This window comes from Balaenoptera physalus, assembly GCF_965194825.1.
Source record: "Balaenoptera physalus genome assembly, chromosome: 6".
NCBI classification, from domain to species: domain Eukaryota; kingdom Metazoa; phylum Chordata; class Mammalia; order Artiodactyla; family Balaenopteridae; genus Balaenoptera; species Balaenoptera physalus.
This window is the reverse complement of record NC_138885.1, coordinates 113,059,684-113,203,862: the sequence shown is the minus strand read 5'-3', so window position 1 is coordinate 113,203,862 and position 144,179 is coordinate 113,059,684. Positions and strand designations below refer to the sequence as shown.

Below are 144,179 nucleotides of genomic sequence, written 5' to 3'. Positions count from 1 at the left end.
GGCAGGGCAGCTCGGCGCCCACACGTAACTGGCCTTTTCTAACTGTTTCCAACAGGGCCTGCTGAGTGGTCCGCTAAGCAAGCTAAGAGTCACATTCACTTTTTAAAAGTCCTACTTCCTTGCTTCATTAAAAGATAGCTAGTTAACAATATTTTTGGATGTAAAACTACAGCCTCCGTAGAAAACAGAAACTGTCTCACCAATAATTTCAATTGAGAAATCACAACAGCATAATATTCGCCACACTTTTGCAACAGCCTTGAAGATGAGACGCAAGAGAGGAAGGAGGTGAGGCTGCGGGGAGGCCGGAGGGCGGGCGTCCAGGGCGCCGAGCCTCCGCCGCTCAGCGCAGAATGAGTGGGGACCTCGGTGGCCTGGGGGAAACTGACATCCAGTGTTCCCTGAAAACAAGCCCAAAGCTCTCCAAAGGTACAATCTGAATGACAACATGCAGTAACCAGCTGATACTAAGGAAAAGCACACGCCAGTCGAAACACAAATACTTTTTTCCACGAAATTCGCATGCACTTTTCCCCCAAAAGCATTTCTTGAACCTGCCTTGCTACATTGCAAAAAATACAGGTAGATTCTAATTAGCGAGTTTCTGAGGATGTCGGAATCAGGTCTGAAGTGACTCAGAACCCAGACCACAGGTTCTTCGGGCGAGGGGGAGGCAGGGGACACACGGTTCCCCGTCCCCGTCCCGCCTGGAGCGGCCACCCATCACCCGTGTCCACGTGCCTCAGAGCGAGTGTCTGCTCTGAGAAGGACAGCGCGGGGGCCTGGGGTACAGAGACGGACCTCACGTGCCCGACGCCACCTGCTTCCTGTGGTGGCAGGCGAGCTGCTCTCATAATTCTGCAGCTGGGGTACCCGTGTGACAGAGAGGGAACCGGGCTATAAACTCACTGACACGAGCTCCCTCCCTCCACCCAGCGATAAAGCAGCTCGACGTCTCCGTCTGCCACTCACTCCCTTGACCGAACTCACATCAGTGCTGCCCTCTTGTCACCCTTCGTAAGTGTGTCTCCTGGGACATCTAGGGACATGGAACTAAATTAACGTTGAAATTTAAAAAGCCACATTTATGTTTATGTAGCTATACAGGCATGTAGATATAAAAGGTCGCTGTTCTACACATGTTTGGTGAAATACGGCAATTTTTACATCTGGTATTTTCAATAAATAAGCACACTTTTTAAACTTGGATCTTGGAAACCTATCCAAGATAGGAAACCTATCTCCTGGTAAAGTCAGGTAATTCCCCATCTTAAAATATGTGAATCTTGCTTATGACATCATAGAGATCATCAGAAATTCTACACTTGAAATCAAAGATGAGTCAGCAAGGATGAGAAACACGTGACAAAAGCCTAGAACAAACGGACATCCTTCCCCAGAGGTTACCTGTTTCCTTTAGCTCCCGCGACAACTCACATCTCTAACTAGATGACGAAGTGGTGACATTACTAGATGCCTACTTTAAATGACCTGACATGCTCTCACCTTCCAGTCGCCAAGCTCACCGTGAGAACTCACATATGACTGGCTCTCCCAGGCTTCCAGCCCCTCGACTGAAGCAGTGATGTTAATTAAAAACAGAAAATTGTGTTCAGCACAAACCAACAGCAGTGTTTGAACAGGAAAGCAGGACACCTTTACACACTGCACTGGCGGTTCTCCACCCAGGGGTTTAACCACAGGGACACAGGAGACTCAGGGACACAGGTATATGAACTGGCTCAACTTAGGGAATACATGTAACAGGGTACGGCTACCTAAAACGAAAGAGAAAAAGAAGTTCCAATCCTGAGCAAGAGACATTCAAATGTGGCCAAATTCTCATGATTCAAACCAGCAGTCGTAAAGAACATGTTGTTTTTCTGACTTCAAAAAAATGTTTACAACTAGAAATATAATGGGTTTGAAACGATTTTCTTGTATGTCATCATTTTTCTAATTAGAAGCACTAAGTTCTCCTTCTTAACTGAAATGATTAAATAACTATGTAAACTCAATGATGTTATGGACAGTTACTGATAAGAAAAGCAGCAAATCTGCATGCTTGTCTAGACTCCAAGGATTCAAGTGAAAAATTTATGGCCATCAGAGGTCCACAGTGCAAAGATGTTTAGGGCCATTTTCCAGCCAAGGTTCCAGCCATGATTGTGAGCTATGAATGTTCCCGTTTTAAAAGACACATGTGTAGACAGAACAGTTAACAGATTTGTTATAAATGAGCAAGAATCTGAGCTCTGCTGTAGGCCGGAGCACGCAGCATCTGAGCACACCTGATTACTTAGGACACCGGAGGGACCACTCCTGCTATTACGGGATCCATGTTACTATTCCAACACTTGTCCTTTGGTGCTGACAGAACTTCCTGGCTGGAACACAATCATGGCTGGAACCTTGGCTGGAAAATGGCCCTAAACATCTTTGCACTGTGGACCTCTGATGGCCATAAATTTTTCACTTGAATCCTTGGAATCTAGACAAGCATGCAGGTTTGCTGCTTTTCTTATCAGTAACTGTCCATAACATCATTGAGTTTACAGAGTTATTTCATCATTTCAGTTACGAAGGAGAACTTAGTGCTTCTAATTAGAAAAATGATGACATACAAGAAAGTCGTTTCAAACCCAGTATGAGGCACATAGGATGCATCTTATAATCAAGGTTCTTATTACAAATAAGCACTAGTTACAGCCTCAGCAAATGGGGTATGGAGCCCCTTTCTGAGCCCCCAATTTAGTATCTTAATGGAGTCAACATTTAGCACCCTGGAGAGTACTTATTTGAGAACCTGCAGTTGACATATTTTTTAAAAACTTCAGTTATTGCCAATAACTCGTCCACGGAGTCAATTATGCAGTATGATCAATCCACTTGGTTCTTCCACTATAATTACGGTGGTTACACACAGGACGGCTGCAAGAACACCTCAAGCAGATGCGCAGCTCCTAACCAGCGAGCGCATGGCCGCAAGACTCCAGGCAGTGACAGAACTCCCAGCCTCTTTCTTAAGCACTTGACTTCCGACTACCCCAAGCACGTCTTCCCGGTTTAAGGAAAACTGCTCCGTGACAAAGTACTTTACACAATCAGCACGGAACTTCACATGAAATTTAATTTCAAGATTTTGTGGAAACACCCCAGAATTGTATAACTTGATGGAAGAAGCAACTGTCTCTACATAAGCTTTTTTTTTTTTTTTAAGAAAATCATACAGTCATTAGTACTGCCCTGGTTTAGAAGCATCCTGACACACAGGAATTTATAAAAGCCTTCAACCCATAGTCTCCGAAACATTTCTCTGTTATCCTGAAAAGGACTGCTAGACACACGCCGGTTTTTACTGTCGCTCCCGGGCTTAGGGAGTCTGTGAGGACAAACCCGAAGGGAGGCGGTTCCAGCCGGATTAGTCAATCAGTCGGGGAGCCTCGGCTGCGGTTCCTAAACTGTTTCCAGAACACTCGGTTATGCTGGGGGTGGCGACGCGAAGGCTTCCAAGAACTTTTCGTTTTTGACTGAGCCACATTTCTGTTTTCCCCCAACAGTTAAGTTATTTAGAAGTAAGAGGGTGGAGGGGAGTCGTCTGGGGCAGGGATAAGAAGAGATGTCACACAGACACGCACGCACGAATCGGTATCACGAACTGGGCGTCCAGAGCTGAGCTGTCCCCTAAGTAGCGGGGCGCTCGGCCGGGGGGGGACCCCAGCCCGGGCAGAGGCCCCCCCAAGACGGAGAGGAGCTCAGGAGGACGCCCGCCGCGGCCCCCGAGGCCAGGAGCCGCTCGCAGGGAGACAGGAGGGGCGAACCCCCAACCCCCAACCCTGGAGAACCTGATTCCCACGGGCCACGGAGCCGCTGCACCTTCACGACGGGGAAAGGCAGACCCTACAAGTTTCCGTCTGGGATGCTGGGCCGGGAGGACGGAGGGTCAGGGGGTCTGCGCCCGCCCGCCCGCCCGCACGAGCCGCCCCGGGAGATGGAGATGGGGACGCAAGAGGGAAGGGGGCGCCGGGTGAGGAGGGGGCGGAGGATGAGGAGGGGGCACGGGGAGGGAAGACGGGTCGCGGAGGAGAGACAGGGGCGCTGAGAAGGGGAGGGCCTGGAGGGAGAAAGGGGTGCAGAGGGGAAGGGGGCGCAGGGAGAGGAGGGGCGCGCGCAGAAAAAACGGCCGGGAGGTCCGGCACTCACCCTCGCGGGCACTAGCAGGCGGCCGGGGCGCCCGCGGGGGGCAGCCGGGGGGAAGGGTCCCTCGGCGCTCATCGCCGCCCACTCGGCGGGACCAGCGCTCCGGGCCGCGCGAGCTCAGCGCCGAGGACCCGCGCGAGCCTCCTAGGGCCCCGCGGTCGCCACGTCCGCGCCCCTCTGCGCTTCGGCGCCGCTCGGGCTCGGCTCGGGCTCCGCGGGCTGCGGCGGGAGCAGCCGAGCACCGCCCACCGCCCGTGAGCACCGCCCACCGACCTGAGCACCGCCCACCGCCCGTAACCGCCGCCCGCCGCCCGTGAGCACCGCCCACCGTCCTGAGCACCGCCCACCGCCCGTGACCACCGCCCCCCGCCCTGAGCACCGCCCACCGCCCGTGACCACCGCCCACCGACCTGAGCACCGCCCACCGCCCGTGACCGCCGCCCACCGTCCTGAGCGCCGCCCACCGCCCGTAACCGCCGCCCGCCGCCCGTGAGCACCGCCCACCGTCCTGAGCACCGCCTACCGCCCGTGACCACCGCCCCCCACCCTGAGCACCGCCCACCGCCCGTGACCACCGCTCGCCGCCCGTGAGCACCGCCCGCCGCCCTGAGCACCGCCCACCGCCCGTGACCGCCGCCCACCGCCCGTGACCGCCGCCCGCCGCCCGTGAGCACCGCTCACCGCCCGTGACCGCCGCCCACCGCCCTGAGCACCGCCCACCGCCCGTGACCACCGCCCACCGCCCTGAGCACCGCCCACCGCCCGTGACCGCCGCCCACGCGACGCGCCGGGAGAGGAGGGGCGCGCGGCTGCCGAGGGGCGGGACGCGTCCCGGGCTGCGGCGCTCCGGGGGAGAGCGGGAGAGGTGATAGCCTCTGGGGGCTGCCGCTCCCCCGGGCCGGGGCCGAGCGCTCCTGCCGCTCGGCGGCCCCTCCCCGCCCCTGCTCCCCGGTGGATCTGACCTGGGGCGTCCCCCCGTCCGCAGTCGGGTGCTTCCGGGCCTTCCCCTCCCTCGGAGGGTCGCAGGGCAGCTGCCTGCCGGGTCCCTGGGGACCCCTCCGCCGGGGTCTCCCCGTCACGTGGAGCTGGTGCTGGACCCTGGGGACTGTCCAGAAGAGGAAAGGACGCCTCTCGCGCCCGCGCGCCCCACCCGCGCCCCGGGCTGGCGGCTCGGCGGCGCCCGTGTCCTCGCTGCGGACCCGGCGACGCCCCGGGGCGCGGGGCTGGGCGCACCTCCGGGCAGTGGGGCAGCAGCCGGTCGGCGAGTCCCTTGCTTTCTCAGGACAGTATCAGGCTGCGTAGACTCAAGTCATCCTCGTTCAAGCGTAAATGAAAGTTTGGCATAAATCTCAGGAAAACACACAAACCCCCCCTCAAGCTACCAATGACTGGTAGTTTTCTCTTTTAAGGATTGTGTACAGAGTAGTAATGTCAGGGTTATAAACACAATGAAAAAAAAAGAAAAAAAGTATGATAAGAAACAGGATATGTGCATATTGTCAAATTATCTCCTCACAAGATATTTTTTAATTTCAAAGGAGAAACAGTAACTTTACAGTGGAGAATCCTGGCAGACACAACTGTAACCAAATGATCAAGGTTAATCTCACCAGTAACGAAACATGCTGACATCAAGTGTTCCCTGATATGATGCACTGAGAAGAAGACAGTTTCGATTCTGTAGTATTCTTGCCAAAAATGCATAACCTAAATTTAATCTTGAGGAAATACCAGGAAAACCCATTCACTTAACAGGTGGCCAATACTCTTCACAAATGTAAAAATCATGAAAGGGAAAGAAAGATTCTGAAACTGCCCAGATTGAAGAAAACTAAGAATATACCACAACAAAATACAATGTGGGATCCCAGACTAGGAAAAAGACATTAATGGGGAAACTGTTGAAACCTGAATAAAATCTGCAGGCCAGTTAACAGTATCATATCAATGTTATTGTTTCTTCATTCTGATCATTGTGCTATGGCTATGTAAGATGTTAACATTTTTAAAAGCTGGGGGAAAGGGATATGGGAAGATTGTGTACTAGTTTTGCAACATTGTTTGTAAGTCTCAAGTTTCTGCAGAATGAAAAACTAATAATAATTTTTCTTTTCTGCACCCGGTCAACAGCTTTTGGAGAAGCAGGTGGACTGTCAGAAAGACACTCCCAAGTCAAATTCTGGATCTGATATTTATCTAGCCACGTGACTTCAAGGTAGTTATTTACACCCACTAACCCTGAGCTAGTCCTCCAGCTGTACGGTACTCACCATGATCCCCACTTTACAGATGAGTCAGCTGAGGCAGTGCACATAAAGTGCTTATGACCTGGTATATATTATTATTGTTATTATTATTATTATTATTATTATTATTAGACATAAGGGAATGTCATTATGCAAGCAAAATCACCTATTTCAATTATTTTTATTAAGAACTTCCTCATCTAACGAAGAATCAAAGGAAGAAGGCAGGGATGCAGTGAGTGGGAAAGAAAAGAAAAAAGGAGCTAGAAGGAGGAGGCAAGGGCTAGAGAGAGGGAAGTGGGAGGCAAAAGAACTGCTCCTTAAATGATAATAAAAGCTACTTTTCAGTAACATGAATAAGCCACTGCACAAAAAAATAATGTAGGAACTACATCCTTTTTTCACCCTTTTTTAAAAATATTTATTTATTTATTTATTTTTGCGGCAAGCAGGGACTACTCTTCATTGTGGTGCGTGGGCTTCTAACTGCGGTGGCTTCCCTTGTTGTGGAGCATGGGCTCTAAGTGCACAGGCTTCAGCAGTTGTGGTGCACAGGCTCAGTAGTTGTGGCTCGCGGGCTCTAGAGCTCAGGCTCAGTAGTTGTGGTGCGGTGCACGGGCTTAGTTGCTCCGCGGCATGTGGGATCTTCCCGGACCAGGGCTCGAACCCGTGTCCCCTGCATTGGCAGGCGGATTCTTAACCACTGCGCCACCAGGGAAGCCCTTTCACCCTTTTTATACTGGGAGTTTCAAAAAATTCATATTCACACTAATATAGTTAACAAAGTAACTGCTAATGTAAAAATTGAATTCTACATGATATTTAATCACTGTCTCCTCATTACTAATCAATCATGGTAATTGATAATGATGATGACAAATCCATTTCCCTCCAGAAGCCACCTCAAGTCTAACCTCTTACCTAATACTCTCCATGGAAGCCAGGGTCACCCTACCCAGGTTAGTGCTTCCTATCTGGAACCTAATTACAGATAGGCAGACAGATAGATAGATAGACAGACAGATAGATAGATAGATATGGACAAGAGAATAGACGTATATATGTCAATCCCAACTAATAAGAACCTGCTGTTGAAAAGTAAATAAAATAAAATTCAAAAATTAAAAAAAAAAAGAGAAGAGATGGATGGATGGATAGATAGATGATAGATCAGTGAATAGGTAGAGGGCAGAGATGGATAAACAGATGATAGATTTGATAGATAGATAATCTTTGGATTTATGCATTCATATCATCACTGGAAGAGTCAGATAAAATTCTTGAGTAAAGTGATATCCAACTAACATAAGTACGATACATCACCCGAATCAAAATTACTATTTAGGAACACATTTGTATATTAATTTATTTACATAACATATCATTTATTCACTCAGTGAGTACCAGCTTCTAGACACTGAGGTGGAAAGCAAGGAACAAAACAAATTTCTTGCGCCATCAAGATTACTTTCCAATGGAGAAGACAGAAATAAAGTTAAAAATGTATTATGGCAAGTCGAGACAAATGCTATGAAGAAACATAAGGCATAGTAAGGGGCAAGAGATTTCAGAGGGGCTATCTGAGCATGAATGGTCAGAAAAGGCCTCTTGGGTGAATAAAGAGCCATGTGCGTATCTGGGGGAAAGGGCTCCAAATCAAGAACGCTGCACGTGCAAATGCCCAAGGACTCGACTGAGGAACACAGAGAAGAACATGCTGCTTGCACATCGAGATAGGAGAGAACAGTAGATGAGAGGGAGTCAGCGGCCCCATCGCTCAGGGTCGAGTAGGCCAAGGGACGCCATATATGTCACCACTGGGGGTACGCGTGCATATCATCACGGGAAGACTCAGGTAAAATTCTTCAAGATTACACAGGAACTTGCAAAAACCCATGGGAAGCCAGCTCCTGTTTTTTCTCTGGAGTCCACCGGTTCCTGAAACCCAAGGCAGCCTGAAACAGGTGTGCACAGGGCTAGTAAACCTTGGTGAGGTGAGCAAGACTCTCTAGGTGAGACAGACATCTCTTCCTCGCTCTGTTTTTCTTGCCTTTCACATGTGACTTTCGTATGTTACTTTCAGACAACGCATGTCTGATTATGCAAAAGGTTCAGAGCCAGGTAGCATGGAAAAACGTAGCTTTCTGTTTATTTCTAGGCCCAAGTCTCTTCAGGCAGCGATGCCCACAGATCTCCACCCTTACTGGAGGCGGCAGAAGGAAAGGAGGCTAGAGCCAAGCCCAGCCTCCTAGAGCGTCCAAACCTGATTTAAAGCTATTTTGGAGCCAAGGACATTTTCCTGAATCCATTCCAAACAAGAATGAAGATGTTGGTGCATGATATTTTTGCAAAATATGCAGGCTCAGGAATTGACAGACTTTACATTTACATCAAACATGAAGAACCATTTGTGAATCCTTGCTGCAGAAAGCTGCTGTCTGCAAGCCAAAAATAATAGCATAAAGAATAATAATAAAACAAAGCTGGCACAAAACCTTGTCTTCCTGGAAGAGGGCCAATTTTTAGTTTGATAATAGCGCTGACTCTTGGAACCCGAAAGGAAAATAAATTCCTACCCACACAATCTGCATTGTTCCTCTCCTCCTCGTGTTAATTTTATCTCACACCTCAAACACATACAATCATTTATTTTTTTCTTATTGAAAGTGCAAGGTGTTTGTTCTAAAAGTAAGTTGTCTGCATCTGATTCCATAAACAGTTTCTTCCTGATGATTGCTATTTTTAAGGCTGTTGCTTTAACTAAAGTTATAGTAAAAAATTAGAAATATTTTCTTCCAGTATTCTTTTGAGATATGTGTGTGTGTGTACATACAGTCTTTATAACATGAGAACTAACTGCCCATTAGGCCTATTCAAATACACAATCAAATATTTCCATAAAGAAAAAAATAATAATCAAACTTGTTTGCTGCATGTTGAGCAAGAACTAGAAACTCCATTTTTTACCCCCAGTCAAGGGCCACACACAATGAAAAACTCATCCCGTCCAAGAGCCACTCAAGTCAGCTAGTATTTTTAAAAACTGGATTATAAATATAAACTCACCTGATTCTTAAACAACACAATATGAAATGGTCAAGCACACAAATATTTCTGGAATGCTTTGATTCCACTAGGTGACCAGTTACCTGGAAGAACACCCAGAGCAAGAGATAGAAAACAGGAGCTGACAAATTCATGCTCGCATCAGAAGCCCCTGCGGGGCATGTCATGATACGGACTGCTGGGCCCCACTGTCAAAGTGTCTGATTCTGGAGGTCTGGGGTGAAAACTGAAACCCTACAGCTCTAACACGCTCGCAGGGGATGCTGATGATGGACCACAGACCATACTGAGCCATAATGAGAGACTGGAGGGAGGAAAACAGGAGAGGAAGGAAACATGGAGGGGAAATGAAGGAGAGCAACGTAGAGTGAGGCAGGGGGGGTGGTGTGTGAACCTGTCACCGCCTTGGCCCACTGAGAGGACCATCAACACATACTCCCCCAACCCCCTCTGCAAGCCAGCAGTGCAGAAGTAAAACAATGAACTCTAACAGACCTTCTGAGTTGGCTGATCCCGCCCCTTCCACAGCCCTGGTTAAGTAACTGACTTAGTCCTGGCCAATGAGAAGTAAGTGAAAGCCACAGGGTAAGTGCGGCTTCAAGGAAAGTTACACTCTTGGTCCCACTGTTCCTTTTCCTTCTTCCTGCCCATACAGAGACCTGAGCCAGGAGATGCAGTAGCCACTCAACAGCCATGTAGGCATGAGGACACAGGCATCCTCCTATGCCAGGTGGAGAAAAGAAAAAAAATGGGAAGTGCCTGCCTGTATCACGGAGCCACGGTCCCACCACGCCCACCATGACGTCCTACGCCCAGTCTTCACGATGGGCAAGGCAAGAACATCCCTCTCTGTTTAAACCTCTGTTTGTTGGGTTTTCCAGTACCTTCAGCTGAATGATCCCAACTAATATAAAAACTAGCCAAGTACTTACTAGGTGCCTGACACTATGTGACTGCTATACATGAATTATCTCATTTAAAATAATAATGATTTAATCGAGCACAAAACTCTCAAGTGCTCTGCTGATGCATTCAGAAATACATTAAGTTCCTACTTTATTCCAGCCATGGAAAGCACAGAACCTGAACGCAAAGGACTCACAGGTAATATTCGTACCATAGTGATCCCATAGGAGAAGCAAGCAGAGCTTGTGGTGGGGGACCCACAAGAGCCTCCGAACAAAACCAGGTGGATGGAACGATCAGGAAGGCTTTCTGGAGGCAGAGACCCCTGAGCTTGATACTTAAGGATGAGTAGGAACTGAGCTTATTCTTACACATGCAGCAATGCCTCTTTAAATGTGATGGCAACCGCAACCCAAGGGGAAAGAGGGGAAGAAAATCTTTTCTGGACTTCTACAGCAGTGACCAAACAAGGTGCAGCCAACTCTAAATGCACATACAAGTGGAGGGGACACTGGGTGGATGGTGGTTAAAAAAAAAAAAGTTTGATGCCATCATCAAAGATACACGCTCTTCTTTGTTAGCTACATCTTGAGATTAACTGCCTTTCTTAAATACAAGTGAAACAGATGCATGGCAATCAAAGAACAACAGTCTGGGGAAAAGGTTGACGCTTCTGAATATGTCTTTTCTGCAAAAATTAGGACTCAAATAGGACCTGGGAGAAAATAATTGTATTTGTAAATAACACCAAAATACATTTTTCCGGTAGACATGAGAAAACTGTGCAAAGCTCTGTTCTTTGAAAGCAAAGATCTTATGCCCACAACACAGACTCAGCTATGGTCTCTAATAATTGTCAAAGGCATCATGTTTTATTTGTTTTTGAACCTTAAAAACAAAAGAAACACTTTAGAGACTCACGTTGCATTTCATCCCTCAGCTATGTTACTAGATGGCATCAAATCACCAGGGAGAGTAGGTCCACCTGTACCTTCGGCTACACAGGCACACAGTAAAACAGAAGAATGGGCAAAGGACTTTGAGAACTTTTTCAGACTTTTTTCCTGATAAACAAGGACTTCTTAAGTGGTGCTGAATTCAAGTTATATGACAACTCTGTTTCTGCCACAAGCAAACTGACTTCCCATAGTCATCACTTGTCCTCATGTGCTGGGGCAGCCTGGGTATATGTGCTATTTATTTGCCTGTATATCTGAGGATCCAGAGACAAAGTCTAAGAACAATAAGATACTGGAACATAAGTAGACCTTAATGTTTCATATTTAAAATTTAAAGCTCTAAATAATTTAACACAATTATTTTCTACCGATGACATCATTTATAATATGCCAGGAACCAGGATAAATGCTTTACACATATTATTATTAATCCTTATAAAACCTGGCAAAATCAGCATTATTGTCCCTGTCTTCTTTAAAAAGATGAGCAAACCCAAACTGAAACAAAGAAAGGTTAATTCCCTGCCCAAGATCACACAGCAAGTAATGGAAAAAAAAAAAAAAAAAATGGAAATACAAACCCAGGTGTATTTGATTCTTAAGTTCTGGCTTTTAACTGACATTTTATATTGTTTCTCATCATCTTCACCAAGGGTTGGCAAACTTCTACCCATGGGCCAGTGCACACAATATAATGAGAGGGGGTGGAATTGCATCTGATCTCCCTAGCACCTAGCCTATCGGCAACGGCTAATTACCTAAAGGCTCAATTACACACCACTCAAACTCTGCAAAGGAGCAAAGAAATCTATTATACGCAGAAAACCTTCATCCTAATAAAATCATTAGCTTCAAGAGGAAAAGGAGTAATTCAAACTTGGAAAGCAGAAGTATCTGATGGCTTATGGCATTACAAGATTCTATTCTGCTTGTAAGAGAAAAAAAAAAATCTGTTGGCATGTTTTATGTGTCAGATGAAAACTGTATCACCCAACAGAGCCTGCCTACATTCTAGAAATTAATGTGTTTGTGGGGAGGAGTTCTTTTTCAAACCAGGTCATAATGTACGCCTGCCAAGTGAACCCTCTCTCTTCAGGAATATTCAAAGCACAAGTAGCAACAGGACAGAGGCAGAGCTGCCCCTGAAGGAACAGCCAGGCGTGTTTTATTACCAAGAAAGAGGGAAAGCAAAAGAACATTCTGCGTGACCAAATTAAGTTGTGAAATACCCAAAAGTAACATGTCAAGAAACTCTTATTTGTAGGTGGAATTAAAAACAACACAACAAAAAGATCAATTTATGCTTGAGCTGCATCAGGGTCCGTTTCAGGTCTTCTGTTATAGAAGGTCTCGATCTGCACTTACAGACACAGCAATCAGACTTCATTACAGACAGTATTTACGTCTGAAAATTCTGTTTCAACTTCCCCACACCCAGCCCCTGAGAAACTTCGGTGTGAAATTATCCTGAAATCAGGAGAGCACAAATAGCTTTTCCAATGGGAGGCAGGAGGTTCCTTTTTCCATTGTGGATGGCATGTCCACCTCCAACACCCTGTGCAGACAGGCTCCCAAGCTCCCTACCTCTTCACGCCCCTGACCCTTTCTCGCTATCACAGCTTCACAGCTCTCTGTCCTGTCCCATGAGGACCAAATCCCAGTTGTGGCGTAAATGGCCCTGGCCATGGAAGAGCACAAGGGTCACAACGCTACCCAAGCCACACAGAAGCATTTTTTTTAAATTAATTAATAAATTTATTTATTTATTTTTGGCTGTGTTGGGTCTTCATTTCTGTGCAAGGGCTTTCTCTAGTTGTGGCAAGCGGGGGCCACTCTTCATCACGGTGAGCGGGCCTCTCACTATCGCGGCCTCTCTTGTGGCGGAGCACAGGCTCCAGACGCGCAGGCTCAGTAATTGTGGCTCACGGGCCCAGTTGCTCCGCGGCATGTGGGATCTTCCCGGACCAGGGCTCGAACCCGTGTCCCCTGCATTAGCAGGCAGATTCTCAACCACTGCGCCACCAGGGAAGCCCCACACAGAAGCATTTTAAAGAGCTCTTCCACAGAGCACTTACAATCTTCTAACATAGCATATAATTCTGTTATTTGTTATTGTCACGCGTTGCCTCTCTCCCTCCGCTAGCATGCAGAGCCATGTTCCTTGGGCACCTCTGCATGTTTTATACATGGATATATTTATCCCAAATATTAAGTGCAGTGCATGGGAATTCCTGGCAATAGGTGCTCCAACAATATGTGTTGAATCAAGATGTGTTGAATGTGCTGAGACTTCCCATTTTTAGTGCACATACTTTTTAGCAGTATTGCTTTTAAGCAGAATATATTTATGCCTCCATGGGGAATTACAACAGCTATGATTGCAAAAAGGAAACAGGAGAAATAAAGAGCATACAAAAAAGACTGAGATAATATGTCATCCTGCATTCATGTAACAGAACGATAGGCGACCAAGTGAAGATGATTAAGGTCAGATGTCAAGGACAAATGGTGGCGTCTTCAGGTCTTGTGCTGCGTTCATGCAGAAGATAATCTGGGTCCATGGAGCTTTATCAACCCCATAGAGGTAACTATGCCTGGCATGATGATCATTTTCGTAGAAGTCTACAGAGTTGACCCCTCCATACTTTTTAGGTTTTGAAATGATAACTGTCTTGACTTAACAGGATGCTGCTCGTATTGACACACTCAAGAGCATACAGGGAAAACAGGTTAAATGGTAGAGGACTGTCCCACTTGCATTTCTGAAACTCAGATCTAACGATGACATTCTCATCTTCACATCCTCAATGATTGCTGGTTGCCCATGTGCTAAGGGCTGATTTCTTTGTGTGGCAAACTTGCTCAGCTCTTTGGAACATTCTCCAGCTATCCATCTCCATATCCAAGTTTTCATCACCCCCTTTCCACCTCCCTTCCTCCAAAGATCTTTAGACCTGGGGCTCCAGGTCCACCCTCATGAAAAACTGAGAAAAAAGCATCATTCAGTTTGTCAAATTTTCATAACTCCTAAGTCACTCTTTGTCCAATAACCATCCATTTATTTTAAAACAAACAAACAAACAAACAGGTTCTAGTTAAGGAAAAGCTATGTACCAGGCATGGGGTTTTAAAAAAAAAAAAAAAAAAAGGAAAAAAATTCATTTGCATTATTTCACTTTAATACTAAAAAACAAAATCCTATCAACACAAATGTCATTCTGCATGTATATATATAGACGCTCAATAAGTATAAGTGCACTTCACCCAAGAACAGATAAAGATGGCCTATAAACACAGGAGAAAATGTTTAGCATCTTTAGCCATTAGGGAACTGCAAATTAAAATCACAATAAAATACCACTATTAAATGGATAACTTTTTTAAACCGACCGTACCCAGACTGGCAAGGGGGTAGAGCAACTGTGACTCTCACGCACTGCTGGTAGGAAAGTAAAACAGCACAGCAACTTTGGAAAACAGTTTGGTGGGTTTCTTACACAGCTGAACACTCATTTAATGCACGAGGCAGCAATCACACTCCTGGGGATGTATACAAGTGAAATGAAATCACGTGTTCACGCCAAGACACAGGTGTACAAGTATGCAGTGACTTTATTCATAGTCACTCAAACCTGGAAACAACCCAATGGCCTTCAACTGATGGGCGGATAAACAAACTACAGTAAGTACATCCATACAAGGGAAGACTATGCAACAGTAAAAAGAAAAGACCACTGATGCTCTCAACAAATTGGACGACCCTCAGAGGTGTTATGCCAAGGGAAAGAAGCCAGACACCAAAGCCTCATGCTGTATGATTTACTTTCCATGAGATTTCGGAAGCGGCAAAACTGTGGACAGAGATGAGATGGGTGGCTGCCAGAAGCTAGGAGGGGGAGGGCCTGACCACAAAGGGACAAGAGAGAACTCTGGGAGGGTGACGGAACAATTCTATATCATGATTGTGATGGTGATTACATGGTTATAAGCGTTTGTCAAATCTCAAACCATATACTTAAAGTGGATGTGTCTGACTGGATGCAAATTACACATCAACAAAGCTTAGCGTAAAAAACAATCAGTCACCAGAAAGAAACACAAGTGCCTTGTCGTAGACCACAAGGCTCCTGAATGGTCAAGCCGGAGTGTGCATCTGCAGTATGCTTATTTATGTATTTCCAAATGACTTACCAGTACTGCTGCCGCTCAGGAATATAGTACAGCACAAAAATACGTACATAGGAAAACATCTATCATTATCAAACTTGGACATAAAACCATATAGTCTTCTTGATCGTTTTTATTTATTTTTTCGGGGGCGGTCAACTTTTTGCCAGATGTGACAGGGACAACGTTCTGACCTCACAATATAGCAAACAACAAATACAAATCAGACATTTTCTTGCGGTTCGTTGTGCTTGGAGGAGTACGCTTGGTTTTAACAGGTTGTGTGTTTTCAGACTTCTTTTTAAGCTACTCAAATGTCCTGTGGAGGTTGGCTCTCCATAAACTTCACGACATAATCTCTAGATCAGCCTGCCCACACGTGAGCGAGGCCAGGCACGTGCCAGTGTCTTGGGCGCTCTGTCCTCGGATTACCTCTCCTCCTGCTTCTGACGCGGGACACCTACCACACAGCTTGGGTGTGAGCACCAGGAAGGGTCTGTATGCGTGTTGACAATGCTAAAGACCTTCTGACACTGACACGTATTGTTTATTCTTTCAAAATGGTCTCGTATTTTCTTCCCCCATGCAACAGACTGTCACAAACACCTCCTTTTATGTTTGCCCAATGTGGAGATGTCTCTTCCGGTTGGCCTCCTTTCCCTAAGATACTTAAAGATATTTTACAGTTTCCATTTCTTTGCCAAGTCTTATACATCTTGGACCCATCATCAGATCTGACACACATTGGTCATGCATCTGACTCCCCTTTTCCTATTTATGGAAAGCAATCTTTTTTCCTGCTAGTATCATTCTGGGACATTTCTTCAAGAATGACATTTCTAGGACACTGCCTTAAGAATGACATTTAGAGAAAATTCTTCAGTGTATGTTTTTTGTAGATTTCCAGAAACAAGTGTAAATAGTCTAAAGGTCTCTTGCAAGTAACTAACTTCCTTAATCCTACCTTTCAAGGCTGGGGGCTTTTTTGCTTTCCTTTGCCAATACTGAATGGAGTGCTGGGGGGGGGTCACCTTCCTTTAGTTTTATGACTTTTATTGTGCTGTGCTCATTAAAACTTAGGGACTCCCACACAGCCCACTTCTGACGAGGCCTTATTTGCCGCTTCCCATTGCTTTGTTTAGACCTCCAAGTTTTCTGTTTAATTTCTCTTTCACTGTAAGCTTGAACCTATAACCATCAACTTTTTTCAAGTTTTTCTCAACTCATCACTGGGGACATTTGGGCCAAATCACCCTTTATTGTGGTGCCGGGGCCACGGGGTTGGGGGGCCGTCCCGGGCACTGTAGGACGCTGAGCAGCGTCCCTGGCCTCCGCCCACTAGATGCCAGGAGCACCCCCTCCCCCAGGTTGTGACAACAGAAAATGTCTCCAGACATTACCCAGTGTCTCCTTGGGGGCATGATCGCCCCCAGCTGAAAACCACTGCTACCAAACGACCCGTTCCATTTAAAAGAAGACCCTCAGCACTAACAGCTCAGGAAACTATATATTAAATTTGCCAGCAAGTTGCAAGTAACACCCAGCAGCCGATTACTTAACAAAATGGAAGTACTCATTTTCTTAGGGGAGACTGAGAAATTCTTCCTTTTCAATAAGAAAAGAAAAGATCATTCCAGGTATCTATTCTGCTTCTCTAGAGAAGTGCCTCCTAAAGATATCTGTTCCTTCCCCCACAATGTCCTCACAGGGATGAGCGCTCCCCTTCACCTTCCCCTGCAGAAAACAGGCTGGCCATACCAAACATCCTTCACGTTCAGCCCATCTGAACAATGGGGATAATAACACTAGTGCCCACCACATAGGGGCAGCAGGAGGATTACATGAGTTAACATAGACGGTGTGTCTAAAACAGCCCTCCTGTGCAGTAAGTGTCTTACAAGGAGTAGCTCTTAACATCGTGACAGCCAGAAAGTGCCATTACTCAATCACTTACTCACATTCTCATTTCACAACAAATAGTCTTTACTGAACATCTGTGCTATGTAGACACTCTGCTGGACCAATGTCATTGTGCTCAAGAAGGGTACACTCTGTAAGGAGATGATGATGATAAAAGTGTAAACAAGACGCAAAGGTGCCAGACAGGGTGCCAACTGTGTCTAGAGGAGTCAGGGAAGGCTTCCTGAAGGAGAAGGTAGTCGAGCTGAGATCTGAATGACAAGAAGAAATTCTCCAGGGGGCAAGGAGGATGGAGGGCACTGCATTCAGAGGTCAAAGCAAAGGCTAAAAGTCCAAGAGCATGAAGTAGACTTCAAAATCACTACCAGTAAAAATGTGATCGGGGAGCTACGGGAAATGAGGCTAAAGAGCAAGCTGGGGTCAGCTCATGACCAGCCTCATGGAAAGTACAGCCTCTCCCAGAAGGCACTGAGGACACAAATGCCACGGGGTGTTACAAGGTTGACATGTGGGAGGTGCAGGGTCAACCAAGACCATGAGAAATGCCCGGTCAAACCTAAATGAGTTTCTTGACGACAGGACTTTCCAAAACATTTAAAATGCCAAAGGTGATTATGAGTTTCCAAAGGGAAAAACTTTAAGCAGCAGTTCCCAAACTTAGGTGACAATCTCGTAAGAGCAGAGCTCCGGAAGGGATCTGGACTGGGAAATATCGCTGAGCGAATGAGAAGACATTAAAGACTGTTTAATAAAGGAATCTCATCACCAGTTTTGCACATGAGAAATGTCACTCTAATCTGACCAACATGGAGAGATTAAATGGGATTGGAGTAAGCCCGGAGGCAGGAAAAAACAGAGGGAGAGCCACACAATATTCCAAAGGATAATAAGAGACCCAGTTAGGGTCACAGGGAGTGGACACGGAGAGGGCAGAATGCCTTGGAGAGACATTAAGAGGTAGGAGCGATGTGATGGTGGGTAACGAATGTTAGTCCTGAGAGAGAGGGAGACGTACAAAAATACCCAAGTTTTCACCTTAAGCAATAAGTGAGATGCTGGAACTACTCACTAAGAAAGAAATCAGGAAGAAAAAAGTTGGTCTGAGGAGGAAGACAAGGAGGACCGTTTTAATGGGTTGCGTGTGAGGTACCTGTGAACGTTCATGGGTATGCGGGTAGGGGCGGCAAAGACCCAGACTAGAGAGAGAAATGCCAGAGCCATTGCCAGAGAAGTGGGTTGAAACCGCTGGCATCAAGAGGACTGGCCAGTGAAAGAGTGCAGAGTGAAAAAAGAAAGGTGACACAGACCAGACCTGCGGAAGAACACCATTTAAGGGCCGGACGGAAGGGGGAGCCTGCAAAACAAGTCACGGAAGAGGTGGGATGAGAAAAGAGAGCGTAGTACCACGTGACGCAGGAAGGACAGATAATTACAAAGGAGGGAACGGCTCCATCCGGACTGAAGGTGAAGTGAGGGGAGGAGGAACACTAAAGATCCCACACCGGATGCTTCTGACAACACCCCTCCAGGAAAACAACTGTGGGAGCCCCGGTTCAGTGGTTCTCAAATTGACTGTGCGTCAGGATCCCCTGGAGGGCTTGTTCAAAGCCAGCCTGTGGGGCTGCCCCCAGAGTTTCTGGTTCACGAGGTCCCAGGTGATGGTGGTGCTGCTCCGGAACCCCCCTTTAGAACCACAGCTCTAGATAAGGAACGCTGACCTTTCCTCTCTGCCTTGAGCAGAACTGTCAGCTGGGGAAAACACAAATGTTTCATCTTCTTTCTCTCTGGCCCTCTGATTCCAGAAGACGGAAGTAATTCATTTTATTGCCTTCTCGTTCCAACTTAAGGAGCCCAAATCTACCACATTTCACCAAACATAAGAGGGTTTCGACTACAAGACACACCTTTATTTTACATAAGAAGAAAAAGATGCCAATAATTATGAGACGTGGCTGATTGTGAGAAGCAGTCTGATTTCAGAACGTGCTATCCTACAAAAATGTACATTTCAGAATTGATAAAACGTGGCCAGTCCTGTCCTCTAGGGCCACCTGGGCAAAGTCTGAACAGAAGCCTGCTCGCCAGTGGGACCTATGATTCTGTGTCTCCTCTGCTCTTCCTCTTGTGGGATATACACACGTGCTGGCATCCACCTACCAGACCCAAGAACTCTGCTGCTCCTGGGATCTCCTAGAAGCTGGGTCCTTCACCTGAGCCTCCAAAAGCATCTAACCCCACATTCCTCCAGTTCTTCAGAAGTCCTCAAAACTCATTATTAAATGTATGGGCACATTTGCACGTAACTCCTGCATTTCCCACATTTACCCAGGACAATGAGTAGCCCAACCCAGAGTGTTCTAGCCCAGACAGCCTACCACAGAGACGATCAATTCAAGAAATGCCATCACTATAAACAGCAAAAGTTAAAAGGAAACAGACACCCTCATGCTCATGCTATTTTTTCTCCTCTTAACCAGGAGAAATCTTCTGAATTGCACATATGATTAATTCAAAATGACTTATAGCCAATGGTTACTGTTTATTTGAACCTAGCTGCATGACAGATGCTTCTATCTGTATATTCTTTCTCAAAAGAAGCATTCAAGGTAGATTATCTTTTAATGTGAAACTAAGACTCAGATGTTGGTGGTGGAGCCAAGATTAAACAAATAATAAGGGATTCATTTCAAGAGTATAAAATTTTCATACACACGCTATTTTATAAAGACTTCCCCTAGCCTGACACTGGCCAGTGTCCACAGCCAAAATACTCAGGCAGCGCCAAAAGCACAAGCGACCCTTTCACCTTTTGTGGTACCTAGAAGAAAATGTCTTTGACTCTAGTCTATGGAGTGAACTTTCCACAGAAAGTCAAAGCAAAATAGCTATCGATCTCTGCTCTTTCGCGGGGAGTCTCACAGCACTCCCTTCTCTTCTGAGAGAATTCTGCTTCCCCACTTTGTGCCCCTTTGCTCTCAGAAGTACAAGTTGAAGGCAATCTGTCAACTTCTGTGGGGCCTCCCAAAGCCAGGCATTGCTGGGGTTGTCATGCTACAATAAACAACCACGCTTTTATCACCAACACTCCCTTGTAAGATACAACACTTTACATATGTTCTACAAAACGTGAAAATGGCTACACGAAGGGCAGGCACATCGGAAACAGAGGGAGGCCATAAGACTATCTGTTGAGACATTTTCCGGGTCTAACCCTGAGGCCACGCTTCCTCTGAGGGGACCCAAACCTAGAAGGAGCCACAGCTAGAACGTTCTTACCCAGGCAGCCCCTTCCACACCATTAACACAGCAGGCGAAAGGTCAACCAAAACAAATGCCTTATACAAACAGTCGCCAACATAAAGTCTTTTTCCTTGGGAGAGGGCTTGGACATGACAGGAGGAGACCTGATCCCTACCTGAATGTCCCAGGAGAGTGCCCAGTAGTAGCAAATCCTCCAAGAGGGTCAAATTTGCCTGTTATTTTTAAAACCTGAAACTTAAAATAATCCCAGACCCCTTGGCCACGTGTCGTAAAAACTGCCAGATAAGTTATACACATGGAATTGATTCCAACAATCCACCAGAGAAAGGGGTCTCTCAAATTTGGCAGCGTCTCATTTCCACATGGAAAGAATTACTGGAACTGGGCAGAGGTGGAAGGGCAGGGGAGGAAGGTGGGGAAGGCCGGTGATGATTCCAATGAGCGGAACCATATTGCACTATCAAGTATGCAGTGTGGTCCGAGCACAAGTCACTGTAAACGCTTGGAGGAAGACTTTTAGGAAAGCTTATCCTTTTAAACATAGTTTCATACTTTAGAAAGACAACAACTAAAGATAGTGAGTTAAAGACAGTTTCATAGTTTGTTACAGTTTCTACAGTTGTTCTTGCTCTGGCAAGGTTTTTTGTTGGGTTTTTTTTTTTTTTTTAACCTTTCCCAAATCTGAAAGCAATTAGTCCTCTGTATTCAAGCTCTCGTATTTGGAAAAGTCATCATTATGAATAGGTCGACTATGAGCTACCTGCAGGATTTCAGCTCTCCCACATGTGGGAAATGCTGACCCAACATCTGTTTTCCAGTAAGATCCTGTCTTGACACAATTTGATAAGTACATCTGCATTGCCCCCAGGTGTTGGAAGGTCAAGTGATAGATCCAAGGTCACACAGAAAACTAGGCTCCCTTTTAATTACCTGAATTCTTCTGGAAAGGTTTCTAAAGTAAATGGGTTCCAGGAAACCTGACAAGCAATACCCAATGTTCACAGGTTTGGTTTGGTTAGAAGACACTAGTAAATAAAGCATCATTCCCACAGTCTTCTTCCGAGTTTAGATACAGCTTTTGAGGCTCTCTCTCTCTGAAATTCTGTAAAATTGTGCAGCTCACTGGAATCATCACCAGCCTCTCCTGGTTGCTTGCAACTGCCCAATCTATCTACAAAAAGCAAATGTTACCTAAAGCCTCCACACTCAGAGTGTGGTTTAAGAGGCAGCAGCAACAGCATCTCCTGGGAGCTTGTTAGAAACACAGACTCTCTCTCCGCCACCTCTCATCTACTGAACCATAAACTTCATTTTAACAAGTTCCCTAGGTGACCTGTATGCACTGACTAAACCAGGGGAAGGCAGACTACGGATGCGCAGGCCAAATCCGGTGCTGTCTGTTTTTGTAAATAAAGTTTTACTGAAACACAGCCAGAGCCATTAACTTGTCTTTGCTTGCTTTCACACTAGCATGGCAGAATTGAGAAGCTGCAAATATGTACATGGCCCTTTACAGAAAAATGTTTACTAACCCCTGATCTCAACCTTTACTGTGGTGGCAAAGGGGGCGCTAGACACCTATGCTAAAACCACAGCAGGAAATTATCGTAACGACAAAGTAGACAGTCTTTTTTTGATAAGAGATCTGCTTGGCCCATTAGGTAATGGAAATCATCAGGCAAATTTCTAGACCTCATTCAAGTTAAACCCCCCAAGGTCCAGCACCATTTTCTACCCTATGGACCCTGCCAAAGAAACACAGTGTCTGTCTTTATGAAATTTACAGGCAGAGAAGATGTAATTAGCATGAACTTAACATGGCACCCGGTATATAATTCATTAATGCATTAGAAGGACACAATTTTTTAAAATTAATTTATTTATTTATTATTTATTTTTGGCGGCATTGGGTCTTTGTTGCTGTGCGCGGCTTTCTCTAGTTGTGGCGAGTGGGGGCTACTCTTCGTTGCGGTGCGCAGACTTCTCATTGTGGTGGCTTCTCTTGTTGCAGAGCTTGGGCTCTAGGCGCGCGGGCTTCAGTAGTTGTGGCTCGTGGGCTCTAGAGCACAGACTCAGTAGTCGTGGCGCACGGGCTTATTTGCCCCGCGGCATGTGGGATCTTCGAGGACCAGGGCTCGAACCCATGTCCTCTGCACTGGCAGGCAGATTCTTAACCGCTGCGTCACCAGGGAAGCCCGGACACAATTTTTTTCATACCAAGTTCTGGTTATTTAAGCCACACGTGAAATAGTTAAATAGAAACCGCCAGTGAAAGAGCAGGTGGGAAGCTTTTAACTGAAACCACCACTGCTCCTATGGGGGTGGGTGATGGGGAGACTCAGGGTAGAGCCACATGCGTGAGGCTTGATGTACCAAGTGAAGAATATTCTCCCTGACCCAAATCTCTCCCCTCCTGTCCCTCCCTCTCTCTCGCCATCCCTCCATGTCCCTCTTCTTCTCCCCTCCCTGCACCTTTGCCCAACATGTGATTTTAAAGTCTACCACCTGCATTTCCTCGATTGCAAGACCTCTGCTGAGATGCCACCAGTGGTTTTGTAACAGGGAAGAACAAATGTGACTCTATATTAGATTTCTTTCTTTTACTTTAACCTTTGTATTCTATCGTCTTTGCTTCCAGTTAAGAATGTTGCCCATACCGTGAAATATATAGGACAGCCCATTCTCAAGTCTATGACCTTTAACGGTATAACACTTTTCCATTCATATAGCGATTAAAAGTTTCAGAACAGAGGATAACATTTGTCTTGTTGGAGGATTATAGGAACATTGTGACCTAACCTACGTGGACAGCTGCAAGAACGAAGGATTCCGACACCAAGAAGTTTGCAAGAACCAACCACAGCCCCTCCCCTTGTAGTATACTAAAAGAAGCCTGAATTCTGACTTGGGTAAGATGGTTTTCTAGGACATTAGTCTGCCATCTTCTCGGAGTCCTGGCTTTCCAAATGAAGTCATTATTCCTTGCCTCAACACCTCGTCTCCCGATTTACTGGCCTGTCGTGCAGTGAGCGGAACGAGTCTGGACTCGGTAACAGTTCTGGCAAAAATGAGAAGACTTTCGATCTGAGCCCCACCTCCAGGGCCTGCACCATGTCACTCTCTGAGAAGAAACCTGGCCAACACAAAACATACAGGGTCTACCTTAGAAGGAGAAGAGCAGCCGGGAAGAGAAAAGAGGGGAGGGTCCCAAGGAGAAGGTCCTGGAGACACTGGGGCTGAGACAGTCCCATAGACACATGTGTGGTACCTTCCAGGTGCCTCAACACCCAAGGTCGCATCCCACACAGGCCGGGCGGCCTGCTGCTACCCTGCTGGCTGTTTGTGTTTGTTCACGTGCTTACTGGTCTGTGGTTAGGTTAGCTTTAAGCAAACTGTGGATGATCATCCTACTGTATGGTTTTGGTTATTCTCAAGTAATCATTGCTTTAGAAAAATCACAAGTACTGAAAAAAAATTTTTAATTAAAAACTTTTAGAGTAGCAGAGTCACAAAACTCACACCCCTACTTGGACGAGCAGAAAAGGTGCTCTGTAGTTCTCCATAAAGTATTATACCTTACTCCTAAAACAAACTCTCCCCTCTGACCCAATCATGAGCAAGAAAAAAAAATTTACTTTATGTCCACTCCAGTGCAAAGCATAGTCTTACAGAACAACATAGGTGAGTGGCCCCCAAGGTGTGGTTCCTGGTACCACCTGGGAGCATGTGGGAAATGCAGAGTCTCAGGCCCCACCCCAGACGGGCCAAATCAGAAACCTCAGGGGTGGGGCCCTGCAATCTGTGTTTAGCAAGCCCTCCAGATGGCTCTGATGCACATTCAAGTTGGAGAACCATCGATTAGATAGACAATCCCTTTAGATAAACAAAGGTGTGTTAGCGTGTTCTTCCCTTGGGTTTTCTCACCCCTAAGACTGTGTGTGTGTGTGTGTGTGTGTGTGTGTCTGTGTGTCTGTCTGTGTGTAGGGGGTGGGGGAAGTTCGGAGGCTTTGGGGACCTCATGTCAGTAAATGAAGGGCCAGGTCCATGGGGGGTTGTCCTCTGCCCTCAACAGTACCAGGAGGTACTTCTCATGCACCTGGTGTTGCATTCTCAGCAGACATCTGAGGCTCAAATATTAGAGCACTGGTTGCAAACTTTTTCTGCAAAGGGTCAGGCAGTAAACAGCTTTAACAGCCATAGGGTCTCAGTTACAACTACTCCTGTCCGCCGTTGTAGTGGGAAAGCAGCCACGGGAATATGTGACTGAATGAGTGTGGCTGAGCGCCAACAAAACTTTATTTACAGGAACAGGCAACGGGCTAATCTGGCTCACAGGCTGTAGGCTGCTGAACCCTGAGTTAGAGTAACATGAGCTGCCACAACAAATAAGCCCACATGTCTCAATGGCTTTTAGGATACAAGTTTACTCTTACTCTTGTACCAGTCCAACGCAGTCCAGCGTTCCTAGCTGTCAGAAAGGTTTCCTCCAAGGACGCTCCGGACACCCAGGCTCCGCCTGCTTTGTGGCTCCACTCTCCCCCCACCTATTCCCAAAGGGACACGCATATCTCACCAGCAAATGAGTCACCACACCCCTCCTCAAGGCAAGAGGGCTACAAAACAGACTTGACCTGGACACCCACTCCCAGCAACATCTCCACACTACGGAAGGGGAAGTGAATTCTGGAGACCATTTAGCCATCCTTTTCACACAGGAGAAGAGAAACAGGTGGTGGCTGGAGGAAGATAAGATGTCAAGGAAGAGCTTTCATAAGATGAAATTCATGTGCACGTTTGTACATGTATATAAAGGTCTTTTCCATCATTTATCAATGTACACAACTTTTTTTTAATCTGGCAGGTGGAGGGGTGGATGGGAGACATCTGTGGCCTGAGGAAAGTAAGGTGAAGCCCCTCATGGAAGGGGAAGTGAAGATGAGGGAAGGAAAGCTGGGGCACACTAGGATGGACACCCCCCGGCCCTCCACCTCTGCCGGGATTAAAACCTACATCAGATATTGGCGCCAATGTACTAATAAAGCCAGATTCTGGAAAGATGTGAGATAAAATCTTTACGGCCTGTAGACAGACACTCCTTTACAGACCTTAGTATTTGGAATCTTAGTACAGTTCTCTACACCGAAGGCCCTTATCAAAATGAGACTCCAGATGCGTGACAAATTGTGTTTTGAAAAAAAATCATATTTGAATTGCACAAGTTTAAATAAGCCAGTGATAAGCCAAATAGCCTGCCTCTTGGAGAGCTGGAAAGAGAAAAGGGTCAGGACGGGAAATCATAAAATAAACAAATCACTGCTATGAAAATTTATATGGCTCACCCCACCTCTGAAATGAGAGTTCAAAATAGAAATGCTTACTCCTTACCACTGGCTATTAGATCAAGATGTGTTTAATTCGTGAGTGTGCTGGATGCCATTATTCAGCCATGCTGTATATTTTTCCATAGATCTGAAATATCCGCTGTTTCCTTTGCTGCCTCCTCCCACATACCAGATACTTGAGAGCAAATCTCATTTAGATGATGTTTTGTCTAGAGGCAGCCGAGCGGCTTCGTAATAAGGCAGATGCAGAACACGCAATTTCAAGCACTAGCATTCAAAAGCACAGAGCTAATTACCTGTAACTGGGGAAACAAGGCAGAGACGGATCCCCTGTTTGTGTTCCAGCAGGAGGCGATCAGAAAGGTCTGTGTGCCAGGGCAGAAGAGAGCAAAGTGCGTCCTCGCCAGCACCGCCCCAGGTCCCACCAGGAGCTGGGTGGATTGCAGGGCTGGGGGCCATGGAAGCAGCCCAACCACGTCGCAGGGTGCCATCCTCAGACGTGTGAACTTGGAGACGCTGAAGACTACAAGCAAAATGGCCATGCAGCTACACTGCCGGAGGACGGCCATACCGTACTTTGTAGGAAGTCCTGGCTGCAGCAGAAAACCAACATATGTGGTCCTTCTCAAGACGCAGTACCTGCCATCCCAAGGGGGCCAAAAAAACCAACAAGAAACAAAATAAACACACATTTCGGTTCCTTAGATCATTTTCCCTTCACCTTTTTTTTTCTCTGTTTTTCATTTAACAGTTGGCCATCTCTTTCTTTTTAAACACAGTTGTAAAGTATACCAAGTTTTCGTCACTAATTATTTCTCTTTTTCAGAGAAATAATTAGTGACGAAAACTTGGTATACCTTACAACTGTGTTTAAAAGGAAAGAGATGGCCCAAATGGAGTCTGGCCTTTAGAAAGTCTGACTTTTCTCAAAATTAGCTCATTGCAATTTAGGGGGAAAGTACAGATGGAGGAAGAAGGTCAAAAGTGACAGGATAGGGGTTTCCCTGGTGGCGCAGTGGTTGAGAATCTGCCTGCTAATGCAGGCGACACGGGTTCGAGCCCTGGTCTGGGAAGATCCCACATGCCGCGGAGCAACTAGGCCCGTGAGCCACAACTACTGAGCCTGCGCGTCTGGAGCCTGTGCTCCGCAACGAGAGGCCGCGATAGTGAAGAGGCCCTCGCACCGCGATGAAGAGTGACCCCCGCTTGCCGCAACTAGAGAAAGCCCTCGCACAGAAACAAAGACCCAACACAGCCAAAAATAAATATAAAAATAAATAAATAAATAATTACTATTAAAAAAAAAAAGTGACAGGATACACCTAGAATTCTTTTACACTAATAGCAAGTTCTTGGAATTTATAAATATCACCAATCTTTGAAATGCTGGATGGGGAAGACACTGATCCCACACCTTTCCTGTTTCCCTCTGCCTATAATGTCCTACCTACTCTTCCCCATCTTGCAAAATCTGCAGTGTTTCAAACTGCAGCTCCTGGGAGTTTGGTGTTGGTAGATGCAAACAATTACACACAGCACGGATGGACAACAAGGTCCCACTGTAGAGCACAGGGAACCTATATTCAATTGTCCTGGGTTAAACCATAATGGGAAAGAATATTAAAAAGTATATGTGTGTGTGTGTGTATATAACTGACTCACTTTGCTGTACAGCAGAAATTACCACAACATTGTCAATCAACTATACTTCAATTAATAAATAAATTACTCAAATTGCAGCTCCTTTCCTAAGCCTTCCAGCCAGAGTTCACCCGCCCTGCCCCAAACTATTGTCTAATGCTTAGGGGCTACTCCCCTAATTTTCTGCTTTTAATTCTTAGTTATCTTTTTCATGTATTTCTGTTTTAAATGCCTCGACTTGATTGCAAGTTCCTTAAAGACAGAGACTGTTATCACGTGTCTTCTTTGTCATACATCTTTGTATCTTTTCTCCCTCTGAAGTGTTTCCAACTTCAGCTGAAAGTAAAAAGTAGAAGCCCAAAGTTTTCAACACAGGTTAAAGAATATTTGCCCCTCATATGCTTAAAGAACTGCTGGGTAAATTAAACCATAAATCTGAGACAGCAGAGCCATTTCTCCACTGCCTAGCAGACCTAGCTAGTCCAGGTCAATAGGACTGAAGACAAACAAAACAAAACAAAACAAAAAACCCACCATCATAAACACCATGAAATGTGCAGGCTGAAATTTGCCACTAAAGCAAAGCAAAGCTTTCCAAGGACAAAGTTACTTTGAAATCCCATTTTAATTTCTGACATGTAATTATTACTACATAAGCTGGGCTGAGAAAATTTACACTCTTTTTGAAACATAGTCAAGAAAAGTTAATTGCAAGTGTAATATTTTCAGTAAATTATTTGGAAGAATGGGGGATGACAAACATTCTACTCTAGTATAATGTACTGAAAAATTGGTTGTAATCATCTACTACAATCAAACGTGAAGATTACATACATATACATAAATACGTATATATATATGTATTATGCACAAAGTATATTACAAACACATATACTTTTGTTGTTCTGCTTGTTTATTTTGAATTAATTTTATTGTTTGGATTATTAGAGTTTGGACACTGGCCTCATTCCCCACCTAAACTATAAATTGAGAACCAGGGGTCCTGTTAGAAATTCCAATCGGGCTTTCTATAGTTGAACCTCTCACCCCTGCAGTTTATAAAGTGTTTTCACTTTGTTTTGTTTTGTTAATATTTGGAGTTGTCTCTGTCCTCACTTGCTCTCCTCAGCTAGGCATTTCTATGTCCAAATGGTACAGGTTGCATTTTTCATTAGATTAGAAGAAAAGTTCCTGCTTAAAGTTCTTGATTCACTATGAGGCAAATCCTAAACTTGTCTGACTTATTTTAGCAAATTCTTGACATAAAAACTTGAGAACCTGTGCTGCATTTTGCATCATCATGAAAGAGTAGATTTACCTGAAAGAGTTCCCTTTGTGGCTTTAAACTACTTCTACTACATAACAGAATTTAGATTATTTTCCTCCAATGCAAGTTCCCATTTCTGTTTGGTTGGCTTTCTCACGAGTCTGACATCAGTGCCCAGAATGAACAGAAGCGATGGATGTGCACAGGCTCTAATTGGGACTCTAATTATTAAGCTGGATCTTGCTTGGGGGCTGTAATTATGATGTGAAACCGTATTCCCTGTTGCCCACACTGCTACTGCAAGCTAATCCTCCAAGGCCCCAAGTCCGTCTCCAAGGGGTGAACACGCTGACGGGACACCCAGGTGACCTCCTGTTTACCATGTGAAGCCACTGCCGCCAAGAGAGACAAATCCAAGGTCAAGGTTTCACCTACCGTGCTCTGAGACCTCCAAATCCGGAACATTTCTGAGCATACGTGTGGTTTGTTTAACATGTTTCCCTGAAAAGAGCCTGAGAGTCTCAAAAGATGTCTAACTGTACCAATGACTCGTCCACAACACAATTTCTTTCAGAGGAAACTGGGCAAGACTCCACGGAAGGGCCCTGGGACTGCAGGCAGCAAAAACACCCAAGGGCACAGGTGCTGCTTCTCGCAAGCGCCTCTGGTGAGAACATGAAGGGGGCTGTACTCGGGAAGGCCGGCTCTGGGGCCTCCCGCCCGCCGTGGCTGGGAGCTTAGCCACGTCAACAGCAGGTGCCTGAGTCACGGCATAGTCCAGGGAGCAGGCAAGCGGGCCCACAGTCCACACCGTCCCCTGAACCCCGGCCTCGTGGGCAGCACCCCTCCCGTCCAGTCCCGAGAGAAAGCCCACCGCCGCCGGCCCGCTCGCGCGTGACCGAGCACAGGCCACACGCGCTCCACGTGCCAGCAAAGCGGCCCCACGCCCCTGTGAACTGTAGCACACGAAAAATACCTCCTGAGGGAGAGGCCATGAGAGCTGCAGACCTCTGGCAGGAAAGTCATGACATAAAGAATCCACCCAGGCGATCCCAGCGTCGGCCGAGGCTGCTGCCCGCCCTGCTTGCACACGCGCCTGGGTACCAGAACTCGCTGGTGACAGATCACTGCACCTGCAGCTCTGCCGTACTGACTCGTTCATTTTATCAAAGACCAAGAATTTACAACGGTTTGGATTTCTTTGGCTGCCCTGTAAACGGCCATGGGCATGAGTCGTGCGTGGCCACGTAGCCACGTCAGGACACCAGGGGGTTCTGGGAGAAGACGGGTGGGGTGCGATGGTGTGGGGAATCGCCACCACTACAGGTTGAACTGGGTCCCCTCAGAAAGATATGTTGTGGTCCCAACCCCCCGGACCTCACAATGTGGCCTTATTTGGAACTAGGTTTGTTGCAGACAGAATTCATCAAGATGAAATGCAAATCAAAACCACAATACACAACCTCACACCTGTCAGAATGGTCATCACCAAAAAGACAACAAATAACAAGGGTTAGCGAGGATGTGGAGAAAAGGGAACCCTGACACAGTGATGGTGGGAAGGGAAACCGGGGCAGTCACTGCGGAAGACAGTATGGAGGTTCCTCAAAAAACTAAAAACAGAACTACCACACGACCTAGCAGTTCCACTTCTAGGTATTTTCCTGAAGAAAACACAAACACTGATTTGAAGAGATATACACAGCCCTATGTTCATTGCAGCACTGTTTACAATTGCCAAGATATGGAAGCAACCTAAGTGTTCATCAACAGATGAATGGGTAAAGAAAATGTGTATACACACACACACACACACACACACACAAAGAGGAATACTGCTCAGCCATAAAAAAGAATGAAATCTTGCCATCTGTGACAACATGGATGGACCTGGAGGGTATTATGCTAAGTGAAATAAGTCAAAGAGAAATACTGCCTGATTTCACTTACATGTGGAATCTAAAAAACAAAACAAATGAACAAACACAACAAAACAGAAACAGACTCATAGAAACAGGTAGTTGTAGAGGCGAGGGGGTGGGGGGTGAGTGAAATAGGTGAGGAGCTTAAGGGGTACAGACTTCCAGCTACAAAATAAATGAGTCACGGGGATGAAATGTAGAGCATGGGGAATACAGTCAATAATAATGTCGTATCTCTGTATGGTGACAGATGGTTAACGACTTACCGTGGTGATCATTCTGTCATGTACAGAAATACTGAGCCACTATGTTGTACACCTGGAAATAACATAGTGCTGTAGGTCAATTGTATGTCAATAAAAATACAACAGAGAGAGAAAGAAAATGCACACACACAGAGAGAATTCATCAAATGAGGTCACAGAGGAGTAGGGTGGGCCCTTAATCCAATAATGACTGGGTGTGCTTGTAAGAAGATGGTCACATGAAGACAAAGACACACAGAAGGCAGAGATTGGAGTGACACGTCTACAAGTCTAGGAATGTCAGGGCTTGTCAGAAACCACGGAAGATAGGACACAAGCAAGGAAGGCCCTTCAGAGGAGGGCCGCCCCGGTGGCACCTTGATCTGGGACTTCTGGCCCCCAGGACTGTGAGAGAACCAATTTCTGTTGTTGTAAGTCAGTTTGTGGTACTTTTGTTACGGCGGCCCTAGGAAACCGATACAATCACTAAGAATCATGGTTTCTGCTCTACTTTATAATCAAGACAAGTGCTTATTAAAATACTGTTTTGGATGCTGGCTGTAATGTAGCAGCAATTTTCATAATAAAAGACATGCATCGCTTTAAAAAAAAAAAAAGGCTTCCCTCGCAGCCTTTCAGAGCATCCCTGCCTAAGGAAACGGTCCCTCTGATGGGCTCTGGTCCTGCGTTGGGACTTCAGCCCATCCTCACCCGGGTGGTTTCTCTGCTCAACCACAGTCACCTGCATGTCCTGGGAGGAACCTGGGGTTCGGGGGGGAGTGGAGAGGGACAACGTACAAGATCCCAAGTTACCGAGTTGACAAAATGCTGCCTACAAATGTATACATAAAAAAGCATGTTTTAAAAAAAAAAGCATGTTTGTTTATATGACTGCTACCTACACGCGTCCCCGTATGCATTTTTAGATCCTTTAAAACAGCACAATTTTTACTGTTTAACATCACTAGATAATTATTCTAAAAACCAAGGTGGTGTGTGGGTTTCAGATCAGTAAAAGAGGCCCTGGAACTAGAGCCTAGCCGGGCCCCCAGGGTCTATGACATCAACCAAACCACAGAACAGATGAGAAACCATTACCATAATGAGCTCTTTCTCCATTCCTCCCAGTAATGAGTCTTCTTGAAGAATTCATTCAAAATTCTGAAACGGTTTCTCTTCAAAAGGAGAAAGATACGCTTATTGAGAAGGGCAGAAACCAGCTCGTATCTGTGTGTGCATATGTTCACCCTCTTGTCTCCTCACCTTTTAGGATGTCTGAAAAGTGAAGGGATCTTCACTTACTCCAGGAGTTCTCCGGCATATCAGCCAACGATTCATGCTTCTCGTTTACCAGGACTGAAAAGAATGCCGACTCCACACGGATTAATGGCAAACAGTTCTGTATGTGATCAAGAACTAAGCCTGCTCACTCAGCCATAAACGAGAACAAACTAATGCCATCTGCAGCAACACGGATGGACCCAGAGATTGTCATGCTGAGTGATGTAAGTCAGACACAGAAAGACAAACATCATATGATATCACTTATATGTGGAATCTTAAAAAAAGGACACAAATGAACTTATTTACAAAACAGAAACAGAGTCACAGATGTAGAAAACAAACTCATGGTTACCAGGGGATGGGGGGAGGGAGGGATAAACTGGGAGGTTGGGACTGACATATTCACACTACTAACATATAAAACAGATAACTAAGTAAGGACCTACTGTACAGCACAGGGAACTCTACTCCGTACTCTGTCATGGCCTATATGGGAAAAGAATCTGAAAAAGAATGGATATAGGTATATGTATAACTGATTCACTCAGCTGTACACCTGAAACTAACATAACATTGTCAATCAACTATACTCCAATAAAAATTAAAAAAAAAAAAAAAAAAAGAAAAAAAGGACTAAGTCTGCTCTTCGAACTTCTGGATTCTGTTATTCCACACCCAGCCAACCAGGATCAATTATTAGAAAATACAAGGGACAACACCATTGAGGATTTCGTGACATTTATAAAAGCAAAAAAACACGGTCTATTGCCATTTATTAAATAGTATACACCTTATAAGAATGGAAATTCAATGAGTACATATATATGAGAAAAAAGGTGAAGAAATCTTTAGTCAACTCTACCTAATACTCGTCATCCATTTGGTGTGAAAGAAACCATCTCTTGACTTTATCTAATTAATTAATCAGCTACCATTTAAAAAATATATGGGGCTTCCCTGGTGGCGCACTGGTTGAGAGTCTGCCTGCCAATGCAGGGGACACGGGTTCGAGCCATGGTCTGGGAGGATCCCACATGCCGTGGAGCAACTAAGCCCATGAGCCACAGCTACTGAGCCTGCGTGTCTGGAGCCCGTGCTCCGCAACAGGAGAGGCCGCCACAGGGAGAGGCCTGCGCACCGCGATGAAGAGCGGCCCCCGCTCGCCGCAACTGGAGAAAGCCCTCGCACAGAAACGAGGACCCAACACAGCCAAAAATAAATTAATTAATTAATTTAAAAAAAAAAAACAAAATCTACATTAAAAAAATATATATATATGTTAACATTCAACTTCAAAGCTATATATTTTATTTTTTTAAATAAATTTATTTATTTTATTTATTTATTTTTGGCTGCATTGGGTCTTCGTTGTGGCGTGCCGGCTTCTCACTGCAGTGGCTTCTCTTGTTGTGGAGCACAGGCTCAGTAGTTGTGGCACATGGGCTTAGTTGCTCCGCGGCATGTGGGATCTTTCTGGAACAAGGCTTGAACCCGTGTCCCCTGCATGGGCAGGTGGATTCTTAACCACTGCGCCACCAGGACAGCCCAAAAGCTACATATTTTAAAGCAGATGAGCTCTAAATCCAGGACCAGTCACTGCTGTTGACTCGATTTCACAACAAAGCTCTCTGAGCCAGGAATTCTCAGAACCAACAGGAAGGGCTTACCAAGGATACAATTCACCTTGGTCAGGAAACCAGAAAACTGGTGGCAAGACAAGCTGAAATGCTAAGGCTCCCAGTCTACAGCAGAAGAAAAGGAACCTGAAGACAAATGTATCGGTAATGATCATCAATTGTATCCTTCACAGCCTTGAAGTCACCTCATTGAGCTTCAACAGTATTACGAGGCATTCCAGATCGTTCTACAGATGAGAACTACACACAGCACAGAATACTGCCGTGCTCGTAACCATCTCTCTCAGAAAGACAGCATTTGCGTGTGACGACGAAAAGAAGGAAAACGCAGTCACGGGGTGATCACACACCTGACTTCCCGTGGACACAGCCAGCATTTCTGCCTCACTTGAGCACACACCAGTGGGCCAGGGCTGCAATTCCTGCACATGGTTCCCTGGGCTCTCTTCCTGCCCACCCGAGACCCCACAGCCCCTCACCACCCCAGTCACAGAGGTGGGAGAGGGGCCCGAAGCAGAGTGAACGGGGAGCCGGGATCCCAGAAACGTGAAATGGGGGGTCCCGGATGGAGGACATCACGCTGCCTTATTTCCTTACGCGACCTTCATGCCCACGTCACACTTCTAGGGGGAGTGAACGGGTCTGTGTCTGCTACTAGCTTCCAGAAACAAGTTCTGTCCTTACAGAGGCTGCCCAAAGCTGGACAGCTGTCACCAACCTTTGCAATTCACGTGATAAAATACCCTATACATACCCAGCCAAGGAGCACATTCCTGTAGGAGAGGCCAGCCCTCACCCACAACCCCCTTCCTGCAAACTCCATGGAGCCCACACGTGGCCACGAGAATCCCAGCGCTACCTGACCCAGATGTTCGTGGTGGTCTAACTGTGAGGACAGAGATTAGCTGGCAGAGGCCGATGGTAGGGGCAGGGGTGCCATCCTCCAGGCCCTGAACGCCCCCCGGATTTCTTTTTTTTTTTTTTTTTTTTTTTTTTTTTTTTTTTATAGCTACTTTTATTATTTATTTATTTATTTATTTTATTTTTGGCTGTGTTGGGTCTTCGGTTCGTGCGAGGGCTTTCTCTAGTTGCGGCAAGCGGGGGCCACTCTTCATCGCGGTGCGGGGACCGCTCTTCATCGCGGTGCGCGGGCCTTTCACTATCGCGGCCCCTCCCGTTGCGGGGGCACAGGCTCCAGACGCGCAGGCTCAGCAGTTGTGGCTCACGGGCCCAGTTGCTCCGTGGCATGTGGGATCTTCCCAGACCAGGGCTCGAACCCGTGTCCCCTGCATTAGCAGGCAGATTCTCAACCACTGCGCCACCAGGGAAGCCCACCCCCCGGATTTCTGCCACAGTTTGTCACTGATGCGCTCACCCCAGAGACTCAGACCCACCGCTGCCAAAGGTAACCCCCTAGAACACGTTACATCATTCTCCAATCAACAAACTCTCCAGTGGTCCCCTGAGCACCTGTAACGCAGCCCACATGCCCTGACCGGTTTGTTCCCTCTAGCAAGAAAGAAAACCCGTCTCTCTGCTCCAATATTACTGAGGGGTCTGGCCATGTTCAGGCCTGTCCTATCCAATCAGATGATAAACTGAAGTTTTATTTCTCGGTATACCTCCCGTGCCCAGCACAGCGCCTGATCCGCACGACAGACTCAGCAAGTACCGGCTGCGCTGAATTAAATTCAGATACAATATTATGAAAACACTGCAGGAAAAAGCATGGCTTTCCATGCATCTAGGAACAACACAGGCAGGCTTCTGGGCCTCTTCAATTTTATGACTCAAATACCCGTCAAGAAGTATTTCCAACTGGGGTCAGAAATGCTCATCGACGTTACCTAAGTGGAGAGGTGAGTATTCTTCTCTGTTACAAAGGAACGATGCTCTTTGGTACTTTTTCCAAGCTGTGACATCCTGCAGGGTTTCCATCATAAGCAGTTAAAAGCAAATGAAGACCTGGGGAGCTTTACTGATCCAATAGAGAGAGACACAGCAGCGCCAAAGATTGATTTCCCACCACGGATGCAGGTTTAGTACAGCCATACAGCAGAGAATCACAGACTGAACAGGCGTTCTCACTGGTTCCTCCACTCTCTCTCCAGTGCTTCTGTGGGGTTCACATATGAGCACCTCTTCCTTTTATAAAGATCCCCCCCAAACTGGAAGTTTCAGTAATACCCCGGAAGCCCAATGTTCATGATCTTTAATAAAAGGAACCACGGCCCTGTAGCTGCTTCCGAAGTGGCACTAACCACCCTGCTCTGTGCTCCAAGGTGGTGCAGGAAAACTGGGCCCCATCTTCTAACTCCTCATCCTCACCAAGACCAAATCAGCTCCTAGAAACCAGAGGCTGGTAGGAGGAAGCACATTTAAATTCTTCATAACACCTACTGTTTTCCTGTGAACGCAAGAGAGTTTTTTACTCTTCCCTTTCCCACCAGGGAGCCCCAATTGGGGGTGGGAGCTTCAATTCCAAATCTAAGTAAGAGTTCCCTATCAGTAGCCTGCCTGACAGTACAAACCGCAGTACTCTTGGAAACTCACATCCAGCTCTGGCCCAATAAAACCCTGGGTACTTGTCAGTGTCTCTGCTTCCCTTCCACCTCTAACGTCCAGGAGTGCTTGGGCATCATCCATCACGTGATGGAGACACTTATTTTTCCTCCCAGTGTGTATCCTTCTACACCCTCCCCCCCCAATTTATTCATGGAAGAGTCTAAGCTTGGTCATCCACTATGAATTGGTGTTATGGCTACATCTAAAATGAAAAAGATTAAGAGAACAAAAAAACCCTCTTTTCCTTGTATTCCAACGTATGATGTATTTTATTTTCCAATCAAGATATTGCTTGTGGGTTATATACTCTTTTCTATGAGCAAAATTTGTAACACATTCATGGGTGTCCATTTTTTTCTAGCTCTGGGGAGACCTATACTCCAAAATGAATTTTGAATTATAAACAAGTCATTGAATCAGTTGCACTGGAAGTAGCAATGTGGCCAGAGCCATCGCAGGAAACGGGGGAGGATGAAGATGAGAAGTTTCGAGGCTTCCAAGAGAACACTTCTGAAGACAATCAAGTTAACTCTCCACACAAACTCACGGGTTCACGGCACACCGCCTCGAACGAGACCCCATCTGCTCTGTGTCCCTCTCCCTCTCGCTGCAATGACCCTACCCTGCTGAGAAAGACCCTCCCACCAACTCCAGCTGGGGAGTTCCACCGAACCATGTGGCAGTGTGTAGGAGGAGACAACAGAAGCTTCTCATTCAGGATGCTTTGGGTTGACTTACATTTCCCCCAAAAGATATACTGAAGTCTTTACCCCCAGTACCTCAAAATGTACCTTGTTTGGAAATATGGCCTTTGCAGAAGGAATCAAGATAACTTCATTACAATGTTCCTTTTCCTCAAAAAAGTCCCAGGTTCATTTCATGGACGGAAATATATGGAAAGACCAGTGCCAATGTACTAGTTTCATAGGGCAAACAGTTTTTTTTGTTGTTTCATAGGGCTACCAAAACAAAGGACCACAAGCTGTCGGCTAAACAGAAACGCATTCCCTCACAGTTCTGGAGCCTGGAAGTCCTAGATCAAGCAGCCGGCAGGGTTGGTTCCATCTGAGGGCTGGGAGGGAAAATCTGTTCCAGGCCTTTCTCCTTGGCTTACAGATGGGCATCTTCATGTTCACATGCATCTGTGTCCAAATCTCCTCTTTTTATGGGACACCAGTCATACGGGATCAGGGGCCACCCCAATGACCTCCCTGGCTTGGTTACCTCTATAAGACTCTACCGCCAAATGAGGTCACATTCCAAGGTGCCAGGGGTTGGGACTCCAACATATCTTTCTTTGCGGGATGGGGGAGACAGTTCAATCCATAACAATGATGTTGACTATATAATATGTAAAGCCCTAATAGTGGCAAGAGTTAACAACAGATGCAGGAAAGGAGAACACTGCTTAAAGACAGGACTAGGGTGGCCTTAGAACTCCTTACTTGGGCTTGTGCTTGGGTAAAACATCTGAGCCTGTATCAGTGGGGGGCAGGCCAGGCCAAGGGCCATCCCACTGTACAACTCCTAAAGGACACACACTTGACTCAAGGGATGCTTGATCGAAACACTTTCCATAAATTTGGGGCATATCATGAATTTCTTTCTTTAAAGAGAAAAAAAGGATTCTGTCAGTGTCTATGACTTTGGGCATTTAGATATACTCTGGCCAGTGGGTGGTTGAATATGTGTGTGGGCTAGAGAACCGTGAGAGAGTGGGCATTCACTGTTGTTCCCGATTAACATCTTTGGGAGGAAAAATGCTCCCATAATTTCATAAAGAAAATGAAAAGCAAAGAATTCTATAGGGTCCAGGGGCAGAGGCACTTCAGTCCTCTGAAATCGACAGCTAAGCTCACATTCTAAAATAAAGCAGTGGATATGCCTCAAGCCTAAAGCTTTGTAAACACCCTTCCCCATTTTTATTGGCATTGAATCTGTATTTCTAACTTACTTTCCCGATTCTTCTATCCACTGAGGTCTTATAGCCTCTTCCTCACCATTAGTTTCCCTTATGACTTTCTCCTTATGACTGTTTTCGAATCAATGTCAAAAATGTATATAGCCTCCACCCCATCACCTATAATGAGGTGCTCCAGGCATGATTGGTGTTAAGGGGAACCATGGCATGGGGGCTTCAGGATCCTCCAGCTTATTCCCAGGTCTTCCCTAAAAAGGTTGGGGGAAACTGCAAGGAGACACTTAACGATTACACAGCCCTCTCTACTTGGGTTGGACACCTGCACCTCGTGCGGCTTTACTTTAAAAGTGAGAAAAAAGCACGGCCCAAGGACTGCACGGGGCACGTTATGGACTGTTACATATACCTTGGCGACGACCTAGTCCACACTCGGATTCACAGAGGGAAAGCTCTGTGATGACTTTCCAGCCTCCTGCACACGTCTCATGCACACGCACTTCACACATCCACCAGCCTCCATGAAGAACTTTAAAGTGACATCCAAAACAATATAAAATTTATGCAACCCAGAGAGGGTACCGCGAGATGCTAACGTGTGCATTTCCAGAGACTATGGCACAAGTCATGGGCCGTGCCAGAGGATGGCACTCTAGACGATGAGGAATGAGGACCTGGGGTTCTCTTTCTGCCCCTACAAGATATTAAGCCAGTTTCCCAGGGACCGCTTAACTCCCCTGAACTCAAGAGGCCACAAAGAGAGGGAAGGGCATTCAATGGGCGGCTGCAGAGCCTCAGAGTTGATAGGGCGGTGGTTCCCAAAGAGGGGCGGTAACGCCCTCAGAGGATGCTGGACAATGTCTGCAGACGTTCTGGGCTGCCCCGAAGGGAAGGGACGGGTTCTCCTGGCATCTACCAGGGGGTTGGCTCCTCATGGTGGAGGCTGGCCTGTGCACTGTAGGACGCTGAGCAGCATTCCTGGCCTCCATCCACTAGATGCCAGAAGCACCCTTACCCCCAGCTGTGACAATCAACAGTATCTCCATACCCTGCCAAGAGGCCCCTAGGAGGCAAAACCGCCCTGGCTTGGGACTGCCATTCTAGGGTGAACGGCCCACTTTGCTGACCCATGCCTCCTATGGATACTCGTATTTAGAGGGCTGGCTTGCATGACAAATAATTGTAAACATTTCTTATCTTCCCTACGAGCCATCAGCAACTTGAGAGGAGCCACATCGGAACCATCTTTAGCTCAACATTTTCAAGCACTTTTTAAACACTGCACATCTATTTTTCACCAATGAAGCCACACATTTGCCTGCAACATTCTCCCAGTCACTACTGCAACCGTCTGGTCCCTTACTAGACTAAACAGTCTCCTTGTGATTTTATTTACAAAATAATTTATTTCGTTGAGGCCAGGTGAATGGTAAAATGTCACCAAGTGCAGACTGGAAAAAAACCCCACATGCACAGTGTTTCTGTGTACTTGATTTTTAGCTCTCCTGAAGTTTAGGAGAATGACTTTATGTCAACAATTAAATTAAAACGGAATTACCTAAAACTTCAGGAAGGACACCCCCAACACTTTTTGCATGATTTCATGGTAAACGGTTTCAAATGTAGCACAGTACAAGTCAGACTTGAGGGATACTGTTGCCAGATGTCAGCTGTGAAAATCTTGGCGCTGGTTTAAACTCCGGCTGGTGACCAAACCCATTTGGGGCGCTGGCACACTTAAAAGAAAAAGCACCTCAATTTATAAGTTGTGCTTGTTTCCACTGAGGGTTTTCAATTCCTAAAATGTCCTAGGAATTTGAGCCATGGTTAAGGATTCCCTTTCATGTTTGTCTACCTTTTCCTAAAAGCCAGCAAGACGTTGAAGAGAACGGCACCTAACACGTGGCTCCCAGGAGCCATGAAGTCAGTGACTCTGTCAAGGGAATTATTTATTATATGAACCCTTTAAATCGAAAAACTGAAACAAGATTAACATTTGGGCAAAAAGGTATTTACATTTCAAACACGAAATAATGAGTTCCCTCTTATCAGCAAGGTTGTTAAGCCACTTCGCTGCCAGCAACGGAAATAAAACGTGATGCACCCATCTAACGTTATTACTGACGAGAAAACCTTCACGACTAGAGTCGCTGGACCATTTCCCAGCCACCTGTGGCCGTGGGTGAGCCCCATTTTTGACAGTGTCAGACACGGATAAGAACCGCCAACTATCTCACAGGGCGGGGGGGACAGCCCACCACACAAGAGTCAGGACATGGCTTTGCCACCTCCCTGCAAGGCTCCGAAGCCCCCCTCCCCATTCACTAGGCTGCCAAAGCAACTCTCCCTCCGAAGCGTAACTTCTGGAACCTCATGAAAAGAAAAGCTCAGCTCTGCAAATACAAAGGTGAGAAGGGAAAACATCTCAGAGGTGAGAGACTTCGCAAAGGGAGGGCATGCACCTGCCCAGTCTGTTCTGTTCTATTTCGACGTGTCTACATCTTAACATCACGAAACTTATCTGATTTGACTGTAACTCTGCTTTGCAGACCTTTGAAAGTGTGACACCTCCACTCCCGTAGCTGACAACGAGGTGAGAATGAAATCCAAGTTCTGAAACCTCCGAGTGCCGCTTAAAGGGTTCCGCCTCAGACAGAGGAAATGCAAACTGCGGCATTTGGAGAGTTTGGGGGATGGGGGAGAAGCCTCCAAGCATTCAGGTATGTGCTAATAATTCGAGATAGGAAAGTAAAATAAACCCACCAAGGTACTACATAGTGATTCGAGTATGTGGCTCTAAAAAAAACCCGTTCTGTTTGAAGCTCTAATCTCACAAGACACTACAAGGATCCCTTCAGGCTAAAATCTATTTCCGGTGGATTCTTAAGAAGTTAGTCTCCCAAATAATTCTCCCCCCATCTAGGGAAGGCACCACAAAGAGGGCTAAGGTTAAATTCTTATAATAAACCCCAGAAAGAGAGCAAACCAGGACGGGGCAGAAGCAGCATCAATAGGGAACATTTTCATGGAGAAATTTTCCCAAGAAATTTTTCCAAGTACTATTAATACCAACGCTATCAAATTACCACCTAGGAATCCCTGAGAACTGGAACACATTACTCTCTGCTTACAATGTGCCCCCTTACCACTCTGTTCCTTTTAGAGTAAAGACACCTAGAACCGGGGAGGTTATTACAATAACATATGCACGGATATGAAAAATGGTTTAAGGTGTTTTGTCAGGAATCTCGGACAAGTTCACTCTGGGAGAGTGCCTTGCTTTATAAACTTAATTTTAATACACCCTGGTGCTTCCAGGACTCTGACTTGTGATGCTCTATCCTAAGAAATGCATTTCCTTGAATAACCGCACCAGTGGAGTCTCTCTGCATCCCATTTTAAAGGTATGGGCTCCGGGGGGCTGTCTCAGGTGGGGAGGCAGTAGGCTCTGGGGGTGAGGCCAGGGCAGGTGCAGGCATGGGAGAGGGGAAGCAATGGTAGAGGCAGGGCAGTTAGGAGGTGAGGGAGGGGAAGGGATGGAGATGGCGTACGGCAGAAGACGGGCCCTGGGTAGAGGGTGGGCTTGGGGAAGGGTGGGGTGAAGTAGGGAGATGGAGGGCTTTGGGTTTGGGAGGGCAGGGAGCTGGGTGCAGGACGGGGAGTAGGTGCAGGATAGGTGAAAGGGCACCAGGGGGAGGGGAGCGGGTAGGAGAGAACCCGTCCCCAGACCACAGCCATTCCTGTGGCGCCCACCTGGCCTTACACCTCCCCACACTAGATCTGGGCAGCAGGTAGAGGTGGGTGACACCTGGGGCACCAGGAGGCCTCCATCTGCTAAATGAACTTCAGCTGCTGTTCTTCAACCTGGGGGCATTCCAAACAGGTGAGCACTGTCACCCACCACCCCTTCCATCCATCGTTCCCTCACCCCAGACACCGTATGGTACAAGCAGAGCGTATCTGAATGTACTCCGTGGTGTTCGAGGGGTTTCCTCGCATTCAGGGGCAGGAAGCTAGGCTAACCCGTGCGTGTACACCCCCTTCACCATGGAGACACCTGCGGACTTCACAGAGGTGTGGTCTGCTTCAAGTTCCTAAGCAGGACTTAGGGATGCCTGAAGACAAGAAGAAGAATTTGCTCTCATTAGGGCAGTAGCCAAGACTTCATTTGACACCATGCGTCCTATTTATTCACCCCTGAAAGCGTGAAAAGCAGCCGATTTCTCTACAATACAGAACACAGAAAATATCCCAGCTGAATTCTTCACCACCTTCGTGTCGGATGTGCCCTAATCTTCTAGTGACGTGTCAACACCAGGATGAGACAGCACCAGACCCCCGGAAGCCAAAAAGATGCCCACCCACCTCCCACCCCAGACACATATTTATTTTTCCCCTCAAGTAGAGAGGAATTATGTAGATTGCATCGCAGTGATCCAAGACCCAGAAAAAAGTCCTCCTTAGAAATCAGTTACAAATGGTGGTGATGAATCACGCTTAAATTGATTTTTTTTCACGGCTGTGGCTATTCTCATGTAAAAGAAAAAACAGGAAACATGAGTTTTAAAAGGCACTGGATGAGATATACAGAAACAAATATTAAACCCCTTTATTTGAAATTAAAAAGTCTAACAATTCCTTGAGAAGGCAAGATAAACACCTAGGGAAGAGGATGTAGCTGAGCCAAGTACATCCTGAAGCTACAAACTCTCCCGTGGGGGGGGACGGGGCCTGTGCCCGTCCACTAGTTTGTAGTCAGTGCTCAAAGCAATGCCCCACCTGGTACAAGCTCGGGAAATGCTGGCTGAATGATGAAGAGAGGGAAGAGGGGAGGAGGGAAGGGGGGGGGGAGGGAGGGAGGAAGGGAGGGAGGGAAGGAGGGAAGGAGGGAAGGAGGGAGGGAGGGAGGGAGGGAGGAAGGAAGGAAAGGAGGGAGGGAGGGAAGGAGGAAGGAAGGAAGAAAGGAAGGAAGGAAGGAAAGAAGGAAGGGAGGGAGGGAGGAAGGAAGGAAGGGAGGAAGGGAGGGAGGGAAGGAGGGAGGAAGGAAGGAAGGGAGGAAGGGAGGGAGGAAGGAAGGGAGGGAGGAGGGGAGGGAGGGAGGAGGGGAAGGAAGGAAGGAAGGAAGGGCTCTGTCTGGTCTGACTAGGTCAGACGGGGGCAATCCCATTACGAAGGTATCAAAGAGACAAAGTACCACATCCCACGCCCACCCCTCCAGAAGCGAGGTGTGAAAACAGGCAACATACGTGAAAACTCAGAGGAAACGTCTCTCCCATGCAGCACATGGTACAACATGTAACATGGGAAGACCCACGAGCACTCTGGCCTCTGGCACCCCGACGTGGGCAGTACACTGACCGCTGTTCTGAAAGGAGAGGCGACCACATGCTGGCCTAGTAGTCAGCCATAAGAAGTGATGGAACCGTGACACAGGCTACAACATGGAAGGACCCTGGAAACACTGTGCCTGGGGAAATAAGCCAGACACGAAAGGACACGTATTATATGATTCTACATATATGCGGCACCTAGAATAGTCAAATTCTTAGAGACCGGAAGTAGAACGTAGGTTACAAGGCGCTGGGGGCAGGGAGAGATAGGGAAGGGTGAGGTATTGTTTCACTGGTTCAGAGTTATTTGGGGGCGATGATGAAAAAGTTGCAGGTAGAGATGGTTGGCTACACAACATTATGAATGTATTTAATGCCACTGAACTGTACATTTATGAATGGTTAAAATGATATTGTTATGTATATTTTCCACAATAAAAACAAAAAAAGAGGGCCTTCCCTGGCGGTCCAGTGGTTAAGACTCTGCACTTCCAATGCAAGGGGCGCGGGTTCGATGCCTGGTTGGGGAACTAAGATCTCACATGCCACGGGGCGTGGCCATAAAATTTTAAAAAAAGAAAAAATACGTGACTGGATATGAAAGTTTTCATAACTACTAGGTAGTCTCTTTGACCTGCTATACAAATAACGACCCAAGGGTTAAGATTTCGTAACTATCCACAACCAAGGTGGGTGAGAAGTCCCAGGTTCGAGAAGCCACAGCTACACCCCAGGAGCTGTGACACGATCTCACTCCTTTGAAATGCTGCATACTTAGCACTTGGCAGCAAGGTCGGCGCCTCGGGCAGTAAACAGAGTGGACACGTGGGAAGAAGCAAAGGAAGAAGGATGCGGAGCAGTGGGTAACGATAAACGTCAAGAAGGCAAAGATTATGAAGGAAAAAGCAGACGCAGGAGACAGGAACAGGAGTCAGCAAGAAGAGAAAATATGGCATCAATAGATAAGGAAATTTATAGAAGCTTAAGGGAATGAACGATTAAGCAACGCATTTGCCTGTGGAAAACTGAGTTTTACAATCCTATTCAAAACAACGTAGATTACCACAATAAAATCAAAGCTGTTCTTCGGGTGACCAAGTGGCTTTGTTTCACTCATTAATAAACGAGCTGGCTGGTTCCCAGGCAACGCTCTGGACCAGCACCTGCCCCCTGGGCATTCTCCCTGGTCCCAGCTGCACGGAAGGCCCCATTTCCCAGACATGCCCGAGGAGTACATGCGGCCCTCTTAGGCAAGGATGCCTGCCTCTGGACTCCAGAAACCTCTTCGTCACCGGTGCGCTGGCTCAGACGTCACCTCCCCGACCTCCAGAAGGCAGGTGCAGCCCCACACAGCTGTCATCACCCCGCAGGAGGACGAGGACACTCAGGGGACCCCCTTCCCAGCAGAAGGGGCAGGGCTTTGCACCCCGTCAGGCATTCCCTAAGACGGCTGACGACTGGCTGGTCCTCTGCACTCCCCGACCCACCCCACTGCCACCACTTGATTATAATAACCGGCACAGAGCATGAGTCACTACGTCATCCTTGAATGAATACATACATGTCAGAATAACAACGATTTAGTCCGTAAGTATAGCAACTGGTAAGAGACAGCTTAAATCAGCTGGGACAAGGGAGAGCGGTGAACTGGGAGATAGAGCCTGGCATCTGAGCAGAGAGAGGCAGACAGGAGGCTGTGCGACTCCGTGACCTCTTCTGCTACAAAATGAGGACAGAAGAGAACATCAAATGGGCCTAGTGGCTGCTGAAGGGCCAGGCATTGTGCTAAGTGCTTTCCGTGGACAACTGCATTTAATCCTCATATGAGGGGAAAGATGTTCTTTGACAGAGCACAAAACTTAGGCTTAAAACTTGGAGCTTTTGCTCAAGAGCACATGGAGTGAACAAGAGTCCCAGCTGGGATGGCAGAGCCCGAGAAATGTTGGACCAGCTCCATCTCTGGGATCTGTACCGGGTCTTCCCTGCTGGGTTCCTCCTGGCCCCGACCCACTTTTTCCGCCACTCCTCCCTCCACAAGCCCCCCACACCCCATAATGACTTGGATTGGGGGTAGCCCCTGAGTCTCTGAGGGATGCCCCCAGGGGCATCCTTTGCCCTATGGGATGCACCAATCAGGACTCAAACAGCCCCACCTTCTCACTGGTGTCTCTTAACATTGCTAAGAACGGGAAGGAGGGGCCCCTTCCAGTGAGGTTGAGGATAAGACTACAGATCAACCAGAATGACATGCAGTGCTGATTTAGAAGCTAAATTCAGAATATCCCTGAACAGCCCTACTCATAATAAGCAAAGCAAAAGTAAGGGGAAAAAAATCTTTAAAAATTCAAATGCCTTTAAAAGATGCTGTGTTTTGAACATGGGTGGGTTTTCTTCCAAGGAGAGGAACACTGCAAAATGAACTTCCTTAAAAAAAACGTGCAAATGTTCAGAATTCCAATGTAAAACCAGCCCTACCTCTGTGACATTTTGTTCAAACTAAATAAGGTCTCAGTTGATAGTTTTGCATGAAAATACATTTTGGTACATTCTTTACAAAGAAACATAACTGCTAAAAGTTATGGCAACACCAACCAAAACATTAGTTAATCATATTAAATCGTATGTAAAATAATTCCTTGGGAAAAAAAAAAAAACCCTCTTTGTTTTAAAATAAGTTTAGACTTATAAAAAGTTGCAGAAATACTAGAGAGTTCCCACGTAGCCTTCACCTAGCTTCCTGTTGTGTTAACATCCTAAATAAACATAGCAATGGTCAAAACAAAGAAATCAACACGGGCACAATACACCTAACTAAACTACAGACTTTAAGCAAACTCACAGGTCCTTTTTCTGTCTCCGATTTCCATCCAGGACCCCACAACCCATTGATCTGTGATAGTCACCCTTTCTTTCCTTGCCATTCAAAGCCAGACTCTTTGGACGAGCACAAGAAGTTATTTCGTGCACGAGAAGTTATTTCGTAGAATGCCGCCCCCCACCCCACCCCCCCGTTTGGGTTTGTCCAATTCGTCTCTCGATTAGATGCAGGTTATGCATTCCGGGCAGGAACACCACAGAAGTGATGCTGTGTCCTTCTCAGGGCATCACATGATGTCACTATGCCTTATTCCTGGTGAGGTTATCCATAGCAGCTGGGCTCAGGTGGTGGTATCTGCTGAGACTCTTCCCCATAAATCACTGCTCTCCTCTCCTTGGTAATCGGCAAATATCTTAGGGGAGATACTCTGAGCCCATACTAGTATTACGGCATGATTCTTACACGTTAGGGATATAAAAATTACCACATGGCTAACAATGTATACTTTAAATGGTTAACATCATTTGTATCCTTTTCAAAAGGAGCACTCCCAAGAGGAAATCTTTAACAACCCAATTTTTAAAAAGAACTTTTGAGTTCAATCATTGATGAAGAGTTAAGCAAGAGTAAGTACAGGGCTTCCCTGGTGGGCCAGTGGTTGAGAGTCTGCCTGCCAATGCAGGGGACACGGGTTCGAGCCCTGGTCTGGGAAGATCCCACATGCCGTGAAGCAACTGGGCCCGTGAGCCACAACTACTGAGCGTGGGCATCTGGAGCCTGTGCTCCGCAACGGGAGAGGCCGCGACAGTGAGAGGCCTGCGCACCACAATGAATAGTGGCCCCTGCTTGCCACAACTAGAGAAAGCCCTCGCACAGAAACGAAGATCCGACACAACCATAAACAAACAAACAAACAAAAAAGAGTAAGTACAATGCTTAAAATGTCAAGGGATTAGCTGTGTCTGAGGAGGAATCCAGGCAGCTGAGAGCAGCAAGAAAGTCAATCCCAAAAACACATCCTAAGAGGAAGCCTTGGTCCATGAGGCATCTTGCCAGGAATCTATCCGAAGGACGTTCCGAATCATCACTTAATTTTGTGTAATTTTTATCCTGAGTATAAACAAAAGTTCTCTTAGAGTATCCATTTCAAAATGATACTGTAAATACAAGTAAGTTGAGGGCTAAGTTTATTGCCAATAAACACTTTCACTAAAAAGAAGAATGATTTCTGTACCCCATACATTGTTTTTAAAAAAAAGTCTATTCGTCTTAAAAAATGAGTTACGATGCCCTGTGGTAGAAAACGCCCGCCCACATGACCTGAAGTCACAAGCAAACTAGCATCCTAGACCCATCACTGAGACCTAAGAGCATGATTAGTTCATCTGCAAGCATCGGTCTGCAACCCCGATGGGGCTCAACCCAACGGAAAGACCCCTTCAGATGGGCATGGTGGGTGGGGTACAAATGAGAAGCAGGGCCAACTTTAGCATACTTAAAGAAATACACTAGAGACACAGTTATGTAAAGTTTTAAAATACATGTAAAACTCTAGTGAAAAAATAGTGTGTTCTTAGAGCACCAACAATTTGCTTAAATAATTAAAAAGGAGTGGATGTACAGTCTTACAGACACACGGAGATCATCCAATACACAGTTTACTTTCTAAGACTTCAAGCAAACGCATCTCATGAACCTGCACTATAAACCGTAGCCGGTTTCCTTGGATTTGGAGCCAGACAGGGTTCTTCCCCAGCCCCACTGCTCGCAAGAAGTGTGACCCTGAGCAAGTGCGCTCACTTCCCTCCTGGGGATGGGACGACAGGTAAAACCACCTCTCAATTAAAGGCAACCATCTGTATAATGAACACGTTCCAGCAAAGATTTTCTGGTAGCTGGTGAGTTAATCAACTCAGCACATTTGGCTCAGAGTTAAGCTCACAGTCACTGGGTGGGGTGAATGGTGTCCCCTGAAAAACGTACGTTGAAGTTGTAACTCCCGGTACTCGTGAATGTGACCTTATATAGGAATCAGGTCTTTTGCAGATGGAATCAAATTAAGATGAGGTCATACTGGACTAGGGCGGGCCTTAAGTGCAATGACTGGCGTCTTTAGAAGAGAAAGGAGAGATTTGGAGACATAGACACCTGGAAGAAGGCCGTGTGAAGATGAAGGCAGAGACTGGAGTGATGCGACCACAAGCCAAGGAACGCCCGGGGCCACCGGAAGCTAGGAGAGAGGCATGGAGTAGATTCTCCCTCAAAGCTTCCAAAAGGAACCAACCTTTCCAATACTTTCATTTTGAACTTCTGATCTCCTGATCTGTGAGAAAATCCATTTCTGCTGTTTTAAGACCCCCTAGTTTGTAGTAATTTGTTTACAGCAGCCAGAGAAAACTCATACAGGATAATGATGGTATTTGGTAAATACATTTTAAAAAATACTTCTATATTAGAGATACATCCGAAAATACTCAGGGGTGAAATAACACGATGCCTGAGATTTGCTTTAAATTACTCTAATAAAAAGAAAAAAAAACAGTGAGGGGACAGGTGACACCAGCTCATGAAATCTTGACAGTGGTTGAAGCAGGGTGAGGGGAAATATACCAAAATATTCTATACACTTTTGTATGTTTGACAATTTCCATGTTAACAAGCTAACAGTGTATATGTCACACGTTAGCCGACTAGCATCTAAACTATATATGCAGCGCTGTCCCAATCTTTAACCAATGCAATCAACTTTAATATCCAATTTTACTTACTAGCCTCTTTGAAACAGGAACAGCAGCAAAACCACGGGAACCCCATTGATTAAAGCAGCCATCACATAGCGACGAATGGCCGGTAATCATCCAACTCAGTTTCTTGAAATAAACCTGAAATTCATAAACCTCAACTCCCTATATGCTTGATCAGATAAACAGTATCACAAGCATCACGGACTTAGGTGCACTGGATAAAAATAAGGAAGTCTTTTTTCTAGGCACTAGGGCCGTAGCACGCAAACAGAACTAAGAAATGGAATCAACACGTTGAACGCTTGACCCTTTCCTAAGGCTACCCCTGTGGGGATTAGGTTCCCCTGGGGAGCATCAGCAAAGAAGCGTTCAGCTTATAGACCTAATGAATGCAACGCGGGCGGGTCCAACAATATGACCATCATATGAGAGATCGCACTTCAAGTGAGTACGAAAACACTGCTTAAACATTCACTTGCTGTTCTGAAGCCATAATTAAGGCGGTGAGTGTACTGGCTGGGGGCCTTCACAACACATCTCATTTGTGCAGTGGAAGCCACAGGCATCTGCTACCCGGTCTCCAACCCTCGGGAAATGGTCAGCAACATTCTGGTAACGATGCTGAAGTTTCCCGATACGTTCATTTAGCAAACGCGGGCCTGATTCTCATAACCCCTCCTCGGGGAACACTGGGCTCACGCTTCACCTAAACTGCCCTGGAAAGAAATGAAACCGGAGGGGCAGCCCTGAGTCAGCGTCCTTCAGGAGAAACCTTGGCGAAACCTACGTGAAAAATGAGATGAGAAACACAGTCAGGGGGACCTCCCTGGTGGCGCAGTGGTTAAGAGTCTGCCTGCCAATGCAGGGGACACGGGTTCGAGCCCTGGTCCGGGAAGATCCCGCAGGCCGTGGAGCAACTAAGCCCATGCGCCACTACTGAGCTCGCGTGCCACAACTACTGAAGGCCACGAGCCACAACTACTGAGCCCACGTGCCGCAACTACTGAAGCCTGTGAGCCACAAGTACCGAGCCCACGTGTCACTACTACTGAAGCCCACACACCTAGAGCCCATGCTCCACAACAAGAGAAGCCACCGGAATGAGAAGCCCGCACATCGCAACCAAGAGTGGCCCCCTGCTCGCCGCAGCTAGAGAAAACCCACGCACAGCGACAAAGACCCAACGCAGCCAAAAATAAATAAAATTAAAGAGAAAAAAAAAAAGAAACGCAGCCAGGCCTTGGCCGGGCTGGGCCAGGCAGCAGACCTCCAGCAGCTCACAGGGGTCCCTGCTTCGCTCAACAGGCAGCAGGCTTCCTTTGACTTGACCCTCACATTTCCAACTTCCTTTCAGAGTTCGGGGACCTGCACAGCTGGCCCGTGTACAGGGACCTGGCCCTCTCCAAGGAGACAATCTTTGGAGAGAGCCGTTCCTGCAGCACCGAGCAAGTGGAAAGCACCCTAGGCCAGGGTTTCTCAGCCTTGGCGCCGGTGACATTTGGGGCTGGGTGGCACCGTTGTTGGGACCGTCCTGTGCACTGCAGGGTGTTGGGCAGCATTCCTGTTCTCCAATCCCAGAGATGAGGGGAGCGCCTCCCTCCCTGGGACAACCCAAACCATCTTCAGACATTGCCAAGAGTCGCCGGGGGGCAAGATCCCCCTTCAGTGAGAACCAGAGCCCTTGAAGGCTCCTCACTGGAGCCTAGTCCAGTTCTGGAATGTTCCGGAGCCAAGTGTGAACTCTGACTCCTTTTGATGCGTCCTGGTGGACAAGAAATGGAAGAACCAATCATAACAGAGAGCACGAGAAAAGAACTTGCAGATGTGCAACCTCACGAGTTTAACCGACTCACTCAGACGGCCTTTGGGAAGATGAAAAAAAACTGTTCCTGTGCAACGTCAGGCCTCACGTGAAAGGGGTCTTTACCATTTTCACTCAGCAGGGCTGTCATTTCTAGGGACTCAAGATGGATGTGCGATAATTTTTCCAAGAGCAACAAGAACCACAGCAGTACTAATAATGACAGGGGTTAAATCAATATGATTTTAACGAATATCAAGGCTGGTACCAGGGAATTCCCTGGCGGTCCAGGGGTTAGGACTCCGTGCTTCGACTGCAGGGGGATGGCTTCAATCCCTGGTCAGGGAATTAAGATCCCGCATGCCAGGCGGCACAGCCAGGAAAAAAAAAAAAAAAAAGCTGGTACCAGTGTGGTTCCCTTTACTTTCATGAACCCACTTAAAAGATCCCCTCTGTCATCTCCATCTTCCCGTTCCCTTCCTCGACCTTCTGTCACTCCCAGGTGCAGAAGTGCTCACATCCAGCGTGGGAAATGGCTGTGGGCTCCCTCCTTGCTGTCTTCTAGGGGGGTGGGGGGGGGGGCGGGCAGGGACTAAAAGGCTGACTTGTTGAGAGGAGGTCAGGGTGTAAACCAGCTAGCAGTCCCATGCTGCTCACTTCTCTTCACGGCCGCACGGGGATCCTAGCCCGCCAGATCCGGAACCCCCAAATGCAGAGGGCATCCCGTGCTGCGTAAAGGAAAATGACAACCAGCTCTTAGCGACTCACGGCCCCGTCGTTTCCTCCCTCAGCCTCGCAAGAATAAACAGGGCATGCTTTCGAGTCCCTTCTCAGCTCACATACGGGATCTGAAAAGTCAATCTAATTATTCTGGTTCCGATTTCCAGTTCTATCGGTAAGCGTCGACACAAGATATGTCAAGGCCAGTCCCTAGAAGACGTAAAATCGGAATCCTAGAAGCTGCGCCTTCCCTACCCCACAGGCAGGTGTCCTAAAGCCCCTTTCACACCAAATTTAAGACTGGAGTTTGCGACGAGGCCTGGGTGGGCTTCCCAGTGCATCGACGGTGGAGATACAGTCCGCAAAGTTCAGCTCTGTTACAGCTTCTTGCATCACGTTGTTGTGGAGATGAATTCTGTTATAACAAGACGCCTCAATTCTCTGCTGAAAAGGAATTTATCTGACACCTCCCTCCCCCTCTCTGTGGTTTTATTTTCCATGGCTGGCACACAGAGTAATTCACACATTCACAAATATTTAGGGGAAAAAAACACAAAACAATAAACTGCCTGGAACTGGAACAAAATGCCTGCTACTCTTCGCTTTAAGGCATTTTACATTAAATAGGATCCAAAATCCCCCCGGGGTTTCAAGTTTGCCAGAGAGCTTATTTTTGTGAATGATTTCAACTTAACTCCTAGGATAACTGTCTTATTAAATTGCTGACACATCTGTCCCACTTAAATCTATGGTTTCTGCAAACAGGATAAAAATGACTTCCACAGAATAGAAGCATCATGGTTTCATTTCTTTTTCCTCTTATTATCAATGTTATCTGTTTCGCAAGCTGTCCGACCTTCCTCAGGATGACAGAGGTCGCAAGACTTTGCAGTATCCTTAGAAGAAACGGCCCGTTCAGTTCCACGATGCCAGGAGCGGCCTCGCTGCCGAAGCGGCCCCTGCACCTGCCGCGGCAACCCGTCTGTGCTCGAGCACAGGACGCCGCTTGTCTGACTGCAGCATCCCGTTCCGGTCTGCACCACCGACAGAGCCCTTTTCGGCCCCGCATCTCCCAGGGCTCCTTCCCGCTTCCTCCAGCTTGGCGCGATGCAGCGCTCAGCCTCGACCCTCAAACGTGCACGCGGTCCTCACGACGCCCCGTCGTTCTCGGGACCAGGGCCAGCTCCCACGGCAGCAGCTTGCTTTGGGGGGGAGGGCTGGGGGTGCTGGGAGGTGGGGGACCGCCTCCAGCTGGGGTGCGTGCCGGGCCGTTTACTACACCCAGGAAACGTTCTTAAGAATTCCCTCACGGCCCTAACGAGACGTGGGTGCCCCTCTGCGGCTACCCAGCGGACACGGGCTCGATACTGCCAAGACGGGTTCGCAAAAAAGGACCTTTCCAAATGCTTTCTGAGTATCTTGGAGGGGTAAGTCACCAAACCCGAAGTGACGAGGACACATCCAGGCCCCATGGCCGTCTCCCGCCACGCTGGTGACCAGGGAGGGGCAGGGTTCCCGTAATTCAACTTGAGAGAAAGCAGCGCAGAGCAGGGAGGACTTTGTGGCTTCTGTCACTTAAAAGGACACTCTCAGACTGACCCCCGACAAACGCCGCCTTCCTACCGTACACTCAGTGGACCAGCACACGGGGGGCGGGCGCCCCACTCACCGCCTCCGCCTTGGTCCCACTGGGCGGCACACTTGCCCCGGCTCGAGCCCGTGAGCAAGCTCCCTCTCGCCATTTACAAGATGGGGCCGCGGCCGTCTGCGCCCCATGGAAGGACCAGGCCAGCCTCGTGAATCTGCAGCAGGGTTTCTCCCCCACGGCACTGGTAACATTTGGGACCAAATCACTCTGTGGGGGGCCGTCCTGTGCACCACAGGATGCTGAGCAGCATGCCACCCACTAGATGCCAGGAGCTCCCCTGCCCCCCGGCGGTGACAACCCCAGAACGCCTGCAGACACTGCCAGATATCTGGGGAGGCGGAGGGGCGGCAAACGCAAACCACCTCCTCAGAGAACCACTGCTCTCAGGGGTCAGGGACCACACAGGTTTCCAGGTATCCCCCCAGATAAAGGCCCAGGTCAGTCTGGCTCTTCTACAGACGCATCTTGTCTCCTGCCACCACCGCGGGCCTCACTGAACTCACCCATCAAATCAGGCTCCTGATCTACCCGCTCTGTCCACGAAGGGCAACCCCTGGCCACATGTGGCTCTTTAATGTTAAATGAATTAAAATGAAACGAATCTAAAATCCAAGTTCTCAGGCACACTGGCCACATTTCAAGAGCTCAAGATCCACACGGGGCCAGGGGCTGCTCCACCGGATGGCACGGGTGTGGAACGACCCCACCTTCCTAGGAAGTTCCATCGGGGGCGGCTGCCCGAGGCCATCCGACGGTGTTCATTACAGTTCTAACGCCACGCGTGCTTCTCGAGGGCCTCAGGAGAAGAATGACCGGGAGGCAAATTAACACCAGGCACGATGGAGGATGTAGGCTCGGAAAAATAAGAATAACTCATTGCAAAGAATGTGGCGGTTCTTACAGATTTAAAGAATGGGAATTTCCACAAACTGACCACTGGACCCTTGGACAAGCTGGTAATTTTAAGAACTGTATTTTTTAAAAACAGGAAGTCGAGAGAGAAGGCATTTATTCCAAATTTACAGGCCATACATGAAAAATATATGAACCTGGAAAATACTTAGATGGGCCTAAAAATATAGTCTGGGTTAAAGGAAAAGGGTTGCACCTACCTCATCCGAACAAGCTACGTGGGCCCATTTAAATGACCTGCTGCACCTCATCACGTTACCCGACCTTCCCTGATTAGCCTGCTCTCAGTTCTGTGCTGCTGGAATTCTCCGGGTCCATCTACAAACCTGTTTGCATACTGCACCGCCTTCAGCAGGCCTGGCATCTGCCCAAGTGTGCGGCACACAGCGTCCGAGGCATTCCTGGGTACAGCACACTCATGTGCCCTGGCTTGTCCCAACCCAGGGAAGGACGCAACACCTTCCAAACTTCAAATAGCCCTGTTGTGCTATACTCTGGGGGACGGGGCGGGTGCTAAAAGACAAAAACACATTTACAAGGATACTTATCTTAAAAATCCTTAACTTGAAAAAATGTACATTTTCATCTTAAAAACCTCCCTTTATTATTGGGTTGGCCAAAAAGTTTGTTCGGGGTTTTCCGTAACCTCTTACGGAACATCTAACATCTTTTTGGCCAATCCAATATTTTGAGAGCAAACGGTTCACTGGGTCATTTTGATCTTACTTTTGCACACATCCACACAAAACCTGTACTGGAATGTTCACGGTAGCATGATTCCCATGGTCAAACCGTGGAAACAACCCATGTCCATCAACTGATGAATGGATGGACAAAATAGGGTCTATCCCTACAATGAAATAGTATCATTTGTCTATAAAAAGGAATGAAGCACTGACACATGCTAGGGCACGCACGAAATCTTGAACACGTTATGCAAAGTGGAAGAGATAAGTCACAAAAGGCCATGTATCATATGATTCCATTTATGCGAAAAGTCCAGAATAGGCAAATCCACAGGGACAGAAAGCAGATCTGCAGTTGCCAGGGGCTGGGGAGAGTGAGGAAGAAATGCGGAGTGACTGCTAAGGGGTATGGGCTTTCTTTTGGGGGTACTGAAAATACTCTAAAATTAGATTGTGGTGACGGCTGTACAGCTCTGTGAACACCCTAAACACGATCAAATCATACACTTTAAGGGGGTGAATTTGATGGTACGTGAATCATACCTCAATAAAGCTGCTGAAAAAAGTGGCTCTGGCTGAAGTGGCTACAAGCCATCCAGCCTGGGCCATGAATCACAAATGCACTAACACAGCTCATTCCTTCTCTGAGACAGTGGATGCAGTCAGCAAGCAGAGGATGTTTCCACTCTAGGGAAGTGTGTGTGTGTGTGTGTGTGTGTGTGTGGCGCAGGGGACACTCACTTTTGATAATCACTTCTGCAGTATCAACAGAAGGGAACATTTTCACAGTCGTTTCTGCACTTTCTCCAAGGAACATTCTTTCTTGCTGGGGGACAGTGGACACACGGGGCAGGAAGTCTGTCCCAGCCGTGACTCTGGGATTCCAAAAGCGATTCCAAAATGCAGTAATTCGGCTGCCATTTCCAAAATCCCTGCACGGCCCGGTACACCCCACTCTGTTCGTCCTGCAGGTGCTGCAGTCCTGTCGATGAAGTCCTGTGACGCCGGGAGGGGCGCCCGCTCGCCGAGCCTCGCGTGCACCCTACCTGGCTGACACAGAGCCTGTGGTGCGGACACTCCTCAACCTCCAGAGACTAAATGGACCCGAGAACCTGCTTTAGCCACTGGGACCCCAAAGCCTCCCGGGGATGCGGAGCAGCTCTGCCCATGCCCGGGCTGCTACACGAAGGAGGCATCTCACTCTCCTCTCAAAGGGAGTGCACGGCTGCAGCATCACAGCATCAGGACCAAACCAGAGAAGACACGTCGCAAGAAGCAGATCCCTGACAGCGTGACGTATTTTGTGGCACATCAGGTCACGCCAGCCCTTGCTAGCCACAGTCCAGAATTTCTTTATTCACAGCTCAAGAACTCACCGCAGCTGCAGAGTTTACAGGTTTCGAGCGCCATAAATCCATCTGCCCCCTGCTTATCTGAATTTCATACAAGATTAATATTCTACCTACATCCACTGACAAAGACAAATAGCTACAGCACGCAAAGTGACAACATTCTATGTCAGTAAACACTGTGACAAGACTCAGCTGAAAACACATTTGCAGCTTAGATTTGGTGTTTTAGAGGAACATACGTTTTGTAAACCAAACACTATGTGGTCACATAGAAAAATGCCTTCAAAGTGGATGGAGGTCTTCCCTGGTGGCGCAGCAGTTAAGAATCCGCCTGCCAAGGCAGGGGACACGGGTTCAAGCCCTGGTCCGGGAAGGTCCCACATGCATCCCACGGGAGGAGCAACTAAGCCCGTGCGCCACAACTACTGAGCCTGCGCTCTAGAGCCCGTGAGCCACAACTACTGAGCCTGCACTCTAGAGCCCACGAGCCACAACTACTGAGCCCGAGAGCCACAACTACTGAAGCCCGCGTGCCTGGAGCCCGTGCTCTGCAACAAGAGAAGCCACCACAATGTGAAACCCGCGCACAGCAACAAAGAGTTGCCCCCCCTCTCCGCAACTAGAGAAAGCCTGTGTGCAGCAATGAAGACCCAACGCAGCCAAAAATAAATAAATTAAATAAATACATTTTTTAATGTATTTACTGTAAAAAATGTAAAAAGCTTTACATTTAATGTAAAAAAACTTTAAAACAAAGTGGATGGAAAAATATTAAAGGTCAGGAAATACCCAGCCCTTTATCACTGTCAAATGGAGTGCCTCCGATTAGGTTTGTAAATGAAAGAATGAAAGTAACCAATAATGTAATTAATTTAACAAAGAAAAAAATGTGAATCACACTTAAAATTAATCAGCAACATAAAAATAAAGACTAAATGCGTACCCAATAATGTAATTAATTTAATAAAGAAACTATAAGTTAAAACTTGAATCATACTTCAAATTAATCAGCAACATAAAATAAACCAGAAAATCCTTCTGCTGTGAGGATCTGCCTTTCAAATGAAGCTTTTCTTTAGGTTTACAAAAAAAAAAAAAAAAAGCATACAACGGCGCCTTATTTAGTTCGAAAAAACAAAAGGTAGCTGGTGTCTGTGTATTTTAAAAGACTTAAAAATGCCACGAGAGCACTTTGTTGAGTAAGGTAACTTGCCAGAGATAATATAAATTTTGTAACAGATTTTCAACTATTTCTATTGCGCTTACATCAACCTCCAAGTCTGCACCCTACGATTTCCATCTCAGACCAAAAACCAGATCAAATCTTTGTGTGGCAGGCACCCCTAGCAAAATAATATCCTGCTCCATTCTCAGCACCCAGCACTCAGAAGGCACTCCTTACCTGCGAAACAAAAGAACAGATACAACATGAATTCTGTTTTCCTACTTTGCACCAAAATGTCAAAGAAATTCATTTCAATTGTTCTGTGTAAATAAAGTTATAAGCTCATGAGAGTTGAAAAGACACCCCTGCAAGTAAACAACAGTTGCTTTAGGATTAAGTACCGCAATAACGTGTCAGGACAAAATCAGATCCCAATACAGGAGCGCTAAGTAGATGATGCTTAAGTTACAGACACATTTCCGAATAATCAAGAACTCTTTCACATAAAGACTTCATCATGTTGATTGCAAAGTGTCTCAGAAGTTTATACACCCAGAGCCAGAGTTTACACTTTCGCAGAGAAGGAAAGGCACAAGAGGTGGAAAGAGGAAAACATATTCAGGGGCAGCGGGGGACATTCACACATCTCCATTAGGGGGTTCTGGTGAAAAGCTAAGGAGGAAGAGCCCTCAATGCAAGAGAGCACGGTGGGACGTGGGCTGGCACAGGGTGCCATTCTGAACACTTCTGCTACCCATCAAAATACTCCTTCTATTGCTCTCTCCTTCGGAAGCTGACGGGAACGAGGCAGGTGGGATGAACATATAAGCTCATCTCAGAAGACAGTTCCTACATCAGCAGAGAATTGTGTTAAGGGCACTTGAGGAAAAGTATGAGGAAGATTCTGGAGTGTTCTATGTGAGTACCTCGTCATTTCCCCACACACCACCTGGAACACTTTCTATGTCTAAACAGTGGTCACAAGTCAGACATAAAGGGACCCAACTTTAAAATAGTTCTTTGTAAACCATTCAACTATCCATCGATGGGGGAAAGGATAAACAAACTATGGTGCACACACACAATGGAACATTATTCAGCCACAAAAAGGAAAACGGTTCTGACACATGCTACACCATCGCTGAACTGTGAAGACATTTCACTGGGTGAAATTAACCAGGTACGAAAGGACAACTCTTGTATGATTCCACTTATGTGAGGTCCTTAGAATAGTCAAATTCAGAGACATAAAGAAGAATAGTGGGTGCCAGGGGCCGGGAGAGGGGACTAGAAAGTTGTTTAATGAGTGTAGAGTGTTAGTTTGGGAAGATGAAAAAAGTTCTGCACGTGGATGGTTGCACAACAATGTGAACATACTTAACGACACTGAACTGTACATTTAAAAATGGTTAAGATGGGAAATAAAACTGTCACCTATTGGGAAAAAAATGGTTAGGATGGTAAATTATATGTTACGCATATTATCACTATAAAAAATAATCCCTTGTAAATCTGACTTAAATAGGTATTAAGTAAAGGCATGATCTTTCAGTTACAGTCTTCCGGAGGACTATTTTCATGTCGGGGGTTCCTTTAAAAATTTGCTAATTGTGCACAGAGGTATCTTATAAAAGTAGGAACTTGGGGACTTCCCTGGTGGTCCAGAGGTTAAGACTCCAAGCTTCCACTGAAGAGAACGCAGGTTGGATCCCTGGTCGGGGAACTAAGATCCTGCCTGCCTCGTCGTACAGCCAATCAATCAATCAATCAATAAGTAGGAACTTGGAGGATCCCACAATTTTTTTTTCTGATGGCCGTGCAGCATGCCTTGTGGGATCTTCGTTCCCCAACCAGAGATCGAACCTGGGCCCTGGGCAGTGAAAGCGCAGTGTCCTAACCACTGGACTGCCAGGAAATTCCCCGCAATTATTCTAAGTAATAAGATTTAGAATTATCACTGACCATAAAAAAAAAAACCAAATTATGCAAACTCTTTAACAGACTATAAATTAAATGAAGTTGAACTGAATTGATGCCTATGAATTTATACATACGATCACACTGTCAAAAATGCATTTCTTCCTGCAAAGGAGAACATAATTTAGGAACAGAAATGCAAGCATATACTTTTCTAAAAGTATAGTCATACTGCGTATTCGTGACATCGTAGGAGGATCAAAAACTCCTGACCATGGTGCTTCAGAGTCAATGCCAACAGGCGCTGAACTACTGTGAAAGAAGACAGAGGGCGATGTTCAACACGTGCCAAGTTTTGGGCCAAACCCCAGAGCAGCCAAGCTCGTACTACTGACATCTGGGGCCAGATAATCCTCTGGTGTGTGGCGGGGTGCGGCAGACTGTCCCGTCCATTGTGGGATGTTTGGCAGCACCCACTGACACCAGTATCACACACACCCCCAATCAAATCAATCAAACGTGACCATCAAATATGTCTCTAGACTTTGCCAAGTGTCCCCTGGGGGTAAAAAACTGCCCCCACTTGAGAGCCACTGTCCATAACCAAGAAAGAGATCTCTGGGAACCACCCATGTTTACAAGGAAAGCCAAAAGGAAACACTAAGAAAAACAACATACTTTGATTTGGTACAAGAGCCAGAAGTAGCAACAGATGTCAGAAACGAAAGAAACGTCTCACCATTTTCGGGCCAGTTTACAACCAGAATTGACAGCCAATTTCAAGAGCTTATTCTTGAATTTAATTAATCAGAACGTAATGTCTATCTGCATCAGATTCCATCGTGAAGAAGTTCACCAGACTTTCAATCCCTCAGTTGGGACATGGCTGCTCCCGACGGCCCTTGCCCAGCCTGCGTGGGTTCGAGAGGAAAGGAGCAGCTTCTCGGGGGAAAGCAGTTTTCCTGATGACATGGAGGGAGGGAGTGTCTGTGGGGCTCGACCTGTGTGTTCTGGGCATTCAAGAAGACAAACGTCGTTTGAAAGAACAGTACACTGAATAAATCTGAACCGAAGGTCGGAAGGGAGGAAGGAAGGGCTGAATCACACTATCAACAGCACCTCATCAAGCACGTTTCATCAGCTGGAGACCACAGAAAATGCAATTGTTCCACCACATGGAATTCATGTCTTTAAATCAACAGGCGATGGTTCCGAGGGCACCCGGGACGCTTTATGGCTTTCGATAAGACAAATGAGCAACACCCCACTCTAGGCCATGGCAGCCCAGGCCTGCTGAACAAACCCCACCCCTCCCCGGGCTGCCACCTGCACCAACTTAGTATGAAAACCCCGGCAACCGGTTTGGTCTTTAACACAACGGTCCACCCAGATGAGATCCACAAAAGACACTGTTTTGTCCTTGTTTCTGTGCCCACTTCTAATTAATTCTAACGGGAAACTCTCTCTGAGCTCCAGGGAACCACTTCTCTCAGTCAGGGCTCCTTTTAATGACAGCTACCTGGCTCATTTGAGCCCTTCTTGGATTTTATGAATAGAAAGGAATTGGTGAGAACTGGCCAACCATCCCAGTTACTAGGAATCCCCTACCAAAAAAAAAAAAAAGAACAGCAGAGAACAATGAGAAAGCAGAAGGCTTAGAATAAGCAACACGCATGTGCGCGCGCGCACGCACACACACACACACACACACACACACACACACACACACACACACACACACACACACACACACACACAGAACGCAGCCCCAAAACAAACACTGTGTAGTCCGGGGTTCTCCATCACTTCCAGACTGTGACTAAGGCAGGGGAAGTGGGAAAAGAGCAGGAGGAAGAACAGGCATGTGCGCTGACTCGATGCACTCAAGACACTGCTGCACACGCTGTACCGAAACACTACGAAGCAGGATTAACCTCCTCGCTGCACAGAAAAGAAGACCGAGGCTCAGAGGATCCCACCAGCCTCCCACATGGGCCAGAGGCGCGGGTGATGGAAGCAGGGCGGCTCTCCTGCTCTCCTGCCTCTGTCCTTGCACTACCACAACAGTGACAGAGGACACCGCTCAGCCTCTCGCCGCCTGGATGACTGAACTCCAGGTGGAAGCAAGCAGCCCCTCTGAAGGCAGCTCCCGGAGACGCGCGTGGGCAGCAGCTCTGGGAGCGCAGCCGGGTGGCTCTCGGCAGCAATGACACGGATGCGTGCCCCGTGGACCGCGGGTTTGACTTCCATCACCCCAAAAGCTGACAACACCTGCAGGGCTTCCCCGGGCTCCCAGCTGCCTGACCCTCCTCCCCGATCACACACAGAGGCCTCCAAAGGGGGATGCGGCTCAACAGGACAGCGGGCTTGGCTCCCTCCGAGCTGGGTCTGTTTCTGTCCACGAAAGGGATTCATCCCCAGCGGCACGGCTCAGATCCCAGCCCTGACGCTGGCACTCTTCTCTTTGGCGGGGGACGCGGGGTGGCTTGCTCTCCGCATCAGCTGGGCCAGAACTCTCTCCTGAGCAGCGTCCTGAAGGTGGGGAAGCCCAATGCCATCGCTGCATCTTCCGAACTCGGCAGCTCCAGCACTGCCCACATGACCTGGGGAGGCCCAGGGCTCCTCTGTGCCATAGCATCCTTCTCTGGGCAATAGAGGCAACAATGGCACCGACCTCGCCGGACGGCATGAGGAATAAATGGGACCTGAAAACAGCATCTGGCTCACACCGAAACCTGTGCGTGGGTGTTCACAGCAGCTCTGTTTGTCGTAGCCTCAAACCAGGAAGATCCCAGACGCCCTTCAACACATGAGTGGATAAATACACACTGCTGCACCCAGACTGTGGAATACTAGGCATAGGCGCTGGTAATGATACACAACACCTGGGATGGATCTGAAGGGCTGGAGGCTAAGTCACTAAAGGCAGTCTCAAAAGGCCGCACGTTGCACGAGTCCATTTATGGAACATTCTTGAAGGATGAAATTACAGAGACGGAGAAGCCAGTTGTTGCCAGGAGCTGGAGAGGGTGACCATACAGACGGGGCACACGGAGCTTTCCTTGTGCTGATGGAAGAGTTCTGCACCAGATTACAATGGGGGTTGCTCGAATCTACACGTGATTGTATTTCATACACTGTCCGCATGCACCCACACACGCACGCACATAAGAACTGCTAAAATCCAGATAAGGGCTGCATTTGTGTCAACACTGCCCATGTCAGTTTCCTACTCTCCATAAGCAGTACCTTCACGTAAGATGTTATCAGCCGGGGAAGGCGGAGGAAGGTGCTCTAGACTTCACTGTACTATCTCTGCAGCCTCTTTTTGAGTCCAACGTTACTTCAAAATAGAAGTCTTCAAAAATAACGGTGTCTGATTCATGAACAGATAAACAAAATGTGGTCTATTCATACAATAGAATGTTACTTGGCAAACAAAAGGAATGCTACAAAGAAACTTGAAAACATTATGCTAAGTAAAAAAGAAACCAGTCACAAAGCACACATATTACATGATTTATTTCATTTACATGAAATGTCCAGAATGAGCAGATCCCCAGACACTGACCGTAGACTGGTGGTGATCAGGGGCTGGGGGAGGTGGGAATGGGGAGTGACTCCTAACGTGTATGAGATTCTTTGGGGAGTGATGAAATGTTTTAAAATCAACTGTGACGGTTGCATAACTCTGTGAATACACTAAAAACCACTGAATTGTATGTGCACTCCAGATGGGTGAATTGTCAGCTGTGTGAATTATGACTCAATAAAGTTGTTAACCAAACTATGGCAGTGTCTGGCACACAGTAAGTGTTACAGAAGTATTTTGCCATGATATACTCATCCTTCTTCACCCGTAGGGGCTGGTTCTAAAGGTCACCTTTGGTGCACAAACATGGCAGCTCTAATGCTAAGAGAATCAGAATCAGTCTCCTTTAGGCACTGTGCAGACAGGGTCGAGTTCAGAGTCCTTGCCTCTTCCTTATACCTTTTCTGCCCCTCCCCCCAGTCCCTTGCATTCCACCAGGCTGGCCTATCCACTTTTCCCTAAAAAAAATAAAAGCTTTCTTATTCCTGACTCCTCCCCTTTGCCCACAGAGTCCCCGTCTAGAACGCCTTTCTTCAGTACGTATTGAAATCCCATGCAGCACCGAACCCAACCCAAGTGTCCCTTTCAAGAGAAAGGTCCAGCCTTCCTCAGCTGCTCCAGCACAGGCTGATAGACCCTTCCTAGGAATTCCCACAGCAGGAGATGTCTGCACCACCCACGGCACAGCCCATCCACACCACGGCTTTCCAGCACCTGTAATCCCTTACCCCAAAACACAAGACACACCTCACACATCCTTGTATACTCCACAATGCTCCAGAAGTAACAGATTCAAAGGATGGTCATCCCAGAAATAGGAGACTTTCATAAAAGGTGGTCTGAAAAGGATGTTCTTGATGTGGGTGAGAATCGGGCCTCGCTGTAAACTGGGTGAAATACAGCAGCCAAGATGGCAACTCCAGAACCCAGACGGCCCTGTTCTCGGTGAGTCTGGGTTCTCTCTACCCCTCACAACAGTCCACGTGGGGCTCAGACAGAAGGAAAACGCCTCCCCAGGGGCCTAGAGCACAGGCCACGTTGCCTCACAATGGTACCAAACAAGGCTTTTATGGAAAATTCTGGTTGGTCCACAAGCAGTGGATGCCTGTCATTTTCCAAACACATTCTGAGAGGCACATACAAGACAAAGGGAGCCTGTGAAAGGCAAAAGAGTCAAAAAACTCTGTTTATTATAAATCAGCCATCTGAGGAAAAATAAGTACCTGAAACGCACATGGGAAAAACCAGCAGCAACGACGCTTGCCTCGAAAGCACACGCACTTTAACGACCATCTCCACTTCTCTCTCCTAAAGTTCCTGACTTCCAGAAGCTAAATAACACAGGAGCTTGCTATGAAGTGCCGACGCAGATACAAAGCATTTTCTGGTTACCAGATCACCTACTACAAGAAATCCTGGGAAATCACTGTTTCCGGTGCGTACAGCCAATACAGTAATAGTTAATTTTTAAGCCCAGAAAACGTGGAGGGGTTGACAGGATATTCATTATGGAATAAGAAAGAAATCCATTTTACAATTCCACTTACTCAGAGCCAAATGCAGGCAAATCCCTTCTTCTTTCTAGGGTTTATTTTTAGGCCTGTTTTCTGTCTTCAGTTACCTGTCAATGAAAAAAATACCCAAAGTCAGGCAAAACATATCAACGAAGACATCTCGAATACATTCTCGACCATTCCCGAAGCAGGCAGACTTCTGAAATAGGAGGTCTTAAGAAGCTGAAATAATAACGGCGTCAGATGGCGGACCACCACCGTAGGTGAACGGCAGGCTTACGTCTCTAGGTAAAGCACACGACGCGACTGTCCACACACACAAATCTGTTCAGAAGTCTCGCTATCTGAGAACCGACTGTGATCACGTTCCCAGGGAATTCCAGTCACTGAAACATCTACCCATCTCTCATTTTTCTCTAGCATCCTAAAAGACGCTAAGTGAAAACACAGGTATTTCTAGATTCAACGCAACTCAGCACATGCTTACTGAGAACTACACGCCCAGTCCTGTGGAAAGCGGAAACGCTGCTCAGTGCGGCCCTGGTTTCCGGGACACCTGAGGTCTGCCGTCATGTGACACTTACCCGGCCGGACAGTGAGAAGGGGGGTTGGGGGGATCTCAGTGAGGGGAGATCAGTGACGATAAACTCGCCAGAAAACTCACAACGAGACCGTTTAACAGGAGAGAAGTGATGTCGCTCAAACTGGTAGTGGGAGACAAGGGACCAGCGGACAAGGAGCTGAGTTTACACCGGGGGCTGGGATGGAGCTCTACGAGGAGGGAGCCCTCGAATGGGAGTGAGAGTGGCCAGCAAGTGCGAACGTCCCGTGGTGAGATCGACCTTGGCGACTGGGAGACAGGGAGGAAGGTCAGCGGACTGGGCAGCAGAAGTGAGTCCTCCTGGATCACAGAGGACTCTGCAGCCCTTGCAAAGGACTCTGATCCTTTCTTCTTGACCTCTCTTCACCCAGCACCAGACTGAACGACAAAAGAAAATGTGACCATCTTTCTACTTCGACACCCTTCAGGGGCTCCCATCGTTCTTAGAACAAAACCCGAAGCAGCTCTTGCTCAGCAGAGGAACACAGTGGCTCACACAGTGCAGGTGGGGAAGATGAGAGACGAGATGGAGAGGGACGCACAGAGTCTGAGGTGTCCTGGGGGTGCGATGCGGAGGACACACCGGTAGGGCAGAGGCGTGCTGGGGAGGGGACGGAAGAAGCAAGGACGACTTCTAGGTTCAGAGCTTGAGCAAAATTTGGACGGTGGGGCCATTGCCCGGGATGCACGAAGGCTGAGCGGAAGAGAAATCAAGAGTCTTTTAAGGTGTGAACTTTGAAACGCCCACTGGCTCTGCAAGCAGGCTGTTAACTAGGTAGTTAAACACACAGGTCTGAGCAAGTGGGACAGGTCACAGTCACAGAGTTAAGTCCGGCAGTAACCATGACCTCTGAAGCTGTGAGCCTGGAAGGAAGCATCTGATGCAGGATTTCTCATCCTCGGCACTGCTGGCATTTAGATCAGACCGTTGTGTCTGCAGTGGGGCTATCCTCTACGCTGCAGGATACTGAACAGCATTCCAGGCTCTTCCCACTAGACACCGATAGGAATCCCCCATCCTCCCAAGGGGTGACAACCAAAACTGACCCACACTGCCCACGTCCCCTGGAGGGCATACTCGCCCCGTTGAGAACCACTGGTCTCAAGATGGTCATGCTAAGTGAAGTTAGGTCAGACCGAGAAAAACAAGTGATATCATACGATATCACTTACATGTGGCGTCTAAAAAACTGATACAGGGAATTCCCTGGCAGTCCATTGGTTAGGACCCCGAGCTTTCACTGCCGAGGGCCTGGGTTCAATCCCTGGTCAGGGAACTAAGATCCCACAAGCCGTGCAGCACAGCAAAAATAAATAAATAAATAAAAATAAATAAATAAAAAGTAAATAAATGATATAAATGAGCTTATTTACAAAACAGAGACAGACTCGCAGACATAGAAAATAAACTTACGGTTACCCAAGGGAGAAGGGGGGAGGGATAAATTAGGAGTTTGGGATTAACAGATACACACTACTATATATGAAATAAAGAACAAGGACCTACTGTATAGCACAGGGAACTATATTCAGTATCTTGTAATAACCTATAATGGAAAAGAATCTGAAAAAGAATAGATTATACATATATAATCGACTATATATATAATATATATAATTGACTATATATGTAATATATATAGTCAATTATATATGTGATATATATAATTGACTACATATATAGTATATAATCAACTATACATTATATAATCCATTATATATATAATATAGTCCATTATATATATATTACATATATTATATATACTGACCACTGAACCCTGAGATGAAGGACCTGGCCAATGAGACAGAGGAGAGTACAGCAAGGTAGGAGGAAATCCAAAATGTGTGGCGTTCTTGGCTTCTAGTGACAGCCGTCTCTCAAAAATCAGGCAAAGACCAGCAAACAACTGCTACTGAGATGGAGGACAAGGAGGACCGCGGCTGACAGGATGACCAGGACTCATGCACGCCGTCTTCTCCGCATGGAAGAAATCTAGAGAGGCTTCATGGAGGAGGTGGCACTTGTTGGCGCAAGAAGTCAGGCAAGGTAGAAGAGGAAGGGGCTACTGCTTGAGCGGTACTGGAAGCAACGAATGGGAGCAAGAGGAAGGCACGGAAGTTTCCCAAAATATCGGGGGATGCTCTCGCTATCATGGTACTCAGGAATGAGGATGCTGACAGCAAGCAGAGTACCGGAGGGCCAGTCGGTGGAGAGAACGCGGCTGCCTCAATCCAGCAGAGGGAGGAAGGCGTCGCCCGAACGGTACGGACCAACGTCACTCTTTGGGCCACCAGTGTGAGGACAGCTGCAGTGGTTTTGCATGCTGGCTCCAGGACTGCCCCAACAAGAGCTGGGAGACGGGGGGACCAGAGCCTTCCCTTCCTGACTTGCTCCTGAGTCATCCTAGACCCCCTACCCCCCAAAGGGGCTCTGTCTGGACCATCAGGAATTGGAGTTCAGGAGCCCCTCGTGAGCTTCTGGCTTCTTTTTTTTTTTCCTTCATTTTGTCTAAGCTGACAAGGAAGGGCACACGCTTCTGGCAGATCATGCTCAGAACGCTGAACTGTATGGAGGTGCTGACAAAACACGCCAGAGGCCTGATCCCTTTCACTGCCCTGTTCTGTCTCCCTTCCACAGCATTACTGTGCACATGCATTTTATTTGTTTAAATGAAAACGTTAAAAAAAAAAAAAAAAAAGAGCAGAGTTACAGGCCTCACTTTGCTCCTAATTAAGAAACTCTCTCTGAACCAGAGACTGTTCAGCTGTGAAATGAGGGTATTAAATTATTTATGAGGTTTCATCCACATCAAAAAAAAAATCTGAGGAACCGTTTTCCTGTTGACTTCCTTTGTAAATTCTAAGGGAAAACACCTTGCAAGGAACTGAACCAAGAACTTGCAAAAGAATTGTTGGGGGAGGGGGGGAGGGAGGGGGGAGGGAGGGAGGGAGGGAGTGGAGGTAGGAGGAATGTATCTCGTCCTGCAGCCAACTGAGCAGAGAAATATATCCAAAGCGCGCATTTTTTTCCCCCGAAGTTGCCATAATGATTAACATTTCCACTCTGGAGAAATTCAGTTGTATCACCCTGAAAATAATGTGAAAAATCTAAAATATGTTTTCCGAAGCCACGGTGCATGACAGAGGAGCCGCGGTTTCCTCCTGAGTCCTTTTCTTTTTTTAGTGAGCCCTGAATTAACCGGGCCAAGAGCCAGGGGCTAAGACACATTCTGGTCCCAAAGGCAGGGGTGGGCGGCGGCGGTTCACGGTGCCAGAGAATTCCAAACCACTTCATTTGCTCCATGTGGGGTTCAAGCTCTGCGTGATGAGGCTGCTGTTTCCTGCATTGCCCATACTGTGCTGACCAGCGTTTTTATATATTGAGATGATTCATTCCATACCAGATTTTAAATCCTTTAAATCGGTGCTTCTCCAATGGCGCTGATTTCGCCCCACCCCCGGCCCCAACCCTGGGACACGGGGCAACGTGTGGAAACATTTTTAGTTGCCAGGACTCCGGGGAAGAATGCTACTGGCATCTGGTGAGGCCAGGGAGGCTGCGAAACATCCCACAGCACACTGCATAGAGCCCCCTCCACAAAGAATTATTTGGATCAAATGTCAATATCACCAAGGTGGAGAACCCCAAATCTGAACCATACTAAGACTTCTATAATTCTGCCCAAGGTATATATACTGTGTACTTTCATTTTCCAAACCACTTTTATTCTTTTCAAAGTAGTACACGCACACAGGGGAGGCAAAACACTCCTCCTTTTTCACGGCAAGCTTTCCAGCACCGTCTATCCTCAATTCTACTTCACAGAGCAACCACTTTCAAACCTTACAACTGTTTCTGTTATTGGCAGTGCTCCCTAGTATGGACTTCCATGTTTCTAAGTAAGCTGCTTATAATATATCCTATCAACGTCAGATACCACTTAACTTGATTTTCTCACACATGGAAGAGGATTTTTGGTTTTTAAAATTCCCATCACCAATCCTGGACTTACCCTCCCATGTTTCCCCAACAGTATAACATTTGGGGGGTTAAATCTAGACTGCACACGTATTATTTTGACAATGGAATCGGTACCGCTGAGCAAGCAGTATAGTGTGATTATGATTCCTTTCTTATGCAACTCTTAAATTTTCCTGGGATTATTGGTTGCCTCTGTTTTTATTTTCTTTGATAATTCCTCCAACACCCTCCACAACCTTTCAATTTTTAACTCGGATAATCTGTCACAGTTCCATGTCTATCCTGCCCTCACCCCCACCCCCTCTCCCCAAATATATACACACCAGACCTTCCTCTGGTCTCTGCTCCAGTCTGTACTCGTCAGAGGTGGGTCGGCTCAGAGCAGATGCCCCGAGATCACACCAGCATCCTGAGAATTCCTTCTGCCTCTTTCTGTTTCCAGGACCCCAAATCTTCCCCTTTCTTGGTTTACTCTCTCATTCTGATGGGACACATTCTCTAGTAGCTTCCTGAGAAGTGATGTATGAAATCTAAATTATACTGATATCCTGAACATGGACAAACAACTTTATGCTACTCACTCTTAATTAACAACCAGTGAGGGAATGACTTCAAAATTCTGAGTGAAAATAAATTTTCATAGAATTCTAAGCTCAGTCTGTTTTCTAATTTAAGAAACATGATGTCATTCTGATTCAAAATCCTTCCTATGACTTTTTTTTAAATCTAGAAAGTGCTTAGATACTGCCTTTATCCCTGATTTTCTAAAATGACATGATGATGAGCCTTCATGTAGTAATTTTTTTGATGTGCTGAATTTTTATTCACTGTTCTAGTCACTTGGTTTGAAATTTCTCTCTTCTTCAGACTTGAGGTATTTTCCCCTCCCTCTCTTTCCTGGAATACCTGTTAGGCAAAAAGCTAACTAACCATCTCTCATCTGATAAAGCTTTCTGCACTGTACCTTCGTTATCTAGTAAGGTATTCATTTAGCCACATGTGACTACTGAGCACTTGAAATGTGGCCAGTACAACTGAGGGCCTGACTTTTAAATTGAATTTAATTTTAATTAATTTAATTTAAAGAGCCACACGTGGCCAGTGGCTACCATATGTGACAGCCCAAATCTAAAGAGGAAAAAAAGACAGCAATGGAAGATCAGTGCCGTTAGCACCCACCCTGAGATGATATTAAACACGAGTTCAGAAGAAAAAATTGAGAGCAATTTCTAAATCCCCGCCGTTACTATTTCCAATATAAGGTTCTGTGATTTAATTCCTTAGGGCCTCCTTCCTCGTTAAGAACTTGAGGACCTTTTAGAATGATATCACACAAGCAGAAGCATCCCTCTGCACCTAAGACTGGATTTTATTACACCCAGTGTGTAAACAGGGCAACCGAGGGCCCTCTTTCATCTGAGGTGAGATAGGAAGGTCCCTCACAAAACAGAAATTTGTACCGTACTCACAACATCATAGCAGAAAATAGCAGCGAAACATAAAAAATAATAAAACACAAGGGACAACTGGTAGGTTGCTAATGGCAACTTCTTTGAATGCCACCTCATGACGGCAGTCAGGGAGCCCTCACCCCATCACACTTGGGTGTAGAACACGGCTCTCTACATATGCTTTGGCAAGAAACACTGCTTCTGCATAGTGGACGCTCCAGGGGAGAGAAACTAGAACAGCACGCAAGGCCTTCTCTGTGCATTCATTCATTCGCTTACTCATTCAACAAATGTCACAAATATCGTAAACTGTCATCTATCTATTAGCAACAACCAAGACAGAAAACAGAACAAAACCAAACTGCACAAGTCCTATGCACCTGCCACAAAGCCAACCAGCCTCTTGTTTCATCAGAATCACTGAGAACCACTTTATTATGGCTGAGTACAGAATACAGCCGGCATGCCCTAGCTGTGCATTCAAAACAAACAGCAGGATCCCAACCAAAAGAAAGTCACTCTTCTTTTTTAATCTCTGAAGAAAAACAAACGTAGCACTGTAGGTACAGGGAAATAAATAGTCAGGAAACATCATTCATTTTTAATTTAAGAATCAATGGGGAAACATATTTTCTTCATATACTCTTCAGGTAAGTCATTTAATATCCATTCGTTCCTGCAAAATGACATTTTATTATGCTTGCAGGTTTTACAAGTTCAGTGTAAAAGTATGAGTTATTCAAATGAGGAGAAACAGAGACACTAACCAAGACACATATAAACTTGATTTCTTCTTTAAAGCATTATGACACTAATAACAAGTATTTAACGCTTGTAGAATTGGCAAAATCAGTATTGTGAGCATGCATTGATGTATATGAGCACATATATATAGACATGTGTATCATTTACCCATCACCCCACGACAGCAGATTCAACCATATACATGTCACACGTGACGAATGCAAAGCACTTTCCCAACTCACACCATGATATGCCAAATAAATCCCATATACAAAGACCAAGACAGGACTTGTCACATGAAAATCTGGTATGAGAGAGGTAACATAACATGACCCAATTGGGCTTACAACTATATAATCCATCCAGAGCTAATATCAACGGAAACAAAAACACGAAAAACTTTAATAAGCTATCAGTCGCACAATATTTGTTTGTAAGCGTTAAATTTTATTCAGTGGCATGAAATTTTATTTAGTGAGAGAAAAAGAATCACAACATTTAAAGATGATACATTAAAGTATTAGGATAGGGACTTCCCTGGTGGCTCAGCGGTTAAGAATCCGCCTGCCAATGCAGGGGACACGGATTCGAGCCCTGGTCCAGGAAGATGCCATATGCCACGGAGCAACTAAGCCCGTGCGCCACAACTACTGAGCCTGCGCTCTAGAGCCCGTGAGCCACAACTACTTAAGCCTGAGCTCTAGAGCCCGTGCTCCGTCCTCAGCGAGAGAAGCCACTGCAATGAGAAGCCCGCACACCGCAACGAACAGTAGCCCCCACTCGCCGCAACTAGAGAAAGCCCGCGCGCAGCAAAGAAGACCCAACGCAGCCAAAAATAAATAAATTTATTAAAAAATAAATAAAGTATTAGGAAAGCATGATCTTTCTTATTCAGCAAATTGTCAACCAACAGCAATCTGAATCGCTCCCCACAGATATAACACCAAACTATCGATATAATCTTCAGGTGACACATCAGTTTCTGGTCTATAGATGACACAATGAGGGTACCATGGGGTAGAAGAGAATGCCAATTAATCTCTTCCTCAACTCCCAAAGCACTCTCTCCACATTTTGCAATGAGCACTAAGTGTACTTTTAAATGTAATTGTCAAGCACGTTATTTAGTCACTGAAATTATCATAGAAGTTTCTGAACGCCATATGGTCCCGGTGTTCATGTTTCAGTTTCTATGATTTGCAAACACATCCTACTCTCCCACCCCTCACCTGGAAAGGTCAAGTGTACCGTCCTCAATTTCATTTAGCAACACAGCAAGCAAATCCCTTTGGGAAAACAAATTCAATTCTGTGCTTACCTAAATACCTCAAAATCTAGGACACCAATGGCAATGACCAGCTAATTCAAGAACAGAGTATTAAAACACACGTGCACACACACACACAAACAGGCACACAAACACATCTTCCTATTCACAAACCAAAGTGCTTCTTCAAGTGTCACCTCCCTATTTAAGGACATCAGAAAGATGTCCTAAGTAAAAATAAAAATTTTAAACTAAAACCAAAACACCCAACACTCTCACACAAATACACTAGAGTTTCACTATACTGAAAGAAGCTCAAGAACACTCATAAGGCAGAGACCAAAATTATGCAACTCTCTGATCCTTCCCCCTTTGGAAACAAGATGCCCTCAAAATGACTTAAACCCCAGCCTTTTCCAAAAGTGGGAAAAAAATTTTTTTATTTGTCAAATTAACGACTGGGAGGTGGTGGGTCACTAGGAATTCTGTTTCAGTTTGCACTGAGGGTCAGTCCTGCCCCCAAGTCTTTAGACCAGTGGCTCCCAGCTGGGGGTGACTGCGGTCCCCAAGAGATGTCTGGAGACGTTTCAGGTGGCCACACCTGAGGCTGAAACTGAGGGTTTCTCCATCACCAGCAAGCTCAGGCAGTTCAGCTAACAAACATGTCTCCAGTCTGTCTACAGCTGCCTCAGCACACCACAGACTCTGTCTGGCCCTGCCATGCCTCACCCCCGGGCCCCAATCTTTTGCCCCGGCTGTTAACAAGCTCTCCTAGCTGGTTTCACGTTCCCCAGCCTCGCGCCTTTGCGAGAACCCATGCGTTCGACCCTGAGAACTGTATCGCTGGTAGCATCTCCAAGTCACCTGCCCTTCTCACCCTGTCTGCAAGCGCCCCACTGACCCCACGCCTTGCTGCCAGAGGCATTTCTTCCAGGCACACCCCTCGGGTCCCATAATGAACGTGAGAACCGAGACGCAGCTCGGCCTTAGCAGCTCTTCTGGTTGTGATACGGACATGTCCTGTTATTCTATCCAGGATGCAGTTGGCCTGGCAACTGGAGTGGGGTAGCTGGGGCCAGAAGGGCTGTGACAACCCACCCCCGGCCGGCTGCACGCATCCTTGGGCCAGGCTTCCCCACGCCTGCAGTTCCACGTCTGCACAAAGGGGACAGGTAATGACGGAACCCTCACAACAACATCAGGGGTGGACCCCACCATGCACACGCACAGAAAGGACAGAGAACCCTCCCTGGCACAGAGAGACCACCACCTAAGCATTGGAGAAAACTCCTTTCACCACTGTGGTCCACACATTCCGGAATCAGCTTACAGCCTCGTCACCAAGTGTACGTGTGGCCCCAGACAAGAACCTGTGAGCCTCCTAGTTCCCTCTCCCTCTAAAAACGGGACGAAGGACGCCTACGTTACACGACGGTCGGGAGGAATAGAGACCTTGATTGTGAAATACACAGCACAGCTCCTGGCCCATCAAAGCAATTAACCAGAGGCCATTACTACGGGCTGTTATTAACGGGGAATAGCCAAGGCCCTGAACTGATCCAGAAAAGTCACTCCAAATCTTTCCTTCTCATAAACTCGAAAAATAGCTATTCTTCCTGCACTAATTCTTTTTTTTTTTTTAATTTATTTATTTATTATTTATGGCTGTGTTGGGTCTTCGTTTCTGTGCGAGGGCTTTCTCTAGTTGCGGCAAGTGGGGGCCACTCTTCATCACGGTGCGCGGGCCTCTCATTATCGCGGCCTCTCTTGTTGCGGAGCACAGGCTCCAGATGCGCAGGCTCAGTAATTGTGGCTCACGGGCTCAGTTGCTCCGCGGCATATGGGATCTTCCCGGACCAGGGCTCGAACCCGTTTCCCCTGCATTGGCAGGCAGATTCTCAACCACTGCGCCACCAGGAAAGCCCTGCACTAATTCTTTATACTTGTTTAGCGGGAGACCCATAAGAACTTTTACTTCAATAACCTTGATTTCATTTCCTGCTTTTCAACTAAAGTTATGAAGCATAATCAAGGCTCTGAGGCCCAGTTTTCAATGGAGTTTAGAGGAAAGTGCTCTACCACTCTTGTGGAGACAGAAAAAGAATTTCCGCTCCATTCAATGTACCTTTAAGCCCAGGAATTTATTTTTTAATGGCTTTTTTTCCCCAGTAAAATTAAATGATTCAGGACTTATGTTAATTGTTATGAATCTTTCTTTCATAGATTGGTTTCTAAAGGACTTTAATTTTCACACTTGAAAGGCCTAGAAAGTTTAACTAGGGTCTGCTCACCAGCTGCTTTTGACTCAGTCCTCATCGTACTAAATTTAGACATACACTTTGCCCCGACGGACTTCAACAGCACACATTCAAGCAGCTACATTAAAATAACATGCTGCTAGCGCATCAGAACTCAAAAGCCACTGTAAGCCGGCAACTTCCAAGAAGACACAGCACTCTCTCATTCCCTAAAATACCTAATAATTTCCCACCTGGGAAAAGAAAGGAAGAAAATGATTTGAGGTGGGTCCCAAACACACACACGCACAAAATAGCAAAAGTAACATAATTAACCGGGTAAATCAGGGCAAACAGAAGGTAATGGCACGAAAAAATGAGATAAAGCTGAAAGGTGAAGACAGGACCCAAAGTTTGCCATCAGACACAACTTGACATCAGTTGGAAGGGAACTATATAAATCAGATTCTGAGTTTCCTAGACATCGATTCAAAGAAACAAATATAATTAGATGCTTGATTCACAGTATCCAAAAAATGAAGGAGATACAAATATCAAAAACACAGCCTCTAGAGTTTGATACACATATAAAATTTCTCCCATGGGTCCCAGAGAGGAAACTGTGGACTCGGTAGAACTCTACCCTCAGTAACTGCTGTCCACCAGATTTTCACTGGGTCACTTTTAAAATAACCCTCAGTGTTAGATAACCATACAGCACCAAAGCACAGCTCAGTAAATCAAATTTACAAGTGGGTAACAATATGGTAGCAGCATGTAGATCTCCGCACAGCCCAGTTTACTCCAAGGCTACGTCTTAGAAGTGCTCCAAGTCCCAACTGGGGGGCGGGTCTCCTGGGGTCGCAGAAACACATTACAGTATATCGTAAACACATTTTGGTGCCAATAAATATACCACTTCTACAGTATTGCTTCTAATGGTTGCCTAGTAACCGACTGTATGGGCTAGATCATACTGTGATTTTCACCACTGCGTTCAATTGCTTGGTATTGTAAGCGATGCCCCAATAAAACAAGGAGAAACATTTTGTAAGTGTCAAAAACTTTTGCGAACTACCTACACTAAAAAAAAGAAAGCTGGGGCTTCCCTGGTGGCTCAGTGGTTGAGAATCCGCCTGCCAAGGTAGGGAACACGGGTTCAAGCCCTGGTCCGGGAAGATCCCACATGCCGCGGAGTAACTAAGCCCGTGTGCCACAACTACTGAGCCTGCGCTCTAGAGCCCGCGAGCCACAACTACTGAAGCCCGCGTGCCCCAACTACTGAAGCCCATGCGGCTAGACCCCGTGCTCCTCAACAAGAGAAGCCACCGCAATGAGAAGCCCGCGCACCGCAATGAAGAGTAGCCTCTGCTTGCCACAACGAGAAAGCCCGCCGCAACTAGAGAAAGCCCGCACACAGCAACGAAGACCCAACGCAGCCAAAAATTTTTTAAAAATTAAAAAACAAAGCTGCATTTTATTACCTAATGTTTAAGGGAAAACACCTAATAGCAAGACTACATAATGGCAGTTAATTCCAAGGTGCCTTTGAAATTGTTTATGGTTCTGTTAATCACAATAGGGTCTAAAGGTATTTGCAGAATAGCAGCACACACGACACGTGAACCATGCCTGGTATGTGTGTGAACAAATTTCCAAGCTTCCTGAGAAATAATTACAAAATATGTGGCATTAAAACTTTTCCACAAATTTGAGTTGAGAACTTCAGGAAAAACATCGTGAGCTAACCATGACCTTTATTTCACAGCAAGATATTCACCTGTCTTTCTTCTTGAGACGATCCTGGTTGATCCCCGCCGTCCCAAGGTAATTATTAACAGTGCTGCCTTTCCCTCTCAGAAGTGCCCCAATTTGGACAATAAATTATATGGCCGCTCGACTCAACAACCAAGATGGCCTAGGTTCCAGAACAACAAGCTAGGAATGCTAAGGTCCCAGACATGGGTTTCTGCATAAAGAAGAAGGAAGTTATTAAATCTGGAGAGCCTAACACAGCAAAGGTGGTGGAAGCGGCCCTCGGTCAGAACCACGTGAATTGTCAAAGGAAGCTTCCTACTCTGCTGTCTTGAAATAATCCACTCCTTCCACACAGCCAACAAGTGTAATGACCAGGCCTCATCCTTCCCACTTCTCGGGGACATCTGGCATTACTGTTTCTATAACCCTCTCCTCCACTGGCTCATGTCATGGCCACAGTTATCCAAGTGAATGGGTCCAGAGCAATCCAGCTGCATACAACTTGTTGCATACAACTTCCCCCTGCCTCATCTTTCCCCCTGCAAAGCCACACATACATCTTCCTAAACCAAAGGTTTAGGAACTCATCACTCAAAATACATAATGGAAAACATCACTGCTCCGGAAAACACCCAACTCACTCCTTGCAGTTCCTGACTGAACCCCTGGTTCCTACAACAGAAAAGCAGAAAAGCAGGCGGTAGGGACTAATACCAGGTCAAGAATAAATTGTTAAACTACTGTAACCGATGCCATCTATGGTAGCAGAGTCACCCCTCCGCACCCAAGTTGTGCCCATCCTAATCCCCAGAACCTGTGAATATGGCAGGTTCCCTGGAGCGGGGGAGTTAACAGTGCAGATGGAATTCAGGTTGCTAATCTAACCCTAAAAAAAAAAGTTATCCTGGATTACACAGGTGGCCCAAAGTAATCAGGGGAGTCCTTTTAGTGGGGAAGAGGGTTTCAGGACAGCCAACGTCCAAGCAATGCAATGTGAGAAAGACTCAGCCATGGCTGGCTCTGAAGAGGGAGTAAGGAAGGGGCCAGGAGCCAAGGAACACAGGCGGCTTCTGGAAGCTGCAAGAGGCAACTGAAAACAAAACAAAACAAATATTTCCCCTAGAGCCTCCAGAAAATAAGTGTCCCTGCAGACACCTCAATTTTAGTCCAGGGAGAGCCGTGTTGGACTTGTGACCTCCAGAACCGTGAAGTACTAAACGTACGTCATCTTAAGCCCCTACGTTTGTGCTCATTTGTTCCAGGAACCACAGGAACCAAATACAGCCTCCTGCTTGCTGAATACCAGTTCCCTCTGTGCTATAACCCCTTTAAGAGGGATTATAATCTGGGCGTCAGGGAACGTACAGTGCAATCCATCTGTGGTCTCTATAGCTGCTTGAGAAGCTGCAGCATCAATGCTGGCTGCAGGGAGGACTTCAGTCACTCGGGGTGGGATGAGGGGGAGGCGAGTGGGGACCCCGAGAGTGAGCACCTCCTTAAGTTTCATGCCTCTCCAAGGGGGCTCGCTCACCTCACCCCTGTCGGGGCCTCACTTCCTCAGCATCTGGCCCCAACTCCCCCGCAGTGCCAGGTTTCGTGTCCTATGGCCGTGCTGTCTATTTCCTGATGAGGATTCTGTTCTGAAAACCTGCACTCTCCTTCCCAGTGTTTCACCCCTCAGCCCGTCCTTTTAGAGTCCAAGCGAGTCTTGTTGCAGGGGCTTTGGGAATGGACTCGCCCGTCCTGACTCATCCTTTGTGCCCGAGGAGCCCTGAGTCTCTGCGGCCTCTGGGCGGGTGTGGGGGTGGTGGTGGTGTCAGTGCCACCGTTTCTTCCTCTCTTGGGCATCACTCGTTAATTCCTCTGCTCTCCCATCTGCTCAGACCAAGCTTTATGAGATGCTCATTACCCTATAGAGACACAGAAGATCCGCTCAGCTCCTTTCTTCAAGGAACTCGTGATCTTTAAAGCAGGCGATGAAAACCCCTCATTTCCTACTCAACAAGCGACGCTGTGGGCCTTACAACTGAGGTTGAGGAAGTTCTTTGAGAGATGATGACAAGTGCTGGTGAGGATGTGGAGGAACTGGAACGCTCACACATCGTGGGGAGGAACATACAATGACACTGCCACTTTGGAGAACAGTCTGGCTGTCCCTCAGAAAGTTACACATGGAGTGACCGTATGGCCCGGCAATTCCACCCTGAGGAATAGACGCAAAAGAAATGAAGACAGACGTCCACACAAAAACCTATGAACAATGGTCACAGCAGCTCATTCATAAGAGCCAAAAAGTGGAAACGGCCCACACACCCACCAACTGATGAGTGAATAAGCAAAATGTGGTCTATTCATAACAACAGAATATCATTCAACAATAAAAAAAAAGTGAAGTGCTGACTCACACAACAACATGAATGAACGCTGAAAGCAGTATACTAAGGACTCCCCGGGTGGCGCAGTGGTTAAGAATCCGCCTTCTGATGCAGGGGACACGGGTTCGAGCCCTGGTCTGGGAAGATCCCACATGCTGTGGAGCAACTGAGCCCGTGCACCACAACTACTGAGCCTGTGCGCCACAACTACTGAGCCCACGTGCCACTACTGAAGCCCACGCACCTAGAGCCCATGCTCCGCAACAAGAGAAGCCACCGCAAGGAGAAGCCCACGCCCCGCAACGAAGAGTAGCCCCCGTTCGCCGCGACTAGAGAGAGCCCACGTGCAGCAACGAAGACCCAACGCAGCTAAAAATAAATAAATTTAAGAAAGCAGTATGCTAAATGAAAGGTCAGACACAAAAGACACATATTATATGATTCTACTTGTTTGAAATGTCCAGAACAGGCAAATCCATAGAGACACAAAACAGACTGTGTTGCCAGGGGCTTCATGGGTAGGGGAGTAGTGCCAACGGGCACAGGGATTCTTTTTAGGTGATAAATGTTCTAAAATTGTATTGTGGCGATGGCTGCACAACTCTGTAAATTTACTAAAGATCACTGAATTGAACATTTACAACAGGTGAATTGTGGTATGTCAATTATGCCTCAATAAAGCTGTTTTTTAAAAAAACCTCTCTGAGATCCTTAAAGCAAAGATTAGCTATGTATATGTGCACAAATGTACAACAAAACATACAGTTACATTGTTATCATACAATCTAAAATCTAGAGACAACTTCCAATTTTTTTAAAAAATGAAACCTCTTTATTTGTTCTGTTACAAAGGATTTAAATAAGCTCACTGCCTCTAATGTCAAATGCCTAATTGCATAATTTAAGTTGGTAAGAGGCCTATAGATAGGCTTTCTCATTCAAATTACACCTGAACAATAAGTTTTATTCCATCAACTCATATTTATACATAACATGATTTTCAGCCGGTTTGAGATGAAAACTGAACACGTAAAACATTTCTTCTTATAGTCACAACAGAATCCAGAAGATGAAACTCACTAGAATATCCGCTTATTAGGACTCAAGAATCGTAACACCTGAAGCCCTAGTTTAAGTGGATTTTAAATTCAGTATAAGTGGATTAAGAAATCCAATTTTCTGGTGTCATACATGACAAAAGCTTCAAGAATGACAGTAAATTATATATTTTTAAATTGCCCAGTAGGTAATAAACCTCTTGTTGGGTTTTTTCCAGATGGCGTAAATTTCAGCCCTGCTTAGAAAAAAAAAAAAAAAAAAAGACGTATGGAACTCACACACTTTAATGTCAGCTCATTTCTGTGAAAGTACTCTTCCATGTCGGACTGAACCATCATTATAAAATCAGAATTTTGTAGGGCTATTATTTTTCCCAGGTTCTGCAAAAGAACATGGTCAAATCTGGTCAATCTTGGCAGCACACGTCACACTGGGCAGAAACAGGATCTAGGAAGATGGCGACAGCAAACACCGCCAGGCTGTATGTCTCACTGCAAGAGGAGGAAGCAAAGTCCTGGACCCTGACCTCCTACCACTTGCTAGCTGAACCCCTTCGACCCTGCGTATGAAACTCCTGACTGGAGCACCTAGACGGGTGTGTCCCCTATCTTAGTATGCTATGGCTGTTGTAGCAAAAGACCACACACTCAGCAGCTTTAAGCAACGCAGACTGACTGTGTTACACTCTGGAGGTCAGGTGTCAACAGTGGGTCACAGGGCTGTGCTCCTTCTAGAGGCACCAGGGAGGGGAGAAGCTGGGTCCTGACCTTGTGCAGCTTCCGGAGGCCGCCCGCCTTCCTTGGCACATGGGCCCACATCACTCCAGCCTGTGCTTCACTGGGCACATCCCCTCTGATGCTCACCCCCTCTTCGTCCACTCCGACGTACCTCTGTGGTGACGACTCTGGGCTCAGGAGGATCATGTCCCCACCTGCAGATCCTGAAATCACATCTGCAAAGTCCCTTTTGCCGTGTGAGGTCACACGTTCACAGGCTCCAGCATCAGGCCTGGGACGTCCTTCGAGGGCCATGACTCTGCCTACCACAAGTACCAAGGACCAACTTGAGAAATGTGAAAAGAACCTGGAGTCTATGAAACATGACACAAGAGTAAGGCACAGCGGCGGGAACAGAGATTGGAAACAGCAGTGTTCATTTTTACAACGTTGACCGGTGGTGGTAGTAGCCTTTCTTTGCTTTAGGCCAATCCACACATTTCTGCCTGTTTCTGGTGGCCTCTGGCCTCCACCTCACCATCTGTACAGAACTGTGGTCAAGGGAGCGGGCAGAGGTGGGCTCCGCCTTGTGAACTTCACAGTTCAGGCTGGAGCCCCAGAAGTGGAGGCAAGCCCGGCCAGCTCCTACTCGCGGGAGCCTGCCTTGGAAGGCACACAAACTCTTGAGTCTTAACCCTATCTAATCCTCCCACGGACTACAATCCCCACATCACAGATATACAGACCGAGGCCAGATGATTTTCACAGGATCACACAGCTATGCGGCAGCAGAGTCCTAGACCGGCCCCTCGTCCACCGCACAGAAAGGCCATGGCATCTTCCTTCCTCAAAGGCTATGGGGTCAGCCCAGTCCCTAAATGCCTCCACTCTCTTTTTCCTAAAACACCCAAACCAGAAGCACGTGACCTCACAGCCAAGAGAAATACAACCATGAGATTCACAGCCCCAAATGGAGGCACAGTCGAGGCCCCCTCGGCAAGCTGGGCCCAGCTTTGCATGACGTGGCCCTGCCCACTCGGGGCCTCACACACCTGCCCTGCTCCCTCACCTAAGGGCCTTGCACCCACTCGTCCAGCAGGTCCTTCTCAGGGCACACGGCAACACCCATACCTTCACCCCAGCTCTGCCCCCTGCAATGGGGGCCGCTGGCACCACGCCCGCCTCTCCAAAGAGCTAAAGTTCTCAAGGGGAGCGGTATGCTTGTTCTCTACGACTCCAAGCCAGCCGAGCGCCTGGCACAGCACGTGCTCATGAAATGTGGGCACCGTGAATCCACATTCTTCACCTCCACGGGCAAAGCTGAACATGGACAAATGTCCCATGTCCTCTCCACAAACATTTTGGAACACAAGCATTTCCAAAAACTAGCATGTGCCAATACAATTCTTCCTCCATATTTACAGGGAGCTGTATGTTCGCATAAGAGCCCCTCTCTCTTTACCCATCTCTGCTTCTGGACCAGGAAGTTGTATAGGAGAACAGTGCAACATAACCAACTTACGTGTGCAAAAGAAAATTTTGTTGAAATGTGCCACGCTAAAAATTAGAATGTTGTAAACTACATTTTGAAAATATGAAATCAACTCTACTTTGCACCCTTGAGTGGAAGAAGAAACGAGGCCCTTTGGTCTTAATGTCACTACCACCACCATCATCAACGAGACATATGCAGCAGCACACAGGAAATTACAATCTCTGCGGAAATGCTGCGGATTCATTTTAAAACCAGCTTTCAGGGCACAGTCCCACAGCACACGTCCTGTGTACAGAGGCAGTGTTGTGTGTGCATGCGTCTGTGTGTAAGAGAGAGAGAGAGAGAGAGACAGAGTGCATGCCTGTGCACATGTGTATATGTGTCTGTGCATATATAATATCTTACATTAAAAAAATCATGAAGTGGGACTTCCCTGGTGGCGCAGTGGATAAGATTCTGCACTCCCAATGCAGGGGGCCCGGGTTCGTTCCCTGCTCAGGGAACTAGATCCCACATGCATGCCACAACCAAGAGTTTGCATGCCACAACTAAGGAGCCCACGTGCTGCAACTAAGGAGCCTGTGAGCCACAACTAAGGAGCCCGCCTGCCGCAACTAGGACCCCGTGCAAATAAATAAATAAATAAAAATAAAATTTTTAAAAAGTCATTAAGTGAGGCTCCAAAACACCCTCGAGTCCCGAGTTTGCGAGCCTCAGTACTATGAACGTTTGGGTCCAGTCGTTTCTGGGGTGGGAGCTGCTGTGTGCATTGTAGGATGTCTAGCAGCATCCTTGGCCTTCACGCACTAGAAGCCAAGAACATTCCTCTTAATCTCCACCTGTGACAACCAAAAATGTCTCCAGACATTGCCAGATATTCCCTGGGGAACACAGTTGCCCCTGGTTGAGAACCACAGCTCTCAGCTACCAAAAAGTCCCCAGGATGAGTGTGGCCGGATTATTTAAAGCATACAGGGTCCCTGAAACCAGAACAATCTACTTTCCCAGATTATTATGAATTACAATGAGAATTATCTTTCTTTGAGGGGATCTTAAAAACGCAATAAATTCTGCATTACACTTTGTTGACCTATACACTCTGTTAAAACGACCAAAATGTTAAATTCTTACAAAGGAAACCTTTCGAAGTCATTTTTCCACACAACGAAAGAGTCAGTATTTTACTGAGATGATTCTGAAGAGTCTAACAAAAATCAAAACTGCTTTCTTTCATTAGTCTTACACCGAAGCCTGTAATCAGGGAGAGAACGCAGCAGACAGTCCTGCATTAACCCAGATTCCATCTTTAGCTCGTTTGACCGAGATTTTCATAGGTTACACAAATATTACCTTTAAATTAGTGTTTATCTTCCTCCAACATGTGGACAAAGAATGAAATGTATTGCTGGAAACAGAGTCTACATAAAAGCTTTAATTTTCTCCTTTATCCAGAACGCCAATGAGAATTCTCAACGCTTTCGTCTACCTGACTCTTCCCCCACCACTAATGGCATAGAGCCTTTTGGGCAGGATCAGAGAGCAGTACTTCTGGGATCCCAGGCCCATGGCTCCTCTTAAAAACAACTGTGATCCGAAGCGAAGGGGCTCTGAGTGATTTCTAAGCTGGATCCTCCAGGTGGGCATGGAGTAGGGGAACGGGCCACGTCTGCCCATCGTGCCCTGAATCCTCCGAAAGCTCTGTGATCTGTTCCCGCCATCCCTCCAGGCTTCCATCCCACACTGAAGGCTGCATAAAGTGAAAGCTTCCTTCACAACTACTTTTAGAACCTGGGTAGAGGGGAGCCGACCCCGTACTCTTTTTCTCCAGAGTTTGAGAGGGAACTGACCGGTGCACATGACTAAGTCCAGGCCGTGAGGTGTCCAAGTCACGTCCGACCCCCCAACACACACACCCCCATGCTCAAAAACCACCGGCAGGTGAAAGCATCGCAAAACAAACTCTGCAGGGTGAGCCCAAGGTACGACGGAACTCCCGCTCGCAAGAGGGCCTGCTTGGTACAGAAGGAAGCAAACCATTCCCCTGATTTCTACTCATAAAGCGTAAGAATTGGGGCAGCTTTTATGACGTCTTGAGACACACAATCCGTAGCATCTGTTCGGAGGGTCTGATTCCATACAGTTGGAGTCAGTGGATCTTTCTGGAAAGGGCGAGACAGGAAATATTTTAGGGTTGGTAATTGAGAATACAGCGTAGAAATTATATAACGAGAGAGAAAACAAATTTTCCCCAAACTTTCACTGACAAAAATCAAAATTTTGTGAATTCAAAATTTGCATTTCCTATCATTTTCATGCGTCATGAAATATTCCTCTGTGATGTTTTCCCCCCAATCATTAAATAATGTCAAAACCATTCTCAGCTGGAAGGCTGCACAGGTGGACCCCACCTCCTGGGGGCAGACCCTGCAGGCCCAGCTCAGGGCCTGGGGAGGACAGAAGGCCGCGCAGGCAGCCGCAGGCAAAGACGGGAGAGAGAGAGAGAGAGAGAAAGAGAGAGAGAGAGAGAGGGGGAGAGAGAGAGAGAGAGAGGGAAATCCAGACGGAGACATCACCGGGGCAAAGGGCTTTCTGAGCCCAAAACGCTATCTTTGTGTTGTCTGTGCTAAGAAACCTGTATCAGGGGACAACTGATATCTTCAAGTGTGAGAAAGGCGTGGTATTTTGTATATAAACGACACTGCTTACCCCCATAACTTTGCGCCTTTCAGTGTGGCTGGCTTGTGATAGCTTCTTTTATGTGTTACACACACGTAATTTGAATGCTGAGTGATCACAAATGGCCCTAGTTGTACATCTCTTCACCACGTCACTGGAGAAACCCTTATAATTCCAAAAGAGCACTGAAAGTCCTACAAACCAAGCTTAATAAACGGTAAAACATGTGATGCTAAAGTGGGATGCATCCACAGGTTAGCCACTGACTTTATGAAATGTACACCCAACTTGAGCAGGTGTCTGACAGATAAAAGTATGTTTTATTGACAGTTCTCACGAAACTGGTGTCCAGGTACAAATGTCCCCACCCTTTCAGCTCTGCACACAGCCTAAGACCATTGTGATGGGAACTCCCCAGAGGGCCTTTATCAACGTTCACAATTTTCATGCTTTCATAATGATCAGTCACAAACCCTACTTAAAGAGGTGACATTCTGTTTATATAAGAATCATCAATAGGGCTTCCCTGGTGGCGCAGTGGTTAAGAATCCGCCTGCCAAGGCAGGGGACATGGGTTCAAGCCCTGGTCCGGGAAGATCCCACATGCCACGGACCAGCTAAGCCTGTGCGCCACAGCTACTGAGCATGCGCCCTAGAGCCCACGAGCCACAACTACTGAGCCCGCGTGCCACAACTACTGAAGCCCGTGCGCCTAGAGCCCATGCTCCGCAACAAGAGAAGCCACCGCAATGAGAAGCCCGCACACCACAACGAAGCCCGCGCGCAGCAACGAAGACCTGACACAGCCAATATATAAATAAGTAAAATAAATTTATAAAATAAAAAAATCATCAATAGATCTTTAAAGGGGGGCTTTTAATCACGTTAAAGAAATGCAGAAAGAACAAAGAAAAGAAGAAGAAAGCCATGAGGATGGACTGAACAGGTGAAGTGAAAATAGTGTGGAAGTGTAAGGACAGAAAAGGGACTCCTCAGTACACATACACATAGAGTGTCAACTTTTGGACCATGTAAATGTTTTTTACATCCAAAAATATCCTTACTCTCCAAAGGTTCAGCAAAGAAGAAAGAGGAAAGGGAGAGGAAGAAAGAGAAAGAAAGGGAAAGAAATTTACTGTTCGAGAGATAAAGCAAATACGGCAAAATGTTAACACCTGATGAATGTATTCTTTACGTTTTCCATGGGTTTGAAATTTTTCAAAATACAAAGTGGAGGAAAAGAACGGAATACAGCTTGGCTTTAACTGAGTTATTCTGCCCTCTGACACCAGCTCCACTGGCTACTATTTGTCTTCAACAAAACATCCAGTTCGGTCAGTCTTAATATTGAAATAAAAGTTCAAATTATTCTTATTTAAAAAAACAAAAACAAAAACCAAACCCACTGACTCGGCACTTGTGTCGAGCTGGATATTTCTGGTTCACCGTGCGAGTGTTACTAGTCTCTCCAAGTCTCTCTGGAGAGCCGGGCTGGCGTGCCCATCCTCCCCCTGCAGACTCCGTGAGGCCTGGCCTTGGGCAGGTGACCTCGAGTGTGGCAGAGTGAAAACCAGGCCAGAATCTCCACAGACATGATGCACCCCCGGATCCCCAGCTAGGACACCTCCCCAGAAAGTCTCACAGATCCCACAGGGTAGCAAGAGGCATATTTCTCGTGCTCCTGACTGAGCAAATACCTAATGATTAGTAGGAGTTAGGAATATATATTATTTTTGGCTGTGTTGGGTCCTCGTTGCTGCTTACGGGCTTCCTCTAGTTGCGGCGAGTGGGGGCTACTCTTCATTGCGGTGCGCGGGCTTCTCACTGCGGTGGCTTCTCTTGTTGCGGAACACGGGCTCTAGGCACGCGGGCTTCAATAGTTGTGGCTCATGGGCTCAGTAGTTGTGGCTCGTGGGCTCTATAGCGCAGACTCAGTAGTTGTGGCGCACGGGCTTAGTTGCTCCGTGGCATGTGGGATCTTCCCAGACGAGGGCTCGAACCCATGTCCCCTGCCTTGGCAGGCGGATTCTTAACCACTGCGCCACCAGGGAAGCCCCCCAGATTAGCCTTTTAAACCCCAGTGAAAGCTGCACAGAACTTCTCATTCTCGCCCTTTGTTAGTGACCTGCTCCTTAGACAAGCCTTCCTGGAGGCGACATGTAAGAAAGAGCACTTAGAATCATCTCTTCCTTAGGGAAAGCACTTCCTTGAGAGAAACCCCGAATACCTCAGAGTTGTGCCAGACCTACAACCTCAACGTATGACAAGACACTCCCTGCACACGGGCTGAAGCCCGCTGGAGGGCTCTGGGCTATTTCGGAGACTGAGCTTTACAGCTGGGCGGAGCACTGCTGTCTGGGGCCCAAGAGGGCTCTCATTCTGGCTCCGGTCCTCTTAGTTTTCACCCTTGTGGGACACTTGTGTTGGTGAAACGCTTAGTTCTCCTAGTTTAGAGTTTCTTTTTCACATGTGATCTTCGAGGAGCTGCATTTTCCCTGGCACCTGGCTGATTCAGATACCACCTCTAGAACCTTTCTGGGCGGCTGCGACCTGGCCATGATGGAGAGCAGGGGCACGCGGTTGTTGGTTTTTGTACGAGAAGCTTGTGTTTGTGTGAGAATGTACTATTTCCCCCTTTCCAGGCACCACACCTGGCACCTAGGAGACCTCAGCTAAGTCCAACCAAATAAATTAGAGAGTGAGGTTTAACAGAGGGTCCTCACGCTTGTCCCTTACAACCACTGACAGAGCAGGAGAGCTGCATGCCACCAGCATGCAGGCGACACACCCTAATGTCTCTGCACACCCTGCCTCCTGTGGTTTGCTTTCAGTCCACTGGACGGGCTTGCATACCCCACCCAGGATGTGAGCTGGTCCGAGAAGGGCCGGGGGAAGAGGAGGAGAGAAGAAAGGACCCAAACCTCTTACTCACAATCAGGAAAACATACATTTGATTCCAACAGCTCCAGCATCCCTGCTGCCTTAAGAAGTGAGACCCACAGGGGCCTTCACGGTGGCAGAGATCGATGGCCGGCGCACCTCTAAGTCAGCTGATTTCCTGCTCCGTCCCCTCGTCCCACCCACACAAGACACTCACGCAGGCACCCAGAACAGTCGTAAATCAAGTCCAGGGCGGCACAGAGGCAGCAGGGACATTCAACTGGAATGCCAAGGCACAGGTGCTTGTCACCACTCACCGTGACTTCCAGACCCGTGAACTGCACTCTCCTTGCTCCTCAAATGGGGCAACAAGGCCTGGCCTACCTGTCTCACGGGGATGCACGGAGACGTGCTCAAAACCACAAAGCACGGCAACCGTTCGCTATGATGAGCGCTGAGGGGGGAGACAGGCCGAGGGCTCACGCTGCACTCGCCCGACGCGCGCCCAGGGACTGAACAGCTGAGCAGTCACAGCACGGGCCCACTGACAGCTTCTCGGGACACCACAGTTCCCTGCCATCTGGGGCTCCCGTACACACCAAACACACAGCGTCGTGCGAAATCCCATCCTCACTCTACAGTGCAGTCTGAGACAGTCTAGCACGTGGACGTTTACCAGGTTTTAACTGTCCCTGCCCTAGCCCTCTTCCTAACTGTTCCCCAGTTTCTTTACGGGGAATTTCTTTTCCTCTTCTGTCTCACCCCCCATAGTGCTGGGAACAGAGGAGAAGTGACCATGGCACGAAGGAAGACCCAACTCCCTCTCACTCTGCTCTCTCCCAAGGTTTTAGGAGCAGTCGAAGCACAGTGTTCACAAGCTCGTATGACTATGAAAATCTGCAAAAGCAAGACATGTTACCATCAGTGATCAGGTAAGTCCTCTGCCCCTTGCACTCTCTCTCCCGACCAAGAGAGGACGAGGGGAAGCGGAGCCATCTCGATACATCCGCCCTGGCTCAGCGGGATACAGCTGTGAGATTCGCACACGTCCCCTTGTACGGCTGCGTCACTGCTGGCTGTGCCGGAATTAAGAATGGCTTCCAGAAATACTTTATTTTAGGACAAATTATCCAATGTCAGCGCACAGTGGGCAGTGCCAGATGGACTAGCATGATATAAACTGCATGAGGGCAGAGGAGAAACAAAACTGGAAACTATCAAAGCCAGAAGCTAGCCTATGGAAAATTCTTCCACAGAATTTTTATCACTTATCAAGTCATTTGTCAATTTTTACCATTTATCTCATAAAATTACTAGAGACTTTCCAAAGTTTAAGAAGCCAAAAAAGTTCACACCACATTACCAATAATGGGCCATGAATCACCATAACAGCAGCAGCAGCTGGTCACCAGGCTACAGGAAACCCTGAATGGTGTATTTCCTCTATGGAAAATGATACTGTAAAGCTACTGTCATAGAAAGAGGTCACACCTAAGAATACACAACTTAAGAAAAAAAATGGAAAAAAATAGAGAGGCATGTCAGGCCATGAATTCATTCATAAATGTTATTTTCCCAGAATGTGCTATCTGCAATACCTGCCAACTTTGAAAAATTGTCTAAGTACTTACGCCCCTCAAAACCTGGCGAGGGCAAGTCCTTGTGGGAAGACTGCCAAGCTGGCTCTACTGAGCCCCTGGTCTAGCCTAGAGATGGGCACATGCTTCCAGGTCAGCCAATTAAATATGCACATGTGCACGGGCACGCACACACACATACACACACACACACACACTTTGAATCTTGAGGTACTGACACAGAACAGAGATGTAGTTGGAGTTTCTTTTATGGTCTTGGTTACACTGGCGTGATGATATCTCGTTCCTGCCGGAGCGAGAATTCTCAATTCTGCAGACTGTCCTTGATCCCTGCTGCTCCCAAGACTGGCCTCACTGCCCCTCTTCAATTCCCAAGGGTCCACCTTAAGTCAGGCAGGAACTGTTTCTCTTGTTTAAAACCAAGAACCCTACAGGATACTCACTGGATCTACAAAGGGATTTATGTCTCCTGGTATACCAATATGCCCAAGATATATGTGCTTATGTGTGTGTATTTTATTAATAGGTTTGTTTTTGTTTAAAATCGAGCTGTAAATAAAGTACACACAACACACATGCTTATAACTGCATGCAAAACATCAGGAAAAATACACAAGAAACTATCAACAGTGTTTACTCTGGGAAGTGAGATTATGAGGGAGAAAGAGGCTTTTACTTCTAACTCATACCCTTCAGTACTCCTTGAATTTTTAAGTAAATAAACAGCATGTACTATAATAAATGCATACAAAACTAAAAGGAGGGCCAAACCTACAGAATAAACTCTCACCCATGAGAAACGCTTCATCTCCTCTTGAATCTTTTTTTCCCCCTTCCTTGTAAGGCAATTCCCTCTGACAATATTCACCCTGAGGCTCATCTCCGTCCGTGGGCCAAGTTCAGTCTAACCACCCAGTGTTCCAAGGAGCAAGACAGAAACCTCTTTCTCTCAGAGAAGCAGAACTGAATTGCCAAATCTAGCCTTAGTAGCTCAAGCTCGACACACCGACTTTCCCACGTTAGGTGCTTCACGTTTAATGAGTAAAAAAATTCACGAATGAATGAGTTGCACCATAATGAATGAGTTGGCCTTATGATCATTTGTTTCTACAATATTGAATTAGTACAGCTAATTATAGTTAAATTCCACCAAAAACACCTTTGCTTTTTTGTTTCGTTTTGTTCTTACATTGCTTGATTCCCAGCGTCCTTCTTTACCCTGGTGAGTGAAATTCTCTCTTTAATTGTTCGTTACTTACACCTCATACAAACAGCACATTCTTAACAAATGCTGGAGAGGGTGTGGAGAAAAGGGAACCCTCTTGCACTGTTGGTGGGAATGTAAATTGATACAGCCACTGTGGAGAACAGTATGGAGGTTCCTTAAAAAACTAAAACTAGAACTACCATACGACCCAGCAATCCCACTACTGGGCATATACCCAGAGAAAACCACAATTCAAAAAGACACATGCACCACAATGTTCACTGCAGCACTATTTACAATAGCCAGGACATGGAAGCAACCTAAGTGTCCATCAACAGACGAATGGATAAAGAAGATGTGGTACATATATACGATGGAATATTACTCAGGCATAAAAAGGAACAAAATTGGGTCAGTTGTAGAGACGTGGATGGACCTAGAGACTGTTATACAGAGTGAAGTAAGTCAGAAAGAGAAAAACAAATATCGTATATTAATGTATATATGTGAAATCTAGAAAAATGGTACAGATGAACCAGTTTGCAGGGTAGAAACTGAGACACAGAGGTAGAGAACAAACGTATGGACACCAAGGGGGGAAAGTGGCGGGGGGTGGTGGTGGGATGAATTGGGAGATTGGGATTGACATGTATACATGAATATGTATAAAATAGATAACTAATAAGAACCTGCTGTATAAAAAAATAAAATAAGATAAAATTTTAAAAAAATAGTACATTCTGCCTTTATTACCAATTAGAAAGGAAAAGCAAAGTTAGAGACTGGGAGAAAATTAACGCTGCATTCATATTTGATTAGACTGATAGAAAAAGCACTTTTACATCCTTAACATGACAATGAGAGAGGGATACATATACAATATGTTAGACCAACTAATAGTAACAGTCCCTGGGGCTTGTCATTAAATTGGAGGGTTTTCCAAAGAACACCCCAAGCATTAGTGAATGCATAAGCATCTTCTCTCCCACTTTTATCCGTAATAAAAACTACAGAGAAAAGAAATCCTGCCTAACCCACTGAATTTGGATTTGATTGTGATTAACTGTCCTTTCGCACCTGTTAATATAAAACATTTTGCTATTTCTAAATTAGCACATATTGGAAGGGAAGATCATTTCCTGGGGCATCACTTCCCTCAGCTGCTCCAGCCTTCTACTAATGAGCCCAAAGTATTTAAATTTAACCCTGGCGAAGAAAGATTAACTTTACAAGGAGGAAAACACAGCAAGACAACTTCACAGTTGTCTGTGAAGGAGCCAGTGCCAGAGCTGGGCCTTTCTGGTTCACAGTTTCTCTCTGGCTTCACCTGCCAAATGACTTGATCTCTCCAGCATAAGACACAGATTTCAACAACCGTTACTTAGGGCACTGGGAAGCCTGAGCGGACCGTCTGGCTCCGACCATGTCCTCTGAGTGTGATGCTCAAGCTCTAGCGTGCCTTGGTCCTGTGACTCAGTAGCCACCCAGGGTGTGGTTTCTTTGTAACCTGCACTCCATGCCTCGTCCTTTGTCCTGGTAACCCCCCTAGGACACTAGACCCTCTAGAACCCGAATCCTGCCTGGCACATAGTAAGTGCTCAATGCGTGTGAGCTCTGACAATGAAATAATGATGATGCTGATAAGCTACTATGATCTCTGTCCACAGGGTCCACAACTTCACTTCTTGTGCCAAATTCTCCCCAAGCTACACCTAGCACTTGTGGTATCTGTACAAACTCTGGATGTTCTGCTCTACTGCCAACTATGGATGTCTTCTAAGATTCCACCCAGAACCAAATCTATCCCCTGGCACCTTTCTGAGCCCACCGGGTCAGTCTAGTTCTAACTCAGCCTACTGTCTACATGGATTATCTGCAACTGATGGGACATGCCCTTCCCGTGAATTGCTAACAGGGGTGGATGAGAAGAGTCAACCGCCTGGTCTTCACCTGTTTGCCCGAGCACACGCAGGTGCCAGGCTCTGTGGGAGGTACAGGACTACACGACGAATGTGACGCAGCCCTGGCTGTGACACAAGAACAGTTTGGTGTGGAGAGACATATATCTATAGACTATCATAAAACAACAGAGACGTGCTTATAACAAACTGCCCCTGGCATATTATAAAACACAGACCAAAGAAAGCCATCTGGGTGGGAGACAAAGGCCTGCTGGAGAAGGTGATACAGGATCCAAGTTTTAAAGAAAACGCAAAGTTAGGAGGAAAAGGGAATAGGGACCATCACAAAATGCCCCTCGTTTATAACAGAAACTAGCCTTTCCCAAGTGCCCATGTACCAAGATTTTCACCTGTGTCCATCTCATCTCATTGAGTTCATTCAACTACCTTATAAAGTAAATAGCGTCAACTCCATTCTCCTGATTCAGAGACCAAGGCAGAAAGGTTACCTCGGCCAGGCTCCACACCCATTCAATGGAGGAGCCTCATTCCACCCTGATCCAAGTCACTCCCAGACCACGCAACTTCCAGGACACCTACGACCTTCGTGGGACCACAGTATCGTGACGAAGGTCACAAGAAGGGCTTGTGCCTTTAAACAAGTTCACACGTGCCCAAACATTCCTCTTCATCCCCAAACACAATCTCTCCTCTTCCTCGTTGCAGCCACTCAAAGGCCCGTGAAGGGTAAGAAAATCAACACCCTAATTCCCTCTTCTCAGTCCCCTTCAACCTGAACTCTACCCTGCCCCTCCTCGGCCCTCCCGTTCCAGCACCATGTTCCCTGAGCGTCGGCAGCCCAGGACCACCACGCGCTCCACCTGCCCGCCGTCCTCCGCTCTAGCCGGCGCTGACGGCAGCAGCCCCGCACCTGCCTCTCCCAAAGGTGCACCCACACCTCGGCATCCAAGCATGCAACTTCTCCCCTGGCCACCTCTACCCGCCAAAGGTTCATTGGTAGATAACAGACGTGCTCTGGGGTCTGGACACGTGACACAAAAAATATAAGAACAAATACCATTGAGGAAACTGATACATAAGACAGAGCTGGACGCTCCCGTCAACGCTTTACTATAAGAAAAGTCACATAAACCAGGCAGAAATTATTAAAACTAAGAGAGCAGCATGACTGTCACGAAGACAGGACCCTTGAGGGAGGAAAAACAAAACAGAACAAAATCCAGACAAAATAAATCAATCTCCATACATCATTATGTTTAAATAATTAACGGAACCCTCAGACACCAAACAGCACAGATGCGCCAGTGGTTAACACTTAAACTCCTCGAGTCAGCGTCCCGACCTCTCCATGGCCCTCAATGTCAGTGACCTGATCTCAGCTGCACAGATGCGCTCCCACCACCTCGAACGGGGGCACATCTTGAAGCTGCTCGTGGTCACAGAGAATCACGTCCCTTCCAAAGTCTTCAATGCTGCAAGTTCTACCGTGCCACCCACCTCTCCCACGAGCGGTGCCACAAGCCCCCATGTGCCTCTGCAAACTTTTTAAGTATAAATTGAATTTAAGTTCATAGCAGCACTATTCAGAGTAGTCAAAAGGGAGCGATAACCCAAGTGTCTATCAACAGATGAATGGATAGAAAAAATGTGACTTATACCCACAACGGAATATGACTCAGGCTTGCTCGCTCTCTCTCTCTCTGTCTCTCTCTTTCTTTGGCTGCGCTGGGTCTTCGTTGCTGCGCGTGGGCTTTCTCTAGTTGCGGCGAGCGGGGGCTACTCTTTCTTGCGGTGCGCGGGCTTCTCTTCGCAGTGGCTTCTCCTGTTGTGGAGCATTGCTCCGCGGCATGTGGGATCTTCCCGAACGAGGGCTCGAACCCGTGTCCCCTGCATTGGCAGGCGGATTCTTAACCATTGCTCCACCAGGGAAGTCCCTGACTCAGGCTTTAAAAGGGAAGTCTGACAAATGCTCCAACACGGAATGATCCTCAAGGACATGATGCCAAGTGAAACAAGCCCATCACAAAAGGATGAATTCTGCATGATTCCACTCATGAGTCACCCAGAGTAGTCAAATCCATAGAGACAGACAGCAGAATAGAGGTTATCAGGGGCTGGGGGAGGGGAGGAAGGGGAATCATTGTTTAATGGGGAGAGAGTTTCCATTTGGGCAGATGGAAAAGTTCTGGAGATGGACGGCTGTACAACCATGTGAACGTAGTTAAAGCCACAGAAGTCTACATTTTAGAATGGTTAAAACGGTAAATTTTGTTGTATTTGTTTTATCACAATAAAAAAGGTAAACGAAATTTAAAGTTCAATTCTTCTGTCCCACGAGCCCCATCTCAGGTGCTCACCGACCTCACCTGAACGGCTACCACGTGCCAGCACAGATCACTGAAGGTTTCCGCCCCTGCAGAAAGTGAGTGGCTAACATGGGTTAGTGGCTGCTGACCACGTTTCCCTGGACTAAGGAACTGGCCTGACTGGTACCTCTGAAAAGCTACATTCCCATATTGAACCAGCCCACTGTGCTATCCAGCGTGCATTCATTCATTCATTCATTCATTCAGCAAGCATTGCTGAACACCATTCATCTTGGTGCCAGGCACTTGGTCTGAGTGCTGATAAATAAAAATTATCAAGACATTCTTGGCAGCTAACGCTTCCTAGGATGGCGGAGGAGCACACAGTTTAAAGAGAAATCACAATGTAACGCGACATGTGACCTTTCACCCACATAAGCCAAATGCTAACTGCCTCCGGACTTTGTTCTTTCCAGCACACATTCCAGAATGCTCTACGTTGCTCAAGGGCCAGCTCCCTAACCCAGTGCAGGCAGGTCACGCTGCACCTAGACTTCTGCAGAGTCTCCACTTCTCTCCTCCCCACCCAAGAGCTCATCTTCCCTCCCACTGTCTCAAAGGAAGAATTAGCCTTTACCTTCCCAAAGTTAATCCCGCCAACACTTCTTGATTCCATCCTCTCCTGCCTGTTCTGGGCCCCTCTCCATCCTCATCTCTTACCTCTCCGTATCCATAATTCCAAAGGACCCCCTACCCTTAGTCTACAGACAAGCTCAACTTGCTCTTAGTATAGGGAAAGCCAGGTTGTCCTCTCCTTTCCAATCCAACAGGGCTAGGCAAACTACTTCGGAGAAAGGCCAGGTAATAAACTTCGCAGGCTTTGCAGATCACAGGCCGTCTGTGCTGTATATTGCTCTTTACCCTTCTTTCACTACTCTTTAAAATGCAAAAAGCGCTCTTAGCTTGGGGGCAGGGTGGAGGTGTACAGGGATCTGGCCCGTGGGACACAGGGCGCCAGCTCGATCTACATGGTACTCTCAGATCATTTTTTCTTAGGTACAGTTTTTGATGTGTCCCTTCTCTGTCCAAAAAGACAACACTTGGTGGTCTCCTCTCTTTCCATAGAGTAGGAAGGGTGGGCCTTCAATACCCCAACCCACCCTCTGAAAGTCCCAGCTCCCTCTCCCCTTCAAACACCTTTGAGCACCACCCAAATGGCCCACTCCGTGCCACCCTCCTTGTCCTGCCACCGGGCTGCGACCACACTGTCTAGTGATCCTTGCCCAGATCCATCACACGTGCAGAGCCCCGTGCAAACGCCACCACGTTTACAAAGATCACTGTCTCCGGTTACAGTGACCTTCCTGGCCTGCCACTAACCCAAGCTTCCCTAACCTATCGTGCCATCTCCCCAAGACACCGAGAACAAGTTATTCCTGATATGCTACAGTTGCTCAACGAAGGTTTTCTTAAAGAATGACAACTCTCAACTTATACAATATTGTAACTCAACTATACCTCAATTAAAAAGATTAAAGTAAAATGCACCTGCCCACACAAAGAAAGAATGAGAACTCTCATCTCCACGGGGGCATCAGAAGCAGAATTTGAGCTGTTCTCACCTTGATCACCACTAAGCACCACCACAGCAGGGCTGCACAATTCCTTGTCTGACCTGTGAATCAGAGAACCGGTTCCATTCCTCTGTCTACTGGGAGTGCCTCTCAGGAGACGGCATACCCCATAGGCCATCACCAAAGTCACCTATTTTTATATGATCACTGCTATGGACTGAACGTTTGTGTCCCCCCAAAATTCAGACGTGGAAACCTACTCCCCAGTGTGACAATATCTGGAGGTGGGGCCTTTGGGAGGTGATTAGGTCGTGAGAGCGGAGTCCTCAAGAACAGCAGTAGTGCCCTTATACATGAGACCCCAGAGAGCTCCCTCAGCCCTTCCACCGGTGGGGACACAGCAAGGAAATGACCATCTGTGAACCAGGAAGCAGGTTCTCACCAGCCACCAAATCTGCCTGCACCATGATGCTGGACTTCCAGCCTCCAGAACTGTGAGAAATAAATTTCTGCGGTTTATAAGCCAGCCAGCTTACGCTATTTTGTTAAAGCAGCACGAAGGGACTAAGACAAATCACCCCTGAGCAGATTCAAAGCTCTCAGGTGTCTGGGTAGTCATCAATGTCAAGACCAGCATCAATTAACAAGCATCAGGGGTTAATGCTCCTCAACACAGCCGAAGCCTTTCACGACACAGTGCAGACTGCAGGCAGGTCAAGGTCATTCTTCCACTCACTCCACAGGTACTTAGTAAGCACCTACTATATGCCAACACAGTGCTGGAGAGTGAGGTACAATAGGAAGCAAAACTGCCTCTAACAGCAAACTCTTTAATACAGCCAAACAAGAATGCGACGACATTTCTGAAACCAACATACACAGATCACGCAAGACAGTACACGCCTCAACGGTAAGGACCAAGATCCCTGAGACGCCCCACCTGGCCACCACGCTGTGCTTCGCTCCAAGTGAGCGCTCAATAAATACCGGCCACACAGAACCGCGCTCCAAATGATTACATCAAAAGCCTTCGGTAACTCTGGAAGGAATTAGGACTGACCTTTGAGTAATTACTTCAAGACTGAAAAAGGAACAGCAGCAACGCAGAGCCTCAAAACCACTCCAGGAATAATCAAAATAAGAGAAAGATGTTTGGGAACAGATTCTGCAGTTCAGTTTCTGTTAAACGGAGATGGCTCTCATCCTTCAAGCAGAAGAGAAATTAAAGTCATCGCCTCAATCCAATAGCTGGAAAATGTCTTTATCGTGAAAATTCAATTAGCAGTCTGTGACCTCCACGTCACTTCTCCGTCTGTAGCTCCACTCCCTTCCCGCTGAGGTTAAATGCACCACAGAGGTCAGGAAGCGCCCCATTTAGAAGATGCGCCCTCGCCTTTTTAGAATGAGCTGTGCTTTGATTTTACACCTACGCTAAAGAGGCTGCTGGGTCAACGTTTATACGCGGGTTCCGTGGAAATTATTTCGCAATTATTACCTGTGTGTACCAAACGGAACTTATTTAAGTTTCCAGGGTATTGGCAGTACGACACCACCACCACATGATAAAAGTGCTCAATTCCAATGCTTGGCCAAACAAGAATTGTCCAATACACTTAAAATCTGATAGCTTTTATGTAACAGCCACTTAATAACTACCATAATACCTGCTTGTAAGGTACTTTAAAACATAGAGGGCGTGGACTGAACTCATCATGGGATAAGAATGCCTGTTGCTGTGCACTTCAAGCTGTCAGACTTCATGAAAGATCACGGCACAACTGGGTATCTGACTGGTATAATATGGGTGCCGAGGCGCTCGCTGGCTAATTCAGGCTGATCAATTTCAAGCCATTCTAGTGTAAAGAGTGAATTATTCATAAACGTTTAGGGAACAAATCATATGACCTTAAACATTCATGCCCCCCACCTCAATTTCACCAATCTTTGTCTCCGATACTCTACTGCTGGTCTGTTAAATGTACATCACTGTAATCCTCCCACACCCATGATTCCATTCAAACAGCTCGCTCTAAATAGTCTTTTCACAGTAGGAATGTACAGAGGTACGCCTGGCTACAGAACTTTATATAGAGACTAGTCTATCTATTTATACCCACACAAAGAGAATACAAAGCACGCCGTTCATGAATACTAAGCGCTCAGCATTAATGACACCCCTTAATGATGGGTCTGCTGACCTCTAAGCCAGTGATACACGAAGCACGGATCTGGGCTGAACTCAACCACAGCCAGAGGAGGTCTGCTGGGTGCTGCCCTCCTCTCCCAGGAGCACCAAGTACGACAGCCACAAGCAGAGCCAGTGACCAGGTCGGAATTTCTGGCAACTTGACCCTTCTGGCCTGGTAATTCAGCATCCCTCATGTTTTCAAAATACCACCAAGCATCACTCTGTCCTTACTCTGGGTCTACCGTGTTCGAGGCAGTCCCTTTTTTGCCTTGGAAATTGCGCTGGCCTTAGTGCCGCCTAACACGCATCAGGAATGTCCACAGAGGAGTCCAGAGCAATCTGACGATTTTCTTTGTGCTTAGAACTTGAAAACTGCATTTTCTCAACACCGGGAAAAAGGGAAGTATGTCTTTTCATTGAAGATTTTCACTGAGAAGGAAACCAAAGCTTCGCAAAAACTGTCTTCCCAATTTATCTCCCTAACATCAGAACATTTCTCTGAAGTGTAGCACTGACATTTACAAAATTTCATTTAGACACCGTTAAGGACCATAAGGTTTCTCTGAAAAACCAGAGGGGAGGGGGAAGGGAATGCATGGTTACAAAATAAGAAGGTAGAGAAAACCATCCCAAAGGACGCAGAAAGGAAACACGCTCTCCCATATCCGACACACCTGTGTCAAGTGTTCACGCTATTAGAGCTGAACCGTGTCTCCCCAAAGCTCAGATGCTGAAGCCCCAACCTCCCAGGACCTCAGAATCTGGCTGTATTTGAAGACAGGTCTTTAAAGGGATGATTAAGTTAAATGAGGTCACTAGGGTGGGTCCTACTCCAAGAGGACTGGTGTCCTTGTAAGAAGAGGAGATGAGGACACAGACACACACAGAGGGACAACCACGTGAGGACACAGGGAGGAGACGGCCGTCTACACGCCCAGGAGAGAGGCCTCAGGAGGAACTAGCCCTGCCCACACCTGGATCTCACATTCCAGCCTCCAGCACAGGGAGGAATAAACGTTTTGAAGCCTGCCCCACCCTGTCTGTGGCACTTTGTTACGGCAGCCCTCGCAGACTAATTAATACACGCTATGCCATGCTCTGTGCCAGGCCCTGCTCTCGCTCCGAGGTATGGACAGAAAAAGCAGAAGGGAAGAGCTTTCAAGGTTGGTCTTGCCCCGGGCCCTCGTGTGTTTGGGTGGAACTCCGCTTTTTTCTCTACGCCTCTCTTTTCTCACCTGTATAATGGGATAATATGACATGAAGGCCATCATTAGGATTTCCTGAGAGAGTGAATACGCAGTACCCAACAGAACTCCTCATACATCCCAAGCACGCAATGCACACTATCGTTTTTAAAACTGGGCCGCACCCAGGCCAATTCAACCTGTCTCTATGAGGTAGGAATTGGGCACCAGAAAAATCTGTAAAGCTCCTGGGGGCTGGGGCAGAGGTGGGCACACAGGTGGAGCAGAAAGATGAAGATCAGGAAGCCCGCCGGGCCCAAAGGCTTTTTTACCTTGAATCTCACGATGCCGTTGTTAAATCCACACTATTATTATTCCCAAATTAAGAACAGTGGCCAGCGCTGGGGCAGTTCTGGCAGGGGGTGGGAGAGGCGGAAACAGAGGTAAATAATCTTTTAGGCGCGCCGATCCTACGATCCTACGCGACGGCCCAGGGGAGATGTGTGGGGGCAGCAGGTGACACTGCTCTGAGCCCAGCAGAGCCAGGGCGGGGAGGAGGGTAGCGGATCAGTGAGGCCTCACCCCTCAGGGGGATCTGGGGTACCCCCTGGGCCTCTCCTGCTCCTCATCCAGTTCACCAGCCCAGCCGGCAACGTGCTCACATCAACACGCCCGTCCCGGATCCAGGGTTACCTGCTGATTGCCTATGGGACCGCTTTACAAACAGCCCAGGGAAAATGCTCTTACAGTGACTGTGTTTAATCTTTAATGTGAAACATTCCATTGTTTGAGAAGGGGAGCTGTTTCTAATTGAATACATCTACAAATACGATGAGAAGGTATGAATTAAGGTGAAAGGGTAAAATGTGCCATTGAAAAAACAGATGTATTTTGGAACAAATCCAGAAATGTCTTCCTCCTGTTACATGTTAAGATTTCACGGGTTGAAGTCAAGCCAGAAACACGCATATTTGTGATGGAAAGACAAGTACTACTCCTTAAAATTGAGAGACCAGCAGGATTTTCTCACTTTATTCTGAAAGAAAAATGTAAATACTTTTGAAGGGGTAGTGGGGAAAAAAGGAAACATGCAATACTTTAAAAAAAGAGCACTGTTTTACCACTTTAAAGCCATGGATAATTTAAGAACATAAAAATATGTGATGTGGTCTGTTCATTAAAGTGTAAGATTTAGTATACATTGAATTTTAAACTATAATTTACCCAGACAACAATTTCAAATGTAATGACTGAATATGCTTTAACTGCTTCTAAATCCTGCTGGCAAAATTTAAGGAAACTCTTAATTTCTGCCAATTTATTAAGAAGCAGGCAAACTTGAGTACAGAAAAAAATCATTAATAAAAAAGTTTTCTGAACTTGGTGACCCCACAAGGTCAAGCAGACCCAGAAGCTACTTGTTTAACAAAAGAAGAGGAGCCAAGATGAGAGAAAAGACCACCTCATTCCATTAAAATAACATCTGGCTTCTTATCGACATGTGCTCATTTGAAAGACAACGATAAACAGGATCCTTCTCATGTTCGCTTTTCAAAATTACCCTTTTAAGTCGAGGAATTCATAAATGCTTTCCCTCACGTTTACGAGGTTTTCTATTCTGTCCTGGGTTGTGTTTACGCCTCCATGTGGTGTGTTTCTAGACATTAACCTGTTCATCCACGTTTTGGAGAGGAAAAGCATCTGGAACGGAGGTTTCCTACCAGTTTTCACCCACAGCCTCCTAAGCCCTTCTTGCTCTTCTTCCCTGTCAACAGCCGAGGAAATGCAGCACCCACGACCGAGGGTGGCGTGTCTCAGCCCTGGAAACCAGCGGGACTCCGGCTACTTCGTGGGGCAGCCGTGCAGAACCGCAGACTGCACTCCAGCTCCCCGCGCCTACGCGGATTCTGAGCTCATCGCACTCCTCGGGGGCCCATCCTTCAACCAGCCTGAAATTCTGCATCGCGGGCCAACGCTGAGTGTGCGATCACCCCTCCCAAGATGGGTGAGGGATGAGTGAACAGGAAAGGGAAATGAAGAGGGACCAACTCCCCTTACACAGTAAGTGGGTCACGGGCATGAAACGTACCGCGTGCGGAACACAGTCAGTAATAATGTCATATCTCTGTATGGTGACAGATGGTAGCTAGACTTACCGTGGTGATTATTTTGAAATGTACAGACATAGTGAATCACTATGTTGTGCACCTGGAAATGACACAGCGTTGTAGGTCAATTAAACTTCAAAAACAATCAAACAGACAATCAAAGTCACAGAAAAAGAGATCAGATTTGTGCTTACCAGAGGAGGGGGCTGGGAGCAGGTGGAAGTGGACGAAGGCAGTGAAACGGTACAAACTCCCAGTTATAAAGATAAATAAGTACTAGGAATATGTAATGTACAGCATGGTGAATATAATCAACACTGCTGTATGTTACACATGAAAGTTAAGAGAGCAAATCCTAAGAGCTCTAAATAATTATTAGAAAATTATCAACAACAAAGACAGAAAAAGATTCCTGTCCAGAGCTGAAGCGATTGACCAGTGTCTAGCTGACCTGCTGGCAATAAGAAGTCAGGACTTGGACAAGGCTCAAGGAAACCGGCTAAAAGCAAAATACTTTGTGTAATTTCTCCCTCCTCTTAGATGGGCAGGCACGGGGCAGATAAAGGACATTCCCCAAGACTTTCATTAAAACTAAATTTGTTACAGGAGCTTAAATGTCCTGATCTCTGGAGAGCAGAGACAAAGGTGCATAATGGAGATGTCAAAAAATTCTACTTCCTGGGAATTCCCTGGCCGTCCAGTGGTTGGAACTCCGTGCTTTCACTGCCGAGGGCCTGGGTTCGATCCCTGGTGGGGGAACTAAGATCCCGCAGGCCACGTGGTACAGACAAAAAAAAAAATTTCTACTTCCTGCTTCTCCCCTCTTCACAGTAGGTGCCTTCTGAATTATTACTGTAAAGAGAAGCAATCTTTTTTTTTTTTAAGTAGGAGATAAATATATTATTCTACCAAAGGACAAATGAATGTCCACGTGGATCCTGACGAGAGTGAAATGAGGTGTGCTCCTGGTGCCCGGACGGTATGGAGAACAAGACCATCGCTAGCTGCAGGCGTCTGCATGCACAGTGCAGGTCTCTGCTTCCCTTTACATACAAAGCTACGCTGCAAACTCAGTATCCACAAAGGGAAAAATAGGCACAAACACCAAAACCGAAGCTAACGTATCAATCATTTCAAATTAAACAAACAAAAACGCTGCTGTGGAAACCTGGAACTACTTGCGGTCGACATTTAGTGTCATGAAAACCAAAGCTTCAGCCATTCTCAGCAAACGACCTCAGCCAAAGACCTGAAGTTTGGAGGTGAGTCCTATGTCTCACCTCCACAGCCCACAATGTGGTCTGGGTTGTGAATGTAACTTTTGTATTTATTTACTCTCTGTAACACCAGTAATACAGCATCAACCAAAATGACAGTTTTCTCTTTTAAAAAGCCTCTAATGTGAAATGCAAAAAGTAAAAAAATAAAAGATTTAATGACAACCATGATGGATGAAATGTATTTCTGGAAAAAAACAACAACAAATAAACAGCCAGACTGAAGGCACCCAGAGACTTTTATCACAACCCAGTTCCAGCGCTCTCTCACATCTTTTAAAGTTTGAATCACGTATTCGACAAAAAGTCTGGTTTTGGGGAGCCCTGAGGGCATCCGTCAATGAAAGCAGCTGATTTATAAACAGAATTAAGTGATTATGAAAACACTGCGGCGTCATGAAATGCTTAAAAAGCACAGCATTGTTCCAAAGTTTCCTCGTGCACCTGCAACTGGGATATTGTCATCTGGTTCTGAAACACAAATATTTTTTCAGCTTTAAAAACACGCACAATCCTGTAGATCCAAAACGTGCCCAGTACCCTGTCAACGTTGTTCTTTCTTCCCCAAATCACATCATTAATAGCTATGCCTCTGGAGGGATGTCCAATCTTTAAGCTGGCAGATCTCAGTCACAACACATGTGTGTGTATACACACACACACACACACACACACACACATCGTGGCAGGGGAATACATCTGTGTCCCACTTTATTCAGGGACTTCAATATCAGCCCCTCGTCACCTCTGGGGACCCCATCAGTGATCTCTAGATGCTTTTTCATTGCATATCCCTCTCAGTGAAAACCTTTTAAGCATTAACTCCAACTCATGTAACCTATTAACTAGAGATAACACACAACAAACATTATATGCATTTTTCATAGACCACAAATAGACATTTTGTAACTATTAAATAAAAATACATAAACAGAGAACTTAAGTTTCTTCCTGCACTCCAGTAAATCCCATTGTCACTGCCAGAGGATATGCAGTCCACTTGGGAGCCCACTTTGTGAATTAAAACCTGAGACAAGGCATTTCTGTCACCCTCTACCCCAACTAAACATGGAGACTATTGGTGTCAAGGAAATGTACTAGGAGGCCCATGAAATTTATCAGGCAAGTCTAATTTCCACAGGCCTCTCCCCTTGTTCTCATCTGGTCTACAACAGTTTCTGTCATGCACTGGACACATGAGATCATTACTTCTTATTTTCACCAACTTCTGAGCTGGGTGCCCCTCCAACGCTGTTTCTCCTGGCAAGGCTTTTTGAAGAATTACGCTACAGATCTCTGGAAATTGTTGAAACTGGCACAGAATCATCGTGCATCTTAGAAATACAAACCTAATGTGATATTTTTTCATAATCAAATTAGGAGTTAAACCAAAGCGCGTCTCCCAAGACTGACCTGTGACTGTCAGGGACTGGCAACCCTTGTTTTTACGTTGATCACTGTGAATACTTGAGTCTTTACCAACACAGAGTTGGCATTCAAGTTTCAAGGGATTAGAATGCCTGATAAGATTCTGCTGGGAAAAGAACCTAAGGCAAGGACCCAAGTTTATTCTGTCTCCCAAATGAATCAAATGGTAGAGACATCAGTTCTCTGCTCAACTGCTTTTCTAAATACAGCCTAAAACTCGGCAACCACCTGGAACTTTATAGGTGCTGAGAATTATGTCTGCATACCGGTGCTACAGATGTCTGCATCATATGAACGGGGTAACATCCCTCCAACTCCACTTTCTCATTTCTCATCTTCAAACGGATGTCAAGATAAGAAGGGTACCTCGACGGGTAGAGCTGACCCAGCTAAGGCTAAAAATCACCCCAACGCACTAGAAACAAAAAGCACTGCTCAGTTACACAGAATTTTCTCCAGTTCCCAATCATGACTTACGTGGTCTTACCATATTAAAGTATTTGTTATTACTGATTTAAGAAATAAAATGGCATCACATACAGTAAGCTTCTTTTGCCCAAATTTCCATCTATTGGAAAGTTTAAACAAGCAGAAGTGTTTGCAAATTCGATACCGGATGTTCACACAAACTCTAAAGCCCAATGACAACGGGCAAGTCTATAATAGTATGAGCCAAGCTCTCCCAAGAAGCGGACAGTGTCCCTCTAGCCTTGCTCCAACATGGATGAGGCTGGGTGTCCAGGTTGCGGTAGACATGAGGAAAGTCTTCAACATCTTGGAGAGAGAGAAGGTGATCATCACGCCGGTGGGGCGGTGGGGGGGGGGGGGGGAGGGGCGGGGAGAGTCCTCACCTCCTCCTGCCTCTGTATTCTCCCTGGGGGTTGGTGTTAAGTGTTCCAGAAAGGAAAGTGCTCCGGGCTGGCTATCTCGGGTCATATTCTGGGTTCCAGGCTCAAGGGAAGTAAGCAGAGAAAAACTCTCATGTTTTCTTTACAGTATTCAAGCTCCATCCACCACGATAGGAAAAAATGACAGGAATTCAAGGCAGAGACACTCTCTTCAAGAATAAACACTATGAATTTTGCCGTGAGCATTGTTTGTGCTTATTTTACAGGGTCTCCTGAAACTGGGAAACTACAACACTCGTAAGAGTTATTCAGAGGCACCCCACAGCCCAAAGTGTCTTCTGAATTGCTGGGGTCTTTTTTTACAGTAAAACATGCAACTAACTTAGCAATGTTAAGTTGAATATTGTTTACTTCAATCATGGGTAAAATGTTAGTTAAAGCATGGAACATAGTTTACTCAAATTGCTAGTTAATATAAAACCACCATAATCCTTAACCTACAAAAGTGTTAAAAAAAAAAAAAAAAAAAAAGAGCCTACGCAACATTTAACGTGTGCCTTTTCCACATTACAATCCGCAAACACGGGGTAGGAGAGGCCTCAAGATCAGCTCATCAAGCCTTTCACTCTACACGTGAGGACACACACAGGTTCAACAACTTCACACAAGCAGACAGGCAACACAAGGCAGGACACAAGTGACCAAAACGCCAGGCAAAGGATTCTCTAGAAAACATGATATTCCTTATTTGATCACAAATAGTGAAATTACGACCCAAGGTAAAATTCAGGTGAACAACCACATAGAAACACAGACGTAGGAATTTATTTCTACAACAAACTAATGCAAACACAACTGGATATTTTTAGTGTACTTTTTGGTCACGTTATCAACCCACTGGGAAAACCACGCCTCTTAATGTGTGTCCTGTTTTTGAAACTAAAGACATGAGTCTAACCTACTGATGCATTTTACATAGTACTGCTCCAGAAACAGTCTCTGAAAGTGCATCCAAAAATGTCCCATCTCAACTGATTTGGCAGCAAGGATCAACTGGCATAGGAAATGTGCAAATCCTATAGGCAGCTCCAACAAGATAGCCGATATTTTTTCACTATGATTTCTTACAAGTATTAAGAAGCTCTAAGTTTTGGCTTTTCCTTGCTTTTGATAATATCCACAGTGCAAAATCATTCTGAGAAAAACACATGGGCCCAAGTGTGCCACAGTATAAAATTCATGAGTCAAGGAAGGTGCTCGAAGAGTGGAGAGATTCACTATTAGGCATTTCATCCTGAGTTAAAATGTGATTACCAAGACCAGGAGAGCAGAGCTGATCGGCAGGTGCCCCGAGTTAGGGGCTGAGAGAGCGGGGAGTATGGAGGGAAAGCACCACGGACACCTTTGGGGTGACGGAATTTAGTTGTTTGGTATCCTGATGATGGTGGTGGTTACAGAAATTTAAGCATGCTGAAATTCATCATTTATCACATAGTAAATTTAGGAAATATACAGAGAATACATATGTGTCTGAATACAGCACGTGTGTGTGTTTGTGTGCGTATGCCAGCCCTGAAATTTAACTTAAGAAAAGCAAGCAAGCAATTGATGGAGACCACCGTAACTAAAAAAGATATATTATTACTGTCATTATTGGATATTTCCACACCAATTCCCAACTTCAGAGTAGAGGAAAACCTAAGGACACTGGGCTCCAAGCATGATAATAATCCTCCTTCTGTTAATACAAGCCTGAGAAACAGATTTTATTTTCTTTCTCTCTCAAGAAGAAAACTAAGGCCAGAGAAGGTAACATGTGCCCAGAGGCGGTCAGTGCATGGTGAGCTGGCTGCAAACCAAGTGTCCCCGACCCCATGACCACCAGGAGCCCACAGGGCCCCCAACCAGGCTGGGCTTGGCGCTCCTCTTGGGCGGGGGGGGGTCACAGGCCACGGGGCCACGGGCTGGCTCAGGAGGACCAGACTCCAGGCGCCAGCAGTGCCCATTCGTGGGAGAGGGCCCCACTGCAGGTCCGCACCCAGCTGCCCCCAGCCGTTCACGAATCAACTACTCACAGGAGAGGACAGGGCCTGAAACAGCATCCAGAGTCCTGCAGGCCGCAAACGCCTCCCACACTGATGTGTCCGCCCGCCCTCCCAAGCACGGCGGTGGAGGTTACCCCAAGTCCAGGTTAACCGACATCTCGCTGGGCACAGAGAGGGTCCGAAAACAGCAGACAGGTACCAGGTGTTCCCCTGATAAATACCCAAGTCCCAAGAAGCCGACCAAAGGTGAGACCCGCTAAATCTGCAATGACATCCGCAAAACCAGCAGCAAGGAGCCCTGCAGGCGCGCTGGCATCGGGGCTCTAAAATACTCGAGTTGAGACAGAGCTCAGGCGACTCGCAGCCGCCCCCCCGCCCCCAACACCTCCTGGCCTTGCGCCGCTCCCGCCATCCACTTCCCACCTCCTCCTTTCCCTTCTCATTTACTTCCTAATGTATCCCAAAACGGCCTACGGGAGCCGGAGCCGTGAGAACCACAGCGCCGGATACCTATCTTGACATCCAGCTGCCCGTGGACCTTGCTCAAGACAGGACTGCACGGCTGACAGCAGAACTCAGGGCTGGTGTCTCCACCCTGGCATCACGGCCATTAAGCACCGGGTCGCTCTCTGGGGTGGGTCTGTCCCGTGCACTGTGGGATGTTACGCAGCATCCACGGACCCCCCCCCCGCCCCCCCGGATGCCAGGAGCATCACCGTCCCCCTCCCCCAACTTGTGACAACCACACGTCTCCAGATATTGCCAAAAGCTGCTTGACGGTAGGGGACAAAACTGCCCTGAGAACCATGGGCTGACCACAAGCTTCTAGAGCTCAACGCTGAAAACACGGTTCCAGTAAGCCACCATCTCCGCTACCTTCGTCCCTACGACGTCCCTTTCTCTCGAACCTGCGAGTCACACGCTCCATCTCCACCTCTTCCTTCCCAACTACCAAGAACAAACCAAAGCCATGGAAACGGTACCCAACTTCCTCCATCAGAAGAAAATACTCTCTCCTCTGTTTCCAAGTTTAAATTTGCTCCAATTTAACTTTTCAATGGCTTCCAGTTCACATCTGCAATCTTCAATCAGGCAGTGGATTCTCAATAAATATTTGACGACGGCGATAATGCACAGAAGTGCTTTGCAGGAGGCGGCCACCTCCATGGTCAAGTTCCCGGGGAGCACATTCCTTAATGACTGCGTTTTTCCCCTGAGGTTTTAAACTCATTTTCTCACAGCAGGCTCTCTTTCCCTCTACAAACATGTTGACTGTTTGTCCCTTCCCACATCCAGCGTTTATTTTGGTTGCTGGGTCTCGCTCTACTCATGTGGCCGGGGCCATCCAGTTGGTCGAGCCCCATGGAAAGGATGGACAGGAGGGAGGGCCAAGGAGGGCAAGACCCGAGGGAGAAACTCACATCCAGTCTCCACTCACGAGGCCAGTTACTTCCTTCACGCTAAAAATAGGTATGGAAAAAAAAAAAAAGTTTATCTTTCCACCTTAAAAAACAAAAAAGTTTACAAAATGACTTTAGTCTTGCTTCCTGATTGAAACTATTTTTTAAACGTCTTGGGTGGTGAAAGATTAACAACTTATTGGAAGTCACGTACTCTTCTTTTTTAAGGGAGAAAAAGGAGGCAAATGCAAGGTATCCGGGGACACCACACCTGGGACAGTCTCGCCTCACAGGGCAGAGTGATCGTGCTTGTCCTCTGGCCCGGGTCAGGCCTGGCAATAACCACGTGTGCAGAGCCCAAGACCCAGACACCTGGCGGAAAGCTCAAGGAGGGGGCAGCCTCAGGGTTGGGGTGTGGGGTCCTCCCTCCCAATAGGTAACTGATGAAGGGTCTGAATTCCTGACACTCAGGACCTACATGAGATGGCTCTTGTGGGCCTGGCTTCCCTCTGCAGGAACCCATTGCCCGCCTCTGGAAGAGAATCATGGATATCCCAGGTGTCTCAAAAGCTTGACAGGTCACAGCAGTCCTGAGAGAAAGCAAGAGTGAGGACAAATGGCAGAGGGGGATCTGGGAAGTCACCTCTCTCACAGATGCAAAACTGGGTTTTTCCCCCCAACCACAAATAAAATTTCTAATACGTTGCTATAAAAAAATACAAAAGACTATGCAAAGAACACACCAACTAAGTAATAAAAATAACATCCTGACTCAGGGACCAGTATACAGGAAACGGCCAGCACTCAGCCGCTTTTAAAAAATACTTTGACTATTGTTAAGCCTCACTTTGTTGGAAGGATTCCTGATCAGTCTTTTAATAAGAGAAGATTTGACCCTCAAGAAATTAAACCTTAAAACTTAAGACATAAACTTGGGGGGAGGGGTAGGTAGCCCATGGCGAACACCGCTTTAAACATATCAGATAAGGCCTCTACATCACCTAAGGCCTCTAAATCACCTACGAGGGGCTTCACTGACGGTCACACCTTGGGCTCCCCACCATCCCAAGAGATGTTCGCCACGACACACTCAAAGGCAGGCAACATGGGGACTGGCTATGCCATTTTTCACATGGGGAAACTGAGGCACAAAGACACTAAATGCCGTGTCCAAGGTTAAATACTCAGTGAGAGACTCCAGCTTGGAGTTCTGGTTTTCTAATTCAAAAGTGATCCAAACCACCTCAATCTAAAAAACCACAGCTGTCAACCTCACTGAAATCACTTTCCTAGGTCACCTGCTAGCTGAAATGGGCCTACCTTTTTTTTTTTTAAAAGTCTACCAGTAAATTATTTCAAACTCTTACAGCCTCTCCCCTCCTCCCACAAAAAGTAAACTAACTCTCTTTACTGCCTTCTTTATCAATCCTTACTTGCAGTAACTATAGAGAATCGCCTTCCAATAGAACATTCTGCAAGTTCTGCGCTGTCCCAATATGGCGGCCACTAGTTACACACATCTATTGGGTATGTGAATTATGGGTAGAGCACTGAAAGAACAGAATTGTTTATTTTAGTAACAACAGAATTGGTACTGAATCTTAGTTTATTTGAATCTAAATATGCACATGTTGGCTAGTGGCTGCCACACCAGATAATTAAGCTACAGATGAAAACAATCTTTCCACTGTGGTGGACATTTCATGATTTCTGCTGAGATTCATCTAGGTGTACAAACAGATTTCAATGTAGGTTCTTCTGTGTGGGAGAGGGAGAGAAAGAGAGAGAGAGAGAGAGAAAGAGAAATGGTGTGTGTGTGTGTGTGTGTGTAATTTAACGAGCTTGTCTCCAAGTGGGAAGATTCACACTATGTATACACAGGAAGGCAAAATAACACCAAGCTTAAGAGCTGGGCTTTCGGAATCAAACAATCCTCCCTCCACCATATATTAACAAGTCAGTGTCCTCTGAAGTAGAATGAAAATAATTGCTGCACACAGGGCATTAAGTGCCTGTAAAATCCTCACTGCATGGCATTAGAGTAACATTAGGAAAACTACTCTACCTGCACAATACCATAACAACTAAAACTTACAGGCAGCGTTGTAGTTTTCAAAAAAATTACACGTACATTCCCTCTTTCTGTCCTTGCACTACCCAATGAGCACCACGATTTCAGTTCCCGTTTTTATTTTTACATACAGAAAACGACACTCAGAAAAGTTACAGGACTTGAAGGTCAACGGTAGAGCAGAACAACAGGGTGGGCCCTTTCACTAGTTCAGGCCAAACGGGGACAAAGGCTGCTTTTCTAGCAAAGCGTTAGGTGTCCTGATGGAGCTGGACTCGGGCTCTATTCCCCTTTCTGCTGGCTAGCGCTGAAACCCTCCTAACAGCTCACCCAGGTAGACTCATGATGCCATCACACAGATGAGAAAACTGACACTCCCATGGTTAAAGGTGAGATTCGAGACCAACTAGGATACCACACACTTCATTTAAACACCCAAACTTTCAGGAGGGGTGAGCTTTGGGAGATTTAAGGGTCAAGGTGTGAAATTTAAATGAGGGGTGTTGACAATTCCCAGAGTGACTTAAGCCCTGGACAGAAGCACAAGAAGAGCCAACCTCAGAAGATCCAATGACACACACCCTGCTGTGCACAACACCAAATCAACACCTGAAGTCTCCATTTTCGTCCCACAGGTGTGTGTTCCCTTCAGGTCTAGAATATCCTTAAGGGGCTATCTTAATAAGTGGGTCAAGTGATGCACTTCAACTTTCATCCCTGGATTCATCATCCAGCTGGGGGGTTTTCCACGAAAATCTGCCGTACGTTTGAGATATTAACATCCCTAAACATAAAAGAGTCATCTTCACGTCTCAACTGTTCCATACTCAACATTCGCGCCCCCCTCCCACCCATCGCGTCTTTCCTAGGAATGACTAGTTGTAAACTTTTCATAAAATCGTCCTGGGCAATTTCCTACACCGAGGCCACCGTTCAGGACGGAGGAGTGGCGCTCCCCTCCCCCTCCCAGGCTGGAGTCCCGCCCCTCCCCTTTCAGGTTAACCCAGGGACCCAGGCGGCGCGCCTGGAGAGAAAAACATCCAGCAGTCAGGTCAAACCACATGTGACAAAGCAAAGCAGAAACCGTGGCACAAGGAATAGGGCATGGGTTTCTGTTTCTTTTGGGGTTCTGCTCTACAACATCAGCGACAGAAAAGAAAGAAGGAAAAAAAAAAAAAACACCCCACCTCCGACTCTAACTTTGTGGAATTTCCAAAGCGAGGGGCTCAGAGAATGCGAGGCCGTGCTAAGAACGAGCCCCCGCGCGGGCCTCACCGCGCACGGACAGCGCACGTGAAGGGCAGGCCCTAACCCAGCGCCCGCGGGCCTCTGGCAGCCCCCAACTGTCAAGGACCCGGCGACCTCTGGCGACCCCCGAAGGCGCGCCCCACCCCGTTCCGAACACCGGCCCCCGTGGGCAAGGTCCCCCTGGGGAGCAGCGCCCAGGACGCGAATCTGGGGGCACCCCTCCCCCCAGCCCGGGAGCAACAGGTCTGCAGCCTCCCCAGGCCGCTCTCCGCAGACCCGGCCCGACCAGGGACGCCCCCCGTCCGCCGAAGTCGCCCCCAGCCCGCACTCCTCGCCCGGGCTGGGGAGCTCCCGACTTCCTTGACGGTTTCTGCGGCTCAAGAACTGAGCCGCCCAGGGCCCGCGCCGCCGCGCTTCCAGCCGGCCCGGGGCTGGCCGGCCCGCGCCCGGGGATGAATGGGGCTCCCCTCCCCCCACGGGGGATCCCGCGGCGGCGCACGTCCGTCCAGCCAACCCCGGGTTGGGCAGACAAAGGGGCACCGGGGGACAAATCGAGCGCTTCCCCAAACTTGCCGGCCGCCTCCCCCGCCCCGAAACAAAGGAGCCCCCCAGCCTCCGCCCGCCCCCAACGCGCCGGCACTTTGGGGAGCAGCCAAAACGGGGTATTGTGCAGCCTGCAGGGAGCGCGCCGCACCCCAGCCCAAGCCCGAGAGACACTTGGGGACCTGCCCCTCCAAAGCCCCGGAGGCGGACGGAGCGTGCGGGCGCCCCAGGCCGCCGGCCTGACCCCGGAGGGAGGGAACCGCCGGCCCCCATGCGGGACAAGTTGGCGTTCCCCCCCCGCCCCACCCCGCGCCCGGCCAGCCGGCCGGCCGAGCCCCGCGCACTCACCTCGCCGCGAGCAGCGCAACTTGCGGCGGCGCCGCCGCCCCGAACCTCCCTCCGGCCGGCCGTCGCCGAGCCCGGGCCGTGCCGCGGCCGAGGAGGGCCCGGCACCCGGAGCAGCCGCGCGCCGCCCCCGGGCCGCCCCCGCCCCGCCGCAGCCGAGTCCCCGAGAGGCGCGGGCGCTGGAAAGTTTCGGATGCCGAATGGCGGCCGAATGGCGGCCGAATGGCGGCCGAATGGCGGCCGAATGGCGGCCGAATGGCGGCCGAATGGCGGCCGAATGGCGGCCGAATGGCGGCCGAATGGCGGCCGAATGGCGGCCGAATGGCGGCCGAATGGCGGCCGAATGGCGGCCGAGGGGGCGGCGGCGGCGGCGGCGGCGGCGGGGCGGCGGCGGCGGGGCGGCGGCGGCGGGGCGGCGGCGGCGGGGCGGCGGCGGCGGCGGCGGCGGCGGCGGCGGCGGGGCGGCGGCGGCGGCGGCGGCGGCGGGGCGGCGGCGGGGCGGCGGCGCTGGCGCCACCTCGCTCCCGAGCGCAGAGAGTGCGGGGGGATGCGGGGGGCTGGGGCGAGAGCGGTGGCGGCGGCAGAGGGCGGGACGGCAGGAGGGACCCGCACGGGCAGTGACCTCCGGGGGGAGCGGCCGCCAGCGCGCCGACCCCGGCCGGGAGGACTGCCAGGGAGGCCGCCTCCGCCGCCGGGCCGGCCCCTCCCCCCACGGCCCCCAGCCCGCACCCTCCCCCACCGCCGGGGAACGGGAGCCCGGGTCCTCCCCCCCCCGACACACCCCCCACCCACACGCCCGGGGGGGAGGGGCGCGTCCCAAGCCGGTCCCTCCCCCACGGAGGGTGAGGCCACCAGGCCTGCCCTCCCCCACAACCAAGAGGGGGAGAGTCCGCCCCCAACACAGCCCCTCCCCCAGGGCTCCAGGGAAGACTCGCGTCCTGAGCCGCCCCGTCCCCACGGCGGGGGAACCTGCAACCCTCCCCCGTCCCTCACCCCTGACTCTGCTCTCCCCGCCGCGCCCGGGGTGGCTGAAGGGAACCCGGGTCTCCCTAGTGTATCCGAACCCCGTCCCTTCCTCGTGGCCTCCATGCGGGCGGAAGGAGACGCAGGCCTGTGCCCACCCCGTCCCAGGCCCGGACCCAGCCAGGAGGGGACAGGAGCCCGGTCACCAGCACCGCGGTTTCCAGGGGAGGGGGGAACCGGGCCACCGCTCTGTTACCCTCCCCCACCTCCAAGAAGCAGCCGCCCAGCTGCCCTAGCAGAACCCCTGCAACCTGCCTGAGGACGCCGCTCCCTCAAAATCGGCGGCCGGCAGGGCACCCCAATGGTCTCCTCCCCTCCCCGGAAAAGTGGGGGCCCAGGGGGGAGCCTCGACCTTTGCAAAATGCCTCCAGTGAAGAGCCGGCAGTGCGTGGGGAGAAAGAAACTCGGGCCCAGCGGGGTGGAGGCTCCCGGCGGGGGCAGGGGGAAGAAGCCGGGCGCTCGGGCCTTCTCACCCCCGCCCCCGCCCGGAGGCGTCGGGCCTCGGGCCCCGGCCAAGTGCTAAGGTTGCCGCAGCTCGCTCGGCCCAGCTCTGGTGAACCCGAGGCCCCAGCGCTCCTGCCTCCCCTCCTGCTTGGCGACAACTGCCCCCCACTCGAGGCCTGAGTTCACTTAAACAAACATCTGCACCCACCCGCCGGCACCTTGGGTGTCTGCTTTGCCGAATATTTTAGAATAAGTTTGCCCCTCCCTTTGGCGTATAAGGAGCTTCGCCCCAAGAGCCCAGTACACACTCAGCGTTTTACACTGGCACCTCACTTGCTCCTTGCTGGGACACCGGGCCATTTGCTGTACTGGTTGTGCAGAGAGGGGGCCCGAAGTGAGTGTTTAAGGGGCTGGTCCTCCATCAAAAAGGCAGACTAAAAATTATGCTGCCAAATATTGCTGTGAAACGTCAGTGATGTAAAACGACCGTTGCTGCACATTATTATTAGAGCACATCAATAAAAGATACACTTACACAGTCTCCATAATTGTGAATCAGCAGAATAGATTTTGCCTTATTTTGTATCAGTTGCCATTCAAGGCCCCCCAAAAGGACGTGGTGGGACCTTCCCTTGAGCTTGCCCGTCGTTGCTCCCGGGCTCCCTGGGCTTGTGAGGACTGATGCTGAGGTATTAACAGGCAATCGAAAAACCAGGGGGGCAACAGAAAACCCGAGCGAGCTCCTGATGCAACCCTGCCCGGGTTACACGTGCTTCCCTTCCCCCACCGCCTGCTGATGGGAGCGCTGCGTTTTTTCCGCCTGTAGGGTCACATTGTGGTTGATTGATTCTCCTTTCGCCTTGCTCAGTCATTCAGATTTGGAAAGTAAATAACAAGTTGACAGCATTACAGCTCTCGCCTTTACTGGGACACGGCCCCCGGCTACCGCACACTCTCGAGTAGCCGCGCAGCCAAACTGGCCCTCTGGCTTGCCAGCCGTGCTTGTCCTTAGCCGCTTGGAAATTCCGAACTGAACACCATGAAAAGGTTCCTTGGTATGTTTTGATTACTTGGCAGACGCCAATCATTTAAAGTATGAGAAAGTGGTGGAAATCCTCGCTTCCAAACTAGGACCCGGTGTGACCACTTTTTTTACAGCTGGTCTTCCGTAGCTAACAACGCGAGGGAGCTTGGAATCCATCTTGCCTGTTTGATCGTGTCCCAATAATCCCAACGATCTTCTTGCAAGTAAGGAGTCGAGCACTTTTACCACAGACTCCTAGGAGCCCCCAGGGACTCTGTAAGACCTCAGACAGGAAACGCGACCCCCTACATTTATCCTAATAACACCGAGAAATTCCACCTTCTGAATGCTAGACGGGTGGTAGGAACGTGTTAAATTAGACTATTTTATTTCATCTGTTTTGCAGATTTTTCGAATGGTGTAAGAAAAGAGGAGAAAAAGCACATTAAAGTAGAGCAGGAAAGGAGCTAGTGCGTTCTGACAAAAGTATAAAGGTTAATTTGGAGGCCGTGAGCAGCAACGATCTACACAGGTATCCACTGCACAATATCTATATTCCAAACAAGTATTTTTGGTTGCTGACTGCAGGGGGCTGGAATACAAGAATCCGCTCGCAACAAATGCTATCAGTATTCCCCCTAAACAGTAGCCAAATGTTTAATAAAAAGGCAGCAGGAACCCACACAAATATAGTCAACTAATTTTTGACAAAAGAGCAAAGGTATTTCCATGGAGAAAGAATATCCTTTTTAACAAATGGTGCTGGAACAACAGACATCCATAGACAAAACAAACAAAAAAATTAATCTAGCCCAGACCTCAAGGCTTTTCACGGAAACTAACTTAAAATTGATCATGGGCCTAAAAGTCAAAAGCAAAAACATAAAACTCCTAGAAGATAATGTAGGAGAAAATCTAGACGACCTTGGGTTTAGCAGTGAGTTTTTAGATACAACACCAAAAACATGATCCGTGAACAAAAAAAAACTGATGAATTGGACTTACTGAAATTAAAAACTTCTGCTCTGCAAAAGACACTGTTAATGAAAAGACAAACCACAGACTGGGAGATATATTTGCAAAATCCATATCTGATAAAGGATTATATCCAAAATATGCAAAGAACTCTCAAAACTCAACAATAAGAAAACAATACAGAATAAAAATGGGCAAAAGATCTGGGAAAAAAAAACTCACCAAAGAGATATACAGATGGCAAACAAGCATATGAAAAGATGCAGAATATCACATATCACAATGAAAACGCACATTAAGACAAAATATGGGGAATTCCCTGGCAATTCAGGGGTTAGGACTTGGCGCTTTCATTGCCAGGGCTGTGTTCTGTCCCTGGTCTTGGGACTAAGATCCCACAAGCCACGCAGCTCGGCAAAAAATCAAATGCTAACAGGGTGCTGAGCAACAGGAACTCTTCCGCGTTGCTGGTGGGAATGCGAAACGTAAGACCACTTTGGAAGACAGTTTGGCAGTCTCTTACAAAGCAAAACATACGATCCAGCAACCATGCTCCTAGGTGTTTACCCAACTAAGTTGAAAACTTATGTCTGCACAAAAACCCGCACAGGAATGTTCAACAGTTTTACTCACCAAACACCGAAAGCAACCAAGATGGTCCTCAGTAGGTGAATGGATAAACAAACTGTGGCACATCCACACAATAGAATATCATTCTGCAATAAAAAGAAATGAGCTATCAAGGCATGGGAAGACAAGGAGGAACTTTAAATGCCTATCACTAAGTGAAAGAGGCCAATCTGAAAAGTCTACATACTGTATGAGTCCAACTCTACGGCATTCTAGAAAAGGCAAAACTGAAAAGATCAGTGGTTGCCAGGGGTTCTGGGGATGGGAAAGAAGGGACGCATATGGGGAACACAAGGGATTTTCAGGGCAGTCAATGGATTCTGCATGATACTGTAGTGGCAGATACATGACATTTTGCATTTGTCCAAACAGGTAGACCTGTACAGAAACGGAAGTGAACTCCAATGTCAGCTGTGGATTTTATCAATATTGATTCATTCATTGTAACAAATGTACTACTGTTACACAAAAGATGTTAACACTGGAAATGGTGTGTGGGAGGAGGAAAATTGGGAACTCTCTGTACTATATGCTAAACCGTTCTGTACATCTAAAACTGCTCTTTAAAAAAAAGTCTATTATTTAAAAAAAAAAAAAAAAGACAGTAGGAAGAGGTGTTAAACTTCTCGTGAGAATTACTGCCCAGTTTTCATGGAATCCAATATGTAATTTCATCGAGGCCCATCTAACGGCTCCTAACACATAGGCCAATATTTGTTTGCATGACTGGCCTACTCAGAAAGGCCTGCGAGTCCAGGAGTCGTGTGCTCCATGCCGCAGTGGCCTCTCGGTGATGTTTGCAGAGCATGTCTCAGCTGTGAGGAAGCATCTGCCACAAGCTTCTCGTATGAAACAAAGAAGAGGGGTGTGCTCGCCAACTTCACTTACAACCCTCTGGCCGAGGTTTGCTTTGGGGCTTGCTTCTACTTTTCCTCAGGGAGACTGGAACCGAAACTACAAAGGGAGATGGTTGTATCAGGTGGTAGCACGTGGTGAACGCACTTGGAGAAGTAAACAGGAGTGAGGACAGAGATTTCCATCACCTGCCTGCCGTGGATGTGAGATGAGGTGGGTGGTCGCCCCTTCTGCTCCCCTTGACCTGGGTAGGCATCCAGTCTTTTTTTCAAGATAGGATGAATTGTGTCTCCCGCCTCAAATTCATATGTTGAAGTCCTAACCCCCAGCACCTTAGCATGCGACTATTTTTGGAAAGACGGCCTTTAAAGTAGTAAATAAATCAAATGCAGTCATTAGGGTGACCCTTCCTTATCCAATCTGACTGGTGTCCTTATAAGAAGAGGAGACTGGGACACAGACATGCACAGAGGGAAGACCGTGTGAAGACATAGCAAGGAGGGAGGACTCGGGAGAAACCCACCCTGCCGACACCTTGACTTGAACTTCCAGCCTCCAAGACTGTGAGAAAATAAGTTCTGTTTGTTTCTCATTCTTTTTGGCTACGCCGAGTGCAGGATCTTAGCTCCCCGATCAGGGATCGACCCCGTGCCACCTGCATTGGGAGTGCAGAGTCTTAACCGCTGGACCGCCAGGGAAGTCCTAATAAATTTCTGTTATTTAAACCACCCAATCTTCGGTGCTTTGTTATGGCAGCACGAGCAGCAAATGCATGTGAGTTATTGCTGTTTCTTTTCTATTTGGAATGTCACATTCACTTCACATCCTTTGAATACTGAAAACACCTCACATTGGGCATGGGGATGTTCGTGCACAGTGTCGAATTTGATCCTCCCAGTAATACTGGAGGGCAGGGATTTTTATCTCCAATGCTCAGAGTAAAAGACTTGGCCCAAGAGGTTAAAGGATTGAGAGGAGGGGGTTTGTAAGCACTTCTACGCCCCAGACCTTCTTTGGCAAGTTACTGACTATATTGATTACCACTGCATAAATACATAAAATAATATACATAAGATTACAAGGAAACTCGATTCTGTAAAAATATAGTTAAATTAAAAAAAGAAATTCCAATGTCATAATACATGTGCTTCTTTCTCAGTACTTCCAATCATAAGCTCTAGAGGTGGTACTAATAACTTCTGTCATTTCAAAGTAGTGGTGGGTACAAATAAAATCTGCTTCGACTCTAACCTGCTCTGAAAATACATCAGACTTCTCTTGGTGACAAATTGGTAACAAATCAAAGATACAGTTAATGCTACTGTCATCTCCTCTATAGTCATAGTTGTCAGAAATGCTCAATTTGGGTTAACTGCAGAGGTTTTCCCCATCCATGTTCATGGACCCCCCGCAATCTCTCCCTGGGACCTTCCTGCCAAGGGAGGAAGTGCAAGCTGCATCCCATGACTCTCTATGGCCCTTCTGCCTACCTAGACTCATCCATGCCACCACCATGGACCCCCTCCCATGGCTCATGGGCCGGGACCCTAGAGTGAGATGACTTTAAGGGGATGCCAAAAACTTACTCATCCAGATGAGTAATACGTGCTTCCCTGGTGGCGCAGTGGTTGAGAATCTGCCTGCCAATGCAGGGGACACGGGTTCGAGCCCTGGTCTGGGAAGATCCCGCATGCCGCGGAGCGACTAGGCCCGTGAGCCACAATTGCTGAGCCTGCGCGTCTGCAGCCTATGCTCCACAACAAGAGAGGCCGCGATAGTGAGAGGCCCACGCACCGCGATGAAGAGTGTTTATTTTGACAAAATTCAACACCCATTTATGATAAAAACTCTCCAGAAAGTGGGCATAGAGGGAACCTACCTCAACATAATAAAGGCCATATATGACAAACCCACAGCAAACATCATTCTCAATGGTGAAAAACTGAAAGCATTTCCTCTAAGATCAGGAATGAGACAAGGATGTCCACTCTCACCACTATTATTCAACATAGTTCTGGAAGTCCTAGCCACGGCAATCAGAGAAGAAAAAGAAATAAAAGGAATACAAATTGGAAAAGAAGAAGTAAAACTGTCACTGTTTGCGGAAGACATGATGCTATACATAGAGAATCCTAAAACTGCCACCAGAAAACTGCTAGAGCTAATTAATGAATATGGTAACGCTGCAGGATACAAAATGAATGCACAGAAATCTCATGCATTCCTATACACTAATGATGAAAAATCTGAAAGAGAAATTATGGAAACACTGCCATTTACCATTGCAACAAAAAGAATAAAATACCTAGGAATAAACCAAAAAAGAAAAACAAACAAAAAAAAAAACTGGTAAATGAAAACAACATTTAAAATTGTGTTGTCATTAGAGTATACACAAAGTAATTGAAGCTGTAGGTATAGAAGTGATTGCCTTGAGAAGACATGTATAATAAGGAAAGGAAGAAAGGAAGGAAGGAAAGAAGGAAGGAAGGAGGGGAAGAAGGAAAGCAAGAAGGAAGGAAGAGAAGGAAGGGAAGGAAAGAAGAGGTCTTCAAAAATAGGGAGATTTAAGTGGCATTTAAGTAAACCTGCCAAAGGGAGCAGTGGCAATCAAGGGACCTGAGTATTAATTAGGAATGACTGATCACGTGAGTCCCATGAGGGTAGGGATCACATCTGCTTCTCATTTCTGGAGCAGAGCACCTAGCACAGTACCTGGCCAGTAGATGCTCCATTCACAATTGTCCAGTGTTGTCCGTGGGGCAGGAAAGCTACAAATACCATTGGCTGCGGCAACTGGGTGACTGGGGATGTGTGCAAGCTGGATGGCAGGCAGTGAGTAAAGAAATGAATAGGGAACAGAAGTGCCCTTGACCGGTGGGGAGGGCCGCGTTGTGCACCCCTCTGCTCTCGCTGCAGGGAGATGGCTTAGCGACTTCTCCTGGGGAGGTTCCTGGCCTCCATAATCTGCAGGAAGCCCTCTCAGAGTCAGTGGGCGCCCCTTGCCTCCAGGGCCCTGCAGACCCCACAGCGCAGTCCTAATAACCTGACAGTAACACCCAGCCAAGCCCAGTCAATATACACCACCAGAGTCTGTACAATGACCTTTAACATCCAGGATGGACCAGACTTTCAAGACTGAGTTGTCAACAGTGAGACACCAGTGGTTGTGGATTTCCATGCACAGTGATGTGGTCCCTGCAAGATCCTGGGGCCAAGGTTAGAGAAGGTGGTGGCCAAGCAGCATGGAAAGGTGGTGATGGCCAAGGCGGATATTGATGACCACACAGACCTCGCCATAGAGTATGAGGTATCAGCTGTGCCCACCGTGCTGGCCATCAAGAATGGGGATGTGGTGGACAAGTTTGTGGGCATCAAGGATGAGGACCAGCTGGAGGCCTTCCTGAAGAAGCTGATTGTCTGACAAGCAGGGAAGCGTCCTGACTGCCCCTGCCCACCTGGGCCCCGTGGTCCCGGGGGACCCAGATAGAACTCATAGCCCTTCTGTGCCGGCCCTTCCTACCTCCTTCCTCTGCCTGGCCCCTGTGGGTCCGTGCTTTGGAGACCAGGCCTCCAAACACAGGAGCCTCAAGTGCTCCCAACCTGGCTGACCGCCAGGGTGGCCGCCCAAGGAGCGGTGCCGCCACCGAGCTGGGACAGCCGTCTCCTCACCCACTCTCTGCTCCTTCTAGGGCTTGTTGCCGTGCTCCCAGGATGCTGGGACAGAGTTCCGGGGCCAGCCTGCAGTAACAGCTTGGTCTCCCTGCTCCCTTCTGATCTGAACCCCGGTGCCTGGCTCATCTGCCTCCTGCATTTTTCTTTCCTGCTGCTGTTTTGTAAAAAAAAAAAAACAAAAAAAAAAAACAGAAGAAGCAAAAAAGAAACCCAGGGCTTCCCTGGTGGCGCAGTGGTTGAGAATCTGCCTGCCAATGCAGGGGACACGGGTTCGAGCCCTGGTCTGGGAAGATCCCACATGCCGCGGAGCAACTGGGCCCGTGAGCCACAATTACTGAGCCTGCGCGTCTGGAGCCTGTGCTCCGCAACAAGAGAGGCCGCGATAGTGAGAGGCCCGCGCACCGCGATGAAGAGTGGCCCCCGCTTGCCGCAACTAGAGAAAGCCCTCGCACAGAAACGAAGACCCAACACAGCCATAAATAAATTAATTAATTAATTACAAAACAAAAACAACCCATAGAATACAGTACCAACAGCAGACCCTAATACAATCCACGGTCGTTGGTGATAACGATGTGTCAATGTAGGTCCATTTATTGTAACAAATGTACCACTCTGGTGTGGGATGTTGATGATGGGGAAGGCTGTGCATGTGTGAGGGCAGGGGGAGTATATGAGAAGTCGCTGTACTTTCTACTCATTTTGCTAATGTTTTGTTATTTGTAATTTCTTCTTCTAAAAAAAAGAGGATATTAAAAAAAAAAAAAGAAATGAGTTATCAAGCCATGAAAAGACACGAAGGAACCTTAAGTGCATATTGCTAAATAAAAGAAGCCAATCTGAAAAGGCTGCATACTGAATGACTCCAACGATATGACATTCTGGGAAAGAAAGTAAAGAGATGTGATAGTCAGGGGTCAAGGGTCAAGGCGGGGTGAGGAAGGGATGATTAGGTGAAACACAGGAGATATTTAAGGCAGTGAACTATTCTGTAGGATACCGTATTGATGGACACATGACATTATTTGTCAAAACCTACGGAACTGTATAACACAAAGAGCGAATCCTAATGCAAACTATGGACTTTAGTTAGTAATGGTATATGAATATTGGTTCATCAATTGTACTAAATTGTAACTGCACTAAGGCAAGAGAACTAAGAGAGAACTAAGAACCGCACTAAGGAGAAACTGTGAGTGGGAAAAGGAGAGGATATATGGAAACTCTCTGTACTATCTGCTCAATTTTCTTTTTTTTAATTTTATTTTACTTTATTTCTTTATTTCTTTATTTTTGGCTGTGTTGGGTCTTCGTTGCTGCACGCGGGCTTTCTCTAGTTGTGGTGAGCGGGGCCACTCTTTGTTATGGTGCACAGGCTTCTCATTGTGGTGGCTTCTCTTGTTGTGGAGCACAGGCTCTAGGCGCACAGGCTTCAGTAGTTGTGGCACGCGGGCTCAGTAGTTGTGGCTCACGGGCTCTAGAGCGCAAGCTCAGTAGTTGTGGCACATGGGCTTAGTTGCTCTGTGGCATGTGGGATCTTCCCAGACCAGGGATCAAACCCGTGTCCCCTGCATTGGCAGGAGGATTGTTAACCACTGCACCACCAGGGAAGCCCTATCTGCTCAATTTTCTGTAAACCTAAAACTGCTTTAAAAAATTGTTTATTAATTTTGTAAAAAGTGCAACCCATGGCTTGACCAGTTCTGTATATACCACTTTCTTAGGCAGTAAATTATCTTTGCAGAGCGCCTTTGGGCAACAAGCAATGATGCAGCATAGCCCACATAGACAGAAGGGTTTTGAAGACAACAAGCCTTCAAACTCATCCCCCCACTAGAGTGTGAGCAGGAATGACAGAAGGGGGAACAGAATGTGGTGTGTGGAACCCTGGGTCCCCCTTTTAGCTACAATCAAGGAGTCACTGAGCACATGAAGGCAGCCTCGCAGGGGTAGCACCGCTCTAAGAAACAAGCGACACTTCTGACTTGTTTTACCCAAATAACTTAAACAAGCAAATAATAACCAAGTGATTCATCCTACATGATCTTCAGTTTTCCCATTGATACAACTGACAGTATTATGCATTATAGATGCTGCTGTGTTGTTTTCAAGCCTTCCTTGAAAGCCTTCACAGAAACGTCAAAACATCCTCGCATATGATACTGATGATAAGGAAGTGGATATGTGTGATCACATATGAGATATCTTATTAAGGGAAGTGTGGGAGGGTTCTTCTTTAGAATATTTTCAAAAAGCTCTTCTAAACACTAGATATATTTTTTATTACTTTTACTGCTGTTATTCTCCTACTTGTTACCTGAAGTTTTGTCTAAGGACCGCAGGGGTTTTCTTAACCTTACAAGTAAGTTTCTGTTGAGTAGAACCTCGTCATGCTACTTGTTGCTATTGATAGAGTTTGTTAAGCCAACAGTGAAAGCAATCTGTCCTCTCAATGCATGGTAGCACTTCAATAGTGGAGATTCTGGAATGAATTTTAAAATCAGAGATGAGAAGCATTTCCCCCACCCACCTGGGATTGGAAAGAGAAAATTCAGTAAGACAAAACAGGATGCAGAGCTTAAGAAGTGGGTTAGAGCCCACGAAGTTCTAAGAATCACAACTGTTGAAGAAATATTAAGCAGACCAGAAAATTAGTGAAATGAGTCCAGGTTGAGTGAGACTGAATGCTTTCCCCAAGTCCCACATGGTAACTGCCTTTTTTCTTCTGTAGGGGGAGAAAGAATTGGGAAGAGATTTCAGATTTCTAGAGATTCCCTTGAATAGTTCCTACTGGACTGCTCACTGGGACAATATTCTTCTTCCTCCCCAAGGTGGCCATATGCAGCAGCAGTTCACCCCATCCATTCACTCTCATCACTTAGAATGGAGTTGTCCCCATGCAAACATCGAGCAATGGCACCGTGAGAATTGATAGGCTCATGAAAGCAAGGCTGATGGGAGCCCTGGGGTGCACCCCCAAACTAAAAGGACTCAGGTTGCAAGACCTGTCACTTAACAGTCACAGCAGGATATATTTTTGGTAATTGAAGCCTAATTTGGATTGTGTTTTTGGAAAACGATAACATTAGTTTTCTAAAAACTAGAAAATTTGTTAGGGGGGAGTGGTGGCTCTCTCCAACTCCACTTTGAAGCTAAAATGGCAAACTGTTTGGAATACAAACTTTTCCTTCCCGTGGATTTATGTAGTAGATGTTTCAAAATGACTGGCAAATACATAGAATTCATACAAAGTTAGAGGCAAAAGGGTGCTCCAGAACCCTCTGGTTGAATCTCTTCACTCTATAGTTGAGGAGAATGAGGTCCAGAGAGGCTAAGTGTTATGCCCAAGGGCACACAGCTGGCTCACAAGACGAGACTTGAATCCGGATTGCCTATGTACTGGCCAATGCTCTTCCCTCTCTACTGTGCTCTACTTCCCAGCACCACAAGAGGACACCTACTGTGTCTTGCAGAATCTAGACTATTTTTTGAAAGCTTGGAACTAAACTTGTGACTAATTAGAATACAGTGTTCCACCACCTTTAAGTCACCAGCTAAAATCCACTGCTCCCCGTCGCAGCACGCCCGAGGCCTTCTGGGTAACCAAAGAAAGATTATTGTCTCAACTCAGTTCTCTGTGTCTAGGTACCCACAAAATGGAAATCACTTTACTTGGGGAAGAGCAAGAGGACAAGATGAGATGAAAAGGAAGCATGTTTAAAATGGATAAAAGGAGGCACTTTTTCCCCACTACACACAATTGAACTGGGGAACTCACTGCAGCAGGATATTAAGATCAATGGTGAAGATTTGTGTTTTAAAAGATTAGACATTTCACATGCATATCATCAACAGCGACACTCAATGGGATGAAAGTAAGATGGATGAAAGTTCTCAAGCTTCAGTGCATAAGTTGATCACCAACTGGGTCAGGTGAAAAGAAAAAAAGTTGTCTACTGGATTAAAATTTCACAGAAAGGCAGATCTGGGGGGTTCCAGTCATTGCTGCTGTGTAACAAACCACTCCAAAGTAGTGGTGTGAACCAACAGGCATTTTATTATGCACATGGATACGGTGGATCAGGAATTTGGAGAGGGCACAGCAGGGATGGCTTGTCTCTGATTCATGATATCTGGGGCCTCAGTTGGGAAGACTTGAACAACTAGGAATGACTTGAGGTTGGGGGCTGGAATCATCTGGAAGCTTCTTTACCTAACCTGGGATGACTTGAAGGCTCACTCAGCTGGGACTGTCAAGTGGAGCATCTATATGTAGGTGTCAAGAGGGAGTGTCCCAAGAAAAAGCACTTCCAAAAAACAAGTGTCCCAAGAGACCCAGGTAGAAACTACACGGCCTTTTATGACCTATCCATGGAAGTTTTAGAGCATCACTTCCAACACAGTCCATGGGTCAAAACCGTCACAAGCCCACTGAGATTCAAGAGGAGGAGACTTAGGACCGCCTACATCCCTCCCCTATGGGGAATGGCAAGATCACATTGCAGAAAAACCTGTGGGATGGGAGAGGTTTTCGCAGCCATCTTTGGAAAATGCAATCCCCCAGGGAAGTGGTGGGTGATGTGAGGTTACAAGAACACACAATCTAGTGGAAAAAACTGACATATGAACAGAGAATCACAGTACAATAAAATAAATTTCAAGGTAGTTATTTCCCCCTCTTTTACAAGAATTCTTTTTTTTTCCCTTTGATAAGAGTCATCACATTAAAATTTTTTCATTCATTGTCTGTCTTCTACTAGATTGGAATCTCCATGCATTTAGTTTCCTACTGTAACCCCTGTGCCTAAAACACTACCAAGCCCCAAATAGGCACTCAATAAATATTTGCTGAAAGAGTACATGAGTAAAGTGCTGTAATAGAGAAGTAGTGGGAGGGCTGTGGGAGTACAGGCAATAACAAAGCACTCAGCTTGACAGAAATGACATTTGAGTGGGTCTTGAATGCTCTTGAAGGATAAACAACAATTTTTCTGGTGGAAAAAAAAGGGCATAAATTTTTCTCCTTAAATCTCCTCCAGAGACTTCATTAGCCAAGTTTAAGTGGGCAGATCTCATCCTAAGTGTACAGACTGCAAGTAGTAGTTACAATGTTCTTGGTTGCAAGTGAAAGAAAACAGGGACTCAAATGTATTAAAAAATAAGCAGCGTATCGTATCACATAACAACAAGTCTGGAGGCCAACAGTTCAGGCAGCCTCAATGCCATCCTTCTTCACTGGGTCAACTTAGCTCCTTTGTGGTTGCAAGATGGTGCCCACAGTGGTAGGCATCACAGGCAGACAAAACAATACCCAGCAGGGGAGAGGACTGCTTCTCCTTTGGAGTAAGAGCTTTCCCATAAGCCCCTGACAGACTTACCTCACACTGGCCCCCACACCACGCCTTATTGGCTAGAACTGTGTCCCATGCATGTATGTAACCTAAACGCTGATAAGAAGAAGGGGAGAAACACGAGCAGTTAGACTAATCACGTGTTACTCCTTGGGGCTTGACCTGAAGCTCCTGCCTCTCCTGAAGCACAGGGCTATGCAGAAAAGGGTGGATTCCCCCACAAAACAGAACAAAACAAATAACGGGGGTTTTGTTAGGAAGGAAAAAGGGGAGATGACTCCTCGGCACATAATCAACAGTGTTTGCAACATTAGGCTTGGGGAAGGTTAATGTTCTGTTTTCTTTGTGGATGACTATTACCTAACAATTTTATTTATTCTTTTTCATGCTTTTTGCTCCTTTCCTTTCTCCTCTGCACTAGTAGTCAGTTGAATACATCAAGCGCTGTATCAATAGGAAAGAGTGTCATGTGTACAGTGTACATACGAATCTAATTAATCAAAAATATGTTGATTAGACGTGAGTGCACTTTCAGGTAAAAACCTTGATTCACATGCTTCTGATAGCATAGCCATGCCCAGCTGTTCACCACTTGAATCGTGCTCTTTCATGGCCTTGTGCCCGTTACTTGTGCTGATTCCTCTGTCTAGGAAGTCCTTCTCAGTTTCCTTACCTATAGTGGATACTAGTGATTGCCTCTCCAGCGTCCATTCTATCCTTCTAGTAATTTGCTTGAAGAGATGGCGAACTGCCAAACTACTTTTTTCAGACTCCCTTGCAGCTAGGGTCTTGATCTGAAATAAGTTCAGTCAATCAGGTGCACTTGTGTAAGATTTGGAGGCAGATGCAAGGAGAAGGCATCATTCTGTTGCTGTTGCTGTTGGCCAGCAAGGTTTGAGCAATAATGTTAAGAGGCATTTAATGCTGTTGGACTCAATGTCCTGTTTCAGTGTCTAGTCACCAGTTTCATGGGTGTGAAGCGCCCTTGCTGCAGCACCATCCCAACTTCTGGAACATAGCTACTGTGGTAGGCCCATGAACTCAATAGCCCAGGGGTACCCCCCTGACTTCTGCCCCTCCAGCTCATCAATTTTGTAAGCCTCTGTTTGATTCTCAGTATTAAATATTTCTCTGTTTGAAACACCTAGAGTGGTTTCTTCCTGTACTAAACCCTGACTCATAGATCACCTAATTCATATTCAGCCTTCCAGGCACAGCCTGGGTCTTCCCTGAGCCACCAGGTTGGGCCAGGTGCTTCCTCTGTGCTCCCACCACGTCCTGCCTGGTAAGCCCATGCCTCTTTATCTTTGCACCCCTGGCACCAGTGTTTGGCTCACAGCATGTGCAGCATCAATATTTACCGAACTGAAGCTCCCTCTGCCAAGATACCAGACAGGTCCTGAAATCTAGTCTAAAGGGTGCCCCACCTCATGCCTGGTCGGCAAAGCCCAAAGAACAAGTGGCTCTAGACTTATACTGGATTCTAGATGAATCCAGAGCCCTCAGCTTTTCCGTACTTTAGTCCCCCACACAAGAGGCCACACCAGAATTGAAAATTTGACCTGATCCCCAGGAAAAGGATGATAAGGAACAAGGGAAGTTGCTTATCTCAAGAGTTACCATCTGGTGGTTTTCAGGACCCTCTACTGCTGGGCCTACAACGAGGCCTGCAATCAATGGCAGCATAGCCTTTGGAGCGAGGAAAACCCAAGTTGGAAGGTGTGTGCCGTTGTGTAGCAAGTTACTTTCTGAACCTCAGATTCTTAATCTATAAAATGGGGTTGATAATATCAACCTCACAGGATTCTTGGGAGTAAAAGAGATTATATATGTAAAATGCTTAGCACAGTGCATGCACATTGGAAATGCCCAATACCCATCAGTTACTGTTACGGCCACCATTGTTGTTGACTGTGCCATCACTGTACCACAATTCTGTTACATATTTTTTACTTCATATACATGTACTTTCCTTCAGCCCAAACAGACTCACATGCAGTTAGACTAGAACGTACTTCTCTATACTTTCTTCCGAGGTGTTCCATTTTACATCATGATGTGATTAACCCTTTTCTGCAGAAGATCCAGCTAGGCCCAAGTTTGGGGCTGTGCTGAGGAAATAACAAAACCATCTATGTCAGTGGCTCTCGACCCTAGCTGAAAATCAGGATCACCTGGAGAGCTAAAAACAAAACGGCAACAAAAAGAAACAAATAAAACGAAACCAAGAAACAATGTCTGGGTCCGTCAGCCAGAGATTCTGATTCAGTAGGGCCCAAGCATCAGTAGATCTTAAGGCTCCCCAGGTGATTGTAATGTGCAGCTGAGAGCCATTGCTGAGGGTGGGAAAGATTAGCGCTTCCATCGCCTCTGGGAAAGAAGAAAGAAGCTCTTACTTTTCTATAATCGCCACCACAGTGGAGGAGGGGAGAGGACTAAAGATTACAGTTGAATGATTCCACTTATAATGTGAACAAGGCATTCTTATTATGAACCTGGATAAATGACTCATCATGTTAATCCTCTGATTAGTGTCTGGGTTTCTCATCTAGAGGTGTCTGATCTGACGAGAAGAGGAGTTATCAGAAATGCTCTAGGACATGGAAAAAGCTAGTCTGGAAATACCTGTGAGGGATTTCAAGTTGGCTTGTGGGTGTCTGTCCTGTGCCAGCCCTGTGCACACTCGCACACTTGCGGGCTGGTTGCTGATGTCAGGTGTACGCACTTTGATCCAGGGCAAGTGAAATGATCCCTGCTTTGGCATAAAATCTAGCTAATATCTAAATGCTAGAGATAGCTGGTGACAGCTGGGAGTGTGCTCAGACATAAAGTACAGGCATACCTCATTTGATTGCGCTTTGCAGACTTTGCTTTTTCACAAATTGAAGGTTTGTGACAACCCTGAGTTGTCAGATGATGGTTAGCATTTTTGAGAAATAAAGTATTTTTAAATTAAAATATGTACTTTTTTTAAAGACAGAATGCTCTTGCACACTTAATAGACTGAAGAATAGTGTAAACATAAGTTTTATAGACATTACTGGAAAACCAAAAAATCCATGTGACTCACTTTATTGTGATATTTCCTTTATTGCAGTGGTCTGGAAGCAAACCCACAATATCTCTGAGGTATGCCTGTACATCTAAAAAATGTAACTTCTTCCCCATTATTAAAGTGATACACAAAAGAAAATAGAGTGGGAAAACAGAAAAATAGCATGAACCCAGTAGAAACTAATAACAGACTTAAATAGAGTTATGAGGTGCTAGACATGGTTTTAAGCTCTTCACCATATAAATTCATTTACCCCTCACTACAACTCTATGAGGGGTAACTCCACTTTACAGATGAGGAAAGAGGACCTGGAGCTGTCGTGTGACTTGTCCAAAGTGGCAGCTAGTAAAGGAAGAGCCAAGGTTTGGACTCATGCTGCATTTAACAGGGTAGGGTCAACCTCAGAGATATATATAGCTCATAAGGTAAGCTTTATCCAAGGATTCAGTGCCACTTGCTAAAGTTTAAAAAGTTAATCTCAGTTGCCATTTATTCATCCATTTATTTCACAAATATTTACCAAAGGCATCTATGGGCAGCACACTGTTCCAGGCTTGATTATCAAGATACTGAAGAGTATACAGAGGCTACCTGTCCAGTCATTCCTATAGCATTGAACTCTCAAGTGTCTCAATATGTATAATCAATACAAGTATAGTAAGATTAGAAATGCAATAACTATTCTCTGATTACAAAATCCAAAACCAATACTTCAAAACTTTCAAAATGTCACAGTCTTACTGGATGGAATGTTTGGCATGATCCTCCGTATTTTCATCAATTAATAAGTACACCTTGGACAATAATTTAAGTTGAACCTCATGAATTCCACTTTGTAGCAACACGTTTAATATAACAGTAGTGTCTTCAAGTCAGAAATTTGGTGTTTTTGGATGGATGGATGGATGGCTGGCTAGATGGAAGGATAGATGAGTGAATTAATAGCTAAGAATGCCTGGCAATGTTCTAGTTGCTTAAAAATTGCATCTTTAAAAATAATTCAGTGTTTTCCAGTTTGTTAAACAATAACTATGACTCAGAAGAAAATTGTGATTTCTGTCCTTTCCATGGACTAAACATGCAACTTCAAGGAAGCCATTATGATGCCAGTTCCATCTGATTGTTGTGAGGATCAAATGAGCTAACTGAAATGAATTATGTAGCACCCTGCCTAATACATGTTAAACAGCATATTTTAAACTGCCTTTAAAGTGAAATACTATGTGCAGAAAAGCAAAAATTCAAATGATACAAAAAGCTATACAATGCAAAATACGTTTCTTTTGGCCAAGTTTTCCCGCTATTATTACTACTATTATTAGAGATCTCCAAGCAAAAATAACATCTCCCTGTTGATTAAGAAGGGAGAGGTTTACAGACTAGGAGATAACATCCTTTGAGTCAGAACCAAGTGAAATAACACATGTATTCTGGTTCAATTCCAGCATGAGTGATTAACATTCTCCAACTTCAAATAATTTTTATTATTAGCCAACACTTGTCCATCCCCAATAATACACATGTTGCATCCAGGCCACAGAATGAGGCAGCCTCTCTTGGCATGTTCACAATCTGTGCATACTTTCCACTGAGGGTTTCCCTTTCTTTTTGATTGCTATTCCATAGCTTTTCAACTCCCACTACTTTCAACCCTGGGATGTTTGCCGACACTGAGTGCCAAGTAGTTCCCAAAAAACCAAAAAAATATAAGCACCTGTAGAATCCCAGGGAAGGAAAGAGGTAAAGTACATTTTAAACATATTTATTAACGGTTTTAATGTTTGTGAAGAGATTTATATTTATTTCTTTTAACTTTGAGGCTGGGATTAATACACGTATTCCTCATTATTTCTCACAAAGTCTTGTTGATAAGCAGGAGGAAGAGGGCTATTCTGCAATTTTGTCTCCCAGTCTGTGTAAGTGGGATCCAGGACACAAGAACGACTCAGCCCTAAAGTGCAGTCCTGAGTCCCTCAAGAACTCAGGCCCTCCTGCCTTTTTGCCGCCTTCTTCCAGTAGAAGGAAGGGGTGGGGGGAGCGGGAAACAATTCAAACCCTCTTTGTAAGGGGCGGGGCCGGGGCGGAGCCTCCCGGCGGGCATTAGAAGCAGGTGACCCAGGCTGGGCGGGAGAGGCCAGTCAGCCCGAGGCCGTGACTCCACTGCGGCCAGCGCCGCCGCCGCCGCCGCCGCGCGCAGTTCAATACCCGCCGGAGGTGGGCCAAAGGGTGCTAGAGCGCGGGGGAGGAGCGGAGCCCGGCGCGTCCCGGGAGAACCGCCACCGCCCCCAGGAGTCCGCTGGAGCGCGGATCCCCCTGCAGGGGAGGAGAAGAGCGGCGGGCGGGACGCGGCGGCGGGCGCGCACCATGCAGTCCTGTGAATACACACTGGCAGCGATGGGGGAAAATAAGTGTCCCTGGACTTTGGACTAGATTACAGCCAGATATTCCAAAAGCATCGAGACACTGCCCTCTGCGGCCTCTGAAAACAAATGAGACCCATAACACCCTTGCATAAGCTTTTAAAACATGGATCAGTGTAGCAAAAGGAAAGCTGTTTCCCCCCCGCCTCACCTCAATATATTTTTCTCTTCCTCCTCTTCTGAGAAAGCCTATATAGTGATGAGCACACACTTTACTGTTAGAGAATTCTGTTTGCTTTTCTAATCTGTTGAACCATTCCCTCATTTATATATTAAAGTCTATGTATTGATGAATACACACGTACACACACCACGCATACATACTTTACTGTTAAAAATTCTGTTTGCTTTCCTAATCTATTTAACCATTCATTCAAGAAGAGTGTGAGGCCATTACTGGGGAAGGGGGTGACAGTGCATTGGCCAGCAGAATACCAGTGACCAGGACTGAGTGGGGACTAAATTTAAGAAGCTAAAATGGCAAAAACAATTAAAATTAGAGGATGTCTCCCTAGAAAAACAGCAAGTGTAGGGATTTGCGCTTCATTTATACCAAAGTTGGAAAAGTCAGATTTAAGCCCAGGTCAGTTTTTACATTATGGATATTAAGTAAACAAGTGTATAGTTTCCATAGTGTATTTAAGCACTTTGCTGGTGGAAAGAAGCCTGGTGTTATAGTTTTCATGGACTTTCAGAAGCTATTCACGTTTATAAAAATGCACTGCTCTTACACACTCATCCTCTGAATCAAAATTTCAGTATATTCGACAAAACCTTGTACACAGAGCTACAGAACTTTTTGCACATCTAATTCCTCTACTTGTTCAGAAGCTTCTTAGAACCTTGAAATAGATCCCCTGCCTGAGGGCCAGTTCCTCTCTTGTTTTTCAAATGAGGAACTTTTCTGATCACCTTGACCTCTTCCCTCAGTTAACATTTCTTCCCAGAAAGTACAAAGATTATTCTGCTGCCTTAGGTCATTGTGACTAATTTGGGTTTTTCCTCTTCCTTTTTTTTTTTTTTTTTGTGGAGGAGTGTAAAGATGATGCAGAATGTATCTAAAAGTTGTGGGATGATGTGGTTGAAGTGATTTAATTCTTCCTGTTAAAACAACTATTTTTCATTTTGGCAACATACCAAACCTAAAAAGAACAACCAATTTACTTTAAAAAAAAAAAAAAAAGACAGTTAAGACAAAGGATACTAAGCCAAGGAGAGGCAATACAGGTAATGCATTTGGAGGTCTAGGTCCAGGCCAACTCTCAGAGCTGCCTCTGTTTTCAGCCTCTGTTCTCACCGCTGCTCTCCCCCTCCCTTCCCTCAAAGATGAAGCCCACCTGCTTCCCTCAAGTCTTACCTCAGCCACCCCTCCCGCTACCCAGGGCAGAGAAGCCCATCTATTTATGGTCGCCCCCTATTTCCATCTCATATGCTGTTTTCTTCTGATTTTTATTTTTATTAGGCAAACAATCCACACTCATGAAAACAATTATAAACTGGAAGGTTGTGGGGTGATTTAGCAGCTTCTTCACAGCCAGCTCTGTGATTTTAGTGAGGATTTAAGGCCCAGTTTAGTTTCACATGTACAGCTTTTGGGCTGTCCCTTTCATGGTTCAATTGTAAGCAACGTCTCCCATCACAGATTAGGGGGTAAAGATTTAGAAGGAACTAATATGTGACCTCTCAGTAAATCAGTTGATAAGACTTAGGAAGTCATTTTAATTTATATTATTAACCTCACACTTTGAAGTTGTCTAAATTGGCTGAAAATAAGTATTCTTGGTGCCTTATTGGTTTATCCTTGCAAACCTTTGTCATGTTTTCTCGTAGTCATTTCCAGTGATAAGCCTGTGTGTGTATTGTGTGTAATTGTGAGCAATGTACAAGCTTAAATAACGTGCTGACACCACTGTTTCCAAGTTGGTATTCATTAGGCCGTTTCCTCCTGGGCTAGGGCTGCACTAATCCCGACACCGGCTGCCAGGAGAAAACCTCATGGAGCCCACACCGCACCTTAATAACAGCATCCGCGACCTGCAGTCTCAAGTACAGAATGGGAACCCCAGAGCTAGGAAATGTAGTTGTATATTTTAATGAACTGCTACCCCTGCTAAAGAGGCTTCTTTCACTTTTGTGCTCTACAGAAAGACCAAGGGGGGTAGGAGGGACAAAGCCTTGAATAACTGCTTTCTAACACCGAATGTGGCCAACAGGACAGAGAACATCACAAATCTAGGCAGGTGTGAGGTACAGTGGCTGAGGATTTCCTGCTCCCCCTGCATGCCCTCTCTTGCCTCCAAAGTCCGATCAAGGGATCCTGGGAAAGAAATACGCCTGGGTCGAGGAGGGTGGTTTTGAAAGAAAAAGCTACCAAGACATTAAAGCAGGGTGAATGAAGGGTAGGCAGGATGAAAGTAACTAAGTAACCTGGCTCAGAACTCTCAAAAGCTTCTAGCAGCTTGATGACAATTACAGGATTTATTTCAGTCTGTGGTACATCATTTGAAGACAATATTACTTCATGTTGTTACAAACTGTATGTATAGCGTGTATGTGTTGTGGGTGTGTATATAAATAATATATATTATATATATGAGAGATTTAGTGACTTTTGATACGGGTTTGGTGCAGGTGAATTTATTACTGAGCCAAGTGAGGCACATACTGAGTCAGTAGTTCGAGTCCAGGGCATTCAGTACTTTTCCTGATTTCCATGTGTGTATAGTGCCTGTCCCATGCGGTATTGTTAGTGTCATGTCAAATCCAGAACTCACAAAGCAGAGCCAGCGATATTTTATTTGTAGACAATCAACTAGAATCTATAAAATTATTACTGGCAGATGATTATAATTCCGGATCCCTAACACTAGCAAAAGGAAACCCAGAGCATCTTGATAAGAAGTTTTCTGTTTTTGTTTTGTTCCTGGAAGTCAGTAGAATAGCAGTTGTATGTGGTTATATTAGTGCCAAGATACTTAATTTGCTGACCTTATTATTTCAGAAAAAAAAAATTGTATGTATTATACTTGTGGGAAGTTAAAATAATGCTTTGAGATTTTTATCAAATATGGAGAGTAGTTATTTATGAAAAACAAAGAAATGTCTATTTTTGTTTCTTTGTTCCCAATTAATGTAGCTAAATTTTAAAGTGCATTAAAGCAATGGTAAAGCAAATAAGATGCTGTACAAGTAGTTTTCTCATGCTTTCATGGAGAGACACTGTTTTCTAAGAGTATCTGAAGGAGGTATGTGCATTCTAACTTCATGATCAGATTTCTCGGATGTACTTTGAATATAAGTGGCAACGTTTTTATTGATAATAAAATCAAAGAAATTCCAATCACCAGAAGGAGAACTAATGAAAACATGTTTTACCTGAATGAATATACTTCATAGGTTTCTCCTGCTGATCCTGTGATTGTTTCATGATTCACTTGAAGAAATGAAGGAAAATACACATAAGAACAGAGACATTACCTGAGATTGTGTTCTATTTTATCAACCCTCCATCTATACTCTGTACTGAAGCAATTTGGATAGAAGTGCTGCTGTTGTTGTGTGTGTCTGGTTTGCAGTCAGAAACTCCCAAAACTTCATCATTCAGCAGTTAGATCCACAACTTTGTATTAAGGTCTAAATACAAGTCAGGGAACCCAGCTAAGATAAGAGGATATATGGTTCTCCCTCTGTATTTGTGGGTCATTGGTTCCAGTAGTCTCCCTCCCCCCCGTGCCACCCCATACCAAAATCCATGGATGCTCAAGTCCCTTATAGAAAACGGTGCAGTATTTACATATAACCTACGCACAATCCTCCCATCTTCCCCCGCACCCTCCTTTATACTTTAAGTCATGTCTAGATTACTTATAACACCAAATACAAATCCTAAGTAAGTAGTTGTAAATATAATGCAAATGGTTGGTGGTGTGCAGCAAATTCAAGTTTTGCTTTCTGTAACTTTCTGAAATTTTTTTCCCTAAGTATTTTCAGTCCATGGTTGGTTGAATCCACTGATGCAGAACCTGTGGATACGGAGGGCCAACTGTAAATTGATTTAGAGTTGGCACTTCCCTGACAATCTGGACAGATGCTTAGTAAACCTGAGATAATTAATTTAGCATCAAAGTGAGTACTATGAGCATTATTAGATTGGTACATGTTAGGGCATTTGGGAGAACAGAGAATACAGCAGTTGAGCTGGATCCTGGTGCAAGAGCCACTGTGCCTTACCCGTCCAGGTCTCTAGTTGGCACATCTTCCCAATGCTTTCTCATTGTTCATTCCCCCCAGTGGAAAAGGGGGGCACTGTTGGACTTAGGAAGTTGGAGAAATAGGTAATAATGCTTCTTTTAGTGATTTAGTTACAGAGCTCTTACGTGCAACAGAATGAGAGGAAGTAGAATGGTTCTGTGCATAGATTTGGGAGCTAGACTGATTAGGGATTCAACTCCCAGCTCCATCATTCATGGGCTGTTGATCCTGAACAAATTACTTAAGCTCTTAGTACTTCGTTTGTGTACTGCATCTTATACTTTCTCATCTGTGAAAGGGGGATAATGATAGTACTTATATTTTAGGGTTGAGAGGATCTAAAAGATGAAATCAGGTTAAGGTAAGTAAAACAAGGAGGAAGCAGCCATTCAGGCATGGAATGGAAAGGGAATTGAAAGACTAGTTTTCAAATTTGTGTCTGCATAAGAATCATTTGGGCTTCCTATTAGAAATGTAGATTCCCAGGCTTCAGCTCCAGGAATTGAGATGAATTTGGGATCCAAGAATTAGGTCTTTTTGTTCTGTTTTAGTAAACTTTTAGAATGATTTTAGGTTTACAGACAAGTTGCAAAGATATATCCGTTTTGCCCTAATATTAACATATTATCATAGCACATTTGTTAAACTAAGAAGTCAACATTAACGCACTACTGTTAACTCCAGACTTCATTTGGATTTCACCAGATTTTCCACTGATGTTCTTTATCTGTTCTAGGATTCCGCGTTGCATTTAGAGAAGCTTCATTTCTTACAGGGACTTTCAGCCCATGAGAGGCAGGTGGTCTGGAGACCACATCTTGAGAAACACTAGGACATGTCAAGGGCTGAGGAAGGTCAAATTGCCCCATCCTCACCACCATCCTGGTGGTGGGGGTGTTGGATATAGAAATTTGATTTGAAGAGTTGGGATGGAATCCTCTCCCTTAGATGAGAGGGGTTACCTTAAGAAGTGAGGCATATATTCCTAATGCCAGATGAAATGAGTTTTGGAGTTTGGAAGGTGGGGTTGCTGCCTAGCCTGAGGAGATACATCTAGGGATGTGGGCAGATCAGGGGAGTGAGTGCAGCAAATTGGGAACAACTACTTTGTGGGAACACAGGAGGGCTCAAGTAGTTGATTAAAGGGGATTACAAGGGGCCAGTTAGCCCGTGAGCCATAGAAATCCTGTATTTCCTGGAACCTGGTGATAGTGTTTTAGAAATGGCTCATAGTAGTAACCAACATCAAGCACTGCCACATTGGACACGAGCAGAGAGTCAAAGGGTGAAGCTGAGATGACCTTGTTTAGAGAGGGCAGTGGGAGGTGGACAAAACACTGATGCCCTGCGTTTGGAAGAGTCGGTTCCCACAGTGAGGAGATAAAGGGCCACCATCTGGGGAGCTAGAAGTAAAGGTCAGTAGAATTGAGAACGGTAAGATGAAGGAATAGATGTTGTAAGAAAAAGCTAGCAGAGTAATTTGAGGTCTTGAAGTAGAGATCGACATATTCTTGAGGACCTTAGGTTCTGAGGCTGTCACTGACTTTCTCTAATCACATTCAAATTATTTAGCTGCCCTCACAGCAGTTAAGTAATCACCTAACCTGTTCCTTTTTTTTTTTTTTTTTTTTCTTTAAAGAACATTCACCTCTTTTCATTTGACTCTGGATTTCTCTTAATTTCTATACTACTTCACTTTCCTGGTTCTTTCTGCATGTTAGCGATCCTAAACCATAAACTGGTATTCATAACATTTCTTTCACATGAAGTACATGTTATCTCATCTGCCAAACCCATTTAAAACGGACTAGTGGAAATTGCCTCAGAAGCCAAACAGATTGCACCTGTGTACAAGGGACCAGGTGTCTCTGAAGGGCTCCTAGATCTTTTGTATTCTTGCTGGCACGGTGTCAGGCTGGCCAGGCTGGTGAGTGGCTAACAGTTAAGATTTTAGGTGATCTAATCCTTAACTTGATAGATGCTGGGTGTAATCTACAGATTCTGCATAGAAATTAGCACTTACCCCTGGGAGAGCCCCTACCAGCTGTCAAGTGCTTTACCAAATAGCTCTATACTCAAGAATGCGGCTTCTGGGTGAGGGAACAGTCGTAGTCATTTTACATGTGGTTAGAGAGAAGTCTTGGGTGATGAAAGATTTTAGCTAACCTACACGCTATAGGTAAACATTTCCAAAAACATTGCATAACCTGAATACAGAGTGAATTGTTTTCCAGTAAATACTGGCTTCAGCATTTTTCAAAAGTCAAGGAATGGTATATTTTATAGAATGGGAAAACTAAGAAATGAAATTTGACCTGTTGTAAAACTAGGATTTAGTGCTGTTGAATTTCAAGAATGGGCATACAGGGTACATTAGGAGTAAATGTGAAAGCATAGGGTCATGATGGAATCTGATACAGGGTGGAAAAAATTTCTCTTAACCAGAAACACTGGGCCCTAAGAAGTTGTCTTAGGGTCAACCACATGAATTTAACATACAAAAATGGCAATTTAATTTGGTTCAAACATACATTTCAAACTTTTGTCTTTTCCTTGTAAAGAATAAAGTTCAGTTCACGGTATACCAGAGTTAAAATTGCACAGATGTCAGTATTCCAATAGAGAAAAATAATTTTTCTTAAAAAGCGAAAAAATAAAATTTGAGTTCAGGTAGTCAGATATTCTTTTATAGTCTTACTACTTTAGGGAACAAACCCTTCCTCGGTATAAAAATCTGGAAAAACATGCCATAGTTGCCACCCTATTAATAACTAGTTTCCATGCCCCATATTTGTTGGAGAACCTACTTTGTGATGTTTAAATTTTTACCTTAAGTTGCCTCAATTTCCCATTTATTAAAATGGCTGTATTGCCTCTAGAATTAAAGCTGAAGGGGAAAAGCAATTTTTAGCGATTCCCCTTATTCTACCAACTTGTTCTTGAAGCTACAGTCATGCCCAATGTTCCTACCCCCAATTTTTTTTTTTTCAAACCTTCGACCACTCGAGATATGTCAGCATTTCTGCTTAGTAACTGGCATATTACTACGCGGTGCAAACTATTGATATAAACAGTGACTTGTGATCGATTTTTTTTCCCTTCTGTACTAAATCAGATCATTTCTCCTCATCAGCAACTTAACAAGAACAAAGTTAAAGATGTGACCTTAGGGAGGTAACTAAGGTGGAGGAAATACTACGGCAATACTATCAGGACTGATGGAATATTGCTCAAGTGCAGTGGCTAGGGTCTAAAAGAAACTTGAGAGATCTGGTATATTTCCAACTGAATGTTAAGTGAAATAGCATGTTAAAGTCAAATTACGTGGCTTGTTTAAAAGTCACCCTCTTAACAGCAACCACAATTCTACTGCTTCCTGTTCTTCCATTTTCTTTCCTGTTCAATTGCTTGAAACCCTCAAACAACAAGTTCTGATTCTACAGTATTCCTGTAATTCCTTTCTCTGTGGATTTACCTACTTTTATCTTTCAATGTGCATTTCCATCTTGGCACCATAACAAACAATTCAAAAATGCCATCTAATGCATTATGCCACTGAGCACTGTAGCCAGTGATTTTAAGTGGACTAGATTATCTTCAGGTTGAAAAGAGCGTAAGCTGAAGAAATAAATGTCTACATCTTAACTAAAGGCAGGGGTCAAAACAACTTATGAATGGTTAGTTGGAAAATGCTTTAAGGCCCGACTATCAGAGCTGACTGAAAACATTTGAGTTAGGCAGAGTTGTAATGTTATGTGAACAGTGAGAAGTGTTACAAACACAGTAGCCATATATTTTAATTAAAACAGAGTTTATTAGCTTTTCTTTTAATATAAACATGAGGAAGAAAAACCACATAAGTTGTAGCATTCTTTTCAAAATAAAACTGCAATCAGTACTTGAATTTCCAAGCTCCAAACTCCATAAACAATATTTTTTGAGGTGGTAGATTGTAGTATTTTATATACCATAATTTATCATTTATGTCTCTGTCCCTTAAAAATGATGGAACCTGCAGCACTCAGTATAATGTGAAGCCTTGCTATAAAGAGAGAAAGTACTTCTGGCCCAGAAATGCTTTGTTTACAGGCAAAATTCCTAGGATTACATTTGAGAAGGTAGGAGGAGAAAGATTTCACATAGTTGAGAACACTTTTTTTTTTTTTTTTTTTTAATATTTCAAGTTTAGGTGACATCGTTACCAATCTCCAAAAAGACTGATTACTGGACCTCCCTGCCTTTTAAAGCCTGAGGTAAGGGTTCCTAAGGTTTATATGTTTCCTCTTACATAGAACTTGAAGTGAGACACCTACAGCCAGGTTAACACACAGGATAGAAAAGCTGTTTCGTATCACTTACTCTCCTGTCACTACTACTAGGGTCCAGTTCTTTTCAATTTATTACATGTGAATTAACACTGTTGTTCATAATTCCTTCACCAAATCTAGAAAAAAGAAACTTAGGTGATCAAGCAGGTAAGCAGCCCAGCCTTGCAAAGGACTATTTTAAAAAGAGGAGGGGAGGTATCCCCTCAAGTCTTAGTGCAATTTTAAGCTTTGATACTTGTAGAAGTATAAATGCCACAAACTTACGAAACATCATTTGAAAGTTTAATCGAATTTCTTCTAAACTCATTTAGTTTTGTAAATTTTAAACGTTAAGCGTTTATTGTTTTATTTTTTATTTTTTAAAATTTATGTATTTATTTATTTATGGCTGTGTTGGGTCTTCGTTTCTGTGCGAGGGCTTTCTCTAGTTGTGGCAAGCGGGGGCCACTCTTCATCGCGGTGCGCGGGCCTCTCATTATCGCGGCCTCTCTTGTTGCGGAGCACAGGCTCCAGACGCGCAGGCTCAGTAATTGTGGCTCACGGGCCTTCCCAAGCCAGGGCTCGAACCTGTGTCCCCAACAAGAGAGCCTGCGACAGTGAGAGGCCCGCGCACCGCGATGAAGAGTGGCCCCCGCTTGCCACAACTAGAGAAAGCCCTCACACAGAAACGACCCAACACGCCATTAAATAAATTAATTCATTTAAAAAAATAAAAAATAAAAAAATAAAAGCTTAATGTTTAAAATGTACAAAAGTAAATGAGTTTAGAAGAAATTCGATTAAAGTTTCAAGTGATGTTTTGCCAGTCTAGCATTTATACTTCTGCGACACTGTTCTGGAGTATCCAAGCACACTATATTAAAGCTTAAAATTGTTCTAAGACTTTTGGGACACCTTCTATTTCATCACCGGCTTGTTAATTACTGGACCACCATGTTGGCTGGAATTATGAAAATATCCTTTAACACAAGTACATAACAAAGAGGAAAATCATCACAAAATCAGAAGCACCATTATAGTTAACAAGAAATGCAGCACGGACCCAATAGAAGGAAATAACCTACTTTCTCTGTTTATGATCGCAAACATGCTAATATGCTAATAAGTACTGCCTGCAAAGAATTTGGATGACATGTGTTATTCAGCAGCTTTTTGGTTTAAATTGATTGCCAATAATGACTAGCAGCTTCAATGATATAGTAGGGAGGAAGAACCCTGCAAAACCTAACGATGCTACAACAGTCTGTTCCGAAGTTTGGCTTTATGAGTTGTTAGGAGTCCCATGTTTTTTTTTTGTTTTTTTTTTTGTGTTTTTTTTCTTTTTTGTTTTTTTTTGTTTTTTTTTCTTTTTTGTTTTTTTTTTGTTTTTTTGTTTTTTTTTCTTTTTTTGTTTTTTTACTTTTTTTTTTTTTGGAGTCCCATTTTTTGATGGTAATACTGCACTGATTCTAAAGGAATATGCAGCAGTATGGGACAGTGAGGTAAGAAAAACATAGAAGTTATATAGCTAGTGTCTTTAAAGTCTAAAAATTTAAACTATTAATTAAAAAACCTCACATAGCTCACAGCTATCAGATATCTGTGCGTGGATTGGGAGCAGATATCTGTGCGTGGATTGGGAGCTTTTAGCTTTGGAGTGGTTTTTGTAACTCTGTTTACAATAAAAAGGACAGAAGAGCGTGTTACATTGACGAGGTCCCGTTCTTTCCTATGAGCATAATCTTCGCTTGTCCATGAGTCTCTTGAATTCAATGTCTTTCTTTAAGGTGAAAATACTAACTTTGCTGGTTTCTGAGCAGGAGAGGTGATATTTCTCCAGTCTTTGTTTCGAGGGGTTTATGATGTTACAACCCCTCACTTCTCCCTTAAGAGAGGATGGCATTGGAGCGCCGAATACCAATGAAATGATCAGCGCTGAAAGACCTTCTCATAGCAGCTCTACACACGTCTTTGTATTTGTCGTCACACAATCTGGAAATGGCCTAGGAAAGTCAATCAGGTAGAACATAGGTATAATTAGGGGGGAAAAAAATGTTCGGACCTTAAAAAAACAAAAAAAGCATCATTGATAAGCCACACATCTCCATTCGTTTAGATAAGTTCATAGTTACTGCTACTTTGGATAGCTGATATCTACACTAACTGACAGTTCCCTAAGGTAATAACCTTTAAGGGCTATGATTAGATTGCTGGGGCAAGGGGTAACTTGCCCTAATAACTTAGAGTTACTTAAAAATTGGCTTCCTAATGATAGGCTCCTAATAGCAATATCATCTGTTACCTACACACGTGATCCTTAAACGTAATGGACATACACTTGGGCAAAATCAGTGTTTACTCAGCTATTCAACTTCTCTTCAGTTTTCATTAGTTATTACATACTCTAAGAAAATTTTAATCAGGTAGGTATGTGCTGAAGGTAGGAGAGGTCTAATGACAAGCGCTGAAAGGTGCTATTTCACTTGCACATAAATTATGGTAGAAAAACATCTTATTCTAAAGTACCACCAAGGTACCACAGAAAGTATCAATTTTAAATGTGTTCATTTCAGTTGTGAATTTTGCTGTATACCCACCAAAAATCATAAGCCATAAGTATTACGTTGTTCCATGTACGTTACCATTTATATTAAAAACTCATGTACTTTCTACATCCAGTATCTGAATCCACATTATACCTTCCAAGTATAGGTCTCTCAGGTTAGCCACGGATGCTTTGTCTAATAAACTCATGGGACTGAACTGTGATACACACACACACACACACACACACACACATACACACACACACACACACACACGAACTGCAAGCTGAGTAAAAAACAGTTAAGAGGGAATTCCCTGGTGGCGCAGTGGTTAAGAATCCGCCT

At 46.3% G+C, this 144,179-nt stretch overlaps 1 pseudogene across 1 annotated transcript; it reads left to right on the top strand.

Annotated features, from left to right (window-relative positions):
* Positions 1–67,498: 67,498 nt before the first annotated feature.
* Positions 67,499–122,847, top strand: LOC309662256 (thioredoxin, mitochondrial-like; annotated as a pseudogene). Its single transcript has 4 exons — positions 67,499–67,609; positions 100,599–100,713; positions 101,741–101,970; positions 121,162–122,847. The product of its transcript is annotated as a thioredoxin, mitochondrial-like (transcript).
* Positions 122,848–144,179: the final 21,332 nt, after the last annotated feature.